At 47.1% G+C, this 142,020-nt stretch overlaps 5 protein-coding genes and 2 long non-coding RNA genes across 14 annotated transcripts in view; 4 read left to right on the forward strand and 3 right to left on the reverse strand.

Annotated features, from left to right (window-relative positions):
- The window catches only part of LOC127542480 (zinc finger protein 7-like), an 18,397-nt gene extending 13,043 nt beyond the window's left edge, over positions 1–5,354 (reverse strand). For 3 of the 7 annotated variants that reach the window (XM_051968127.1, XM_051968125.1, XM_051968121.1), the window contains exon 1: positions 4,442–5,354. The gene's annotated coding sequence lies outside the window, so the exon portion shown is untranslated. Of the gene's footprint in view, positions 409–430; positions 2,632–4,441 lie in introns of those variants that run through there. The other 4 variants (XM_051968126.1, XM_051968123.1, XM_051968122.1 and 1 more) reach the window with 3 other exon arrangements.
- A 16,552-nt stretch (positions 5,355–21,906) lies between these two features.
- On the forward strand, positions 21,907–38,953 carry ALAS2 (5'-aminolevulinate synthase 2). Its single transcript, XM_051968111.1, has 11 exons — positions 21,907–22,076; positions 25,905–26,080; positions 26,392–26,514; positions 28,416–28,538; positions 29,155–29,380; positions 31,037–31,221; positions 31,967–32,146; positions 33,488–33,652; positions 35,022–35,290; positions 36,201–36,363; positions 38,548–38,953. The coding sequence occupies exons 1-11, from the start codon at positions 21,922–21,924 to the stop codon at positions 38,709–38,711; spliced, it is 1,929 nt and encodes a 642-aa protein (XP_051824071.1). The 5' UTR covers positions 21,907–21,921; the 3' UTR covers positions 38,712–38,953.
- Positions 38,954–41,218: 2,265 nt separating this feature from the next.
- Positions 41,219–67,362, reverse strand: APEX2 (apurinic/apyrimidinic endodeoxyribonuclease 2). Its single transcript, XM_051968118.1, has 6 exons — positions 67,020–67,362; positions 66,317–66,400; positions 63,253–63,433; positions 44,973–45,119; positions 43,991–44,060; positions 41,219–42,292 (listed from the first exon to the last, which is right to left on the reverse strand). Exons 1-6 carry the CDS (start codon positions 67,360–67,362, stop codon positions 41,441–41,443), a joined length of 1,677 nt encoding a protein of 558 aa, XP_051824078.1. The 3' UTR covers positions 41,219–41,440.
- Positions 50,435–59,655, forward strand: LOC127542482 (uncharacterized). The gene is made up of 3 exons (XR_007948682.1): positions 50,435–50,854; positions 54,585–55,976; positions 58,764–59,655. It is a non-coding gene; the product is annotated as an uncharacterized LOC127542482 (long non-coding RNA).
- Positions 51,339–53,199, reverse strand: LOC127542483 (uncharacterized). The gene is made up of 2 exons (XR_007948683.1): positions 52,854–53,199; positions 51,339–52,611 (listed from the first exon to the last, which is right to left on the reverse strand). It is a non-coding gene; the product is annotated as an uncharacterized LOC127542483 (long non-coding RNA).
- Positions 67,340–104,513, forward strand: LOC127542481 (speedy protein E4A-like). Of its 2 annotated transcripts, none has more exons than XM_051968129.1 (6): positions 67,340–67,437; positions 99,444–99,523; positions 101,888–102,073; positions 102,558–102,616; positions 103,153–103,238; positions 104,159–104,513. In XM_051968129.1, the coding sequence occupies exons 2-6, from the start codon at positions 99,493–99,495 to the stop codon at positions 104,367–104,369; spliced, it is 573 nt and encodes a 190-aa protein (XP_051824089.1). In that variant the 5' UTR covers positions 67,340–67,437; positions 99,444–99,492; the 3' UTR covers positions 104,370–104,513. The 2 variants fall into 2 exon arrangements, with proteins under 2 accessions (XP_051824089.1, XP_051824088.1); XM_051968128.1 differs by lacking the exon at positions 67,340–67,437 and adding an exon at positions 67,762–68,089.
- Positions 104,514–126,011: 21,498 nt separating this feature from the next.
- On the forward strand, positions 126,012–127,828 carry LOC127542764 (V-type proton ATPase subunit C 2-like). The gene has a single exon (XM_051968553.1). The coding sequence runs from the start codon at positions 126,497–126,499 to the stop codon at positions 127,787–127,789; it is 1,293 nt and encodes a 430-aa protein (XP_051824513.1). The 5' UTR covers positions 126,012–126,496; the 3' UTR covers positions 127,790–127,828.
- Positions 127,829–142,020: the final 14,192 nt, after the last annotated feature.

Below are 142,020 nucleotides of genomic sequence, written 5' to 3' on the forward strand. Positions count from 1 at the left end.
TAGGAGAGAGGGGTGATTAGGCTGGAAGACCTCATGGCCCTTTTGTTTTGAGATCTACGAGCTTATACTTTGAGCGGAGGTTCAAGAAATCAGGGAAGGCTTCCTGGAGGAAGTGGCAGCTGAGCTGGGGCCTTTAAGGGTAGGAAGACGTCTACGACCAATGATTTACACAGTGAAAAAGCTATGGGTGGGCCTTAGGGCTATGGCGCTGACCCAGGTGCTGAGCCGACCCGAGGGAAGAGTTCGCGCAGGCGTAATAACAATAGTGATTGGGGCAAAGGAGCGCCGCAGCTGGCGCAGGCGCAGGCCAGTGGTCCCCGGAGGGGGCGCTATGGAGGCGAGCGGGCCCTTATCCGCAGCCTTCACCTGAGTCCAAGCTCGGGGATTCCACCCCACCGTCCCGAGCCCCTCCAAGCCCACCCTCACTCACTCACTCTCGCCTGCGCTAGAAGGCGACTGCGTGTGCGGGAAGGCGTGTGGCCAGGCCCCGGGCTGGGCCCTCGCAGCCTCCGCCTCGCATCCGGCCGCGGCTCAAGGCAGCCGGGAGGTCCGCGGGCCGCCGGCCACCGGGGTTGGCTGCACGCCTCACGTTGCATAGCAACGGGGGCGGGCCGGAAGCGGCATGGGGGGTGGAGTGTGAACGGATGGAGAAGGAAGGGGGCAGGGAACCGAGGAGGAGGGAAAAGGGGAGAAGCAAGAAGGGATCCGCGAGAAAGGAGAGCTCGTTTGGGAAGGAGGGGCAGGGGGGAGAGGAGGCCAGACCGGCTTGAAATGCCAGCTCGCCAAAAAATGGCCGCTCCGGGCACCACCCTCAGCCCTTAGTTCATGCCCATCCACCTGGGCCTTCTTTGCCGCCGGCCCCACCCCCACCCCCAGCGCTTGACCTTTCCTTGGGAATCTCTTGCTTCAAGCTCCCCCTCTCTAGTCCCTGATACTAGCCAAGGCCCCTCCAGGGGGAAGGTGGTACAAGAGACTGAGGATTTGGAGCTGACAAAGGCTTGTCTGGTCCAGCTTATACTGGAACCATTTACCCAGCTCTCTGGGCATCCCCAATGGGGGTGTGCCATCTGCTCTTCACTTGAAGCCTTTAAGGCCCCGGGAGCCTGATGCCTCTCAAGGAAGCCCATTTCCGTGGGGATGATGCTCATTGGTGGGAAGTTCTTCCCAACTCCAAGTTCAAATCTCCCCCTCTTTGTGTTCCCCTCAATGATGCTGGTTCAGCCCTTTGGGATCAATCAGAAAAAGCTGAATCCCTCTTTTAACAGCTGTCTTCTGTTGTTTAAAGGGTACTCACATTCCCCTTTGAGTCTTCTCCAGACTAAAACATCTCCACTCGCTTCACTACATCCTCACCTGACCTTAGATGGAGGCCCTTCACCCTCCTCTGGACCCTCTCCAACTTCTCAGTGTCTTTTCCCTGAACTGAGCACAATACTCTACGTTATGACAAAGGGCAGAGTGTGGTGGGACCAGACCTCTCAATGCACCCTGCATCAGATAGCCACATCACACAGGCCCTCGTGTTGGGTTTGCAGCTCGCTGACGTGCCCTGAACGGTTGTCAGACAAATGATCAGGAAAATACAGAAACGGCGTTAACTGGCCAGCCAGAGATACAGGGTTAACTCTGACTTCTTACATTTATCTGTGAAAAGTTGATCAATTCACAGCCTCCCTGGACCCCCGTTTCCTCATCTGAGAAACGACAAGGTTGGATGTGGTGACCTTTGAGGTCAGCTATGACTATTTTTCACTTATGAACCCAAATATGACCTAGAAGGACGATAGAGGCCATGTAATCCAAGTCCTTCATTTTACAAATAAGGGAATGCTGTTTCCAGAATGGTAGAGATGTGACTAATAAGAGTTCAACTGAAAAGGTCTGCAAGGCTTTCACAGCCCAGAATCCCAAGGAAAGTCAACAGCAGGCTCTGGCAGAGGCTGCTCTGGCATTGACACTCAGGACTCTCCTGAATCTAAAATTCAGCACTCTGTGTGTTCCATAGTCACTGCATCTCAGCCTGGTTTGTCCCCAGATTAGTCTTCCCGAAGCCTAGTTCCAATCTCATCCTTCCTGATTCAAACCCAAACTTCAGGGCTCCTGACTCCTAACACAGTCCAAACCCCTTCAGACTTTCACATGATGGCGTTAACGTAAGTGTCCAAGCCCAGCTCTGAATCTCAGGGCTAAAGAGCACCTCACCCTTGGATCCAAACTGCACGATTTGGGCACTCGTTCTTCCATGAAATGGGGTCTGTAAGCTCCTTGAGAGCAGAGTTTGCGTCATAACTATCAGTATCTTTGGCAGCGTTCACCGGCCAGAAAGCAGTGAATACGTGTTTGCCGAATGAGTGAACGGACAAGCCAACTGATGGATGCCGGCCAGCGGCTGAGCAGATCAGGCTGGAGAGGGAGAAGGGCCCGTTGGGTGGAAAACAGCGGAATTTTTAGAACTGCGAGATGACCCTTAGAGATTAGCTAGGTCAGGTCCACCTCATTTTTCAGAGAAGAAAGCCGAGGCCCAAACAAGGGAAAGAACTTAGGACCAAAGAGTACCAGAGCCAAAACGGCCCTCAGAGGTGATTAATTTCATCTCTTCTCAGAGAGGGAAACTGAGGCCCAGAAAAGAGAAAATACTTGGCTGATGTTTTTTTATAGACGTTGGTTTCCCCCCCCCCTCAATTGCTGTTATTGAGTATTTGTGACCCCATTTGGGGTTTTCTTGGGAAAGATACTGGCGTGCTTGGTCATTTCCTTGTCCAGTTCATTTTACAGCTGAGAAAACTGAGGCAGAGAGGGTTAAGTGATGTGCCCAGGGTCACACAGCTGGAAGTGTCTGAGGCCAGATTGGAACTCAGGAAGAGGAAGCGTCCCGACTCCAGGCCCGGCACCATATCCACTGTGCCACCTAGTTTCTCAAAATACAAATGACATTGTTGTTCAGCCACGGTCAAGTCTTGGTGACCCCGTGGACCTCAGCACGCCCATACTGTCCATGGGGTTTTCTTGGCAAGGACACTGCCATTTGCTCCCGCTGCAGCAAACAGAGATTAAGTGACTTGCCAAGGATCACACAGCTAATGTGTCTGAGTCTGGATTTGAATTTGGGTCTTCCTGACTCCAGGCCCAGGACTCTATCCACTGAGCCATCTAGCTGCCTGAAATGTAATTTATCCATTACATGAGAACAAAACATTTTTAACATTTGTTTTTTTTTTTAATTTGAGTTCCAAACTTCCTCCTCACCTCCTCTTCCTCCTCCTCGAGCAGGCAAGCGATTTGATATAGATTATGGAAGTGCAGTCACGCAAAACATTTCCACATTCGCCCAAAGAAAAACCAAAACCAAACAAAACAGCCGATCTGTTAAAAAGTCTAGCAGTGGTAGAGTTGAAGGAGTGGATGTGAGCATTTTTTGCCTAACTCTTCCAACATGCCCCTCCAAACAACTTTTAAAAGCCTATCAAATCAAATTCTGAGCGGCAAAGCCAACAAAAAGTCACACTGCGTCATTTTTCCAGCCTAAGGAAGCTTAGGAGGATGGAAGGAAAGCTCTACCGACACATCTGTGGGCCTTAAAGGTGGCACCAGGAGTGCCCAGCAATCAGGGATGATAAGGGCTTCAAACACCCGGTCAGAAATGGATTCCAGGAGCACCTTGTGCTAGTACCGGGTGTAGGATCGGGTGCCATTTGTCGGCTCCCTAGCCTATTACCTAGCCTGGGAACCTAGTCCCGGTTCCAGGGCATTCAGCTGAGAGGGAGTAGGAGCTCTACCGGGTCCTTAGAACAGAGGAGCTAGGATATGGAATGTGCTTTACAAGCCTCGAAGCACTGCTGAATGCTAGCAGTTATTTTTAGTGCTATATTAATTGTGGAGAGAAGGTAAAATGATTTGGGGTCTGTGGGCCTTGCAAACACTGACCAGTGACCCGAATCACCAGGATGCTCAGATCATAACTTTCCCTAGAGAAGAAAGGGGTAGAAGAAAGGGCTGGGAATTTGGAGTGAAGAGATCTGGATTCAATCCAACCATAGACATTACTAGGTGTCCTTGGGCAAGTACTTTTCCTTTGTCAGGCAGCAGTTACCCCCTTGAGAATGATGGGCTTTGACTCTCCTGGGTGGCCATACACAAATCACTCAGTCTCTCTGACCTCGATTTTCTCCTCTGTAAAATGAGGTTATAGGTGCTCTGTGAGGTCCCTTACATATGGGCAATTCTCTGTGACTCAGTGGTTTCTAAGGTGAGTCCCTGCTTTGAAAATCTCTGACTATAAAAATTAAAAAAAAAAAGAATATCTGCGATTCTTTAAGGAGTCAGTTTGATGTTTTCAAAATCTATAACCCTGGGCTGAATGGACAGTTATTCTCATCCCCCTCTTCTTACATTCTCAATGGTTACCAAGAGACCAAAAGGACTGAGGAATATGAGGACTTACCTGATCACTACCCAGAATTCTGGGACAACCTATCCCCACAGAGGGCCCCCCGCTGGGCTCCAGCTGCTCCCAGTCCTCCCCTGTGAGATACAAGGCCACATCCTTGAGCTATCGATCCATATGTAGAGGGAGGAGCTGAGGGAGCACCAACCAAGGGTGGAGAGCCAGTGGGGAATCTCCCGGGGCTTCAGCTTCTGTGCCTACACCAGCTGAAAGGGAAACAGAAGATGGGAATCTCCCCCAGTAGATGTTAACTGCGAACCGATCAACCGATCCAAGTTCTAGAGTGCTGCTCAGCTTCTACTGGAATTGGAATGGGCACAGGTGAGTCACGAGCTCACTCCAGCAGCAAGTTCCAGCTCTTCCAGTTCTTTCTGGACCAACAATTCACTTGTTCCTAGGCACAGGTACTAGTACTTGCTTCTAACGGCCTTCCCTACTTGCACTGAATGATCTCACCAAACTAGGTACCATCAACACCCTGAAGCATCTTCCTTACGTGGAGACTTGCCCCTGCCAGCCAGGCTCTTCAAAAGTCTGCTGGCTCCCTATTGTCTGGGTCAAGTTCCTGTTTCTTCCCCAGGTATTCAAAGTTCTTCACAAACTGGGGGCTCTCTACCTTCATGCTTGTTTCATATGCTCCCCCTCCTCCTCCACACGTCATGCATTGGTTACTTCAGTTAAACTGAACTTCCCCCTGGCCCCTAAACACCCTCTGAACTCTCTCGCAGTGGACCTTTTCTATGTGTTTACCAGCCACTCCTTGGATATATTCTAAATTTCTTACAGGAATCAAAGTCTGGCCTCTTATCTAAGGACTCCATTTTTCTAAAATGGGACTCCCCCACAGCATCTTTGAAAGATTTCTCGATGATCATTCGGCAATCACAGCCACTGATATTTTCAGTGACCACACCGACGGGGGGGGGGGGGGGGGGGGCTGACGTTTTTAGATCCCGCTCTCTTATCAGCACAGAATGCTGGGACAGACTCCCAACACGGGTACCAAGTGATTTAGAAATTCTATAATGTACTGCTGGCCTGATATCCTCTATGTCACAAAATACAAAAACCAGATTTTTAAAGGAGCTGAAGTAAATAGGCTTTTAAAAGTATGTATTTTATTTAATGTACAAGACACTTTTTCTGGCATCGCAAATGATATTTTTGTTATTTCATAAAAGTTCTCGTGTACGTCCTAGGGAATAGGGCGAGTGTTACAATTTAATTATCGTTAATTTGATCACTCTGGGGTTAGCCCAGCAAGTGCATTTCTATACTTGTCCCAACGGGCCCACCACCTCCCGAGGTCCACTAGGCCCACTTTGGAATGGCTCCCCTTGGGAGGACTCTGAGCACTGCTCAGGGTGACTGCCACCCGGCACAAAAGGGAGCAGAATGTGGGCAGGTGACTCCCGGGGGCCCGCTGCTCTCTCATCACTTCTGAGTCGCAGCCATTTCAATCCTGTTTTTTTTTTCCTAGTCTAGATATCATTTTCCTTAGCAGAGGAAGTAGAAGAGAAAGAAGGGTCTGGCTGACCTCCGACCTTCCTGTCACCCTTTACCTTAGGCCTGGCCTCCCCAAGCAATGGACCTCATCCTCAACTCTCCCTTCTTCTTATTGGAATAGTGCTAAAAATAAAGACGTGAATGACCCAGCACAGAATGACACAACAAAGCACGACCCAGAACAGCTACAGGACAATCCAGCACGACGAAGCACGACAAAACATGACACGACAAAGCGTGACACAGCACGGCACAAAACAACCCAGCTAAACACAGCAGAGTATAAAATAACACAACACAACCTAGAACACTACAACAATACGACATGACACAGCACGACACAACACGGCTAACGCCACCCGGTTAAACGCGACAAAGCACAACGCGGCACGGCACAGAACAAAACAACCCAGCTATATACAGCAAAGCACAAAATAACAACACACTAAGCACGTCACAATATAACACAACATAGCACAAAACACAACTCAGAACACAACATAGCACAGTATAGCACAGAACACAACCTAGTACAACAAAGCACAAAGCAACACAATGCAGCACAGCCACTGCACAACAGTTAAACACAACAAAGCATGACTCAACTCAAAACAATACAACCTAGCACATCACAACTCAGCACAACTCAACCCGGCACGATCCAACAAAACACAGTCCAAGATAAAACAATGCAACACAGCACAACACAGCACAGTATAACCCAACCCGACCCAATACCACCCAGAACAATGCGACGCAGCACAACCCAACCCAACCCAATCCAGCACAACAATCACATTATAACCCAACCCAGAACGATACTACCCAGGACAATACAACCCAGCACAACAATTAAATCATAATACGATAATCACAACACAACACAGCACAACCCAATTCAGCACAACAATCACACCACGGTCCAACGCAGAATAATACAACCCAGCACAACAATCATCTTATAATCCAACAAACACAACACAACACAATCTAACACAACAATCTCACCACAGTCCAGCCCAGAATAATACAACCCAGCACAGTAATCATTTTATAACCCAACAAACACAACAACACAAACCAATCCAACACAACAATCACGTTATAACCCATACCAGCACAATACTACCCAGAACAATAGGACCCAGCACAATAATCACTTTATAACCCAACAAGCCCAATCCAACACAATCCATCACAACCCAGAACAACCCAATTCAGCACAACAAAACACAATCCAAGACAAAACAATGCAGCACAACCCAACCCAACCCAATCTAGCACAACAATCACATCATAACCCAACACGGCACAGTATAACACAACCCAGCACAATATCACCCAGAACATTACAACCCAGCACAACAATTATATCATAATACAACAATCACCATGCAACACAACACTTCACAACTCAGCACAACAATCACACCACAGTCCAACCCAGAATAATATAACCCAGCACAACAATCATCTTATAACCCAACAAACGCAACCCAACCCAGCACAACATAATTCAGCACAACAATCACATCATAACCCACCACAGCACAGTGTAACACAATCCAGCACAACAAACACATTATAATCCAACACAACACAATACCACCCAGAACAATACAACCCAGCACAACAATTATATCATAATACAACAATCACAATACGACACAGCACTTCACAATTCAGCACAACAATCACACCACAGTCCAACCCAGAATAATACAACCCAGCACAACAATCATCTTATAACCCAACAAACGCAACCCAACCCAGCACAACATAATTCAGCACAACAATCACATCATAACCCACCACAGCACAGTGTAACACAATCCAGCACAACAAACACATTATAATCCAACACAACACAATACCACCCAGAACAATACAACCCAGCACAACAATTATATCATAATACAACAATCACAATACGACACAGCACTTCACAATTCAGCACAACAATCACACCACAGTCCAACCCAGAATAATACAACCCAGCACAACAATCATCTTATAACCCAACAAACCCAACCCAACCCAGCACAACACAATTCAGCACAACAATCACATCATAACCCAACCCAGCACGACTTAACCTGTGATAATACAACCTAGCACAACAATCACTTCATAACTCAACAAGGACAACTCAACATAGTACAGCACAACAAAACATAGCACTTCACAACCCAACCCATCACAATCCATCACAATCACAACACAATCCAGCACAATACCACTCGGAACGATGCAACACAGCATACTACAGCCCAGCACAACACAACCCAGCACAATAATCCCATTATAACCCAACCCGGCACAACTCAACCTAGAACAGTATAACCCAGGACAACAATCACACCACAATACAGCACTTCACAGCACAACCCAGCACAACACAATTCAGCACAACAATCACATCACAATCTAACCCAGAATAATACAACCCAGCACAACAATCATATTATAACCCAACAAACACAACACAACCCAGCACAATGATCCCATTATAACCCAACCCAGCACAACTTAATCTAGAACAATATAACCCAGCACAACAATCACACCACGACACAGCACTTCACAGCACAACACAATTCAGCACAACAATCACATCACAATCTAATCCAGAATAATACAACCCAGCACAACAATCATATTATAACCCAACAAACACAACACGACCCAGCACAACACAACCCAGCACAATAATCCCATTATAACCCAACCCAGCACAACTTAACCTAGAACAATATAACCCAGCACAATAATCACACCACGACACAGCACTTCACAGCACTTCACAGCACAACACAATTCAGCACAACAATCACATCACAATCGAATCCAGAATAATACAACCCAGCACAACAATCATATTATAACACAACACAACCCAGCACAACACAACCCAGCACAATAATCCCATGATAACCCAACCCAGCACAACTTAACCTAGAACAATATAACCCCGCACAATAATCACACCACGACACAGCACTTCACAGCACAACCCAGCACAACACAATTCAGCACAACAATCACATCACAATCTAATCCAGAATAATACAACCCAGCACAACAATCATCTTATAACCCAACAAACGCAACCCAACCCAGCATAACACAGCTCAGCACAACAATTACATCATAACCCAACCCAGCACAATTTAATCCATAATAACCCAACCCAGCACAATTTAATCCATAATAACCCAACCCAGCACAATTTAATCCATAATAACCCAACCCAGCACAATTTAACCCACAATAATACAATCTAGCATAACAATCACTTCATAACCCAATAAGCACAACCCAAACCAGAATAGTAAAACACAATTCAGTACAACAATCACATCATAACTTACAAGCACAGCACAACACAGCACAATTCCGCACAACAATCACATTATAACCCAACCAGCACAATATAACACAATCCACCATAATTACAACACAAACCCAGCACAATACCACCCAGAATGATGCAACCCAACACACTATAGCCCAGAACAACACAACCCAGCACAATAATTACATTACAACCCAACCCAGCACAACTGAACCCAGAACAATATAACCCAGCACAATAATCACACCACAACATAGCACTTCACAGCACTTCACAGCACAACACAATTCAGCACAACAATCACATCACAGTCCATCCCAGAATAATACAACCCAGCACAACAATCATATTATAACTCAACAAACACAACCCAACCCAGCACAACACGATTCGGTACAATAATCACATCATAACCCAACCCAGCACAACTTAAACCACAATAATACAACCCAGTACAACTTAATTCACAATAACACAACCCAGCACAACAATCACTTCATAACCCAACCCAGCACAACTCAACCCAGAACAATATAACCCAGCATAACAATCACAACACAACACAGCACTTCACAGCACAACACAATTCAGCATAACAATCACATCACAGTCTAACACAGAATAATACAACCCAGCACAAGAATCGTATTATATAACCCAACAAACCCAACCCAACCCAGCACAATAATCACATCATAACCCAACCCAGCACAACTTAACCCACAATAATACAACCCAATACAACAATCACTTCATAACCCAACGCAGCACAGCACAACAAAATATAGCACTTCACAACCCAACACAGCACACAAAAATCACATCACGATCCAACCCAGCACAACAATCATATTATAACCCAACCAGCACAATTTAACCCAGAACAATACAACCCAGTAAAATAATTACTTTATAACCCAACAAGCACAACCCTACAAAACATAGCACTTCACAATACAACCCAGCACAAAACAATCACACCACAACCTAACACACCACAGTACAACAACTACATCCAGAACAATAAAACCTAGCACAACAATCAATCATAATCCAAAAAGCACAACACGACACAGCATAGAACAACAAAACACTTCACAGCACAACCCAGCACAAAACAACAATCACACCACATCTAACACAGCACAGCACAACCCAACCCAGCAGAAGTACAACACAATCCAGCACAACACAATTCAACACAATAATCATATCATAACCTAATAAACACAACACAACCCAGTACGATCCGCCACTTCACAACACAACACAGCACAGCACGATAATCACATCATAATCCAACCCAGCACAACTTAACCCAGAACAATGCAACCAGCACAATGATCACATCATAACCCAACCCAGTACAACTCAAGCCAGAACAATACAACCCAGTACAACAATCACATCACAACACAAGCACAATACAACACAGCCCAGCACAATAATCACATCATACCCCAACCCAACCCAGTACAACTCAAGCCAGAACAATACAACCCAGTACAACAATCACATCATAACACAAGCACAATACAACACAGCCCAGCACAATAATCACATCATACCCCAACTCAACCCAGCACAACTCAACTCAGAATAATACAACCCAGTACAACAATCACATCAAAACACAACAAGCACAACACAATACAGCACAGCAGAACAATCACATCATGACTCAACCCAGCACAACTCAACCCAGAACAATGCAACCCAGTACAACAATCACATCATAACACAGCACAGCACTTCACAACACAACACAGCACAGCACAATGATCACATCATAACCCAACCCAATACAACTTAACCTAGAACAATGCAACCCAGCACAATAATCACATCATAACCCAACTCAACCCAGCACAACTCAACTCAGCATAATACAACCTAGTACAACGATCACATCAAAACACAACAAGCACAACACAACACAGCACAGCACAGCACAACAAATACATCACGACTCAACCCAGGACAATGCAACCCCAGTATAACAATCACATCATAACACGTCACAGCACTTCACAACACAACACAACACAGCACAGCACAATAATCACATCACAACCCAACCCAACCCAACCCAACTTAACCCAGAACAATGCAACCCAGCATAATAATTACATCATAACCCAACCTAGAACAATACAACGCAGTACAACAATCACATCCTAACACAAGCACAACACAACAAAGCACAGCACAATAATCACATCATAACCCAACCCAACACAACTTAACCTAGAACAATGCAATCCAGCACAATAATCACAACCCAGCACAACCCAACCCAGCACAACACAACCCAGTACAACAATCACATCATAACACAAGTATAACATAAAACAGCACAGCACAATAATCACATTGTAACCAACAAACACAACTCAACCCAGAACAATACAACCCAGTACAGTGATCACATCATAACATAACATGCACAACACAGCACAGCACTTCACAACACAACACAGCACAGCACAGCACAATAATCACATCATAACCCAACACATACAATTTAACCCAGAACAATGCAACCCAACACAAAAATCACATCATAACCCAACCCAGCACAAGAAAACACAGTACTTCACAACACAAACCAGCACAAAAAACTATCACACTCCAACCCAACAGAGCACAGTACAATCTAACCCAGAACAATGTAACCCAGAGTAACCCAAGCTAGCACAATAATCACATCATAACACAACCTAACCCAGCACAACAAAACACCAAAGCATAGCACAATGTAACAGAGTACAACAATCACATCACAACCCAACCCAGCACAACACAACGGGAAAAAACCAAAACAACCCAGAACAATAAACCTAGGACTTCACAACACAGCACAACACAACAATAACATCATAACTCAACACCACCACATGGTACAACGTAACACAGAACAAGTAACATAGCACAAAACAACCCAGCTTAAACACAGCCCAACACAACCTGACCCAGCACAACATAACTCACCAAAACAATCACATCATAACCCAATCCAGCACAACAAAACAGTACAAAACAATACAGCTTAGCACAATGCAACAGAGCACAAAAATCATATCACAGTGTATCACAGCATAATACAACAGATCTTTCTTTTCACCCTCTCTTGCCTGCCTTTTCCTCCTCACCGGTATTATCCTTTTGGTATCATCATCATTTCCTTCCAGAAATTCCCTTTCCCCTGAGCTGACTTTCCCTTGAAACTTTTAGGGAATGGGATTCTATATGTCTTTGCTTTGATCCCCTTGAATTCTGGCCTAGCCAAATTTAAGGGATATGTCAGCCTATGCTTTCCTCTCACCTATTCCAAATTCTCTATGGACCAGTCCCTTCCCTGTCTGAGTTCCTCTTCTTTGTTGGGGTGCATCAGAATAGCTGCCTTTCCTGGCTTGTTCCTTCCACCTTTTGAAGAATGAATTATAATTAGGTTTGATGAAAGGAAAAACTACCCGATACTTAAACTTGTTCAAAAGCAAATTGGGGTGCTTTAGGAGGTAGGGAGTTCTACTATCTGCATATCTTAAATCTTGTTACTCCCCTTGTCAAGGATCTTCTGTAGCTCTCTATTGACTTTAGTAAAAAAAAAAAATTGGCTCTTCCAAATGTGACTAGCCAGTCTGACCCAATTGATTCTGTTTTTCTCTATCCTGAATAATATGTTCTATGGAGGCTGATGGGTGAACCAGAGACACAATTGAAAGGGCTTTAAATATTGCCTCTGACACTAGCTGTGTGAACTTGGGCAAGTCACTTCACCGCTGTCTACCTCAGTTTCCTCATCTGTCAAATGGGACAATAGTAGCATCTCCCTCCTGTAGCTTGTCACAGGGCCTAAATGAGATAATATTTGTAAATCACTTTGCAAACCTTAAAGCATTATAGAGATAAGAGTTATTTTTATTCCAGCCATATGATCTTATTGCTATTTCCCACATGTGCCATTCTGGGCTGCTAGGTGGCATCATAGTATACAGAATGCTGGGCCTGGAGTCAGGAAGATGCATCTTGAGTTCATATGTGGCCTCGGGGACACTTCCTAGCTGTGTGATCCCAGGCAAATCACTTCACCCTCAGTTTCCTCATCCGTAAAATGAGCTGGAGAAGGAAATGACAAACTATTCCAGTGTCTGCCAAGAAAAACTTAAAGGGGATCACAGAGAGTCAGACATGACTGAAATGACCGAACGGTAATATTACGACATTCTGTTTCTTGATGCTCTGTGTTTGCTTGGGCTACACCTGCTTCCCGGAATGTTCTCCCCTCCTTACCTCTTCCCATTGAGATTTTGAACTCCCTTCAGGATCAGCTCTAGTATAATAGGAGAAGAAGCCTTTCCTGATTCCCACCCATAGGTGTCAGTGATGTGGTACAGTCAGTAGGAATGAAAGAGTTAAAATCCCAAGGCTATCTTGGAAAGGAGGGAGTGGAGACCCCAGTAGTAGTAGAGACCCCCTAGACCTTTCAAGAAACCCCAGGCCATTCGGCCTTGGGAAATGATGAAATCACCCTGGGAACGTAGCTAATTGGGAGTGATGTAGCACAACCTTGGAGAATGTGTGTGAAAGAAAGGGAGTTGGGCCTAATATCTTTATTCCACCGAGTTATCCTTCAAGGATGTCTGGTTTGTCGTCCAAGAGTCTGGGAAGCTATCTCCCACCTGGACCCGAACAATGAGCGCTTCTCAGTTTCCTGAGAGAAGGGAGTCGTCAGCCTTCGGGACCAAACATCCCACTGATCATGTGAACCCCGGTCCCGTGATGTCATTCACCCTGGCTCTGTTCTTTGTTCTGTACTCCCCAACTGCACCTCCAACGGTTTTCCCTAGAAATTTGCCAGCTTGCTCCTTGCTCTTTGCTATCTCCCTCCCTTGGAACTCAGCCCGCTTTAATTAGCATGACAACCATCATCAAAATCTGCCTCTACTAGGAGCTAAACTAAGCCTCCAAATTCTTTTGGGATATCAATGTCAGTGGGCCAGGATACCAATATTCTGGGGTCCCCCTGGACCCCGACATCAGCACTGGGGACCCAAGTGACTTTGTATTTACTTTGTACCTACTGCGAATCTCCTTGTATCTACTTATCTGTGTATTCTCCTGGTAGAATGGAAACTGGAGAAGCCAGGGATTCTCTGGTTTGTATCTTCAGGATCTGGCACATAGTAGGCACTTGAATCGAAATTCTTAGGAGGGGAATCTCCTCAGGATCACAGTCTTCTGACTTCTTTTGTAGTTCTTAGGCTTCTCTGTGACATGAAGGTCAAAAAGAAAGAATTCTAATTTTGGAAGGGGAGGCCCCAGATCCCATCTCAAGCACTGACTACCTGTGTGATCAGGTCATCTGACTCCTACCTTGATTTTCTCACCTGTAAAAATGACATGATTGGAGTCATGGGGAAAGCACAAGGAAATGAGCATTTATGGCTTATTTGGGCACGAGCTGTGGTAGAATATTCCGAGCTCATCCAGGACCGATCAGGCGTAGGTGGACAGACATACTCTACCTTCACCCAAACGTAGTGATGTCATTTTCCTTCTTTTCAAGCACCAAGGACAACAATCAACCATCAAAGAGTTACTTTGATGGACAGAAGCAGCTACACCCAAAGAAAGAACACTGGGAAATGACTAGAAACTGCTTGCATTTTGTTTTTCTTCACGGGTTATTTCTACCTTCTGAATCCAATTCTCCCTGTGCGATGAGAGAACTGTTCGGTTCTGCACACATAGATTGTATCTAGGATATACTGTGACCTATTTAACTTGTATAGGACTGCTTGCCAACTGGGGAAGGGGATGGAGGGAGGGAGGGGAAAAGTCGGAACAGAAATGAGTGCAAGGGATAATGCTGGAAAAAATTACCCTGGCATGAGTTCTATCAATAAAAAGTTATTTAAAAAAATAAAAAATAAAAAAAAAGAATTACTTTGTACAACTAAAATCATAAAATTCATATGGAGGAAAAAAAGTCAAGACTGAAGAGAAACAGCGAAAAGAAATGGAACTGAAGGGATCTATCAGTGCCAGATCTCAAACTGTATAACAAAGCAGTGATTATTAAAAACAATTTGGTCCTGGTTAAAAGAGAGAGAGAGGGATCAGTCAGTGGAACACCATACAGAAGTAAATCTAGATACCTAATATTTAAAATCTAGTCATCGATAAGCACAAAAATCCCCAAGAGCAGGCTGTGTAGACTTTTTGACAAAACCTTCTGGGAAAATTGAACACAGTATGGAGAAATTCAATTTTTTTCAACACATCAGGCAATGTACTAAGTACTTTACAAGTGGCATCATCTTTGATCTTTGTAACAACCCTGAGAGGGGTGGATTACTATGATTTCTTTTTTATAGATGAGGAAACTGAGGCAGACCAAGGCGATGCGACTTGCCTAGTGTCACACAGCCGGTGCCTGAGGACAAATTTGAACCCAGGTTTTCCCGTTTCCAGGCCCAGTGTGCTCTCCACTGCTTTATTGGGCTCTAAAGTCCTTTCCAACTCCAAAGTTGACCTTCAGATGGTGGAAGTGATGCTTCTAAGCATCCTTCCTGCCCTGCTTTTGGTTTAACAGACCCGCGATTTCACCGGTCAAGGAAACTCCCTTGGAGGAAGCTTCCCTCCACGAGGGCTCTGCAAGGTTTAATCCCAGAGGATTGCCTGCTAAGTGACACCATCAGGATCATAAGGCTAATATGGGTCAGAGGAGGAACCTGAAGCAGGGCTATTTTTATAGACTTTGTTTCTCTGCTCTGCTGCTTTCCTGGACAAGTGATCTTGGACAAGTCATTCTTCTTAAACCTGTTTTCTCATCTGTAAAACGAGAGGATTGGAAAACGACTGAAACAGAATATGGCCAACTTATGACCGGCCCTGGCCCCCAAGAAGCCGCCTCCGGCTCCCCAGATCCTTGGGAGAGGGAACGATCTACTGGTGTGGAACACTGCATCTCAAATCAGACTCTGCAGAGCGTTTTCATTCCTCTCCCCCCTCGCCTCCCGCCCCGAGAGGAACGCGGAGGAAATGGAGGCAACAGAAAAACAAAATGCAGCAAGGATTAGATACATCATTTTAATGATCTCTGAACATCCTTCCCTCCAGGCAAAAGCTGCCCCTTTCTGGTCAGGAGGCTCGCGGTGGGCCCAGCAGGAGGCGCTAGGTCACCACAGAGCAATGAAATCGAGGCCGGAAGTTGAAGGAAAGAGCCGCAGAGCTCCCAGCTTGTACTTCTCTCGCCGCTCTAGGCGGCTTGGAGGACTTTTCGCCTCAGTGGTGTGATGGCTAGTCCTCTCATTGTCCTTGTTGGAGAAAAAGTAGGAGGGGATTGAGGGAGGAGAATGCGCCAGATCCTAGCCCTTGGGAACACCTGCCAATGGCTTTCTAGGAGTTGAAAGGTTCTCCTTGCCGCTTTGCACTCTCCATTGCTCACTAGTCTTTTCTGAGAGCAGGGAGGAGAGTGTCCCTAGATGGAGTCAGAAGTATTGGATTCAAATTCTACTCTTCATTGCTGCATTCACCTTTTGGGGGACTCAGTTTTTGCCAATATACAATATGGCGCGGGGGGGGGGGGACTAGATGACTTCCAAATTCCATTGAAACTCCCAAGTCCAATTATCCTTCCAGATCACCGCCTCAGAAGTTGAGTTTCTCTGACAAACTCCCTCAATTTGGGGAATTTGGGGTGACTTAGAATGAATGAGACCCTAGAGCTTGACTAGCCCTAGAATCAAAGGACCAGAAGGGAGCTCCAAGATGATTCTGTTTATCTGTGGCTTTGGGAAGAGAGTCCCCAATAAGCAACTAGCCATCGTCATCTTGAAGACCTGGGGGTGGGGTGGGGTTGGTAATGGGACACATACTCATTTCCTTCGGAGGCAGCCCACGTCCGCCACGCAGGGACCATTCTAGTTGTGAGGCACTTTCTCCTCATTGAGCCTAAGTTGCCTCTTGGGAAATTCTGCTCTCTGGGGTTAAGCTGAACAAGTCTAAACTCTTCCCGGTGTAGACCCTTCAGATACTGAAGCATCTGCCGTGTCATTCGAATGCTTTGCTATCCCCTTTTTCTAAATGACCTTTTTCTAGGAATTCTCAAGGATTTGATTCCCACATCAGTCAGATGCTAAAAGAAAAGCTGGAGGAAAGAAAGAAGGAAATGAGAAGCGGGAGATGACAGAGTGGAATTCGGAAGGAAGGGAACCAAAGAGGAAAGAGCAGGAGAAGAGACGGGCAAAAGTGAGAGACAAAGACGGAGATATAATGAAAAGGGAGATTTGGCAGGAATAAAGGGAGAAGCAAAGAGAAAAAGAAATAGAGGTATTAAGAAAAGGGGAAACAACGGAAGGACTTAGTGAGGAAAGAAAGAGACACAGGAAGATGGAGAAAAGGAGGGGAAAATTGAGTGAGAATGTGAAGAGAAAGAGGGGTGAAGACACCTAATGATCACTCTCTAGGTCTTTCCTGGTTTTTTCCTACCTGTCTGGTCCTTCTCAGTCTCCTTCACTGGATTGTCTTCTAGTCCTGCCACCAACTATAGCTCCACTAACCATAGCCACTAACCGTAACTCCACCAACCACAGCCCACTAACCATAGCTCTGCTAATCACAGCCCACTAACTATAACCCACTACCCACAGCTGTCCATCGAGGCTGTTTTGGGTTTTTTTCTCTCCTTGGTGATGACATCAATTTTCAGGGATTCAATGATCCTCTCTTTCCAGATGATTCTCAGACCTGTTTAATCCAGCCCCAGCTTCTCTCCCGACTTTTCCAGCGTCACATGTCCGAGTGCTCTGGAGACATCTCAAACTGGACATCCCGTAGATGTCTTTAAACACAACGTGGGTAAAACAGAACTCGTCAGCCCTGCTAGGTGTCAGCTCCTCACTTTCTGTCAGCCCACCTCCTTCAGATCCAATCCATTGCCACCTCCCGCTGGTGCTACCCCCCAGCACCTCTCAGACGTGCCCCCTTCGTTCCTCTGACACTTCCATCCCTCTAGTAAAAGCTGTCGTCCCCTCCCGAGTGGACTACTGCGAGAGCCTTCTGCTCGTTCTTCCTCCCTCAAGTCTCTCGTCACTCCGGAGTATTCTCTATTCAGCTACCAAAGTGACCTTTCTACAGTGCAGGTCTGACCATGTCACCAGCACCCAGTAAGTTACAGTGGCTCCCTATTACCTCCAAATTCAAATATCAAATCCTTTCTTCTCTAGCTTTTAAAACATCGTATAACCGAATACCTTTCTAACTTGCTAGTCTTTTAAAACTTGATTTCCCTCTATATATTCAATAATCGAATGGAACTGGCTCTGCTTTTCCTCACCCAAGGAACTCCATCTTCTGACTCTCTGCTTCCTGCGGGCAGTCCCTCCCGCTCCGGACACTCTCCTGCCTCAGTTCTGGCTTCTTTCAAGTCTTGGCTAGAAAATGCCACTTTCTGCAAGAAACATTTCTCTCCCCTGAGATTATTTTCCATTTGCCACATACACATATATGACCGAAAGAACTTAACGACATAATTATTCATGTGGAGTTTCCTCCGGTACACTGTGATCTCCTTGAAGCCAAGAGCTGGATCTGCCTTTCTTTCTGTTCCCAGAACTTAGCTCAGAGTCAAAAGCAAAGGAAAGGCCTAATATAGGCTTGTTGACATGTTGAGCAGAAAAGAGAGGAGACAAAATGAGGGGGAGACAGGGAGAACTAAAAAAAGGGAGAAAAAGCCCGGGGAAGGCAAAAAGAAACAGAGGGGTATATCCCTTGCTCTCTAAGGGAGTACCGTGAGAGGAAGGGAGGGAGAAAGATCTGGAACACAAGGTTTTGCACGGGTGCATGAAAACTGTTTTTGCATGGGTTTTGGAAACGGTTATTATTTTAAAAAAGAAAGAGAGGTGGAGAGGGGACAGTGGAATATGGAGGAAGGAGGCCAAAGAGCATCATCGAGGGTTTGGAGCTGGAAGGGAGCTCAGAGGCCATTTAGTCCATTCCTCTCGTTTGACAGTTGAGGAAGCTGAGGTCCTGGAGGTCGGGTGCCTTTTACAGGGTCCCACAGTGTCAGAGGCAGGATGTGAAGCCAAGTGCTCGGACTTCAGACACAGGGGGTCTGCCATTGCACAATGGGGTGAGAGAGATGCAGAGACAGGACATGAAGAGGCAGGTAGATGGAAAAACAAAGACACGGAGAGTGAGCTGGAGAGAGACAGAGATAGAAACGCAAAGAGAATCAAAGAGACAGACATGGAGAGGGAGAGAACAAGAGATAGAGAAAGAGACAGAAACAGACAGAGAGTAGAGACAGGAGAGAGACAAAGCGAGGGAGGGAGGGAAAGAGAGAGAGGAGAGAGAGGAGAGAGAGAGAGGGAGATGGGGAAGGGAGGAAGGGAAGGAAGAGAGAGAGAGGGAGAATAAAAGGGAGAGGGAAAGAGAAAAGGAGAGATGGAGAGGGAGAGACAACAAGAGAGTGGGAGAAACAAAGATACACAGAGAGACACACAGAGACAGAGAGAAAGAGAGAGACAGACACACAGAGAGAGACAGAGAGAGAGAGAAAAGGAGACAGAGGGAGACAGAGAGACAAAGACACACAGAGAGAGAGAGAGAGAAGAGAGAGAGAGAGAGAGAGGGAGACAGGGAGGCAGAGAAAGAGAGAGACAGAGACAGAGAGAGACAGAGACAGACACACACACACAGAGACACAGAGAGAGACAGAGAGAGAGAGAGAGGGAGACAGGGAGACAGAGACAGAGACAGAGAGAAAGAGAGAGCCAAAGAGACAGAGAGAGACAGAGAGAGAGAGAGAGAGAGAGAGAGAGGAGAGAGAGAGAGAGAGAGAGGAGACAGAGAGAGGGAGACAGAGAAAGACAAAGAGAGAGAGAGAGAGAGAGAGAGGGAGGGAGAGGAGAGAGAGAGAGACAGGGAGACAGAGAGACAAAGAGAGAGAGAGAGAGAGAGAGAGAGAGGAGAGAGAGAGAGAGAGAGAGAGAGAGAGAGGATGGGAGAGAAAGAGGGAGGGAGGGGAGAAGCAGAGACACAGACAGATACACACGTACACACACGCACACGCGCACACACGACTGATATGGAAAAAGGGAGCCGGAGAGAGGCCGACCTTGGGGGCGGGTATTGATCACAGCAGGATGCAGAGTAGCATGACTGGTAGAATCAAAAGCCTGGAAGGCAGGAGATTGGAGACTCAGTTGCACCCGGTGGGGGGAAGCTGGGACCAGAAGTGGGGGTTGAGCACAGTTTCTCCAAATCTGAAGAGCCCCGGCCAGGAAGAGCAGAATCCGTTCTGCTTGAGCTCAGAGGCCCGGATCAGGAGCTAGCAGTGAAAGTCATAAAGAGACAAATCTCCCCCAGGGAAAAGGGAAAACATGGGGAGAGGAGAAAGCGCCAGCGTCTGGAAAGCAGGGAGGGCTGCCGAGGTCTGCGGAGCGGGGGGGGGGGGGGGGGGCTCCCAGGTGCCCCCCCCCCAGCAGAGGGCACAGCACCGCTCAGTGCCCCTTGGGCCCCTGCAGAGGGACTGGGGAATTTCTGCGGCAGAACGAGATGAGACAAGGCCGCTTTTGTCCCCTGGGTGGGATTCTCCCAATCTGGAGGTGTTTTCCCGGCCCCCATGGCTCATGGAAGGGCTCGAGGAAAGAGAAGGTCACCCGGACTATTGAGATCATTTCAGTTACTTAAGTCGCATACTCTTGTCCTACTGAGAAAACATTGAAAAACATCCATAATCCAGTTCTCCCAGAATTCATTCGGGAGCTCCTGAAAGCCGGGACAGCCAGGAGGGGGTGGGGGAGTGGGGGATGCAGAGAGAAGCCCCGGGCCCTCGAGCCCTCGAGCCCTCGGTCAGGGGGATCCGAAGACATAATGACAGACATGGAAACTGAAGGAGCAGTTGTAAGGCCAGGGGTCAGGAAGGGCTCCCCGGGAGCTGAGCCTCGGAGGAAGCTGGGAATCTTCGAGGAGAAAGGGCACTGCAGACAGGGGGGACCCCCGGTTTAGGCAAAGATGGAGGCAGGAGATCTGGGCCGAGGTAAGGGAAAGGAGAGTGCCCGAAAAGCTGGAAACGGGCAGCGGACCCGGCCGGGGCTTTGGCGGGTGCCCTCGTTACCAGGGAGGGCTTCTGGTGTGCTGTAGTGACAGAGATCACAAAGCGCATAAAGGAAAGGAAAGCTCGGCAAGACGTTACAATAGCCAAGGCAAAAATTCGGAGTACGGGAAGTGGCCTTGGAGGGGAGCCAAGGAAAGATGTAGAAGAAGGAGTGAGAGTTGCGAAGTTGGAGTGCTGAAGATGCTGGCGGGGGGAGGGGGGGCAGAGGGAGTGAACGGGGTGGGTGAGATGAAGGAAAAGAGGCAATCGAAGAAAGGGAGACGGGGAACAGCGGGAGGGCAACGGAGAGAGCGCTACAAAGCGAGGCTGAGGGAGAGAGAAAAGGAGCCGGGGGTCAGAGAAGCGGCTGGCCACAGTCGACGTCTGGGAAATGGGATAGAGGAGGAGGAGGAGGAGGAGGAGGAGGAGGAGGAGGAGGAGGAGGAACTGAGAGAGTCTGCGAGAAAAAGGCAGCCATGGGAATAGAGCCCTTCTCCCAGGGACACCCAGATGCAGAGGCACGAGGGAGGAGGGGCCAGGGAAGTCCACACAGCCCCAGCCCAAGATTTCAGCCTTATCTGTCCACGGGCCGATGGGCGGGGCCAGGGACAGAAATACAGGCTCCGGTGTCGGACCTCGCGTTCGTCCTCAGTGCAGGGCAACAGGTAGGAGCGGCCGCCCCTCCCTCCCTCCCTCCCTCGCTGCGCCCCGACCACCGCGCTCCCTGCCCCCTTTCCGCCCGTGCCTCTGCCGTCGGTCTCGGGGGCCACACGCTCTGATCCTTGCTGCTAGTCCCTAGTGAGTGTGTGTGTGTAGTGTTTGTGTGGGGTGTGGCGAGTCTGTGTATGTAAGGTGTGTGTCTGAGTAGTGAGTCCGTGTGAAGAATATATCTGTGTGTCCCGTGTTTGTGTGTAGTGTCTGTGTGCGTGTAGGGTGTGTGTGTCTCGAGTTTCTGTGGCTAGGGTATGTGTGGGTAGTATCTCAGTGGGTAGGGTGTGTGTGTGTGTGTGTGTGTGTGTGTATAGTGTGTTTGTTAGGATATGTGGATAGCGTCTCCATATGTAGTGTGTCTATGTCCGTGTGTACGTGAGTGTGTAGTTTGTGTCTCTGCGCAGGGTACATCTGAGTATGAAGTGTCTGTGTGTGTGTGTGTGTCTCCGTGTGTTCAGCCCCTTGCACCCCCTGCCTTTTTCTCCCCGTTAAGTGCTTCTCCATCCCCGGCTCCGAGTCCCCGCTAACTAGTTTTTCTTTTCCCGTCCTTCACTCCCTCTCTCCCGCCCGACTCTCCCGCTCATCTCTCCAAGCTCGTCTCCGGCCTCACTCCCTGTCCCAGGCTCACCTGTCTCTCCCTCTTCTTCCTCCCTTGTGTCTCCCCTGCCTTCTCTCTCAGTCCTTCCTCCTCCCATCTTTTCTCTCGTCTCTCGTCCCTTCCTCCCTCCCACTCTTTCTCTTCTCTCATTGCCCAGATAACCTTGGGAAAGCTCCTGGCTATCTAGGGGAGGTTTTCTTTAGGGGGGCTGCAGGCAGAGGAAGGGATGAAGGATACCGAGTCGAGGGGAGATGGAGGGCCTCAAGAATAGTCAGGGGCCTGGTTTGTGATTAGGGAGGTCAAAGGGCCCCGGATGAGTCCGGGATGGGACGCCCCAGTCGTGTGGTTGGGACCTTGCCTGATTCCTTCCTTATTTCTGAGCCTCAGTTTCTTCCTCCATCATATACGGGGATTGAATTCAATGGCCACTCAACGGCCACTTTGAATCTGATGTTCTGTGAATTGGAGTCCCTTGCGTCTCTGGGCCTCCATTTCCTTCGATCGTACTTCATACGGTCACAGCTTTAGAGCTAGAAGAGAGCGGCCCTTCGGACTCATCAAGTCCGACCCCCTTCTGTACAGAAGGGGCCTCTTGGAGCTAGGCTGGTTTTCTGAGGTCTCTTCCAGCTCTGATGTTCTCTGAAAGGTGGAATGCTCAGGAGCCTCGAAGGCCAACCTGAATCTAAAGGGATCCCTTCTATAACCCACGAGACTTTGTTTTAAGAGCTCCATGAGGGGGAGGTCACAGCCTCACTTTGGGGGAGCCAACCAGTGAGCAGCTTTTCCTGACCTCCTGTCTAACCCAGTATCTCTGGACCTTCTCCTCCTGAGTCCCGGAGCTGCCCTCAAAGGGCAAGCAGAACCGAGCCAGCACCTCTTCCCCATGCTAGGCCTCCAGAGATCCGGAGACTCCAAGATCCCAGAATTAAAGGGTCGGATGAATCCAGGAATCTAGGACAGAATGCTAATATCGGACAAGGGCCCAAGATCCCAGCATGCGGGGTGCAAGAGGCGGGCAGCCCGAGCTTCCCGATGCTGGCACGCATTGACCACTTCCCCTCCAGGGCCTAACTGATTCTTGCAAAAAGGGAGCCTGGTGGTTTCTTGGGGGCCTAGGGACGGCCGGGGAGGAGGGGCCAGAAGCCACCCACTCCGACCTCCCAGGGGCCCAAAACCATGCCATGGAGAAATTCATTCCCTAAGCTTAAGGCCTTGCAGAGCAGCAAAGCAGTCTGGGAGGGGGGGTTGGGGAACCAGAGACCTTGTTCTGCTCACTGACTCAGTGTGACCCTGGAGAAATCAATTCTTCTCTCTGGGTCTGTTTCTCCTTCTGTAAGTTACAGACTTGAATGAGAATATGACCTCCAAGTCCTCTTCCAAAGCCAGTACCTATTCTGGATGGTAGATGGTAGAGACCCAGAGTATCTACTCTAGAAGCCGTCTCCTCTTCAGGGGCAACATTCTGGGGCCCACCTGATTGGTCGTCCCAGAAGCCCGAAGGGTCCGGACCTCCCCTTTTGCCTAGGCCTGGGATGGGTGGGGGCCGCACAGCTGGACCAGCCTGGGCCCGAAGATAAGCCCCAGGGACAGAGTTATCTGCCCCTGCAGCTTGGGCCTCAGATACCGAGGGGTCTGTGGGTCCCACCCCCTCACACCTTGGGGGGCTTGGGGACCAGGAGATTAGGGGAGAGGTGAAATCTCACCAGAATTGCAGACTCTACCCCTCTTTTTTGCTTCCCTTGGGTTTTTCTGTCCCCTCCAGCTTGCTCTTTCTTTCTCCCCCACTCTCTACTTGTCATGCTTTTCTTGCTCTCTTGCATATATTTACCTTCCTCTCTCTCTCTCTCTCCTTCCACCTCTTTTCTCTCCTTTCCATCCTTCTGTCTATCCATCTGTCTGTCTCTCCTTTCACCTTTCTCCCTCCTTCTCCATCTGTCTGTCCGTCTCCCTCTCTCCTTTCCTCCATCCATTTGTCTCTCTCTCACCTCCTCTCTTTCTTTCCTTCCACCTCTCTTCTCTCCTCTCCCTCCCTTTCCATCCCTCCATCTGTTGTCTGTCTCTCTCCCTCCTTCCTCCATCTGCCTCTCCCTCTCCTTTCTCCCTCTATCCATCTCTCTTCCCTCTTCTGTGTTGCTCTATCTCTCCTTCCACTGCTCTCTCCCTCCCCATCCTTCCATCTGTTCGTTTCTCTCTCCCTCTGTCCATCCGTCTGTCTGTTGTCTGTCTCTCCTCTTTTCCCTGTTTCTCCTTCCACATCTCTCCCTCCCTCTCTTTTTCTCTCCCTCCTTCCCTTCTGATTCTGAAGGGGGAAAGACTGTCTCCTAAACCTCCCACTCCCTGCTGGGGAGAACAGGGATGAAGGGCAGTCTTGGTGAACCACAATACCCTCATTTTGTAGGGGGGCCAGAGAGGGCGGGAAGGGAAGAAGACTTTCCACAGCGCCTACTACGTGCCAGGAGCTATGCCAAGTGCTTTTTAAAAATATCTCATTTGTTCCCCACAACAGCCCTACAAGGGAGGCAGTGTTATTATTTCCAGGTCACAGCAGGGGAAGCTGGGACAGAAGTGAGATGACTCGCTCAGAGTCCCCCAGCTAGTTAGTGCCTAAGGGGGATTTGAATTCAGGCCTTCCCAACTCCAGGCCCGGCTCTCTCTCTCCATTCCCCCCACAGTTGCAGGTGGAAGGGGTTTGCCTAAAGCTGCACAACTTTTTTTTTTTTTAGCTTCTTGACTAACATTTTATTTTTTTTTCCAATTTCATGTAAAAACAATTAAGTTTTTTTTTTTAACTAATTTTGAATTTGAAATCCTCTCCCTCCCTCCCCAACATTTGATGCAGGTCATACATGTGCAAACGTGCAAAACCTATGTCCCCACTGTCACGTTCACAAAGTCCCATAGCCAGCATGGACCCAAAGGGTCCCCAGCTCCCAAAGCTCCCTCGTTCGGAAAGAACAACTCTAGGCTCTCGAGGGTTGCCAATCTTGGCAAGAGTGTGGGCCGGGACCAGGACGAGCATGCGGGCCCCCACCTGCCCTCCCTTGGAGATCACAGCCTGTTCTTTTCATCTGGGGCAGTGTATGGGAGGGAGTTGGTTCTCCATGACTGGAGGTACGCAGACAGAAGTGGGAAGATTCCTTGTCAAGAGAGGTTTTAGCTCTACCCTGCATTTTTTCTCCTGCAGGCCCAATATGGCTTCCTTCCTACAGCGTTGCCCAGCCCTGGCCTGGGACAGAGTCACGTTCCTGAAGAAAATAAGGCCCCAGCTGTTGCTCAATGCTCATCGCTGCCCTGTCATGGTGGCCCGAGGCCTGGTCACATCTAGCCCAGAGGGCAAGGAGGCAAAGGCCCAAGCTTGTGGTAAGAAGCGGAGAGGCCCTGTCACCAAGCCCTACTCCCGAATACCTGAGAGCTTAGAGGACTTGGCTGAAAGGGGAAGGAAGAGGGGCACACAAGTATGGGAGGGAAGAGTGAGGCTAGGGGAGAGAAGGCTGGGCCGCCGCCTAGACTCTGGCTCTCTGGGTGTGTGAGGAAGGCTCCTGAGGTGGTCCTGAGCCCGGCAGACACAGCCTCCCTCCTTCCCTGTCCTCATTTTCCAAAGCAATGTTCATCTCCTCAGAGTTCCTTTCTCTGCGGCCCGGGCAGGACTCATTGCTCTTGTTTTGGAATAGGGTCTCTTTCCCTGGCCAAGGGCCAGTGCCCCTTCATGGAGTCTGAGCTCCAGACTGGGAAGAGCAACATTGTGCTGAAGGCTGTGCCTGAGATACTGGAGGATGTCAAGCCATTCAAACCAGGTAAGAATCCTGACCCCCGTGAATCCTAGAACCTCAGAAGTATCTGACTGGACACGAGACTCTCGGAACCCCAGCTACCCCCATAAGAGCCACAGAATATCCAGATCACAAAAATCCGAATCCGAATTAGAGAAACCCAGAACCACCTAAGAGGTAGGAGGTCCCGGCCTCAGACCCGCCTCAGAGACTCACGCGCTGCACGTGAGCCTCGAAGTTTCAGATGCCCAGAAGGAATGCTGAGAGTTACTGAGCATCCGTGGGAACTTGAACTAAGGCTCACGTAGCAATGCTATGCATAATGTTCCCATGAAGAGCAGTCAGGGCTGTTACCATCATAATGCTGGAAAACTTCAAGCCCAGAGAATCCTAGGATGTCAGAGCTGACCTCCGAGTTGAGCCCTGTCAGAGTACAGGGAGCCGGGGGGCATCATGCAACCTCTAGCTGAAAAAGCGCCAGCATCAAAGGAGTCCCTCCTTCCCAGAACGGTCCATCCCAATCACCCAAGACCTAGTTCTGCTACTGACTTCCTGTGGGACTTTGGGCCAATTCCTTCCTCTCCCTAGGCCTCAGTTTCCTTATCTGTAAAAAGAAATGAGTGGGCTGAACTAGTGGCTGTCCAGTTTTCGATCTGATCTCTTCCTCCCTTCCCGGGAGGCCCATCTTGTTATGGGGTGGTGATGATTTGTTCCAACGTCCCCTCTGTGAAGACTGAAAGTAAATCAACGTGTGCTATGTTCACTTTTTTTCTTTTTCTTCTGGTTTTTTTCCTCTCGTGGTTTTTCGCTTTTGTTCTGATTTTTCTCTCCCAAGATGATTCATAAAGAAATGTGTATTTTAAAAAATTAAGGAGAGATAGAGCAAGACAGAAGAGGGAAGAGAGATGGATAGAGGGAGAAAGGAGAGGGAGAGGCAGATGGAGGAAGGAGGGAGAGAGACAGACAACAGATGGAAGGATGGAAAGGGAAGAAGAGGAGAGAAGAGAGGTGGAAGGAGAGAGAAAGAGAGGTGAGAGAGAGACAAAAATTAGTGTACAATCAGAAAAAAAGAGAAAACGATTTTAAAAAGGAGAAAAAAAAAGTCCCCTCTAACAAGAACTTGGCTGGAGCAGAATTGGAAAGGACTTAATTCAGTTCCTTTATTGAATAAGAGGAAAGTGAGGCTCGCAGAGGGAGAATGGAACTGCTGAGGATCCCTCTGACAGTGAGAGGAAGATCTGCAGTTGGAGGGCCATCTAGCCCAATGCCCTTCCGTTATGGGGAGAGGGCGGTGAGAAAAGATGGAGTAAGTGTTCTGCCTCAGGCTTGGCAAGGCTGTGCCGCTCAGTCAGGCAAGGAGCCAGTGGCTGAGAGGGCAAAGGGGAATGGTACTGAGTAGGAACAGAGGCCATTCTAAGGCTGTCACTGCCAACTGCCCAAATGGGCAGCGTGCCATATTGGATAGAACACTGGACCCAGAACAATGAGCTGGGTCTAAGTGTGCTTCAGATACTCACCCACTGTGGGATTCTGAGCAAGTAACCGAGCCAACCTGAGACTGTTTTCTCTGTCTGAAAAAGTGGGAAGGGACCACGGTGATCATGGACTCCAACCTGCCTACTCTTCAGAGGAGGAAAGAGGCTCAGAGAGGTTGTTCAGATCGCCTCAAGTCATACAGCAATGGATGGTGGGGACAACACTCAAATCCTGATGACTCCTGACTGTTCACCTAGAGCTTGCCCCCATCCAATTCTTACTGGGTTTTGTTTGTTCGTTTAAACTGTATTTTAAAAAATACATATGTATTTATATAAATTTATATTATATATATATATATATATATATCATGTCATTTATATATAATTTTGGTATATCAGCTTTGGCTTAGAGCAGAGTCCACTTTTTAAATCATTCTTCCTCTCTAGTTCCGATTACTTGTCTGGTCCAAGAGATGCAGTCGAGCCTTAAGAAGCAACTCTGGGGCTCCGGAGACCAGAAATTGACCACTGAGAATAAGATCACCCACCTCATCAAGGACAATATGTCCGGTAGGTGACTCCCGAGCCAAGAGAGGGCACCTAGAGGAGCTTCGGAGGGGAGCGGCGGCATCTCAGGCACACGCACAGACCCCCGGTCTTCCCCTGCACCAGGGGAAGCAGGGTCACTGGTGGCTGAGACCTCAGGGGCCGCTCCCTGTCCGGGACTAGGGAGAGACATGCAGGAGAGAGACAGAGAAAGAGACCTGCTGGGAGGCAGAAGGAAGGAGAGGGAAAAAAGAAGAAAGTGAGAGAAGGGAGGGCTAGAAAGGAAGGTGACAGAGAATTTGGGGGGAATAGAGAGGGAGAGAAAGGAAGGGAAACTGAGTTAGAGCAGGGAGCTCTGGGGGAAGAGAGAGAGCAGTAGACTAAGAGAGACAGAAAGAGGGGGAAGAAGGGAGAGAATTTAAGATGGAGACAGACAGGGGAAGGGGAAGGGGAGAGACACCCAGGGAGTAGAGCGTGAGCGAGAGAAAACAAAACGATGAGAAGGTGAGAAGAGAAAAGAGATTGTGGGAAGAGAAGCCGGGAGGGAAGGAGGCTGTATGCCGAGAAGCAGGCCAGGAGGAGCCAGGATGGGAGAGCGGCCTCCCGAATCCTGGGTCTGAGGGACGAGGTCTCTCCACAGGAAGCCACACCTTTGGCTACGACGCCTTCTTTAGCCACAAGATCGAAGAGAAGAAGAGAGACCACACTTACCGTGTGTTCAAGACCGTCAACCGCAGGGCCGACGCCTACCCCTTCGCCCGGGACTTTTCCGAAGGGGAGAGCTCGGGCACCAAGGAGGTGTCTATCTGGTGCAGCAACGACTACCTGGGCATGAGCCGGCATCCCAGCGTGCTGCAGGCCACACAGTGAGTGTCGGGGCGCCCCTTTCACCAGAATGAGTTAGGATCGCTAAGCCAGAAGAAGTATCTCTAAACAGGAAGTCAGTCAACATTGATTCAGCGCCTACCGTATGCCAGGCCCTACGTTAAGCATTGGGGACAAAAGATAGGCAAAAGACAGGGAGTGACGGCATACAAATAAGTGGGTTCCAATGAGCCGTATCCAAGATGGAAATAAACAGAAGAAAGGGACTCGAATGAAGAGAAGCCGGGCAAGATTTCCCGTTCTAAGTGGGATTGTAGCTAGGACTTGAAAGAAGCCAGGGAAGCCAGGAGGCAGAGAGAGGAAGGAGAGAACTGAGCACAGGAGGGATGTAGATCTCCAGAGAGGAGATGGAGGATCTTGGAGGAACGGCCAGGGGGCCAGTGGCACTGTATCAAAGACTGTGTGTAGGGGACAGAGGTGTAAGAAGCCTGGATTGAAGGAGGGGGGGCAGGTCAGGCCCAACAGAGGACTCTGTAGGTGATCCTGCAGGCAATAGGGAGCCACTGGGGTTTATTGAGGAGGGGAGTGAATGCTGTGGTCAGACCTTTGACGAATGAAGGATGCATTAGAGTAGGGAGAGACTGGAGGCAAGCGGCCCCTCCGGCAGCTGTTGCACTAGTCCAGACGTCAGAGGATGAGGGCCTATAGGAGGGTGAGCAGCGAGATTAGAGAGAAAGGGGTGGATTCGAAAGACAGTACAAAGATGAAATCACGGGCCTTGGCAACAGCTTGGATGAGGCAGGGGGTGAGAGTGAGGAGTCCAGGATGACTCCTGGGGTGTCAGATGGTGTCGCCCCCCTCCCCCCCAGAGTCACAGGGAGGGGACGATGGGGAGGGTTCGGGGAAAGATGAGACTCTGGTCTCGGGACCCAGGATCTTGGGCATTTGAGAAGTCTGGGGCAGCAGGCAGGCCTGGATTCAAATCCCAGCCTGGCTGTTTTCTACTGGGGACCTCATTCTCCTGCTCTGTAAAGTAAGTTGGCAGAAAGAGCTCTCCGCGAGCCCCTTGGCAGGGATGGCGGACCCTCGGGACGGGCTTGAGGCCGGAGCCCAAGGACGTGCACCTCTCCCAGCTGCAGAATCTTAGTCTCTGAGCCAGAGAACATCAGAATGAGAGAGCCAGAGGCCCCCATGTGAACATGTTACAGAGCAGCTCAGCAAGGCTCCAACTCGGGCCTGACAAAAGCGCAAGGCTGCCATGTTGAAAGGAATGGATTTGGTGTTAAGGAAAGGGTTCAAGCACTAAGCTCTGTGTGACCTTGGAGAGTCCTTTCCAGACTTGGCTTGTTTTCTGACCTGTAAATGAGGAGGGTTGAACTACATAAGCTCTACGTTCCCCTCCAGTTCTAAATCTATAATCCTTAGAACATTTGATTGCCAGAACCAGAAAACAGACTCAGAATTGGAGCCGAGCCCCGGCCTTCTTAACTTTGAGCCCAGGGCCTTTAGTACTGTGTCATGCTACCTGGCACATGAGGGAAGACTTTCTAGAGGAGAACTTCCTGGAGGACATTCAAGCCATAAATGAAAAGGCCCACCTCCTGTGCAGAGAACTCCTAGGGCCTGCTTGGCTTGGCCGTGCCCCCCAGCCTAGGCTCCTCCCCGCAAGGCTCTGCACTTCTCCGTTTCTTTGCTAGGGACACCATGAAGCAGCTCGGAGTCGGAGCTGGTGGGACACGTAACATCTCCGGCACGAGCCAGTTCCACGTGGATCTGGAGCGCGAGCTGGCCGACCTTCACCACAAGGATGCTGCCCTTCTCTTCTCCTCCTGCTTTGTGGCCAACGACTCGACCCTGTTCACCCTCGCGAAGACCCTGCCCGGTGAGCTCCTGGGAAAGTGGCCGTTCGGCCCCATGGTTAACTTGTATGGGTGAATGAACGTCCGTACTGTACTCTCCCCAGGAGAATGTAAGCTTTCTGAGGGTGGGGATTTGTTTTTGTCTTGGAACGGTACCGGGCACACAGTGGGTGCGTGGTTAGGTGAACCGGCGAATAAAAGAACGGGTGGAAACGGGACAAGTCTGGCCATATGTTTAAAAGGATCGCACGGATTTCACCTGGATTGGAACAAGGGGGAGGGGGTGAGGAGGGGGAGGGAAATAGCGTGGAGCACACAGCCTTATAAAAATGGACACCGGCAACTAGCGTTATGTGTGTTTGAAAAAATAGAACGCTACTGAGGAAAAAAAAGAAAAGCCAGTGGGTGAATCCAGACTTACTAAACCTGTCCCCAAGGAGGAGCGCCACCGGGAAGCGGGGGGCCGGCGGGCTGCGGGCAGGAGAATGACTTTCCTCCGGACTTTGCCATTTCCTCCTGTCCGGAACTTTGGGCAAGGGCCGGCCTGCTCCCGGGCCACTTCTTTGGTAGGATGAAAGGCTCGGCCCGATTGATCTCCAAGCACCTTCTTGGTTTTACTAGCTTAGGGTTCCCTAAGTGGAAGGAGCGGGCCCCCAAAGCTGGCTCAGCTCCGCCTAACTCTGCCTGGCCTCCCCCAGGGCTTGCCAGGGGCCGGGGAGAGATAAGGCATGGGTCAGGGACTGATGGGCTCTTCTCACCCTGCCGCAGGATGTGAGATCTATTCAGATGCAGGCAATCACGCCTCCATGATCCAGGGCATCCGCAACAGTGGGGTTCCCAAGTTTGTTTTCCGGCACAATGACCCCGCACATCTGGAGGAGCTCCTGAGCAAAGCTGAGCCCCTGACACCCAAGATCGTGGCCTTTGAGACGGTGCACTCCATGGACGGTAAGACGGGGGCTGGCGCCCAGGGCCAGAGGTGGACGGTCACGCTGCCTTATTTCTCCATTAGGGACACAGCCTACCCTCTCCCTACCTCATTTCACCAATGATGACAACACGCCGTGTCCCGCCGGCTTATTTTTCCAACAGTGTCTTAACCATCCCACTTATCACTCCAAGGGAAAAAGATACCCAACCATCCCACTGCCATATTTCTGCAACAGACACTTTTCTTACCCATCCCACTCATTTTTCCAATCCGGCAAGCACAGAAGTCCAACCGTGTCACTCCCCTGCTCAGGAAGCTTCAGTGACTCCCCATTGCCTCTAGGACAAAAGACAGATTCCTCAGCCTAGAATTAAGGCCATTTGCGGCTGGAACCCCCTTTTCCAGGCTTCCTGCGCGTCCCTCCCCCTCACGTACTCTCCATTCCAGCCAGGGTGGGTCTCTTTGCTGCTCTGCAAACTTGGCATCCCATCACTTGCCACCTCGTAGGGTGAGCGCGCTCACCCCTAACCTCCGCCTCTTGGTGTTCTTAGCTGTGGGCGGCTCCTACGCCACCTCCTATAGGAAGCCTTTCCCGATGCCTCCTGTCCACATTCTGAGGATTTCCTTCTCCGTTCTGTTCCTGTGCTTGATCCACTCGGTAGAACGGAGAAGGCGGGGGCTGTTTGGAGAGCCCGTGGGGAGCACGTTCATCAGGGTTTGTTAGACTGGACCAGAAAGCGGCCCACATCATCCCACTGCCTGGGAAACACACAATATCCTAACTCTCCTATCGCCTTTCCTCAAAGCGAAACTGTCCCATACTGTAGGCGTCCCACTGCCTCACGGGCCGGATTTCAGTTAGCTCCTTTACCCCGATTACGTGCCAGACGCCGTGCGAAGGGCCGGGGACACGGGGATGACCAAACAAAACAACCATTCTATGCTTTCTCTCTTCCAAAGAATTGGTCAACTGGGTGTGGAAACCAATAGCCGAGGCCGGGGTCCGCCTGGGTGACAGAAGGAAGGGCGCCGGGGGAGGAACCTTATCTGGGAGTGGGGAGGGACAGGCCGATGCGCTGCGCAGCCGACAGCCTTTGGTCCTGTGCTGCCCTCTCTCTCCCTCCCTTCCCTTCTCTTTCCTGTCTTCCTCTCTCTCTCTCTCTCTCTCTTTCCCCCTCCTTCTGTTCTCTCCCTCTTCATCCCAATGTATTTCTGTTTCTCTTTTGCTCTCTCCTTCCCCCTGCCCCCTGTCTCTCTCTCTCTGGGTCTGTCTCTCCACCTGTTTCTCTTTCTGGAACCTGAGCTGTTTGCCAGTCTGAGTGCATCATCCCGCTCCTTTGCTCTCCCCCCCGCCATAGGTGCCATCTGCCCCCTGGAGGAGATGTGCGATATAGCCCACAAATACGGGGCCTTGACTTTTGTGGATGAGGTCCACGCCGTTGGCCTGTATGGTTCGCGGGGTGCCGGGATCGGCGAGCGTGATGGCGTCATGCACAAGATCGACATTGTCTCCGGGACCCTGGGTGAGCTTCCTCGGAGGGAGAAGGGTAGATCCCGGGACAGACTGAGGGCCTCTATGGTCCTTCCTGCCTCCTGCCTGAGGCTTCCACAGCTACCAAGTTGTGGGGGGGGGGGAGAGGGCGGGCAGAGGCGGGGGCTTTTACATCTCTCCACCTCTCCTTCCAACTCCCATCTCTGGCTGCCCAACAGACGCCGCCGTGCACATGGACGGCCCAGCTGGGAAGTACATTTTTGCTAGAAACCGGAGGGCTTAGAAGCTGGCAGAAACTTTGGGGGGTATCTAGACCAACTGCCTCATTTTTGAGATGAGGGCATCAAGGAGGGAACAAAGGAAATCGGTAGCAGAGGCAGGATTTGAACCCAGGGCCTCTGACTGTTTTGGCTTCAGCTGAAGATCCAGAAAACACAGCTAGTGATCCCCATGGAATCACTCTTTCCCTGGAAATTCAGTGGGCTTTATCGTGGATTCAGGGGACTGAGCTGGGCATCTGGGGGGCATGCACAGGACATCAAAGGGGACCCGTCAATTTAAAAGATCTTGCTGGAAACTTAGGAGATTTATGGGTGAAAGCAGAATTTAGGTGGGGATGCAGAGCCCGAGGTTAAAGGGCCCCAGGGCACAGTGGTGCCCTGGGAGGCTCCTATTCTCCCGGGAGGATGAGAGCCTTAAGGGTAGGCGATTCTCCAAGGGAGGGAGGGAGTCCTGAGCCAAGCTTTAAAGGTCTGGCCCAGGAAAGAGTGGTGACAGGATTCTGCCAGCTTCAGCTGTCCTCACCACATGGGGCCCCAGGGCTGTGGGGAAGGCACTGGGCCCATCGAACAGCTGGCTGGGCCACACCCTGGTCCCCGGGGCTCCAATCGGCCCCGGCAGACATGGCAGATGAGCTCCCTGGGCCCCGGGGCACCTAATCATCCCCAGACAGGCCCTTATCACAGCTCCTGGGCCCCTGCTGGGGCCTCGAGGAGACGCTACGTATCCCACAGAAGGAGCTTCTAAAGATGGGCCGATTCCTTCCTCCCCCACACCCTCTGACCTTTCTGCAGACCACTGAACCCCCTGCTTTCCCTCCTCCTCCTCGTTTCTTGCTCCTCCAAATTCTGTCCCTCTCATGTTCCTTCTTCTCTTCTGTTTTTCTTGCCTCTCGCTTCCTGCCTCTGTCAACTCTCCTTCATTCAAGAGACACTGACTTTTGCTACTTCTCCTTGCTCCTTGTACGTACAGAGGTAGTAAATCCCAAGGGGGGGACGGGGGAGAGAATTCAGAGCTGGGGGGAGCCTTGAGGGACGGTGGAAACAGGAAGCGCGGCCTCCCTCCTCTCTCACCCTTCTGGGCAGACGACAGACTTCTCCCTCTCTCCCTCTCTCTCACAGGAAAGGCCTTTGGCTGCATTGGGGGTTACATCGCCAGTACCCATGACTTGGTGGACACCGTGCGCTCCTATGCCGCCGGCTTCATTTTTACCACCTCCCTGCCCCCCATGGTGCTGGCCGGGGCTCTGGCCTCTGTGCGCATCCTCAAGGGCAAGGAGGGCCAAGCCCTGCGACGCGCTCACCAGCGCAACGTCCGCCACATGCGCCAACTGCTCATGGACAAGGGGCTTCCTGTCATCGCCTGCCCCAGTCACATCATCCCTATCCGGGTGAGGGAAGCCCCAGGTGACCCCTTCCCTGCCTCCCCAAACCCCTTCTCCTCCTTCGAGGCCCAGGGCGGGTGCCGGCCTCATCCGTCTATTTTGGAGAAGCCCACCCTGGCCTCTACCTCCAAGATCCTTCTCTCTTCTGAGCTGCTCAGAAAGGGGCTAGGGACACCAGGAATAGACACTGCCCCCCCGCACCCCCCCCCTGAGTCATGCCTAAGCCCACTGCTCTTCCGGAGCCAAGGTGAGGGCAGGAAGGGCTCGAGGAGGCGTGATGGCTGAATGATGTATCATGGAGTGAGTGAATGAGTAGAACAGATGGCCGAGTAAATTAAGGCGCGAAGGAGTGAATGAGTAAAAGGCATGTGAATAGTGACGGAAGAAAGGGCAAGAGGAGTTAGTGACTAAGAGAGGACAGGAGAGAAAAACACACCCCCTCAGTCAGGACTGCCAGAGAACCAGCTGGAGTGGGGGCTTGGTGCGAGCGTGGAGGCTGGGGACCCTCGGCCTCTCACCATTTAAGTTTGGACAAATCACTTCCTGCCTTCGAAAGCCAGTTTCTTCCTGTGTAAAGAGTGAGCAATTCTAAGGAGGCAGACCTCACTGACAGTGACACACTCACCACACCACTGTCTCCATGGGGCTGTCCCCCGGACGAAGGCTTAGCCCTGCTCTGATTGGCCCAATGAGGCCGTCCGAGAAGCACATTTCAGCTCAATGTAGGGAAAAGCTTTCTGAATGTGGAATGGACTCCCTTGGCAGGTAATGAGTTCCCCATCCCTGAAGGTCTCTAAGAAAAGCTGGATGACCATCTATTGGGCTGTCAGAGAGGGGGCACCTCCTCCAGGAGGCTGAGATCTGATGACAGAAGGGACTAGGGTGGCTGAGCCTATGTCCTCTCCCATGGCCTCAGGTTGGGGATGCTGCCCTCAACAGCCAAATCTGTGACCTGCTGATCTCCAAGCACAACATCTATGTGCAGGCCATCAACTATCCCACAGTGCCCCGGGGTGAGGAGCTACTGAGGCTGGCACCTTCTCCTCACCACACCCCTCAGATGATGGACTACTTCGTGGGTAAGTTTTCACTCCCCACCTACTATCCTGGCCTGCCACGGCCCTCCTGGGCCCAAGGGTGCCTCTCTTTAACCGAGCCCCGGAAAGAAGAGACTTGATTGAGCCCAGACTCAGACAGACTGTGTGTGTAGATACTGAGGAGGGGCTGGGGGCGGGGCTCACAGTGGGAGGGGATGACCCACTGTCCATATTTCCAAAGCTGAGAGAGGGAGAGGGACAGAGGGGGGAGGAAAAAAGACAGAGACGGGGAGATGGGGGGGAGACAGAGACAGACAGGGGAGGAAAAGAAAGGGAAGAGGGAGAGATGGGGAAGAGGGAGACAGAGACAGGGAAGGGAGAGAAAGAAAAAGGGAAGAGGGAGAGAGATAGAAAGAAGAGGGAAAGAGAAAGAGGGGGGAAGAGAAAGGGGGGAGGGAAGGAAAGACAAAGAATAAAGGAGCTGAGAGGCCGCTCGGAGGTCTGGCTGGAGTCCAATCCCCTCATTTCCCAGATGAAGACCTGGGGTCCATGAGTTCAAATCCCGCCCCATCCCTCTGTGCACAGCTGGGCCTTTCTATGGTTTTCTCTCCAACATGATCCATCACAGCTCACATACACTGTGCTTCAGGATTGGTTGAGCGCTGCCCTCCCATCAACCCTTTGAGCTCCCTATTTTGCAGATGAGAAAACTGAGAATGAGAGGTTAAATGGCCGCCCAGGGTCACACAGTTAGTATTGCAAGAGCTGAAATTCAAATCTGGGGCCTTGGACAAGAAAGCCGGACAAAGCAGCAAGGGGGCCAGGAGGCAGACGTGGCGGGGAGCTACAGGGAGGGGGGACCTCAGGGAGGAAGGAAAAGAGCAAGATGGGAAGAGGACCAGACACTGAGCCACCAGACTTGGGTCCAAATCCTCCTTGAGACCCTATCTCTGTGGTCACAGCCTCAGTTTCTTTCTCTGTCAAACAAGGCTGAGGACCTGCTGCTGGGAGGAATATGTCTGGCTAAAGAACGGCCCTGGGTGTCCTAGAAGTTTTAGTGCAGTCGCAAGCTTTCAGAGCTTGGAGACGCCCTGATTCTGTGACGTGACATAGGAAAGAGATGGAGAGACAAAGCTGCAGATGGGGGGGAGGGGAAGGAGCAGGGGGAGAGGCCAGATAGAGGCCAGGCACGGGAGGCAGGGCACATTTCAGATCTTGGGAGCGATGGACTCCATGAGAACCCCAATGGGCTAATGGGGACTCAGAGTTTGGGATCGCGTCTGGGTGGGTGGGACTCTAGCCAAGCAACTCCTGGGGGTCGTGGCCCTCTGGGCTCCGAGGGGCTCCTCTGTTCCACAGACATGGAGGTCTCAGCACAGAAGAGACCAGGGGTTGACATTGCCACAGAGCAACGTTGTCAGTGTCGGGCTGTTGGAGTAGAAGGGAGTTTAGAAGAGATCTGCTCTAACCCCTTCATTTTGCAGAGGGGGAGACTGAGGCCCAGAGACAAGAGGGGCCCACTAGACACCAAGGGCAGAACCAGGCCGGGGCCTGGCTCTCTGAGCCCGCTGCGCTTGCCGGGCACACCGCCGACATCGGCGGGACGGCTGCCCTGCCCGGTGGAGGAGTCCACTCCGTGTGACCGTGCCCCTTTGGCCCCCTTCTTAGTGATGAGACAAAGGAGGTGGGAGGGAGAAAGACCAGATGCTTGAAAACTGAAAAAGATCACCCTGAATTAGTATTTTTTTTTAAAAAGAGCGCTGGGCCTGGGCCACAGCCCAGCGCTGTCATGTGTGCAGTCTGGCCTTCTCTCTGAACCTCAGTTTGGTTCTTGGTAAAATCGAAAATGGGAAATGGTTTCTAAGGGTCTTTCTGGTACCGACATCATGACCTAATGTCATTTCCCTGCACTAGACTTGTGTCCTCCTCTGTAGGAAAAAAAAGGGAGCACACACTTACAATCCCTGCTTCTGGGAGAAACTGAGGGTAGTGGCTTATTCAGGTTTGAGAGCAGAGCCAGGTAAGAGAGCAGCACCCAATGGGTAAGGCTCGGGGATGGTGGGCGAAGGGGCCACCAGATGACCTAAGGAGAAGCAAACCAGCTACACTGGAAGGGGAGCGAGCCAGCTTTCAGGCCCATTGGTGGCAGGATGGCTCTGATGATAAAGAGTGGACTCTGAGTCTACAGATGTCTAACGGAGGGTCTCCCTGCTATCATTCCCACAGACAAACTGCTTGAGGCCTGGATTGAAGTGGGCTTGCCCCTCCAGGATGTCCCTTCTGCCGCCTGCAACTTCTGCCATCGCCCTGTGCACTTTGACCTCATGAGCGAGTGGGAACGCTCCTATTTCGGAAACATGGGCCCTCAATATGTCACCGTGTTTGCCTGATGGCCTGGGAGGGGGAGGGAAAGCTCCAGGCCCCTCCGGCCCCTCAGTCCCTTCCAGGGAGTGCGCTGGATCTCTGCAAGGGCGGGACCCTCGTGGTCCCGCCTCTCTGTCATCAGCATAATTTTCATTTCATTAATGCTTTGAGATTTGCATTGAGCTTTCCTACCAGCCACTCCCACTCAGCAATCATCAGAGTTCATGTATTCCTTTGCTAATCCATAGATAATAAACTGCATCCTATAGCCAGATGTCTATTTATTCGGGGGGAGGGGAGACACCGAGACACCCATGTAAGATCTGGGGAGTTTTGGGGGGGGCCAAGGGGGACACTAAAACACAGAGGGTTTTCTAAGCCTGCTCTGGGCCTTCTGTCAAAGAGACAGAAGGTCAGAGCGGCAAGGAGGATTAGAGAGCACTCCGAGGAAAAACTCATTTTATACAGGAGTAAACTGAGGCCCAGCCAGGGGTATTCTAGAATTAGGCTTGCTGGAAATCAGATTTTGTCACTGAGTCATTTCAGTCGGATCCAAAACTTTGGGACCCTGTATGGGGCTTTCTGGGCAAAGATGTTGAAGCGGCTTGGGTTTTGCCATTCCCTTCTCCAGCTCGTTTGACAGATGAGGAAACTGAGGCAAACGCACTTAAGTGACCAGCTTCAGTTAGCACAGCTAATAAGTGTCTGAAGCCGACTTTAACTGAGAAACATGAGCCTTTCTGCCTCCAGGCCCAGCATTCTCTGTGCTGTAGCGCCACCTAGCTGCCCAACTCCGCCTCTAAGTGAGAGGGACCCAAGAAGGATTAAGTAGGCCGCAGCCTGTCACCAGTGTCCAGCCATATTGGGAATGGGGTCAGAGCGCCCAGAGAACGTCCGATTGGCAAGCGAGACGGGCCGATCTCATGGCCGGGCGGGAGACCACAGCCAAACGGTGAGCAGAGACGCAGAGAAGGGCCCTCCAGTGCTCCGGAACGAGACAAGAATCGAGCAAGAACTGGAGAGGCAAACGGCCACGTAAAGAGGAGCCGCTGACACATATGGCTGAGCGGGAATCCCCGTGAGTGGGAGGACGGAGCAGGGCCATTCTAAGTGACCCTTCTAAGGCCGGCGACCGCCCTCGGCTGCAGTTCTCCCCCCTCTCTGGCAACCTGGACCTTTCACCTCTTCTGCTACCTCAGTACCCACCAAGTGTAGACAGCCCCCACAGCTCCAACTAGGCCCTCTTGTCTTTCCACATGCTCTTGGCCAGCTCACCAGATCCCTAGGGTTCAATTTTCACTCCCAAATCCCTCGCTCTAGTCCATCCTGAGGCCCAGGCCCGGGCCGCGCCCACCCCACCACCACTCCCCCGGCCCTTATCACAACCTTCCCATTCCTGTTGAGGCCCTTGCCATTTGCCACTCCCCCCTCCAGGTCTCTGCACAGGCCCCACTTCCACGCGGCACCGGCCACCTGACTCCTCTCAGAATCTTTCACTTGCCTCAGTTCCACCGCTGCTTCCCGAAGCCTTTCTGGAACCTCCAGTTAGTTTTGTTGCTCACGTTCCTTCCTCCTTACTCTTTATACACACCATGCCCTCCAAAAGCCTGCAGGCTCTCTGAGGGGTCCCCCAGCACCCACCCCAGGCCCTCAACAGAGCACCCACAGGCTGAGAGAGAGGCCTTCAAAGCCCATCCAGTCTGACAGCCTCCCCGCACAGAGATGCAAGGCTGGGCACTCGCCCTCTGACGGCCCGATGGGCTTCTCAGACATCGAGAACCACCATTGTGACGATGACTCTGGATGCTTCTGGGCTCGGCAGACACGGAGGCGGAAGCCCTGGCCACCGGCTCGAGAAAGTGAGGGTACAGCGCCAGACTGCGGGCAAGGGCCAGCCGTGCTCAGTCCTGTCTCCCTTTACTGGGCCCTCTTTCAGGATCAAAGATGGTGGAAAGCCCCCTCTGTGTGCCTGACCTACACACTCAGCCAATCACCAGTTGGCATCCTGGTCTGGGGCAATCCCCGAGGTGGACTTCCGGTCTCAGGCAGGGACTCTGACCACAAATTACAGCCACTTCCCCCACAGCTGCCCCCCTCAGGGCTCCTCGCTGCTAGTGCCGGCCAACCAGAATGCCTCTAGGAGTACTAAAGATGGGAGAGACAGCCAAGTGAGGTGGGCCTCCATTCTGTCTAAACCTTGGCTCTGTCACCAGTATCCATCACGCAACCCGTGTCCGAGCCATCAGAGGTGGCCCTGGGGCTACTGAAGGCTCCTTCCGGCTTCAGACCTGAAGGCAACTCTACGAGGGAAGCCCCGAATGGCAAAGGGCTGAGAAAAAGACCCACATGAGAGACCTCCCTTCCTCTCCAACAGCACTATGGGATTGGGTCGTTTTCATGACACACACCATGTACCCGAGAGCCATGAGTCCGGCGGGGCTTTAGTCGGCCGTGAAGCAGCTGCCAACCTCCTCTCCAAAGGAAACCCAACTCGGGGGGTCTTGGGAAACCCCATAAAAGGTGCTTTCACAGCTCAAAGATCCAAACTTTATTAATATGAAATTAGGTGTGTTTTTTTTTTTTTTTTAAGTAAAACAAACTCAAGGTTAGCAGCAGTTCCCTTCCTTCCCCCAACTCCCTTTAGTCCCATTAACACCTGCTCTGGGGTCCCTCGGAGAGCCTTGGCAACTGGCCGCTAAAACACGGTGATCTCTGTAACCTGAGAGTGCTCCGCCAAGGGAGCGAGAAGGAGCCCTCAGTGAGGGGCTGGGGTCTTGCCAGAGACCCACAGAAAGAAGTCACAACGGGCAACGGGATTGCCACTGTGGCCTACGGGCCGAGAACAGACGTAGAACTGCCGGCCAAAGTTGGGCCCGGCTTTCCTCACCGTGCGCAGCACGCAGGGCTCCCCGTGGCCCTTGCACAGAGGAGGACGAGGGGGGCCTTTCAGAACCGCCTTCCAAAACGCTGCCTGGCCCTCGCCTGGCTCGGGGGCTAGGGGCGCCGCTCCCCCGGGATCCTGGCCGGCCGGCTCGGTCTCCGGCTCCTGGGCTCCGGCGACGAGGGCTTTTTCTGGGGGACGACCTGCCTGGAAGAACCTCAGGAGGCTCAGCTGGCCCTGGCCCGGGTCCCCGCAGGTTCTCTTGGCCTTTTTAGACACCCCGACACCATTCTTTTCCTCTCGGGGTTGGGCTGAAGTGGGCCCCGGAAGGTTGGGGTCCACTTTGACCAGGAACCGGGAGAGTTTCTGCTGTCGCCCAGCAAACTCTGGCAGGTACCGGGTACAAAGTGGGGGACATCGGGGTGCCGGGATGAGCTCGGCCCTCAGGGTGGCCCCCACGGGGCAGTGGTCTGAGCCCTCCACCTCGGGCATGAGGAAGGAGTCCTCAAACTCCCCCAGCACCAGGGCTCTGTCGCCGAGGATATAGTCGAGTCGGGTACCATAGTTAGTGAGGCGTGCCCCCGTAGCGGTTGACCAGCAGGTGAAGGCACCGACTTTGGTCGGGTGGAAGTGACGGAAACTGTCAACGAACAGCCCACTCTCCCCGTCAGGCCGCCACAGGAACTGGGTGAGCCACTGGCGCCCGGGGTTCTCTTCAAAGCACGCCTGGGGTAGGCAATCGAGAGCCAGAGAACGTCAGAGGCAGCGAGACCCTGAGCAAGTACCAAGAACAATCCCTCTGTGTGGCCTCGGGACTCGGGGTCCTTGAATGGCAGAGTCGGATGGGACTCAAGAGGCCGGCGAGTCCGGGTCGCTTTTTACAAAGGAGGAAAATGAGGCACACAGAGGGGAGACTCCCCCGAAGTCCCAGCAGGCCCCAATCAAGGTGGGCCTTCAACCTCTCGGGCTCGAGTTGCGATGCCCCCCACTACCTGCGACTTCCGGCAAAGTCCTTCCTCCTTTTGGGCCCCGGTTTCCTCCTTTGTAAACGACCCGACTCACACTCCATTTCCCAGAGGCACCGGACATACAGCATGGCCATTGCTAGCAACTCCACCTGGGAGGCGATCCCTCGGCCTTCTTTTCAGTTTCTCGGGGAAGCCTCCCAAAGCCCCACTGTGGCCTGGGCCACGACCCCGAGGACACGTTCACTAGTTGTCAGCTTTGAATCCCTGCCCCCTCAGCGCCAACAATAGAGTACTGCACACAGCAGGCTCCTTGAACACACGAATGTGTGAGTGAAATTCCAGGCCCAGAGCAATGGGTAGAGACTGTGGAGAGCCAATCGGAAGGGCCCACAGCAGAGTGGTCCACCTCAGGAGGTAGTGACTCCCTGTTCCCAGCATTCTCCCCCACAAGGACATTGTGGAGAAGATGCTCATTCAAGTATGGGTTAGCCTCAATGGCCTCTGGGAGGCCTTTCTGTCTCTGGAACTCAAAGAACACAAGGCCTTCCTCAATCTGGTCCCTGCTCACATCTCTAGTTTCCTCTCCCATGATTCCTATCCATAAAAAGCCTCCGTCTCAGCCCAACTTCCCTGGCTGCTGAAAGATACCCTTGCTCAGGCCATCATGCAAGCCAAGAATGCCCGGCTCTCTACCCTTTGGAGTACCGACCTCCGGCCCCCACAACCAGATACTGATTCCTGAGCTGGGTGCCTCACAACACAGAGGGCCTCCGAGGTCTGGGAGGGAAAAACATCACGAACAACAGATTTTTTCTCTGAAATCCTACATCAAAAACTACTGAGCTGGGCCAGCTAGGTGGTGCAGTGGATGGTGCACCAGCCCTGAAGTCAGGAGGACCTGAGTTCAAATCTGGTCTCAGATACTTTGTGTGATGCTGGGCAAGTCACTTAACCCTAATTGCCTTGGAAGAAAAAAAAAAAACTACTGAGCCTACATTTTTTTAAACATGAAATTAGACCGAATTTCATAAGAACACTGCGTGTCAGAAGGTGTCTTACAAATTTACAATCCCTCATTTTACAGAAAGGGAAACTGAGCCTCAGAAAGGTGACGCTACCCACAATCAAAGAACATTAGAGCTTGAAGGAGCCTTCAAGCCCACAGAAATCAACTGATAGCTCCCAGTATCAGTAGGGCTCGCTAAAGGCCTGATGGCTCAGGGGTCAGAGGAACGGGCTTCGGATCCTGGCTACGCCTCTTCCCAGCATGAATTGACTTGCACTCTGGTCACATCCTGACCTCTGAGTCTAGATGGACCGACCTCTTAAGGTCCGCCCCCTCCCCCAGCTCAAATTCTATGATCAACACAGTAGAGTAAGAAGAAGACACTGAGAGTGTGTCTCCAGGCATGGATTAAGACAGAGACAGCAAGGTTAGCAGAGAGGCAATCCTCACCAGATCTGTAGGGTCACAGTGGTCCAGAGGCCGATGAGAGGTATTCACATCGCCCAGGATGATCACGTGGCTGGGAAAGAAGAGGCCCGTGGCCCATGAGTCGGAGGCTGACATTGGGGGGCAGGGGAAAGAGGCCTGGCCTGGGAACTGGGAGGCGCAGGACACAGGCTTGGCTCTGCCCATTATGAGTTGTGTGGCTGTGGGTAAACTCCTCCGCCCCCTCCTCCTCCTTCTGGGATACAAAGACAAAGGCTCTTCCCTCCACTTACCCCCCCCCCCGGCCCCAAATGAGTCTAAGTCTCCAAGGAGCATTTGGTGATCCCAAGGCCTTTCCCTTCTCCAGCCCTTCTTCCTCCCCTTGCCCTCCCCCCTGACAGTCCCCAGTGGGAAGAAAGGGCTACAGCTCTAGTCAAAGTAGGTGGCTCGGCCTTCTTGGGCCTTCTTTGGGCTCTCCTCGTGCTCACACGGGCTACTTCCTGGACCTCCTATGCCTTCCCTCCTGTAAAGCCCAACTTCAGTGCCCTCCCCACTTGGGAACCATCGTCTCCCTCAGCTCTTGCCTCTCTGATGCATTCAGTGTCTAAGGCCGTATGTTACAGCTGCCTGTCGGAGGCTCACTCCCCTATCTGACTCAGAAATCCATGAGAGCCTACTTATCTCTAGGGACTCTCTTTGGTGGGGAGCACAGTAGAAATGAATGGGGGGGACAAACTCGGGCCATGTCCCTTTTCTTGCTCAGGGAGGGGGTAATTCAACAGAGGTGGGGGGCAGCTTGGCCAAGATTCCTCAGAGAATCAGCATTTCACTTTGGAAGGAACCTCAGAGACCCATCTTTTATAAACAAGGAAATGAGATCCAGAACAAAAAACTTTGTCCCAGGTTACCAGGGAACTAAGGAAAAGCCAGTCTAGAGCCTTGTGCCTTCTAGAACTCCCTGCACCATCTCCCACCCCCCACTTCTGGCTGCTGGGTCGCTTCTTACCTGCCCGTCCGCAGGAGGGCTTCAGCTCGGAGCTGCAGGAGTCGGTAGAAACGCAGCTTGTAGGTCAATCGTTCTGGCTTGTCGGGGTCCGCGTGGGGGCAGTAGACGTTGATTATCGTCAAGGTCTTCTCGTGGCCATCTGAAGTGCTGCCGAGGGATAACAAGGGTATTATCAATTATCAAAGACAACTTGTACTATCAACTACACTAAGAAGGTCAGCACTGGAAACTGATAAAGTACTTTGCACACACCACCCTAGTGAAGGGTTCTTCCCCCACAGTTAGTGAAGACGGGCTCCCTGACCGCCTCAGATCCGTCCTGGCCCTCCCTTTTAAGCTTTCAAAGGAGATTCCAAGACTGGGGAAGGTCCATTTTCTCTGCCAGTGCTCAATCCATTTCCTAACCCTCTCATATGAGCTACCATTCAAAGTCTGGCTCCTTAAGAAGGACAGCCAGACCACCATCTATTAGTAATTGGATAGTTCAAAAGAAAGATTGGGGTACAGCTGAGTATGGAGTGATTCTAAAAAGCAAAAGCATATAGGAAAAGGGAAAAAGAGTCACTTTGTTCTATGAATGAGGTGTGAGAGCAAGAACTGATACAGAGGAATTAGATGGGGGACAAGGGCTCATGGTTCTGAAATCCTACTCTCCCTAGGAACGTGTTACAGGGATATCTTTCTCTCCTTCTCTCGCTCTCTCTCTCATCTATTTCTCTGTCCATCTTTCTTTTTATCTTCTCTCTCTCTCTCTCTCTCTCTCTCTCCACACACACACACATACACAAACACACATATATGTATATAAAAATAAGATATCTAGATACAGATAGATACCTAGAAGGGTATAAAAGTCCTCAAAATTTATAAAGAAATAAGAAGGGGAAATAATAAGATAAGAGGGAGATATATAAAGTGTGTAGATTAAGAGGAATCAGATAAAGAGGAAAGGAAAAAGTAGGGGAAGAGGAGAAGGGCGGGATCATCGGTAGGGGATAGGTTAAATAATAAGGCAAGGTAGCAAGGGTAGAAGTAAAACAGAAAAGTCAGCAGGGACAGGAAATAAGAGATACACATAAACATAATCATAATGATCAAGAGTAGACTTTATTAGAAAAAAATGCAGGGGTGGGAATCATTGATTTCAGGCAAAGTTAAAGCTAAAATAGATTTAATCAAGAGAAAAACAGGGAAACTCTACTACATGGCAGTCGTATTAATCAATATTGTTTTAGATTGTTTAAAATAACTATACGGGACAAGGTCAGACTATTGTTGGGGTGTAGGAAATGATGAGTTGGGGGAGTTGGAAAAATATAAGACTACTACAGCCTTACAAAGATGTATGTGAATGTATATGTATATACGTATGCATGATTATAGATATCTGTCTGTGTGTGTGTATGGATACAAATGTATGTATGTATAACTACATCCATGCTTAATTGTAGCCTTCTTGGGAAGGAAAAGGGAAAAAATAATAAAGTAAAAAATGTACAGCAGAGAACAAAAACAACCTATAAGAAAGCCAAGAAAAGATGGATAGTTCTGAATACAATGTGCAATATTTACTCTATAGGTTTTCTTGAAATGGAAATTTATTGTTTCATATTTTGAATCCTCTATTCTGTTCTGCTGTGCACATAGCAATGTTTTTTTTTTCCTTCTTTGTATTTAAGTTTTAAATAAATAAATAAAATAAAACAAAATGTGGTACAGCTAAAAAAAAAAAAATTAAGAAAGAAAATAATACCTGAAAAACAGAATAGGTCAAATGGTGAAAAAGACAAAAATCCAGTGAAGAGAAAACCTCCTTAAAAAGTAGAATCGGACAAGTGGAACCTAATGATTCCATGAGACATCAAAAAACAATAAAAACAAAATCAAGAGAATGAAAAAAAAGGGAAATCTGTCATTGGAAAAACAACTGACCTGGGGAATAGATCAAGGAGAGAGAATTTAAGAATGATCAGATTACCTGGGAGAGATAAGAGACAGCTAGAGAGAGAGAGACAGAGAGAACACTTAAACATCATATTTAAAGAAATTCTCAAGGTGAACGGACCTGAAATCCTAGAACCAGAGGGCAAAATAGAAATACAAAGAGTCTACCAATCACCTCCTGAACAATTACCCCAAATGAAAACTCCTAGAAATATTCCAGAGCTCCCAAGGAGAAAAGATCGCAAGTGGTCAAAAAGAAACAATCCCCAAATCATGGAACCACAGTTAGGCTAACAGAAGATTTAGTATCTTCTACATTAAAGGATCGGGATAATAGGACTATGATACTCCGGAGGACAAAGGAGCCAGGCTTACAACTACGAATCACCTACCCTTCCTTCTGGGGAAACAGAAATATTTAATGAAACAGAGGATTTTGGAGCATTCCTGATGAAAATATCAGAGCTGAACAGAAAATCAGACTTTCAAATACAGAGAGAAGCATAAAAAGGTAATCAGAAAACAGAAATCACGAGGGGTTCAATAAAATGAAACTGTTTATATTCCGACAGGGAAAGATGATACTTGTAACTTTTAAGAACTTTTTCATTTTTAGGACAGTTAGGAAGAGTATATATGGAGGGCATGAGTGGGAGTCGACCATAACGGAACAAAAGCTAAAAAAATCAAGTTAAATGATGAGAAAAAGGATACACTGAGAGAAAAGGAAAGGGAGAGGAAGAATAGGTTACATTATCTCACATAATAGAGGTACAAAAAAGCTCAGACAGTGGAGGGAAAGATAGGAGAGTACTAACTCGCACTGTAATTGGTTCAAGGAGGGAATAGCGTACATGTTCGGTTGCATTTATCCTACAGGGAAAGAGGAGAAAGGAATAAGAGAAGGGGAAGAGGAGAGCTGACAAAATGGAGGGCAGATCGAAGGAGGCAATGGTCAGAAGCTTTTGAGGAGGGACGGAATGAAAGGAGAGAGTAAGATAAATGCAGAGGGGAGGAACAGGATGGACAGAAACACAGTAATCGTAACAGTGACAAAATGTTTACAGGAAGTTTCTCTGATAAAGCTCTCGTTTCTCAAATATATGGAGAACTCTGTCAAGTTTATAAAAAATACAAGTCGGCCCCCAGTTGATAAATGGGTAAGAAACATAAACAGGCAGTCTTCAGAAGAAATCAAGGCTACATAAAGCCATATGGAAAAATGCCCTAAGTTACTAGTGATTAGGGAACGGCAACTTAAAAGAACTCTGAGCTACCACCTCACACGCTTAAGATTGGCTAATAGGGCAGAAAGAGAAAATGAGAAATGTTGGAGGAGACTGGGAAAATTGGAACAGAGAGGTACTGTTAGTGGAGTTGTGAACCGATCGAACCATTTCGAACTTTGCCCAAAGGGCTATCAAACTGTGTATTTTCTCTGACCCAATCAAGGTCTGTGTTCCAATGAAATCAATAAAAAGAAAAAGGACCTCTTTGGACAAAAATAATTATAGCATCTCTTTTAGTAGCGGCAACCAAATGGAAATTGGGGGGATGCTCCCTTTGGTTAACGGAGGACTTCCAAGCATTTCTTATGAGAAGATCAGAGCACCACAGAAACTTTGAAGTAAAAATAAAGGCGCCAAATTGAACAAAAAGGTAATTATGAGCAATAAATATAAGGGACTAAACAGAGATAACATGTATTTTATTTTTCTTTTTGTTTTTCCTGAGGCAGTTGAGGTTAGGTGACTTGCCCAGGGTTACACAGCCAGGAAGGGTTAAGTGTCTGAGACTAGATTTGAACTCAGGTCCTCCTGACTTCAGGGCTAGTGCTCTAACCACTGTGCCACTTAGCATTTTAATATGGGGAGTTGATACATGTATCTTCTGAGGTGAGGAAGGCACCAGGCAGCTGGATAATGTAGTGTACAGAGCGCTAGGTCTGGAGTCAGGAAGATCTGACTTCAAATGCTTCCTGGCTATGTGATCCTGGGCAAGTCTTCTCACTTCTGCTTGCCTCCATTTCCTCACCTGTAAAATGCTGGGCAAGTCTCTTTACTTCTGCCTGCCTCGGTTTCCTCATCTGTAAAATGCTGGGCAAATCTTTTCACTTCTGCCTGCCTTTGTTTCCTTACCTGTAAAATGCTGGGCAAGTCTCTTCACTTCTGCCTGCCTCGGTTTCCTCACCTGTAAAATGCTGGTCATAAGAACATCCACCTTCCCAAGGTTATTGTAAGGATAAAATAAGAACACGTTTGTGAACTCAAACATCAAAGTGCTATTCTTAATGAGAATTCTTAATAAAAATAACTGTCTTATTGTTGACGATGATCTTAAAAGTGGAAAGGAAAGGGAGGCGAAAAGGAATATACGGGGGAGCTGGAGAAAATTTGTTCTGAGAGCTAATAGGAAACCTTGGGAGTTTAGTGAGGTCGGGAAACTCACGTTAGCGGCTGAGAGCAGAGAAAGATCTGAGGCAGGGAGACCAAAGCTATTTGGTACTGTCCAGTGAGACCTTCCAAAAGCCTGAAGGAGCACGTGAGTGGGAAGGAGGGGACTGATGGGATTTCGTAAATGATCAGATAGGACAGTGCTTGAAGTCATCAAGTCCAGTCTCTCATTCTACAGAAAAGAACCCCCAATTCAGAGGGCTCATTTGACCTGCCCACCAGCACGAAGGGCAGCAGTGGCAGAGATGAGATTTGTACCCGTAGCTCCCGCCTCTCCATGGTACCACGCTGCCTTTCCTAATCTACTCCTCTAGAAAGTCTGCATCCCACTCACGAGAAGCGGATTTAGGGCTTCTCAGAAGCAGGTAGTACTCAGGACAGTGAGGGGCAAAGAGGACCAGAAAAACTACAAGGTGTCGCCAAAGTGCTGCACTAAGATCTTTGGGACACCCTATATAAGCTGGCCTTAGAGGAAGTGAAGGACACAATAAACTCCGAAAGGATGTGACCTGAATGCTAAAGGATCAAACCACAAAAAAATTAGAAGAGAAAGAGATCAGGGAGCATTTCCACAGTACAATGTCTAGGGACTGAATTCTTAACTGAACGAGGAAGGGACAGAAGTGATTATGAAAGCCAAACAAAGAATTTCAACTGAATGAAACTGCAAGGTGGTCGTCCGAACCAAATCAACACCAGTGGAATAAGAAGAGAAGTGCTCGGGTGGGGACAATCTTTGTATCAAATATCTCTGAGGGGGTCCCGATACTCAGGAACTCGAGACAAGGGGTAACTGTGTCTGTGTGAGCCGTCCCTCCAGAGACACGTGGACGAAGCAGGTGGAGTTCTCGAAACAACTGCCAACTACTAACGGCTATAAGGAAGAATGCTCCGAATCATTAATAAGAAAACTGTGAATCACAACAACTCGGAGCTTTCTCCTCACTCCCTGCGAGCTGGCCAAAAAGCCCCAGAAGTATAATGAGTGCCAGAGGGCTTGCACCAATGCAGGCAGCTTAATAAAGACAGTGTTTCCTGGAGCTTCTTTCCCTCTTCTGTCTCTCATCTCTCTCCCTCTGTCCCTTTTCTTCATCTCTCTGCTCTTCCCTCTCCCCATCTCTCTCCCTCCCTCTCTTCTCTCTCTGTCTCTCTGACTCAACACTCAGAGCAAGTGTTTGCAAAAACAAAATAATGGCATGGTTTCACATGTGTGACTGATAGCATATTTCCTGCCTTCTCCATAGGTGGGGGAGAGGCGGGAGGGAATTAAGAACTCAATTATTTTTTAAACGAAAGCCAAAAATCTCTTCCTCTCCCTCTGTCCCTTTTCTTCGTCTCTTTGCTCTTCCCTCTCCCCCTCTCTCCCCCTCTCTCTCTGACTCAATACTCGGAACAAGTGTTTGCAAAAACAAAATAATGGCATGGTTTCCTATGGATGGCTGATATCATATTTCCTGCCTTTCCATAGGTGGGGGAGAGGCGGGAGTAATTAAGAACTCAATTTTTTTAAAACTAAAGTTAAAAGTCCCTTCCTCTCCTTCTGTCCTCTTTCTTCATCTCTTTCCTCTTCCCTCTCCCCATCTCTCTCTCTCTCCCTCTCTTTCTGTCTGTCTCTCTCATTGAACATCAGAGCAAGTGTTTGCAAAAACAAAATAATGGTTTCCTATGTACGGCTGACATCATATTTTCTGCCTTTCCATAGGTGGGGGAGAGGCAGGAGAGAATTAAGAGCTCAATTTTTTTTTAAACTAAAGCTAAAAATCCCTTCCTCTCCCTCTGTCCTTTTTCTTCATCTCTTTGCTCTTCCCTCTCTCCATCTCTCTCTCCATCTCTCATTGAACATCAGAGCAAGTGTTTGCAAAAACAAAATAACGGTATGATTTTACATGTATGGCCGATAGCATATTTCCTGTCTTTCCATAGGTGGGGGAGAGGCGGGAATAATTAAGAACTCAATTTTTTTTAAAACTAAAACTAAAAGTCCCTTCCTCTCCCTCTGTCCCTTTTCTTCATCTCTTTGCTCTTCCTTCTCCCCATCTCTCTCTCTCTCCCTCTCTTTCTGCCTGTCTCTCTCATTGAACATCAGAGCAAGTGTTTGCAAAAACAAAATAATGATATGATTTTACATGTATGGCCGATAGCATATTTCCTGCCTTTCCATAGGTGGGGGAGAGGCGGGAGGGAATTAAGAACTCATTTTTTAAAAAAACTAAAGCTAAAAATCTCTTCCTCTCCCTATGTCCCTTTTCTTCATCTCTTTGCTCTTCCCTCTCTCCATCTCTCTCTCCTTCTCTTTCTGTCTGTCTCTCTGACTCAACACTCAGAGCAAGTGTTTGCAAAAACAAAATAATGGCATGGTTTCGTATGGATGGCTGATATCATATTTTCTGCCTTATCCACAGGTGGGGGAGAGGCGGGAAGGAATTAAGAGCTCAATTTTTTTTTAAACGAAAGTTTAAAGTCCCTTCCTCTCCCTCTGTCCCTTTTCTTCATCTCCTTGCTCTTCCCTCTCTCCATCTCCCTCTCTCCCTCTCTTTCTGTCTGTCTCTCTCATTGAACACTCAGAGCAAATGTTTGCAAAAACAAAATAATGGCATGGTTTCCTTTGTATGGCTGACATATTTTCTGCCTTTCCATAGGTGGAGGAGAAGCGGGAGAGAATTAAGAGCTCAAATTTTTTTTAAACTAAAGCTAAAAATCTCTTCCTCTCTCTCTGTCCTTTTTCTTCATCTCTTTGCTCTTCCCTCTCTCTCTGTCTCTCATTGAACATCAGAGCAAGTGTTTGCAAAAACAAAATAATGATATGATTTTACATGTATGGCTGATAGCATATTTCCTGCCTTTCCATAGGTGGGGGAGAGGCGGGAGGGAATTAAGAACTCATTTTTTTAAAAAACTAAAGCTAAAAATCTCTTCCTCTCCCTATGTCCCTTTTCTTCATCTCTTTGCTCTTCCCTCTCTCCATCTCTCTCTCCCTCTCTTTCTGCCTGTCTCTCTCATTGAACACTCAGAGCAAGTGTTTGCAAAAACAAAATAATGGTTTTCTATGTATGGCTGATATCATATTTTCTGCCTTTCCATAGGTGGGGGAGAGGCGGGAGGGAATTAAGAACTCAATTTTTTTTAAACTAAAGTTAAAAGTCCCTTCCTCTCCTTCTGTCTTCTTTCTTCATCTCTTTCCTCTTCCCTCTCCCCAGCTCTCTCTCTCTCCCTCTCTTTCTGTCTGTCTCTCTCATTGAACACTCAGAGCAAGTGTTTGCAAAAACAAAATAATGGCATGGTTTCGTATGGATGGCTGATATCATATTTTCTGCCTTATCCACAGGTGGGGGAGAGGCGGGAAGGAATTAAGAGCTCAATTTTTTTTTAAACGAAAGTTTAAAGTCCCTTCCTCTCCCTCTGTCCCTTTTCTTCATCTCCTTGCTCTTCCCTCTCCCCATCTCTCTCTCTCTCCCTCTCTTTCTGCCTGTCTCTCTCATTGAACATCAGACCAAGTATTTGCAAAAACAAAATAATGGTTTTCTATGTATGGCTGATATCATATTTTCTGCCTTTCCATAGGTGGGGGAGAGGCGGGAGGGAATTAAGAACTCAATTTTTTTAAAACTAAAGTTAAAAGTCCCTTCCTCTCCCTCTGTCTTCTTTCTTTATCTCTTTCCTCTTCCCTCTCCCCAGCTCGCTCTCTCTCCCTCTCTTTCTGTCTGTCACTCTCATTGAACATCAGAGCAAGTGTTTGCAAAAACAAAACAATGGTTTCCTATGTATGGCTGACATCATATTTTCTGCCTTTCCATAGGTGGGGGAGAGGCAGGAGAGAATTAAGAGCTCAATTTTTTTAAACTAAAGTTAAAAGTCCCTTCCTCTCCCTCTGTCTTCTTTCTTTATCTCTTTCCTCTTCCCTCTCCCCAGCTCGCTCTCTCTCCCTCTCTTTCTGTCTGTCACTCTCATTGAACATCAGAGCAAGTGTTTGCAAAAACAAAACAATGGTTTCCTATGTATGGCTGACATCATATTTTCTGCCTTTCCATAGGTGGGGGAGAGGCAGGAGAGAATTAAGAGCTCAATTTTTTTTTAAACTAAAGCTAAAAATCCCTTCCTCTCCCTCTGTCCTTTTTCTTCATCTCTTTGCTCTTCCCTCTCTCCATCTCTCTCTCCCTCTTTCTCTGTCTCTCACTGAACATCAGAGCAAGTATTTGCAAAAACAAAATAACGTTATGATTTTACATGTATGGCCGATAGCATATTTCCTGCCTTTCCATAGGTGGGGGAGAGGCGGGAGGGAATTAAGAACTCAATTTTTTTTTAAAACTAAAACTAAAAGTCCCTTCCTCTCCCTCTGTCCCTTTTCTTCATCTCTTTGCTCTTCCTTCTCCCCATCTCTCTCTCTCTCCCTCTCTTTCTGCCTGTCTCTCTCATTGAACACTCAGAGCAAGTGTTTGCAAAAACAAAATAATGGTTTTCTATGTATGGCTGATATCATATTTTCTGCCTTTCCATAGGTGGGGGAGAGGCGGGAGGGAATTAAGAACTCAATTTTTTTAAACTAAAGTTAAAAGTCCCTTCCTTTCCTTCTGTCCTCTTTCTTCATTTCTTTCCTCTTCCCTCTCCCCAGCTCTCTCTCTCTCCCTCTCTTTGTCTGTCTGTCTCTCTCATTGAACACTCAGAGCAAGTGTTTGCAAAAACAACATAATGGCATGGTTTCCTATGTATGGCTGATATCATATTTTCTGCCTTATCCACAGGTGGGGGAGAGGCAGGAGGGAATTAAGAACTCATTTTTTTAAAAAACTAAAGCTAAAAATCTCTTCCTCTCTCTCTGTCTTTTTTCTTCATCTCTTTGCTCTTCCCTCTCTCCCTCTCTCTGTCTCTCATTGAACATCAGAGCAAGTGTTTGCAAAAACAAAATAATGATATGATTTTACATGTATGGCCGATAGCATATTTCCTGCCTTTCCATAGGTGGGGGAGAGGCGGGAGGGAATTAAGAACTCATTTTTTAAAAAAACTAAAGCTAAAAATCTCTTCCTCTCCCTCTGTCCCTTTTCTTCATCTCTTTGCTCTTCCCTCTCTCCATCTCTTTCTTCCTCTCTTTCTGTCTGTCTCTCTGACTCAACACTCAGAGCAAGTGTTTGTAAAAACAAAATAATGGCATGGTTTCGTATGGATGGCTGATATCATATTTTCTGCCTTTCCATACGTGGGGGAGAGGCGGGAGGGAATTAAGAACTCAATTTTTTTTTAAAACTAAAACTAAAAGTCCCTTCCTCTCCCTCTGTCCCTTTTCTTCATCTCTTTGCTCTTCCTTCTCCCCATCTCTCTCTCTCTCCCTCTCTTTCTGCCTGTCTCTCTCATTGAACACTCAGAGCAAGTGTTTGCAAAAACAAAATAATGGTTTTCTATGTATGGCTGATATCATATTTTCTGCCTTTCCATAGGTGGGGGAGAGGCGGGAGGGAATTAAGAACTCAATTTTTTTAAACTAAAGTTAAAAGTCCCTTCCTTTCCTTCTGTCCTCTTTCTTCATTTCTTTCCTCTTCCCTCTCCCCAGCTCTCTCTCTCTCCCTCTCTTTGTCTGTCTGTCTCTCTCATTGAACACTCAGAGCAAGTGTTTGCAAAAACAACATAATGGCATGGTTTCCTATGTATGGCTGATATCATATTTTCTGCCTTATCCACAGGTGGGGGAGAGGCAGGAGGGAATTAAGAACTCATTTTTTTAAAAAACTAAAGCTAAAAATCTCTTCCTCTCCCTATGTCCCTTTTCTTCATCTCTTTGCTCTTCCCTCTCTCCATCTCTCTCTCCCTCTCTTTCTGTCTCTCTCATTGAACACTCAGAGCAAGTGTTTGCAAAAACAAAATAATGGCATGGTTTCCTATGTATGGCTGATATCATATTTTCTGCCTTATCCACAGGTGGGGGAGAGGCGGGAAGGAATTAAGAGCTCAATTTTTTTTTAAACGAAAGTTTAAAGTCCCTTCCTCTCCCTCTGTCCCTTTTCTTCATCTCCTTGCTCTTCCCTCTCTCCATCTCTCTCTCTCCCTCTCTTTCTGTCTGTCTCTCTCATTGAACACTCAGAGCAAATGTTTGCAAAAACAAAATAATGGCATGGTTTCCTATGTATGGCTGACATATTTTCTGCCTTTCCATAGGTGGGGGAGAAGCAGGAGAGAATTAAGAGCTCAAATTTTTTTTAAACTAAAGCTAAAAAATCTCTTCCTCTCTCTCTGTCCTTTTTCTTCATCTCTTTGCTCTTCCCTCTCTCCCTCTCTCTGTCTCTCATTGAACATCAGAGCAAGTGTTTGCAAAAACAAAATAATGATATGATTTTACATGTATGGCCGATAGCATATTTCCTGCCTTTCCATAGGTGGGGGAGAGGAGGGAGGGAATTAAGAACTCATTTTTTAAAAAAACTAAAGCTAAAAATCTCTTCCTCTCCCTCTGTCCCTTTTCTTCATCTCTTTGCTCTTCCCTCTCTCCATCTCTTTCTCCCTCTCTTTCTGTCTGTCTCTCTGACTCAACACTCAGAGCAAGTGTTTGTAAAAACAAAATAATGGCATGGTTTCGTATGGATGGCTGATATCATATTTTCTGCCTTATCCACAGGTGGGGGAGAGGCGGGAAGGAATTAAGAGCTCAATTTTTTTTTAAACGAAAGTTTAAAGTACCTTCCTCTCCCTCTGTCCCTTTTCTTCATCTCTTTCCTCTTCCCTCTCCCCATCTCTCTCTCTCTCCCTCTCTTTCTGTCTGTCTCTCTCATTGAACATCAGACCAAGTATTTGCAAAAACAAAATAATGGTTTTCTATGTATGGCTGATATCATATTTTCTGCCTTTCCATAGGTGGGGGAGAGGCGGGAGGGAATTAAGAACTCAATTTTTTTAAAACTAAAGTTAAAAGTCCCTTCCTCTCCTTCTGTCTTCTTTCTTTATCTCTTTCCTCTTCCCTCTCCCCAGCTCGCCCTCTCTCCCTCTCTTTCTGTCTGTCTCTCTCATTGAACATCAGAGCAAGTGTTTGCAAAAACAAAATAATGGTTTCCTATGTACGGCTGACATCATATTTTCTGCCTTTCCATAGGTGGGGGAGAGGCAGAAGAGAATTAAGAGCTCAATTTTTTTTTAAACTAAAGCTAAAAATCCCTTCCTCTCCCTCTGTCCTTTTTCTTCATCTCTTTGCTCTTCCCTCTCTCCCTCTCTCTCTGTCTCTCACTGAATATCAGAGCAAGTGTTTGCAAAAACAAAATAATGGTATGATTTTACATGTATGGCCGATAGCATATTTCCTGCCTTTCCATAGGTGGGGGAGAGGCGGGAGGGAATTAAGAACTCATTTTTTTAAAAAAACTAAAGCTAAAAATCTCTTCCTCTCCCTGTGTCCCTTTTCTTCATCTCTTTGCTCTTCCCTCTCTCCATCTCTCTCTCCTTGTCTTTCTGTCTGTCTCTCTGACTCAACACTCAGAGCAAGTGTTTGCAAAAACAAAATAATGGCATGGTTTCTTATGGATGGCTGATATCATATTTTCTGCCTTTACATAGGTGGGGGAGAAGCGGGAGAGAATTAAGAGCTCAATTTTTTTTAAACGAAAGTTAAAAATCCCTTCCTCTCCCTCTGTCCCTTTTTCTTCATCTCTTTGCTCTTCCCTCTCTCCATCTCTCTCTCTTCCTCTCTTTCATTGAACACTCAGAGCAAGTGTTTGCAAAAACAAAATAATGGCATGGTTTCCTATGTATGGCTGATATCGTATTTTCTGCCTTTCCATAGGTGGGGGAGAAGCAGGAGAGAATTAAGAGCTCAAATTTTTTTTTAAAAACTAAAGCTAAAAATCTCTTCCTCTCCCTCTGTCCTTTTTCTTCATCTCTTTGCTCTTCCCTCTCTCCCTCTCTCTGTCTCTCATTGAACATCAGAGCAAGTGTTTGCAAAAACAAAATAATGATATGATTTTACATGTATGGCCGATAGCATATTTCCTGCCTTTCCATAGGTGGGGGAGAGGCGGGAGGGAATTAAGAACTCATTTTTTTAAAAAAACTAAAGCTAAAAATCTCTTCCTCTCCCTCTGTCCCTTTTCTTCATCTCTTTGCTCTTCCCTCTCTCCATCTCTTTCTCCCTCTCTTTCTGTCTGTCTCTCTGACTCAACACTCAGAGCAAGTGTTTGTAAAAACAAAATAATGGCATGGTTTCCTTTGTATGGCTGACATCATATTTTCTGCCTTTCCATAGGTGGGGGAGAAGTGGGAGAGAATTAAGAGCTCAAAATGTTTTTAAACTAAAGCTAAAAATCGCTTCCTCTCCCTCTGTCCTTTTTCTTCATCTCTTTGCTCTTCCCTCTCTCCCTCTCTCTCTGTCTCTCATTGAACATCTGAGCAAGTGTTTGCAAAAACAAAATAATGGTATGATTTTACATGTATGGCCAATAGAATATTTCCTGCCTTTCCATAGGTGGGGGAGAGGCGGGAGGGAATTAAGAACTCATTTTTTTAAAAAAACTAAAGGTAAAAATCTGTTCCTCTCCCTGTGTCCCTTTTCTTCATCTCTTTGCTCTTCCCTCTCTCCATCTCTCTCTCCTTCTCTTTCTTTCTGTCTCTCTGACTCAACACTCAGAGCAAGTGTTTGCAAAAACAAAATAATGGCATGGTTTCGTATGGATGGCTGATATCATATTTTCTGCCTTTCCATAGGTGGGGGAGAGGCGGGAGGGAATTAAGAACTCAATTTTTTTTTAAACTAAAGCTAAAAGTCCCTTCCTCTCCCTCTGTCCCTTTTCTTCATCTCTTTGCTCTTCCTTCTCCCCAGCTCTCTCTCTCTCCCTCTCTTTCTGTCTGTCTCTCTCATTGAACACTCAGAGCAAGTGTTTGCAAAAACAAAATAATGGTATGATTTTACATGTATGGCCGATAGCATATTTCCTGCCTTTCCATAGGTGGGGGAGAGGCGGGAGGGAATTAAGAACTCAATTTTTTTTAAACTAAAGCTAAAAGTCCCTTCCTCTCCCTCTGTCCTTTTTCTTCATCTCTTTGCTCTTCCTCTCCCCATCTCTCTCTCTCTCCCTCTCTTTCTGTCTGTCTCTCTCATTGAACACTCAGAGCAAGTGTTTGCAAAAACAAAATAATGGCATGGTTTCCTATGTATGGCTGATATCATATTTTCTGCCTTTCCATAGGTGGGGGAGAGGCAGGAGGGAATTAAGAACTCATTTTTTAAAAAACTAAAGCTAAAAATCTCTTCCTCTCCCTCTGTCCCTTTTCTTCATCTCTTTGCTCTTCCCTCTCTCCATCTCTCTCTCCCTCTCTTTCTGTCTCTCTCATTGAACACTCAGAGCAAGTGTTTGCAAAAACAAAATAATGGCATGGTTTCCTATGTATGGCTGATATCATATTTTCTGCCTTTCCATAGGTGGGGGAGAGGCGGGAAGGAATTAAGAGCTCAATTTTTTTTTAAACGAAAGTTTAAAGTCCCTTCCTCTCCCTCTGTCCCTTTTCTTCATCTCCTTGCTCTTCCCTCTCTCCATCTCTCTCTCTCCCTCTCTTTCTGTCTGTCTCTCTCATTGAACACTCAGAGCAAATGTTTGCAAAAACAAAATAATGGCATGGTTTCCTATGTATGGCTGACATATTTTCTGCCTTTCCATAGGTGGGGGAGAAGCAGGAGAGAATTAAGAGCTCAAATTTTTTTTAAACTAAAGCTAAAAAATCTCTTCCTCTCTCTCTGTCCTTTTTCTTCATCTCTTTGCTCTTCCCTCTCTCCCTCTCTCTGTCTCTCATTGAACATCAGAGCAAGTGTTTGCAAAAACAAAATAATGATATGATTTTACATGTATGGCCGATAGCATATTTCCTGCCTTTCCATAGGTGGGGGAGAGGAGGGAGGGAATTAAGAACTCATTTTTTAAAAAAAACTAAAGCTAAAAATCTCTTCCTCTCCCTCTGTCCCTTTTCTTCATCTCTTTGCTCTTCCCTCTCTCCATCTCTTTCTCCCTCTCTTTCTGTCTGTCTCTCTGACTCAACACTCAGAGCAAGTGTTTGTAAAAACAAAATAATGGCATGGTTTCCTTTGTATGGCTGACATCATATTTTCTGCCTTTCCATAGGTGGGGGAGAAGTGGGAGAGAATTAAGAGCTCAAAATGTTTTTAAACTAAAGCTAAAAATCGCTTCCTCTCCCTCTGTCCTTTTTCTTCATCTCTTTGCTCTTCCCTCTCTCCCTCTCTCTCTGTCTCTCATTGAACATCTGAGCAAGTGTTTGCAAAAACAAAATAATGGTATGATTTTACATGTATGGCCAATAGAATATTTCCTGCCTTTCCATAGGTGGGGGAGAGGCGGGAGGGAATTAAGAACTCATTTTTTAAAAAAAACTAAAGGTAAAAATCTGTTCCTCTCCCTGTGTCCCTTTTCTTCATCTCTTTGCTCTTCCCTCTCTCCATCTCTCTCTCCTTCTCTTTCTTTCTGTCTCTCTGACTCAACACTCAGAGCAAGTGTTTGCAAAAACAAAATAATGGCATGGTTTCGTATGGATGGCTGATATCATATTTTCTGCCTTTCCATAGGTGGGGGAGAAGCGGGAGAGAATTAAGAGCTCAATTTTTTTTTAAACGAAAGTTAAAAATCCCTTCCTCTCCCTCTGTCCCTTTTTCTTCATCTCTTTGCTCTTCCCTCTCTCCATCTCTCTCTCTTCCTCTCTTTCATTGAACACTCAGAGCAAGTGTTTGCAAAAACAAAATAATGGCATGGTTTCCTATGTATGGCTGATATCGTATTTTCTGCCTTTCCATAGGTGGGGGAGAAGCAGGAGAGAATTAAGAGCTCAAATTTTTTTTAAACTAAAGCTAAAAATCTCTTCCTCTCCCTCTGTCCTTTTTCTTCATCTCTTTGTTCTTCCCTCTCTCCCTCTCTCTCTGTCTCTCATTGAACATCAGAGCAAGTGTTTGCAAAAACAAAATAACGGTATGATTTTACATGTATGGCCGATAGAATATTTCCTGCCTTTCCATAGGTGGGGGAGAGGCGGGAGGGAATTAAGAACTCATTTTTTAAAAAAAACTAAAGGTAAAAATCTGTTCCTCTCCCTGTGTCCCTTTTCTTCATCTCTTTGCTCTTCCCTCTCTCCATCTCTCTCTCCTTGTCTTTCTGTCTGTCTCTCTGACTCAACACTCAGAGCAAGTGTTTGCAAAAACAAAATAATGGCATGGTTTCTTATGGATGGCTGATATCATATTTTCTGCCTTTACATAGGTGGGGGAGAAGCGGGAGAGAATTAAGAGCTCAATTTTTTTTAAACGAAAGTTAAAAATCCCTTCCTCTCCCTCTGTCCCTTTTTCTTCATCTCTTTGCTCTTCCCTCTCTCCATCTCTCTCTCTTCCTCTCTTTCATTGAACACTCAGAGCAAGTGTTTGCAAAAACAAAATAATGGCATGGTTTCCTATGTATGGCTGATATCGTATTTTCTGCCTTTCCATAGGTGGGGGAGAAGCAGGAGAGAATTAAGAGCTCAAATTTTTTTTAAACTAAAGCTAAAAATCTCTTCCTCTCCCTCTGTCCTTTTTCTTCATCTCTTTGCTCTTCCCTCTCTCCCTCTCTCTGTCTCTCATTGAACATCAGAGCAAGTGTTTGCAAAAACAAAATAATGGTATGATTTTACATGTATGGCCGATAGCATATTTCCTGCCTTTCCATAGGTGGGGGTGAGGCGGGAGTAATTAAGAACTCAATTTTTAAAAAAACTAAACCTAAAAATCTCTTCCTCTCCCTGTGTCCCTTTTCTTCATCTCTTTGCTCTTCCCTCTCCCCATCTCTCTCTCCCTCTCTTTCTGTCTGTCTCTCTGACTCAACACTCAGAGCAAATGTTTGCAAAAACAAAATAATGGCATGGTTTCTTATGGATGGCTGATATCATATTTCCTGCCTTATCTATAGGTGGGGGAGAGGCGGGAGGGAATTAAGAACTCAATCTTTTTTAAACTAAAGCTAAAAGTCCCTTCCTCTCCCTCTGTCCTTTTTCTTCATCTCTTTGCTCTTCCTTCTCCCCAGCTCTCTCTCCCTCTCTTTCTATCTCTCATTGAACACTCAGAGCAAGTGTTTGCAAAAACAAAATAATGATATGATTTTACATGTATGGTTGATAGCATATTTTGTGCCTTATGCACAGGTCGGGGAGAGGTGGGAGGGAATTAAGAGCTCAATTTTTTAAAAAAACGAAAGCTAAAAATCTCTTCCTCTCCCTCTGTCCCTTTTCTTCATCTCTTTGCTCTTCTTTTTCCCCATCTCTCTCTCTCTCCCTTTCTTTCTGTCTCTCTATCTCTGTCTCTCTGACTGAACACTCAGAGCAAGTGTTTACAAAAACAAAATAATGGCATGATTTCATATGTATCACTTATCACTCATATTTCCTGCCTTCTCAATAGGTGGGGGAGAGGCAGGAGGGAGAGAAATAAAAATTCAATTTTTTTAAACTAAAGCTAAAAATCTTTTCGTCTCCTTCCATCCCTTTTCTTCATCTCTCTGCTCTTCCCTCCCCCCATCTCTCTGTCAACACTCAGAGCAACTGTTTGCAAAAACAAAAAACTGGCATGATTTCACATTTATGATTGATATATTTCTTGCCTTCTCAATGGGTGGGGGAGAGGTGGGAGAGAAATAAGAACTCATTTTTTTAAAACTAAAGCTAAAATTCTCTTCCTTTCCCTCCATTCCTTTTTTTCATCTCTGTGCTCTTTGCTCTCCCCATCTCTCTCTCCTCTCTCTCTCTGAACACTCAGAGAGATTATTTGCAAAAACAAAAAACTGGCATGATTTCACATGTATGATTGATATATTTCTTGCCTTCTCAATGGGTGGGGGAGAGGTGGGAGAGAATTAAGAACTCAATTTTTTTTAAAAACTAAAGCTAAAATTCTCTTCCTTTCCCTCCATTCCTTTTTTTCATTTCTGTGCTCTTTGTTCTCCCCATCTCTGTCTCCTCTCTCTCTGTCTCTTCTCTCTCTCTCTTAACACTCAAGAGATTATTTGCAAAAACAAAAAACTGGCATGATTTCACATTTATGATTGATATATTTCTTGCCTTCTCAATGGGTGGGGGAGAGGTGGGAGAGAATTAAGAACTCAATTTTTTTTTTAAACTAAAGCTAAAATTCTCTTCCTTTCCCTCCATTCCTCTTCTTCATGTCTGTGCTCTTTGCTCTCCCCATCTCTCTCTCTGAACACTCAGAGCAATTTTTGCAAAAACAAAAAACTGGCATGATTTCACATTTATGATGGATATATTTCTTGCCTTCTCAATGGGTAGGGGAGAGGTGAGAGGGAGAGAGGAACTCAAATTTTTTAAAACTAAAACTAAAAATAAATACATAACAAATTTGGAGGGAAATTCCCGTGATGAAGGAACAAAAGACATCAATAATTTTTTTTTTAAGTTCATTTGATTCACCATGATTCCTAAAGAAATGTGTATTTAAAAAGTTAATGTGCATGGATAACCAGAAAAATAAAACCATTAAAAATTTCTCATTTGAATAAAAAGAAAATATTTTAAAAATCCTAGTCCATGAGTGCACAGACGTGGAGGACAGGATGTGATCAGAGAGATGTATGCCAGGGAAAGAACAGGCTCCCCTAGTGGGCCAAAATGCTCCCCCAGCTTCTCCACCGGGAAGCTCTCCTGTGCAGAAACAAGAGATCATGGACAAAAATAACAAAATTGAGGATATAGTTTGAGAATGTAGCTTTTTATGCACCGGGGCCAGTTATCAAATGTTGCAACTCCCTTTCTGCCCTGTCCATAACCCACTGAATCCGGATGAGAGGAGTTATCTAATAGTGATCCCAACGCCAGCAAGGGAGGTCTGAAAAGTGGCTTTGGCTGCAGGTCAGGCAAGTGCCAACATTTACCGTATCCGGTGCTGAGTGAGAACTGCCCGACCTTCGCTGTCCAGAGCCCGCAGCTCATCTTCAGTGAACTCTTCTGTGTTCCCATAGGCACCCACGGCACCCTCGTGATTGGTTAGGAGGTTGGTCAGGCCTTCCTCGGCTGCCCCTGGAGTGGCGTTATTTTTACAGAAGGTGGCCACACCTGGCGGAATGGGGGACACAAAGAGAGGATGAACCATAGAATGAACGCTAAAAGGAAAATGGACCCCAAACTCTCCGAGCTTGGAAAGTCAACAGCTCCAGGCTCATTAATTTGTTTTTTTTGGAGGGGGGAGGAGGACCGACTTACAGAAAAGGGACCCATCCACGAGCAGGAGAGTTCATGAAGAGAGGCAGGCAAATGATAGATCAGCATTCAGTACCGTGCTAAAGTGGGGGAGAAAGGCCAAAATACTCCCTGCCCTGTGTGTGGAGTGATCAGCTATGAATGACTTGGCCATTGTCAGCAATACAATCATCCAAGACTATTCTGAAGAACTTAGGTTGAAAAATGCTGTCCAGACCCAGAGAAAGGACTGATTGCATCTGGATACAAACAGAAGCATTCTTTTTTGAAAACTATTTTTTGAGGGTTTTTTTTTTTGGGGGGGGGGAGATCTATGTTTTCTTGCGCAACATGAGTTTTATAGAAATGTTTTGCACACCGTCACATGTGCCTTCTCAGTGAGCGGGTGGTGTGGGGAGGAAGGGAAGAATCTGGAACTCAAAGTTTTTTAAAAAATGTAAAAAATTGTTTGCCATGGAAATGGGGAAAAATGAAATATTCAAAAGATAGTCCCTGCCCTCAAGAAGCTTATATTTCAGTGAGGGAGACGGGGATGTAAATAATTAATAACATACAAGATACATAGAGTGGAGACAGAAGATATTTTTGGAGAGGAAAATTAGAGAGGCAGCTAGATGTAGCAGTGGATAGAGTGTTAGGATTGGAGTCAGGAAGATGTGAGTTCAAATAATGCCCCTAGCTATTTACTAGCTGTGTGAACTTGGGTGGGTCACTTTACCTGTTTGCCTCTCATCCCTCAAAAGGGGAAAATAAAAGCATATTCCTCCCAGAGTATTTGTGAGAACCAAAGTAGATAATATATGTGTAAAGCCCTTAGTACAGTGTGTGGCATACACTGGGTGCTTACTAAAGGCGTGGCCCTTTCCCTAGCACCCAGGGACATCAGGAATGGCTTCCCGGACAAAGCAGCAGTCTCAAGGGATGTGAGTCGAAGAGGCAAAATTAGATAGCACCTTCCACACCCACAATGCCTCACCTGTGGGAGGAAGGGAGGAGATAGTTTTTTCTCAGGGCCAAGTTCAGTCATTATAATTTCTCAGATGTCATTGTTTTGTTATTCCTTCCATTTACACTGCCGTGGAGTCCACCTCCTTTATTTTACAGAATGGGAAGTTCTGGACTAGAGGAAGGGAAAAGGGCTTGCCCAATGTCTCGCAAGAGTAAATTCGGGTATAGAACCAGGGTTCAAATCCCCATCCTCTGCCTTCAAATCAATCCTTTCTTTCCACTGCCCTCAGCCTGCCCTTCCTAGCATTACAGATCCCTCCATTCTAGGTATCTTGTAGTGATTTTTGGTTATAATCCTTGGCCTCCCATCCCCGGCATTACTGACACTGCCATTCTAGGCCTAGGCCAAAGAAAGTCCTTTCTAGGAAGTGTTTTAGTATAGAAAGAACCACCAGCTGTTGTCCTCCAGGACAAACGGGGTGCCACTCCTGGATTCCACCTCACCCTATGGTGCTTTGGGGCACACTGAGCTCTTTCCTCACCACACCTGTGGGGCAGATAGGAGTCATTATTCCCATTTTACAGAGGCTAAAGGGAAGCTCAGATAACCAGGATCACAGCTTATATCAGAGCTTCTCCAAGGGTGACATGGAGACCCAAGGAGTCCCTGAGATCAAAGCCATTTTCATAATAATATGGAAATGTTTTCGTTTCTAATATAGCAATTCTTCATAGATCCAATACCTGTGAAGAGAAGCTCTTTAGGGGGTCCAGAAAGTTCGAGAACCCTAATTCTGTTAACAGGATTATAGCTTGAAGAAATGAAAAGGCCTCTAGCAACCATCTAATCCAACTCCTTCATGTTATAACAGGGGAAAGTGAGGTTCAGAGAAGGGAAGAAACTTTCCTAAAATGGCAAAGTCAGTAGGTGGTAGCAGGGCTGGGAGACAAACCCAGATCAGCTAGGTGGTGAAGTCGACAGAGGGATGGATTTCAGCTAAGAAGATCCGAGTTCAAACCCAGCCTTAGCTGGGTGACCCCAAACAGGTCAATGAACGGCTCCGTGCCTCAGTTTCCCTTTCTGTGAAGTGGGGATACTAATTTCCCAGGGTTGTTGGGAGGCTCAAATGAGATTATATTTCTAAAGAGCTAGCTAGCTATTATTCTCTAAGCATACCAACTGACATGTTTCAAGGAGGAAGCTGGATTCTATGCAGTTCACTGTCCTACTGCTAATCTAACCAGAGATTCAAAGGAGCTGAAAGGCTTGGAGATGAGCTAATCCTACCCTTTTCATTTCAGAAAAGGAAACTGAGGCCCTTCGTGTCATAAACTCTAAGGAGCTTAAAAGGTATTCTCATTCAAGCTTCTAAGGCTACAGACAGGGCAAGGACCCCAGAAAGGGGAAGGGATTTGGGACACAAAATAGCAAGAGTGGAAAGGGACCTTAAAAAATTTCAGTCCCAAGTTTTTCATTTTTCAGAGGGAAAAGATCGGCCTAAAAAGAAGTGACTGACTTACTCAGAGTCGAGTATCCTTTGGATCCGAAAAAAAATTCAACCCAGATTCTGGGGTATTCCCCCAACTGATATTTTCTTTTTCCCCAATGTTTAAACTCTTCTAAAAAAAAAATCACACTATGAGTGCTCTAATAATAGTAGCGGTAATTATGAACACAGCACCTGTTTCTGGTACCTAGTGCGAGTCTTGTAAACCCATGGGAAAGCACGGCTCCACTAAGTTCAGTGTAGATGTCCAGACCTTCCCAGCCTCCCAGATCCCCCCACACACCTGAGTAGCCACTGCGACCTCGACTGAAGCTAAAGTAGGAGCTGTATCCCTCCACGATGGCCAGGGGCTCTTCCAGCAGGTCCCCTGGGGGACAGAGAAGGAATAGCCACTGTGGGCAGGCTCTGGAGCCACAACCCTGCCCCCTGCAGGCTGGCCAGAGGAAGTGCCTGGCTCCCTGACCAAACCCAGACAGCCCTGAGTTGGGGGCATCCTATGGAAGAGGGTCAGCTCTGGGGCAGTTGGGGGAGAGAGGGCAGGAGTTCAGTGGAGGGGGGAGATAACGCTAGGGAGCTTCTTGGCTCAGCGGAGTCTGGTGGGGCTAACTTGGCGGGGGGACGGGGGTCAGTGTGGTGCTTTGGGAAGTGACCTTTAGGGTCAGAGGAAGGGTCAGAGGGTGTCTCTTGGAAGTGGCTCAGAGAAGAGGAGGAGGATCCTCTATGGGGCAGGGCAGATCTGGGAGAAGGGGAGTGTCTCTAGGTAGGGGAGCACGCCTCCTAGCGGGCAGGTAGCGCTGGCGGGGTGAGGTGGAAGGGAGGAATGACCTTTGGGGGCAGAGGGAGGCTTAGAAGGGGGATCCAGTCCTGGGAGGGCGTAGAGAGCACATGAGATCTCCTGGGAGGGTCTCCTGGGGAAAGGCCAGGGCTTGTTGGGGACTCAGGGTGGGAGGGGCGGGGTGTGGGGTGGGGCACGCCTCAGTTCTCACGAGTGACTCGGGTCTCCTGTAGGCAGGTCACATCGGCCCCCAGGGAATCGAGCAGGCGTCTCAGGGCCTCGGGCGATCGCCGGATCCCATTTATGTTCCAGCTCACCAGCCGCATGTCGCCCCGCGCTTTCTCCGTCAGCGAAGCGCGGGTGCAGGATGGGGCGGGGCGCGGCGGGGTCCAGCGTTTGGACAAGAGAGGCCGGCCGCTTGCCAGGCGCAGGCGTAAGCGCAGGCGCACTCGGGAGGGCCCGTTGACGCCAGGGAGGGGCGTGGCGAAGGCGTGGCGAGGGAGGGACGGCGGCAGTCTTGGTTTACCTTTTCTCCCGGACCTCCGAGCTGGCATCTGGAACCTCGGAGCCCATTGAGTCGAACGTCTTCCTTCTGTAGAAAGGAAAACTGGGACGTCAGAACGCAGCAGGTATTTACCGCTAGTATTAGTTGCCAATATGATGGCTCCTCCGAGTTTGCAAAGTACTTAATATGCATGTTCTCATTTGAGCCTCACAGCAACCCTGTGTGATTCGGGGCCAATCCGTTCCCTAGCATCTGCTCTCACCCCCTCTGCCCCCACAATGTGGGCATCTCCTGGCTCTCTATGTCAGAATTTACCCAGCATCCTACTTGATGCCGTGATGTCCAATGAATGAAGCCTGGATTTCAAAGGTTTGTGGGATGTTGCCCCTGGAAGGTATCCCGGGCATGTAATCCGGCCCCGGATTCTACAGGTGGGGAAAGTGAGACCCGGTGAGAGGCAGGGACGTGCCCGAGGAGCATCCCCGTGCCCCTAGGCCGTCTCCTCCTCGGCTGTCTCATTGAATCCCATCTGGCCAGATTCAGCTTCTCATCTAAACTACGCGAAGCCTTTTCTAAATACGGGGGGCCCAGCTCCTAGGTGGCACCGTGCGGGGGGACTGGCGTCGGGAGTCTCAAAGACCCGAGTTGAAATCCAACCTTCGACCGCTAAAACTGGGCCAATCCGGGGGGTCGTTCTCTGCCTCGGTTTCCTCAGCTGTAAAATGGAATAATCCGAAGCATCCACCTCCCAGGGTTGCTGTAAGGATGGAATATGCGTAAGAGCACTTTGCAAACCTCGAAAGTTAGCTGTTTTGATGATGATGATGATGATTAGTTCCTTCCTTTATCAGAGTATCTGGTGTTTACTGTGTATATAGTCTTATGTGTTGTCTCCCTTCTTAAGTAGGGCTGTGACATTTTTATCAGTATCCCAAGGATGTAGCAAAGTGCCTGGCACATAATAGAAACATTTTGCTGATTATCTGCAAATAAGTTTAGCTCGTGGTTTAAAAAATTCTTTTTCAAGAATGTATTGTTTATCCAATTACACGTACAGAGTTTTCAGCATTCATTCTCATAATATTTGGAGTTTCAAGTTTTTTTTCTCCCTCCTTTTTTCTCCCCCTTTATTTCCTCCTCCCCAAGACAGTAAGCAGTCTCATCTAGGTTCTACATGTATGATATAGATGGTATATCATATGGATAGGTGATCCATGTATGATGTATATGATAGGATGTGTTGTGAGGGAAGAATCAGGCCAAAAGGGGGAAAAAAAACCAAAAAAGAAAAAGCAAACAAACAGAAAATGTGAAAATAGTCTGCTTTGATCCATACTCTCGCTTGGGGATGGCATTTTCCATGCCAGGTCTATTGGAATTGGCTCGGTATCGCCGAGAAGAGCTAAGTCTATGGTAGTCCATCATCATCCAATTTTGCTGTTAACTGTGTACCATGTTCTCCTGTTTCTGGTCCCCGCTCAGCACCAGTTCTTGTCTTTCCAGGCCTTTCTAAAATCAGCTTGTTCATCATTTTGTTTAGAACAATAATATTCCGTTACATTCATATGCCGTAGCTTATTTAGCCATCCCCCGACTGAGGGGCATCCACTCACTTTCCAATTCCTTAGCACTGCACAAAAGGCTGCTGCAAACATTTTTGCACCTGTGGCTGCTTTCCCCTCTTTTCTGATCTACAGATCCAGTAGTGAGACTGCTGGATCAAAGGGTATGTACAGTTTGCTAGCTAGCTCTTTGGGCCTAGTTCCCAATTGCTCTCCAGGATGCCTGGATCGGTTCACAAGTAGCCCTTGATCTGATTTGTATTTTTGATATGAAAGGCTAAACCATTCCCAAGCTCTATCATTTACAAACTAATGAGCAGCATCAATGGCTTTTTCTGCATTGTTTAAATATTTTTTGTGTTCTTTTTGATTCCTCGTGATTAGGGGTGGCTGGGCAGCACTGCAGGGGACCAAGCCCTGGGTTGGGAGTCAAGATTCATCTTCCTATTTAGGTCCAGCTTTGACTAGCTGTGTGACCCTGGGCAAGTCACTGAGTTTACCTCAGTTTTCTCATCTGTAAAATCATCTGAAGAAGGGAATGGCAAACCATTCCAGGATCTCTGCCCATGATTTTATTTTATGCAAAATTTTAATGATAATATAACGAGAGGATATTCAATAACTTGGAAAGACAAAACAAAGTCAATGGCCACAGTTATTTGCTGCGTTGACTTTGTGGGGAAATTTCAGAATCTTCATCTATAGCCCTACTGAGAAAAGCATAATGATGCAGTTTTTTAGTACTTGATGGGAGAGGAATTATAATAAAAATGGTCAGTAGGAAATCATTTAATCATGAATAACAAAATCCAACCTAGAAAATACATCCATGGTTTGTTTGTTTTTTTTGGTATAATCATATTAGGATCGGCTGCATTTATTTTCAAGTTGCAACCACTATCATAAAAGGAGAAATCCCATTGTCTTATTTTCTGAGATCCAGATAAGAGAGAGAGCAATTTTTTCTCCAGCAAATTTATGTCAACCATTATAAGGGAAATCTCTTCCGACATGTTAATTTTTCAAAGTCTGAAGTGCACATACTTTCCAAATAAACGATAGTTTCTTCATTTCTATCATCTGGCTATTTCCTCAAGTCCCAGAAGTCATTAAATATCAACTGAGCTATAATAGAATATTTGATATTTTACTCCTGTCCAACTCATGCCTTCCTGATGTCAGGCTCAGGGCTCTATGCACTAGTGCGCCACCTGGCTGACTTGCAATAGAATATATAAATGCAAACTTCCCATATAGCAAAGAAAAAGGAGGTGTGATTAGGCCAGTGGGAGAACATCCAAGATGTTCCCAATCCCATAATTCATAATAACCCTCTCAATACGATGGGAGTTAGACACCGACACTCAGGGTTGCATGTAGTGCACTAGCCTATCCTAAGTAAGGCCTGCCAACTCCTGGATACAGAAGCCTCCAGACTGATACCAAGGCAAATCCAATAGACTGGTGATGGAAAATGCCATTCATATCCAGAGCGAGACCTATGGAGACTGCGAATCAAAGTATAATATTTTGACCTTTTGTTGTTGTTGTTCATGCTTGTTCCCCTCCCCCCCTTTTTTTCCTTTTTCTTTTTCTTCTTCTTCTTCTTTTTTTTTTTTTTTTTTTTTTTTTTTTTTTTTTTTTTTTTTTTTGCTGAGGCAATTGGGGTTAAGTGACCAGGGTTAAGTGTTTGAGACTGGATTTGAACTCAGGTCCTCCTGAGTTCAGGGCACCACCTGGCTGCCTTTTTTACCCTTTTGAACTGATCTTACTTGCAGTGCATGCCAAATATGGAAATGTGTTTAGAAAAATTGCACATGTTGAACCCGTATCAGACCATTTGCTGTCTCGGGGAGGGGGATGAGCGAGGAGAAGGAGAAAACTTTGTAGCAAGGTTTTGCAAAGGTGAATGTTGAAAACTATCTTTGCATGTATTTGGAAAAAAAAATACTGTTAAAATTTCAGAAATTCAAAAGGAGCACCCAGAGGCTCTTTCATTTTGTCACATTCTACAAATGATTCACACCATTTCCTTGGACAGAAAATTGTTGATATAAGGACAGAAATTGGTAATACCAAATGTAACGTTACCTGCCGTTCCTTGAATGATCCTAGCAATGTCAGAACATCAGTAGGATTCTCAGCAAGACGGTGTTGTTGAGGTTGAGCTAAATCTGGCCTTAAGTCCCATTCTGAGATCTTGCCTTACGGGGGAAGCCGGCTCAAGCTGGATCTAGGCCTCTGATGTCCTTGCCCCCCTTCACCGGGATTCATGTGATGAAGGGCAAAACAGCCGGAATGAAGTGGTTGTCCTTGCTCGGACTACTGAGGGGGGCTGGGATCTCATGACCAGGCCTTCCTGCCTCATGTTATCCCCCCTCCCACCTCCTCCTAAAACTAGAAAAACTTTTTCATGGGTTTTCTTTGGTTGGAAAATCCACTGGACATCCCCAAGGGTGTTATCTGAATTCAAGACACTTTATTCCTCACCTCAGGGCTTTGATTTATTTCAGGACTTTTCAACTTAGATATCAAGAATATTCTCATTCTCTCTGTTCACAAGATCTTAGAGTTCACTTCTATTCACTGGTTCTTGTTTTCATAGTCATCCCGAGTCCATAATTAATCAGGTGATAAACAGTTGCCAGCTCTTTATAAGTTATCAGTAACGAACAAAGAACTAGTGTCTTCCCAGAGTTCTTTTAACAATTTCTTAATGTGCAACAATACTTGTTCTATTGTCTTCCATCCCCGGGCTTCTTCTGGGAAATTAATGAAACCTTGGGAATGATTATATTGTAATCTCTTTCCCCCCTCCTTTTCTCCTTATGATTTGTGTGTAAAATCTCTATCTTTCCTCAACAGGAAGAGGTCTCCTGCCCAGGAGAACTTACACTTTGCAAACTATTCCTCACTCTGAAAGTGATTAATTAAACCGCTACTTGATCTCTAAAACCTGTCTGTAGGCCTGCTTTGTGCAGCTCCAGCTGGTCCCAGTTTAGAGACCAAGTAAATACGGTATGTATGGGTGGCAGCAGTTTTAAGGGGTGGACATAGAAGTGAAGCCTTGAACTCTAGTAGGTGAGGGAAGGGACGAGGTGCCGCTGGACCTTTTCCCCCGAGTTCCAACACTTCGCATCTGGCAAGTTCAGCGTTCCAATTCTCTGCTCTACCTGCCGTCAGGCTCGGCCTTTGATCCGGCCCACCTTTCCCTGTGAGGAACATCCCAGGTACCCTTTTATCATCCAGATTGCTTGGGTAAGGCCTGTTTTGTTTTGGCACGTGGATAGGCTATTGCATGTGTCTTTTCTCTTTGATAAATGCATGTCCTGCTATGGACAGTGAGTTCTCCTTTTTTGAATAAACGCGAGTCCAACTAGCTAAGAAGGAGAGTGATGGATGGGTCAGTGGAATAGGTTAGGTTCACAAGACACAGTAGTTAATGACTCTGGTAATCTAGTGTTTGACAAACCCGAAGGCTCTAGCTTCTGAAATTAGAATTTGACAGAATTTGCTGGGAAAATTGGAAAATAGCATGGCAAAAACTAGGCCTTGATCAACATTTCACAGACTATACTGAGATAAGGTTCACATGGGTTCATGATTTAGGCCTAAAGGGTGATACTCTAAGCAGATTAGTAGAGCAGATCTGTGGAGAAGGCAGAAATCGATGGCTAAAGAAGAACTAGAGAACATGATGAAATGTAAAATGGTTCCTTGATTACAATAAATTTAAAAAAAAGGTTTTGCCCAAATAAAACCAATGCGGCCAAAATTAGAGGAGAAGATAGAAATTGGGCAACAGTTTTTTACAGCCAGTGTTTCTGATAAAGATTTCATTTCGAAAATATAGAGAGAACTGAGTCAAATGTAATAACCAGTTGATAGATGATCAAAGGATAGGAATAATTTTCAGATGAAGACATTCAAGCCATTTCTAGTCATATAAAAAAATGCTCTGATTCATTATTGAGTTGAGAAATGCAAATTAAAACAACTCTGAGGTAACTGCTTTACCCTTCTCAGATTGGCTAAGGTAGCAGGAAAAAATACTGATAAATGTTGGAGAGAATGTGGGAAAGCCGGGACACGAATGCGTCGTCGGTGGAAACTATCTTTATGTGTACTTGGAAAAATAAAATACTGTTGGGAGAAAAAATAAATGCATGTGGAGCTGAGGACTTTGGGTTTTATTTTCTGCAGGAGGTAAATTTTGTTTGTGTAAGAATTACTCACGTGGTTTGTAACAGTTTAATTGTGCCCTTGGTTAGAGTTTTGAAATATTTACTCTTGTAATTTAAGTGGATCGCGAGCACGGTAGGGAGGATTATTTGTATCTATGTATTTGTATTGTCCTATCCCTTTCCAGGGCACTTGTGTTGGTGTCTTATGCGATCTTGTTAGTTAGATGGTGTGATTATCTTTGAATCTGAATTACCTCCGAGAGGTGACAGAGATGGGGTAGAGGCAAAAGGAAGGTCGAGGCGGTTCCCATTGACTCTCCCCCAGAACATGTGCCTTTCAAACGCATGAGACAGAGCTCTGACTGTCCCCCATATCTCCAGGATTGGGTAGATTTGACTAATGATGATCTCAAAGTCTGCTGGCTCATTGGGGGCAGCTTTGAGAGGATTAAATTAGAGCATCTGAGACAAAAACTGATGAATAAGGAACCTCGGCCTCTTGAATGGGACAGCTATAATAAATTATATTCAGAGGCAAAGGAAAGAGAATATAGGTCTAAATTAGAATCAATGAAAGGAAAGATTAAATCATTTTCAAATCTCCTTAACCTCCCCAAACTACCTAAACTATACCCATTCACCAGATCCCAAGCTTCTATGTTCCCTTTCAGGCTGTAAGCCCGAATTTGCCCAGAAAGACCTCCATGTCAGGACCTCTGGTCGGAAGGTCTGGTAGTGTGGAGAACTCCAGACTACTGCCAAAGAGTGTCCCCGGCCCCACTGAGGATCCCCTGCCTTCACACAGACTTAGGGATCTGGATCTGAATCAACTCACGGTTGCCTTGGACAGGAAAGGGGAGATGACAAATTGGTGTCAAAAAGCTGGTTTAGAAGATCTAGAGATGGATCTTAAGGTAGATGGGTTCCTTTCCTACTTTGTTCATAATCTTCACCCACCCATACCTAAAACAAATTAAGCTGCTTATGATTGGCAACACTTCTGATACTGGGTTTCTCCTTGAGACCGCAGCATGGATGGCAGTTACCCTGGCAGAGGAGAATGAAAACAAGAAAAAGGAACTTAGGGAAGCCCAAAAGAAATGATTCCTTGCAACTCCTTGGTAGCTGCGGCAGCCCATCTCTTATAGCCCCACCCCTGTACCATCCAAATCAATCAGGCCAGGAGTTTGATTTACTTGGGGAGAACCCAGCCACTGAGGAAAGGATACAGAAGGGGAGCTGGAGGAGATGCTGAAGAGAAACAAGAGAAAGTACTCCAGAAAACATTGAGGGCCCCTCCCTATAATTCCAATCCCTCAGCATGGCTTGGCTCCAAGGAAGCTGGCAGGAGGGCTGGCACAGGGAGGGGGATATTCAGGCCATGCCCATTTTCCCCATGACTCCTCCTGGGGATGGTTTCTTGCTCATCCAGGGGCAAGAGGCCTTTGCTCTACTGGACACCTGTGACACACTCTCAGTTTTAAACCCCTCCCTGGAGTCAAAGATATATCTCAGTTGAGGGGATTGTTAATAAGACCATTGTGGCCCATATCTCTCCTTTTTTATCAGAGGGATCGGTGCCTTTCACCCCTTTGCCCTGGTTCCTGACGCTTCTAGACACTCACTAGGATGTGATGCTCCATAAATTACAGGCCACTGTTTCATTTGACCCAGGAGGGACCATTTCCTTGTGTCATTAATCCCCAACACCCTCTCCACTTCTTTTTTTTTAAATCTCTTTATTTGATAATAGCTTTTTATTTTCAAAATACATGCAAAGATAGTTTCCAGCATCCACCCTTGCAAAACTTTGTTCCACTTTTTTCTTTCTCCCTTCCTTCCCCCACTCCTCCCCTAGACAGCAAGTAATCTAATATAGGTTAAATGTGCAATTCTTCTATTTGCATTTCCACAATTATCACGCTGCCCAAGAAAAATCAGATCAAAAAGGGAAAAAACGAGAAGGGAAAAAAGCAAGCAAACAACAACAAAGGTGAAAATACTCTGTTGGGATCCATACCCAGTTCCCACAATCCTCCCTCTGGATACAGATGGCTCTCTCCATCGCAAGTCTATCAACTGGTCTGAATCACCTTGCTGGTGAAAAGAGCCACTTGCATCAGAGTTAATGATCACACCCTTTTCTTGGTTCTGTGTACAAGGTTCTCTTGTTCTACTCCATTTCTCATCAATTCATGGAAGTCTCTCCAGGAGGGCCACAGAGTCCCTGACACAAATGTCTTGGGAGGGGGGAACGAAGGAGATCCTCACCACACCGGAGGAGGACAGAGTCCTCAAAATCTAAGGAGGACGAGTCATATTTTAATATCTGTGAAAAATAGGATGGTGACTCAGTCACTTCCTGAGGTGGGGCCGTCGGGGGACTGTCATTCCTCTCAGATAAAAGCAAATAAGAATTGGCTTTCAGGAGCAACTGGGATTGAAAAGAAGGCACTATAGAGGTCATTCTGGTGATCATTTCTTTTTTTTAATTATATATTTTATTTTATTTTATAATAACTTTATATTGACAGAACCCATGCCAGGGTAATTTTTTTATAACATTATCCCTTGCACTTGCTTCTGTTCCGATTTTTCCCCTCCCTCCCTTCACCCCTTCCCCTAGATGGCAAGCAGTCCTTTATATGTTAGATATGTTGCAGTATATCCTAGATTGGTGATCATTTCTTATAGCGCAATAATATTCTATAAGACTCATACACCATAACTTATTCAGCCATTCCCCAACTGAGGGGCATCCATTCAGTTTCCAGTTTCTCGCCATTACAAAAACACCCTCCACTTCTGAAAGCGCCCCCCTTTCCCTTAAACCCCTCTGACCGTGGGACTCTTAAGCAAGTTCCCTCCAGCTTGTGGGCTTCAGAGGGTACTGACCAGGGTCAGTTATCAGTGCCCACCTATGGTTGTGCAGCTGGACTCATCTTAACCCCTGCCTTGCATATGCAGTACCCACTCAGCACTGAGGTCATGGAGGGAGTTCGGCTCCTTCTCAGTGCTTACCTTTCTAAGGGTTCCATTATTCTCTGTACTTCCCACATGAACACAGCCATTTTCCCATCTGTAAGTCTAGTGGTCAGGGTTGGCAACTCATGCATGATCCCCAAGCAGCTAATGCCCTTGTAATACCCAGAACACCTGTCCTCCCGGATCCCCACACTGCTTCACCTTGCACCACTGGGGCCATTCTGGCTAGTGCCTTCTTTTCAATCCCAGTTGCCCCTGAAAGCCAATTTACTTGTATCTGAAAGGGATGACAGTCCCCCGACAGTCCCGCCTCAGGAAGTCACTGAGTCACCATCCTAGTTTTCACAGATATTAAAATATGATTTGTCCTCCTTAGGTTTTGAGGACTCTGCCCTCCTCCTGTATGGTGAGGATCTCCTTTGCTCCCCCACCCCTCCCCCGCCCAGTGACATTTCTGTCAGGGACTCTATGAACCTCCTTAATGGTTTAGCACCAAGAGGCCAGTTGCAGCTAGGGACAAACCCCTGTTTGCCTTCCTCTCTGTGAGGTTCCCTGGACATTACCTCTGTGCCTCCAGCCTTTGCCTAGATTGGAATCGTCCTAGAGTCATCACTCTCCTGTATCTGTCACCGAATGTCAGCTCCGCGCCTTCCTGCGTCTGGCAGGTTATTGACTTCTCCGGATCCCTGACTTCTCAGATCTTGCCCTCCCCCTTTATGGACTCCTAAAGGATCCGGAACCTGAGTTCTTAGCTTTTTTCCTGGAGCTCAGAAGTCCGATGCTTTGAAGTCTGCTCTCCAACATCCCCCAGCTTGAGACCTCCTCAGCTATTCTCTCCCATTGAATTGATTCCTTTCTGAAGGAGAGCTGTTGGTGCACTACCATAGAAATGTGGTGAAAATTTTCGCCTCATGGGATAATTATACTTAAAACTTTGGGCAACAGGGATGTCTTGCTTCCTCCCTGGGAGGACCTGAAGGAAACCCTCTTGGGGAGAGCAGACTTGGACTGGGATGCCTCAGAAAGGAGGAAGGAGATTTGGTTGCTAAATAGGGCGACCCCATTACCACGGAAGTGGCTGAAGCTTCATCACCTGGTACCCATGGGGCAACAAGTGGAACTGGAGGCAGTAGCCAGGGCTTGGGAATTAGGAAAAGGAAAAAAGCATTAATGTCTGCGATGACAGCAGCTGTGCTTTTGGGATTTGGGATACTGGGGAAACTTTGGAGTTTCCTCACCTCCTTAGGGCAGATTAGACTGTTTGCTATTTCCCCAGGCCTTAGCAGTAATTAAAACTCCAGGGCACAGCCCAGAAAAGGACTTTCGTTCACTTGGAAAAGACTGGCTGACCAAGCAGTTAAAATCACAGCTTTAACTTTTCCAATTACCCAGGGCACAGGTCCCCTGCCAGGAGTCCCTCTGAACTTTCACTTTGCCCCCTGGGTACAGCCTTAGCTTATCTCTCTGACCCCAAAGGCCTGCCCAAGCCTCTTAGCCTAATGAAAGAATAGCCACAGCCCAGAAAAGAAAGCTGATCCCAAAGCAAGCAAAGCTTGGGTTAGTTCAAAGGGATCTGTACTACCCCTAAGAAATCATCCCTTGGCATGATGGGATGTCTTCATTCATTCAGCCACTGGTGACCTGGAAAGTTGGTGGAAGTAGCCCAAAAAGTACTGGGGGGGGTAGTTTTCATAAGGCTGCTGTCACAGCCTCTAGAAGTGTCCTTCTTGCCTCAAGCAAAATGTATCCAAGCCTCTGCAGCCAGCTCGTGGGCAGTTTCCTTTCCCAGATGTAGCCTTTGAAGCCTGGCAGATTGACTTTATTCCATTTCCACCCACCCGTGGTTACAAATATGTTTTGGTTGTGGTCTGTATGTTTTCCCAGTGGGTGGAAGTGTTCCCCTGTCGTACAGCCACAGCTTTTGGGGTGGCAAAAATCCTCCTAGAAAAAAGCATTCCTTCAAGAGGGGTTCCTAAAGAAATACACAGTAGCAGAGGTACCCATTTCACAGGAGCTTAATTAGCTAGGCTGCTTACAGTGTCCTGGCCAGTCCCTCAGCAGTTACCCCTGGCATCAGGAATGGTTGAGAGAGTTTGGATAATCACTTTGTTATTATTTTAATTTTAATTTGATATTAATTTTAATATCAGAACCTTCCTTGCAAAATTCTCCCGGCCCGAAGGCCTTCTTCCTTTAGCCCTCCTAAGCCTTAGAGCGAAAGCATTTGGTTCTCACAAGCTCAGTCCCTATGAGATGGTAACAGTACCCATGGCTGGGAAGCATAGCAGTTACTGGCTGCCTCCGACAATTGTGTATTGGGTTAACTCCGAGCCTTACCAACTTGTCTCCCAATCCCATTCTTTAGGAATCCCACCTGAGGTTTAGCTCCTAATCCAACCGGGTGACTCGGTGTACCGGAGATGCTCTCTCCGGAATATCTTGATGTGTTTTCAGCTTCTTTGAAACTACTATCTGACCCAGAAAGCTGTTCCTCCCCAAACTGAAAGTGGGCTACAAGTTGCAGTTACTCTCTTGAAACTAAACCTTTTCTCTCCTTGTCACTGGCCTCTCAGCACCAATCTCAGGGTTCATCAAAGTGGCAGTTTTCTTCTTTCCACTTTTACATTCTATTTATCTCAAACTTGTATGGTTTAGGATGTTTATTCTAGGCTTAATCCCCTCCCTTTGGTCAACAGGTGTGGCTGCCCTGCTCCCACTGAACCATCCCCTCAGGAGCCCCAGAGAACACTTCTCTGAGATGCTCAGATTAAGTAATTGGGTGTGGTGTTCATTGGAGGTCCCAACGCCTTGAAGCTCTAACCATTGTCACCCCCGTTAGAAACCTGGATCGTGACCCCCGTGGGAGGGTTCTGTTTTACTGACCTCCAAAACCTCCCGATCCTCTCTGGCCTGAGAAGTCACCCAGTCCCAGTCTGCTTCACAGAGCAGCACCTGATGTGAAGGGAGCAGCCAATGTCCCTTACCATTATGTCTCTCCTCATTCGCAGAACATTACCATAGGAGGCCCTTGAGGTAAATCTACTGGGGTGGCTAAGTGGTACGGTGGATAGAGCACTGACCCTAGAATCAGGAGAACCCAAATTCGAATTCGGCTCAGACACTTCCCACAACACCTCCTAACTGTGACCCTGCAAGTTATTTAATCCCATTTGCCTTGCCAACAACAACAACAACAACCAAGTAAATTTACCAAGAAGCAATAACAGGTTTTAATACCAGGTTTTAGGGTCCCTAGCATATCAGACCCTTATCCACAGGTTCCATTTCACTTAGGAGTGAGTCTCTAAAAATTCAGGGTCCACTCTGCATCTAGAGCCTAAGTGGCAACATGGGCCCTCCCCTTGGATCATTAATTCCCATGCAATGTAATTCCACGTTTATTCTGAATTCTAGATGGGTTGCTTTCCTAAATGCCTCATTTGAGTCCTCTGGCCAGCTCCCACAGCCACGGGACCAGCTCCCACAGCCACGGGGCCATCTTACAACAGTGTAGAAGCCCCCCCGTAGCCCGTGGAGTGTGGCAACCTGTCCTAACAAATCAGACATCAGACCTCTGCCTTTTTTGTTCAATAAATGCAACTCTAAAGGCATCTTTTCAATTTCTGGGTTAGGGTGGGAGTCCCGGGAAGGCTTCTTGCTCCATGACATTGCCAGAGCTAAACAGCCCTGCCTGGAAGCTGGAATATACCCTTTAGTACCCTTACCTTTGCTGTCGAACTGCCTCCTCTCACAGTTTTCTTCTTAGGGAGCTCTCCACATCCCTTTCTGGGAAAGTCTCTGTGCTTTTGTCTACACTATGGCCAAATTGTCCCTATTTCCAGGGAACCACTCCGCTGAAGCTCCTTTCTAGTTAAAGTTGTCCCTCCATCAGCAACAGAGGCTGGCTTTCTTGCCCGTTGCAGCCCTGTTGCCCTCTGTTGGATTCCTGACCGGTATCACTGCCACTTTGGGCATGCCGTACCCCATCTGCCAGGGGCCAGGATTGTACAGGGAAGCTTGTCACCAGCCTCCAAATGCAGGTTGATTCACTTGCCCTCATCGTATTGCAAAACCGTAGGGTGCTGGCTGCCCTAACAGTGGGGGGGGGAGGTAGGGGAGAAATAGCGAGGGCACTGTCATTGAGGGGGAATGTTGTTTCTATGTCAACCAGTCCTCTCAAATACAAGAAGACCTCAGTGCTCTAAACAAGAAAGCTGAAGATTTATGGAACAGGGATCAGAACATCTCTGAAGCATGTCTTCCCCTCACGTTTCTTTAATCTACTCTCCTGGTTGCCTGGAAACTTTGGCAGCATAGTCCCTTCTGTCCTTCCTGGTCTGTTGTTTGTCTTCTTTATTTGCCTTGCCATCTGCCTTACCATTCACTTTGTAACTCACTTATTTGTACGTAACATCCAAATCGTGTCTCAAATGAACGTCCCTCATCGATCTTCGGGGTCGTCTCGACCTTTGGTCAGAAGGAAGGAACGTGAAAATTATTTTGATTTTTGTAATTATTGATATGGTATATATAATGAAAAGATTAGTAATCTAGATTTTTCAGAGCCACTATTTCCCCAGCAGACTCTGACTTAAATGATCAACCAATTCTTCACGATACTCCCCTGTGTATATCAAGTGAAGTGAAATCAAAGATTACAGAATCTATTCCTGAGGCCGAATTTTGGGCCTGTCCCCCACCAAGTAAAGAACTCCAGAATTTGAAACAATCTCTTAAGAACTGTTCCCATAGGCCTGGAGAACATCCATCTTGGCCTGCACTCATGGGCTTGTCATGGGAAACCAATCAAACCCTGGGAATGATTGTATTATAATCCACCTTTCCACTTAGGTTTTGTGTATAAAATCTCTACCTTTCCTGCTACAGGAAGAGGTCCCCCGCTCGGGACAACTTCCAGTTTGCAAACTGTATTCCTCGCTCTGAAAGCAATGAGTTAAATTGCTACTTGAGCTCTAAAACCTGTCTCCAGGCCTGCTTTGTGCAGTTTTTAGCTCTTCACCGTTTAGAGACCAATACAGTATAATTCTGTTAATGGTGCTTACTATATGATTGTTGCCTGACTGCTAGAAAATTTGTCAAGTACTCATGGCAAAGATCTCATTTATTTATCCTGGGTCTGATCCGAACGTGTTTAGAGGGGATGAGGTAACATTTACCCTTGGAGATATCTATCTAGTTCTCAGTTTCAGATATCTGAACTTGTCTTGATGTGGTTCTTTCTGGTTTGAACACTTTGTCTGTGGTCCTGGTGTTTAAACAAATGATTGGCACTTTGGTTTTTGTTTTGACCACTGAGAAGTGGTTCTGGCTCTGGTTTGCTATCAGTGCTGCAGTGGTTTAATCAGGGATCCTGTCTTAGGTATGATTTTGCTTCTGATACTGGGATTTAAGAATACACATCTGGCATAGACCTCAATGTCAGAGAGAATGTTCAGTCCAAAATCACCTGGAGAGCTCATTCTTTCTGATTACTGTCTCAGTGATCTGTTTTGCAGTGTTATTGCAGCTGCCAGCAACAAAGCTTTTCTTTGGACTGATATAAAAATTTTATTTTGATGTATTCAGGGAACTGACTTCTTTCTTTCTCTCCTTTCTTTCTTTCTTTCTTTCTTTCTTTCTTTCTTTCTTTCTGTCTGTCTGTCTGTCTGTCTGTCTGTCTTTCTGTCTGTCTGTCTTTCTTTCTTTCTTTCTTTCTTTCTTAAAATAATAGCTTTCTATTTTCAAAATATATGCAAAGATAGTTTTCAACATTCACATTTGCAAAACTTTGTGTTCCAAAATTTTTTTTCCCTCTCTTCCCCCATCCCTCTCCTAGACAGCAAATAATTTATGTTAAATGTGTAATTCTTCTATACATTTTCCCATATTTATCATGCTACCTAAGAAAAATCAGATCAAAAAAGAAAAAAAAATTGAGAAAGCATTTTCACCTTTTTTTTGCTTGCTTTTTTCTATGTGATCCACACTCAGTCCCCACAATTCTCTCTCTGGATGCAGATGGCTCTCTTCTTCACAAGTCTGTTGGAATTGTCCTGAACCATCTCATTGTTGAAAAGATCCACTTCCGTCAGAGTTGATCATCAAATAATCTCATCATTGCTGTGTACAATGTTCTCTTGACTGTACTCATTTCACTTGACATCAGTTCATGTAAGTCTTTCCAGGTCATCCTGTTAGTCATTTCTTACAGAACAATAATATTCCATAACATTCACATATCATAACTTATTCAGCCATTCCCCAACTGATGGGCATCCATTCAGTTTCCAGTTTCTTGCCCCTACAAAAAGGGCTGCTATAAACATTTTTGCACATGGAGGTCCTTTTCCCTTTTTTTATGATCTCTTCTCCAACATTCATCATTATCTTTTCCTGTCATCTTAGCCAATTTGAGAGATGTGTGGTGGTACTTCAGGGTCATCTTAATTTGCATTTCTCTGATCAATAGTAATTTAGGACATTTTTTTTTCAAATGAATAGAAATGGTTTTAAATTCTTCATCTGAAAATTGTCAATTCATATCCTTTGACCATTTATCAGTTGGAGAATGACTTACATTCTTATAAATTTGAGTCAATTCTCTATTTGTTTCCAAAATGAGACCTTTATCTTGGATATACAAATTTCCTCTCAGTTTTCTGCTTCCCTTCTAATCTTGTCTGCATTGGATTTGTTGGTACAAAACCTTTTTAATTTAATATAATCAAAATTATCCATTTTGCATGTCATAATGTTCTCTAGTTCTTTTTTGGCCATAAATTTCTTTCTTCTCTACAGATCTGAGAGGTAAACTATCCCTTGTTTTCCTAATTTGTTTATAGTATTATTCCATATGTGTAAATCATGAACCCATTTCAACCTTATCTTGGGTATTTGGGTATTAGTCAGTGCCTAGTTTCTACCATACTGTTTTCCAATTTTCCCAGAAATTTTTGTCAAAGAGTGAGTTCTTATCCCAGAATCTGGGTTCTTTGGGTTTATCAAACACTAGATTTCTATAGTCATTGACTGTTTTGTCCTGTGAACCTAACCTATTCCATCGGACAACTACTCTATTTCTTAGCCAGTACCAAATGGTTTTGATGACCTCTGCTTTATAATATAGTTTTAGGTCTGATACAGCCAGGCCATCTTCATTTGCATTTTTTTCTTGAAACTCTTGGCCCTCTGTTCTTCCAGATGAACTTTATTGTTATTTTTTCTAGGTCTGTAAAGTAGTTTCTTGGAAGTTTGATTGGTATGGCATTGAATAAGTAGATTACTTTAGGTAGAATTGTTATTTTTTTATTATATTAGATCCGTCTACCCATGGGCACTTGATATTCTTCCAGTTGTTTAGCTCTAACTTTGTGTGGAAAATGTTTTATAATTGTGTTCATATAATTCCTGACTTTGTCTTGGCAGACAGACTCCCAAATATTTTTCTTAATTATCTATAGATATTTTAAATGAAATTTCTCTTTGTATCTCTTGCTGCTGGACTTTGTTGGTAACTTATAGAAATGCTGATGATTGATATGGATTTATTTTGTATCCTGCAGCTTTGCTAAAGTTGTGAATTGTTTTTTAGTTGGTTCTCTAGGATTCTCTAAGTATACTATTATATCATCTGCAAAGAGCGATAATTTGCTTTCCTCATTACCTACTCTAAGTCCTTTAATTTCTTTTTCTTCTCTTATCATCAAAGCTACCATGTCTAATACAGTCTTGAATAGTAATGGTGGTGGTGGGCAACCTTGTTTCACCCCTGATCTTATTTGGAGTGCTTCTAATTTATCCCCATTTACATATGGTGCTTGCTAATGGTTTCAGGTATTTATTATTGCTTTAATTTCCTTTTCTGACATTGTATTTATCTCTTTGACTTCTTTCTTGTTTATTTTGTGGTTTGATTCATCTAATCCTGATACACCAAGGTTGAGACCCCCCACTAGTATAGTTTTGCTGTCTATTTCTTCTTGCAGCTCTCTTAACTACTCCTCTGGGGGTTTGGATGCTTATACCAATATATATACATATACATATACATATACATACATACATACATACATACATACATATATATATACATATATATATAATTGATATTGCCTCATTATCTATTGATATTGCCTCATTATCTATGGTCTCCTTTAGCAAGATAGTTTCCTTCCTTAACTCTGTTAATTAGATCAGTTTTTGCTTTAGCAAGATACACTTTCCTTCCTTATCTCTTTTAATTAGATGAATTTTTACTTTTGCTTGATCTGAGATTAGGATGGCTACCCCTGCTTTTTATTTATTTTAATTTTTACTTCACCTGAAGAATAATAGATTCTGCTCTAGCCTTTTAATTTTACTTTGTATGTATCACTGCTTTAAATGTGTTTCTTGTAAACAACATATTATGGGATTCTGGCTTTTAATCCACTCTGCTATCCATTTCTATTTTATGGGACAGTTCATCTCATTCACATTCCCTGTTAAAATGACTAACTCTGTATCCTGCCATCTTATTTTCCCAAGTTATAGTTTATAGAACTGGTTTCAATGATTCTGACCTGATAAAATTTGCTTCCAAAATAATTTCACTTTTGGATCCTCCAGATTTTTGGTCCAATTATTCCTGTTTTTTTTTTTTAATTAAAAGGTATTTATTGTAAACTTAAATACAAAATGGAAAAATAAAAAAAATTGCATGTGCATAGCAGACCAAAAGAGAGAATTCGAAATATAAAGCAATACATTTCCATTTCAAGAAAGTCTCTAAGTATATATAAACTTATAAAATAAGTTCAGAGCTGTCCTTCTTGTCTTTGCTTCCTTGTAGATTTTCTTTTGTTCCCTGCTGTGCACTTTTGAGTTTATTCTTTTTCTTTTTTCTTTCCTCCCCTCCCCAGCATGCTACAATTATGGTAGGATATATATACACACATACATATACATACACATACACACAAACACAATCGCAGATAGCTATAATCATACATACTTATGCATCTGTGTAATACCCATATTATGTTTGTTTGTCCTCTGTTTCTCTGAAGGTGGATAACATCATTCTTCTTAAGTCTTTTCATATTTTTTTGAATCCACCAACTCATCATTTCCTACACCACAGCAATATTACAACTTCCTACTGTCTAGTTATTTTAAATGGTATAAAATAATATTGATTGATATGGTTGACTAGTGTAGTTTCCTTACTTTTCTCTTTTGAGTGAATCTACTTTAGCTTTGACTTTGCATATATTTTGAAAATATATATAAGCAAAACAAAATTTTTTTTTAAATTTCCTTTCCAAGGGAAGAAAAGAATCTGTGTAATAACTAAGTTACATACAAAAAATATTTGGACTTTTTTTTTTTTTTAACAGTGTTCTGTCCTTGAAGAGGGATAGATTCATTGTTTTAGTGTAGGGAAAGAAGATGACTTCACTGTGTGAAAATGCTAAGAAAGCTTTAAAGTAGGAAAAATTGAAAGGGTGGGATTTATCATCGACAGTTTATAAACTTAGTCTTGTTTCAATCAGGAAGTAATCTTAATATGGCAAAATTTAATTTTAGGAAAATGTTTTACTTTACCACAATATTTTTGTCTGTGAATGATTTAACAGAAGTTAATCATTTAGGTAAATTAGAAGCAGTATGCACGGTATAAATGTGAGGCAAAATGAGAGAGCAGTGAGAAGTATAGTTTGGATTTATGGAAAGAGAGGTTTGAAGAGGTTTGTTTGTTTTTTTAAAAATCTCATTGTGAGAGGAGGACAAGGAATTTTAAATATTTGGCAGAATTTACTTGTAAATCCATGTGGTCCTGATTTTTTTTCCTTAGGAGGCTCATTTATAGCTTGTTGAATTTCTTTTTTCTAAAATAGGTTTATTTAGATATTCGATTTGTTTTTCTATTAATCTAGGCAGTTTATATTTTTGTAAGTATGTTTATTTCACTTAAGTTTGTAAATTAATTGGCATGTAATTGGGCAAAATAACTTAATAATTTCTTTAGTTTCTTCTTCATTAGTGGCATATTTACCCTTTTCATTTTTGATACTAGTGATTTGTTTTTCTCCTCTCTTTTAAAATCATATTAACCAATAGCTTATCTCTTTATTTCATTTTATTATTGTTATATACAAAACCAGCTCTTATCATTTATTTATTTAATGAATTATCTATTATTTATATTTATTATATAAGTTAATTGATTTCATTAATTAGTAGATCAATCATTCATTAATTAATGATCAATGTCTCACAATATAAATCAATTTTTAAATTTAAATGAATTAACAATTAAGTATTGGTTTAGCTAATTGCTAATTAATTAATAATTGATATTTTATTATATAAAATTATTTATTATTTAATAACAAAATTATTTTTTAATTCAGTGGTTTTTGTTTTTATTTTTACTGTTCTGAATTTGTGGTCCCTTTTTGTTTCAAATTCTTAATTTAAACAGCTAGGAAAATAAGTCCTCAGGCTTCCCATCCATTCCTTTTTAAATGAGTGTTTATTCATGTGTAGCTTCAGGTCTGCACAGTGCTACAATCTTTTTTAGGTGATATGGTGATATTTATATATCTGTATTTCTCTCTCTATCCCCTTAAAGGAGGGAGAGAACAAAGATGGAGTGTCATAAAATATGTAAAAGTTTTAAGTTTCATTTAAATTTTTATGGACTTAACTTTGAGAAATATAACAAGAGAAAACCTTTTCACTGACAACTAAAATGGATGATTGACTTTTAAATATTTCTTTTTGGTTTTATTGTTTAATATTTAATATTTCATTTTCTCCAGTTACATGTAAATTTTTTTTTCATTTGTTTTTGAAACTTTGATTTCCAGATTCTCTCCCTTCCTCCCTAATCCACCCCCCATTAAGAAGGCACATGTAAAGTTATGTAAAACATTTCCATAAAAGTCACCTTGTGAAAGAAAACATAGATTCCCCTCCCCCTCCTCCAAATAACCTTCAATAAAAATAAAGTAAGGGAAATAAAAGAGGATGCTTTAATCTGTATCCGGACACAATCAGTTCTTTCTCTGGATATGGATAGCATTTTTTCATCTAGTCTTTCAGAGCAGTCCTGGATCATTTTATTACTGAGAATAGCAGTCATTCATAGCTGCTGGTCAGACAACATTGTTACCACTTTGTCCTGCAGAACATTTCACTTTTCTTGAGTTCGTGGAAGATTTTGCAAGTTTTTTTTTTTTTCTGAGAGCATTCTGCTCATCATTTCACAGAAAACAATAATATTGCATCATAATCACACACCACAGTTTATTCAGCCATTACCCTAATGATGAGCATCCCCTCAATTTCCAAATCTTTGCCCTGAGAAGAGAGCTACTAGAAATATTTTTGTAGATATAGGCCCTTGTTCTTTAAACAAAACAAAACAAAACAAAAAACCAACCTCTTTTGGGAGGATAATGCATGATTTTATAGCCCTGTGTCATAGTTGTTATCTTTTGTTCATTTATCAGTTGGGGAATGGTTCTTTCTTTCTTTTTTTATAAATTTGACTCAGTTCCTTATACATTTGAGAACTGAAGGTTTCATCAGAGAAACTTGCTTCAAAATTATTTTCCCAATGACTATTACTTTTATTTCCCCCGTGGATTCTCTCCCCTCTCCTTTGACCCTGACCCACCTCAAAAGTATTTTGCTACTGACTACCTCTTGCCCCAACTTTCAGATATTTTCATTAAAAACAAGTGATAAAAGAACAAATAAAAGTGGCATCCTCGGCCATATATTTTTAATATTTCTTTTGATCTGGAAGGTGATTAAGAACGAGATTGGAAAAGTAGAGCAAAGTATTTAGCTTCTGTTGGGTCTAATTAAATAAACACACTAAAATTATTATTATCATATTAATAAATTAATATTGGAAGGGAAGGTCAATTTCAAGAGGTACTTTAGGTTTCGTTAATTTGTATCGTCTTAGCACTAGCAGGTTTTAGTAGCATTGCTAAGGTCATCTCATCAAGTGATTGATTGTTATGAGGGATGTGGACCTGCTCTTCAGAATCTACAGGGGAGCATGTTCCCCTACCATTATTTCTCCTTTCCTTGTTCATTGTGTGAGAGATTCTGGCTCCGTTGTAAAGGTCATAAAACAGAAATGATTTCTTTGCCTTTTGGACGTAATTGGCAACTCCATAAGCTTGGGTAGAGTTCTGATCAGTATTCTTTTTTTTTTTTTTTTTTTGAGTTCCGAACTTGTATGTTTGCAGAAAAAACAAACAAACAAACAACAAATTTGAATTTTTAGCGTCCTGGCGCCTTTGCATAGTTTGGCAGTGACTCCCGATCACCACGAAGTCAGGGCAACATTTTTTCCCAAATCACTGCACTCCTTCCCCTTACTGCCCTTTCTTCCCCCTCCCCCCTCTCCTGCCCCTTCCTCACCACAGCCCCTGTCGGGGTTTTTTTCCCCCCGGGGGGGTGGGGGTGGGAAAGAGATCTTTTTCCAGCCCAAGATGGAGACAAGCCAGGGGAGAGCCCCTTGCTTGCGAGCCTCACTTTGGCCAGGATGATTCTGAGGTCCTCCCCTTGCCATGCTTAAACTCGAAGTCAGAGGCAGAAAAGGGGCCAGAAACTTGAACTTTGCTGCTCCTTCACCTTGATCTTAACTTTATTTGCGGCAAGCTTGTGAGTGCTACCGCGCAGGCCCGCCCTACATTGATTGACTGGGAAGGTGGGCCCAGGACTGGGGAGCCCTAAGTTTTTCCATTACAGACTAATAAACTGGCCTATTGGGGATCGGAGCACAACAGTCGCGTCCCCTGCCCCCTCCCTCACTTCTTTCCCCAAGTGACGTTTGTTGGCCTATGTCAGCCCTGGCCCTGGCCCCGGCCCATCCCCCACCCTAGAACTTCGGGCTACGCAAGCAGTCCTCTATGAGCGGGAACTTAAGGCTCCGCCCTGGCTCTCAGTGCGCAGTCGTGAGCTGGCAGTGCTAGGGAACGGAGACCCCGCCTCGTGCTCCTGAAGCTCGGTGGTTCTCCGCAGCCCTTGCCCGGTCGGGTCCGCGGACCTTAGTTTTTCGGTCACCGTCTTTTCCGAAGGTCCTTTGGGGGCCTTCACTTCGCACAACTATGGAAGAAAACGAACCGCAACCCGGGCCGTCAAGACCCAGGTAAATCGATGGGGAGGGAGGCAGGTCAAGGGACCCCGAGAGCGACGGTCTTGTAACCACAGCTCCTGGGTGCCAGGGTGCCCAGCGGGCATTGGGGCCGAGCAGAGACAGAACGCCCCTAATTCTGTATTAATTAGTCCGGCCCTCCAAAATTTGTGAAGTTTTTCTGCCCCCCGTTCTACCCTCAACCCCCCCCCCCCCCCCCCCCCCCGCTGCATGGGAGGCGATCCGAAGAGCTAGAATTGATGAATCACCTTACGGGATATAGATATTAGTTCATTTTAATTTTTGCCACCATCCCGGGAGGTTGGGTCTAAGTATGTCTCCCGCGTTAAGGGTGCCCTAAATCGTCATAATAAGGGGATGACGTCAGATAAGAAGTTGTTTTTGTTGACTTCAAGTTCGTGCCCTACCCACTGCGTCGCCTAGCAACTCCTAAGCTACTAATCCAAAATGCCCATTTTGCAGAAGAGAGTGAGGGGAGGTTGCTAGAGGGTGGTCTGGAAACCCCAAACTCGAATCCAGCCTCAAACGCTTCTTGGGGAGGGGGGGCAGGGATAATGGTCAGCAAGTTACTTAAAAAATCTTTATTTGGCTCAGTTTCCCCTATTGTAAAATGAGAATAAATAATATATGTAAAAATAAATATGCATTTATATATAAATAAAATAAATATATATTTATGTATAAATAAAAATATAAAATAAATATATATTTATATATAAATATACAAAATAAATATATATTTATATATAAATAAAAAATATAAAATAAGTATATATTTATAAACATATAAGATACATATATATTTGTATATAAAATAAGTATATATTTATAAACATAAGATAAATATATATTTGTATATAAAAATATAAAATAAGTATATATTTACATATAAATATATAACAATAAAATTTATATCAATAAAAATAAATATACAGAATATATAAATAAAATATAATATATAAATAAAGAATAATAATAGCATCATCATCATAATCAGGACAATTAAGGATAATGGGGATAATATTTGGAAACAATGCTTAGCATAGTGTGATGTATAAATGGCTATTGCTTTCCCTTTGAATGGTTTTCTAGTACATGAGCTGGAATTTGAGGTCAATTTAGGTAGCCTTGGACCTGGAGCCCATGCTCCTGGATGAGTACTTTTTTACCTTTAGTCCTCTCTCCATTAGTTTCCCCCCCAACTCCCTCCCCCTGTTCCACTCTTTCCTCCCCGCTCCCCGCCATGTGCTCTTCCCCGCTCCCCTCTTCCCAGCTCCCCGCCATGTGCTCTTCCCAGCTCCCCACCATGTGCTCTTCCCCAGCTCCCCACCATGTGCTCTTCCCAGCTCCCCTCTTCCCCGCTTCCCGCCATGTGCTCTTCCCCGCTCCCCGCCATGTGCTCTTCCCCCTCCCCGCCATGTGCTCTTCCCCGCTCCCCGCCATGTGCTCTTCCCCGCTCCCCTCTTCCCAGCTCCCCGCCATGTGCTCTTCCCAGCTCCCCACCATGTGCTCTTCCCCAGCTCCCTACCATGTGCTCTTCCCCGCTCCCCTCTTCCCAGCTCCCCGCCACGTGCTCTTTCCCGCTTCCCGCCATGTGCTCTTCCCCGCTCCCCGCCATGTGCTTTTCCCCAGCTCCCCGCCATGTGCTCTTCCCCGCTTCCTGCCATGTGCTCTTCCCCAACTCCCAGCCATGTGCTCTTCCCAGCTCCCCGCCATGTGCTCTTCCCAGCTCCCCACCATGTGCTCTTCCCCAGCTCCCCACCATGTGCTCTTCCCCGCTCCCCTCTTCCCAGCTCTCCGCCATGTGCTCTTCCCCGCTCCCAGCCATGTGCTCTTCCCCGCTCCCCACCATGTGCTCTTCCCCGCTCCCCACCATGTGCTCTTCCCCGCTCCCCACCATGTGCTCTTCCCCGCTCCCCCGCCATGTGCTCTTCCCAGCTCCCCGCCATGTGCTCTTCCCCGTTCCCCGCCATGTGCTCTTCCCCGCTTCCTGCCATGTGCTCTTCCCCGCTCCCCTCTTCCCAGCTCCCCACCATGTGCTCTTCCCCGCTTCCCGCTATGTGCTCTTCCCCCTCCCCGCCATGTGCTCTTCCCCGCTCCCCGCCATGTGCTCTTCCCCAGCTCCCCGCCATGTGCTCTTCCCCCTCCCCGCCATGTGCTCTTCCCCGCTCCCCGCCCTGTGCTCTTCCCCAGCTCCCCGCCATGTGCTCTTCCCCGCTCCCAGCCATGTGCTCTTCCCCAGCTCCCCACCATGTGCTCTTCCCCGCTCCCCTCTTCCCCGCTCCCAGCCATGTGCTCTTCCCCAGCTCCACCATGTGCTCTTCCCCGCTCCCCGCCATGTGCTCTTCCCCAGCTCCCCGCCATGTGCTCTTCCCCGCTCCCCGCCATGTGCTCTTTCCCTCTCCCAGCCATATGTTTTTTCCCATTTCCTGCCATGTGCTCTTTCCTGCTCCCTGCCATGTGCTATTCCCCAGCTCCCTGTCCAGTGTTCTGCCCCTTTCCCATATTCTTCCCCCCCTCCCTTCCCCAGGTTCTTCCCCCATTCCCCTTCCCAGGATTCTACCCCCGCTCCCCTTCCCGGTATTCTATCCCCTCTCCCCTTCCCCGTGTTCTACCCCCGCTCCCCTTCCCCGTGTTCTACCCCCGCTCCCCTTCCCCGTGTTCTACCCCCGCTCCCCTTCCCCGTGTTCTACCCCCGCTCCCCTTCCCCGTGTTCTACCCCCGCTCCCCTTCCCCGTGTTCTACCCCCGCTCCCCTTCCCCGTGTTCTACCTCCGCTCCCCTTCCCCGTGTTCTACCTCCGCTCCCCTTCCCCGTGTTCTACCCCGGCTCCCCTTCCCCGTGTTCTACTCTCGCTCCCTTGCCCGTATTCTACCCCTGCTCCCCTTCCCGTATTCTTACCCCGCTCCCCTTTCCGTGTTCTTCTCCCGCTCCCCTTCCCGTATTCTATCCTCCGTTCCCCTTCCCGTGTTCTACCCTCGCTCCCCTGCCCCGAGTTCTACCCCTGCTCCCCTTCCCGTGTTCTACCCCCACTCCCCTTCCCGTATTCTATCCTCCGTTCCCCTTCCCGTGTTCTACCCTCGCTCCCCTGCCCCGAGTTCTACCCCCACTCCCCTTCCCCGTGTTCTACCCTCACTCCCCTTCTCCGTGTTCTACCCTCACTCCCCTGCTCCGTGTTCTACCCCCGCTCCCTTTTTCCATAGTCTACTCTCCGCTCCCCTTCCCGTATTCTACCCCGCTCCCTTTTTCCATGTTCTACCCCGCTCCCTTTTTTCATATTCTATCCCCGTTCCCTCTCCTGTATTCTTTCCCCACTCCCCTTCCCGTATCCTTCCCCGCTCCCCTTCCCTATTCTATCCCCCCTCCCCTGCCCCATGTTCTACCCCTGCTCCCTTTTTCCGTATTCTTCGCTGCTCCCCTTCCCGTGTTCTATCCCGCGCCCGTGTTCTCCTCCCGCTCCCCTTCCCGTATTCTATCCCCCGCTCCCCTTCCCATCTTCTACCTCCGCTCCCCTTCTCCGTGTTCTACCCCGACTCCCCTGCTCCGTGTTCTACCCCGCTCCCTTTTTCCATAGTCTACTCCCGCTCCCCTTCCGGTATTCTACCCCGCTCCCTTTTTCCATATTCTACCCCTGTTCCCTTTCCTGTATTCTATCCCTCCTCCCTGCCCCGTGTTCTACCCCGCTCCCTTTTTCCGTATTCTTCGCTGCTCCCCTTCCCCGTGTTCTATCCCGCGCCCGTGTTCTACTCCCGCTCCCCTTCCCGTATTCTATCTCCCGCTCCCCTTCCCCGTGTTCTACCTCCGCTCCCCTTCTCCGTGTTCTACCCCCACTCCCCTGCACCGTGTTCTACCCTATCCCCGCTCCCCTGCCCCGTGTTCTACCCCCCTCCCCTTCCCGAGTTCTACCCCCACTCCCTTTTCTGTATTCTTCCCCTGCTCCCCGTCCCCTTGTTCTACCCCCACTCCCCTTCCCCGTGTTCTACCTCCGTTCCCTTTTTCCTTGTTCTTCCCCCGCTCCCCTTCCCCATGTTCTACCCCGGCTCCCCTTCCCGTATTCTTCTCCCGTTCCCCTTCCCGTATTCTTCTTCCACTCCCCTTCCCGTATTCTTCCCCTGCTCCCCTTTACCGTATTCTTCCCCGCTCCCCTTCCTCGTGTTCCCCCGCTCCCCTTCCTCGTGTTCCCCCTCTCCCTTTCCTTCTGCGATGTGTTTTTCCCCTCTCTCCCTTTCCTGTTACTATTATTCCTCCTTTCCCTGCTCCCTTCCCCATGTTCTTCCCTGCTCTCTTCTCCGTATTCTATCCCCTACTCCCTGCCCACCGGCCACTGTTCTTCCCCACTCCCTTCCATGTGCTCTTCCCCTGCTCCCTTCCCTGTTACTGCGCCTCCCTTCCCCGCTCCCTTTCCCATGTTCTACCCTCTGATCCCTGCCCATCCGCACTGTTCTTCCCCCCCTCCCCTTCCCCATGTTCTTACTTGCTTCCTGCCATGTGTTTTTCCCGTTCCCTGCCATGTGTTGTTCTCCGCTCCCTGCCATGTGTTTTTCTCGTTCCGTACTATGTGTTCTTCCCCCGCTCCCTTTCCCGTATTCTTCCCCCGCTCCCTTTCCCGTGTTCTACCCCTGTTCCCCTGCCCCGTGTTCTACCCCCGCTCCCTTTTTCCGCATTCTACCCCTACTCCCCTTCCATATTCTTCCCCTACTCCCTTCCCCATGTTCTACCCCCGTTCCCCTTCTCGTGTTCTATCCCCGCTCCCCTTCCCATATTCTTCCCCGTTCCCCTTCCCAGTGTTCTCCCTCCTGCTCCCTTTCCCCCCCTCTGCAATGTGTTCTTCCCCCGTCTCCCTTCCCTGCTACTATTCTTCCTCCTTTCCCTACTCCCTTCCCCGTGTTCTACCCTCTGCTCCCTGCCCACCCGCACTGTTCTTCCCCACTCCCTTCCCTGTGTTCTTACTCGCTTCCTGCCATGTGCTCTTCCCCTCTCCCTGCCATGTGTTGTTCTCCGCTCCCTGCCATGTGTTTTTCTCATTCCGTACTATGAGTTCTTCCCCCGCTCCTTGCCATGTGTTCTTCCCGGCTCCCTTCCCCGTGTTCTACCCTCTGCTCCCTGCCCACCCCCACTGTTCTTCCCCCACTCCCTTTCCTGGGTTCTTCCCTGTCCCTTCCCCGTGTTCTTACTCGTTCTTACTCCTCCTTACTGCCATGTGTTCTTCCCCGGTCTCTGCCATGTGTTCCCTGCCATGTGTTCTTCTCCACTCCCTGCCATTTCCCCGTTCCCTACCATGTGTTCTTTCCCAACTCCTGTGCGGGTTCTTCCCCGCTCCCGGCCATGTGTTCTTCTCCCTCCCTACCATGTGTTCTTGCCCCGCTCCCTACCATGTGTTCTTGCCCCGCTCCCTACCATGTGTTCTTACCTCGCTCCCTTCCCTGCTACTACTCCTCTCCTCCCTGCTCCCTCCCCCTCTTCCCCTCCCCTTCCTTGTTGCCCCTCCCCTTCCCCCTTGCCTCTCCCCTTCACCGCTGCCCCTCCCCGCTCCTTTTCCCCTTCTCTGCTCCTCCTCTCCCTCCCTGCTCCCTTCCCCGTATTCTTACCCCTCTCCTTTCCTGTGTTCTTACCTTGCTCTCTTCCCTCGTTCTACCCCGTTCCCCTTCCCGCGTTCTACCCCGTTCCTTTCCCATGTTCTACCCCCTTCCCTGACTCTTCCCCTCCCTGTTCCCTTCTCCATGTTCTTCTCCCGCTCCCTTCCATGTGTTCTTCTCCCGTTCCCGGACCTAGGTTTTTCTCCCGTTCCCGTCCCCAGGTTCTTCCCCCTCCCCTTCCCTGCTCTTCTGCCTCCTCCCTTCCCCATGCTTCCCCCCTTCCCGGTCCTCCTTCCCTCAAACTTCCCGGTTCCTGCTTTCTTCACACTTCCCCCCCTCTTGTCTCCTCCCCTTCCCCTCTGCCCTTTCTCTCTCTCCCTTCCCCTCTGCCCTTCCTCTCTCCCTTCCCCCTTGCCCCTCTACCACTTAAGTTTGCTCTTCTTCCTTCCTCTTTCTTTGCCTTCCTCATCCCTCTTCTTCCTTCCTCCCCTTTCCTTCCCCTTCTCCCCTTATGTGCCTCTCCCTCCCTTCTTCTTGCCCTTCTTTTCTCACTCCTCTTCCTCCCTCTCCCTGCCCTTCTCTCCCCCATAGGTCAACCCCTCCTCTCCCCTTCCACTTCTCCCCCTTTCCTTGATCCTCCCTGTCTTCTCCCTCTTTGCCCTCTTTCATCTCCCCCTCCCAACTCCTTGCCCCTCCCTCTCTTTTCTTTACCCAGCTCCTCCTTCCCCTCCTCTCTTGCTCTTCCCCCCCCCCCCCCCGCCTTGTTTCTCCCCCTCCTCTTCCACTTCTTACCCCTCTCCTCCCCTTCCCCCTTTCCTTCCCCTTCTACCCTTCCCCTTTCTGATCCTCCCTCTCCCCTATCTTTCCTCCCCTTCTCTTTTCCCCTGGCCTCTGCCCTTTTCTCCTTCTTCCTGCTTTCTCCCTTTACCCTGTGCTTCTGTGCTTCCTCCCCACCCCCCATTTCCTGGGCTCTTCCATTTACTGTGGGCCAGTACCAGGATGTGTACTTCGGGGATTTTCAGTGGTGTTTGGCCAGTGCTGCTCTTTCTCCTACCTCTGAACACCCCTTCCTCTCTTCCCCTTCCTAGGATAGCGTTTCTCCTGCTTGCTTTTCTAAACTTGGCTTAGAAATGGCGTTAAGAGCACCATTGTTGCTTTAGTCCCAGGGAATACTATTGGACCACAGATGTTAAGGATGAACTTTCTTTCAGGTGGAGTTTCTAGTATGGTGTAGACTATGAGAAGTCACGGTTTTCAGGAAATACTGGACAACCAAGGGAACGTAGGGAGCTGAGCATGGCCTTGATTCCGCTTCCTTACCTGACTGAGCCTAATGGGACTTATATCTACACATCTGTGTAGACACACGTACACATGTACACGCACACATACATATAGGCCAAAGATCCATTTAACAGACTAGTCTCTAAATAGCTTAGCTCTTTCTGTGGCAAGGCCAGATCCAGAAGAATGGCTGCCTGTGGGATTCAACAAGGATTATGGTAGAGCCAAGGATGGACTTGGGCATCTAGTTCATCTCTGAACTGTTGGTCGTCTGCAGGCAGACAACATTTTTATCCTAAAGTATCTTTGAGACAGCTCCAGAAGCACCTTGGGGTTTTTTGGCTGTCCCAGTGACCAGGAACCAGCCAGGATATCTGAGGACCCCTTTGGCTGTGGTAATTCACTTGAACCCACCTCCTCTTGGCCAAAGACAGTTTATATTTCTTATCTTTTCTTAAATACTGTCTAGAATTCTCTTCCTCCTGGACATCTTTTCTCACAGATTATAAAGATCACAGGCCCTGAACTCTCTGTCCACTTTTAAGAACCCCTGTTCTGATCCAGAGAATGGGAGAGCCTTGAAGGCAGGCACTCTCATTTGCATCTGTATTCCTAGTGCTTACTGAAGAGCTCTGGCCGGTTGGCATCTGGGAAGTACTTGGTGATGTGTGCCACCTCCCAGTGCTTAGCCAGGAGGCCCCATCTCTGGTTCTGGGAAAGTTCTTCACGCAAGGCTTTAAGATGAACATTCAAGTTAGTGCAGAATTCTGATCACATGATGTTGAAAAGCTCTTTACAGAAAAGCAAAACCTCTGCCTGGCCTTTAACAACCAGGTTCCTGTAGCCTCGTTCCCCGACATTTGTCCCAAGACAGGAGAGGAGACCTCCTGTGGAGGGAGCAACAAGTGGGTCAGGCTTGAAGACCCAGTGCACAAAAGCAAACAAGTAGCAGAGCCAGAAAGCCCAGGACTGGAGTTCCACTGCCAGGATTTGAACCCTGAGACAATAACAAACGTCCCTCCCTTTTTAAATAAGGGAGTAATCCAAGCTGCGCTGTGGGTGTTCCATAACCTTTACATAAACAGCCGGGAATCATTTTTAGGCGGCCTTCTTACAGAATGCTGTAATAATAACCGTTATTATCAGTTCTGAATTATCATCAAGCTTCCTTAGGCCAAAGCTGCTCTTCATTGGAAGTGATCAATATGTTTCAGAGACTTTCAGAAAAAGACCAAGCCATCTGTGGCAGTGTCTGGTCTGTAATACACGATTCAAGGCCCCAGGGTGACCGGCCAGGTCCTCTGAAGTTCTTTACTGGCCACAGGGGAGGAAACCTGTCCATTCTAGGTGCTATTCATGTGAATTAGACTTTAAAGCACCTCCAAATCCGATGGAAGGCAAACTGGAACCTGGATTCAGCATATCCGAGTACTTGCTGATTGTTTTACAATAAGCCAGCTGTTCTCCACTTTGATTAGCAGTTACCTAAAGTTTCAGAAGGAAAATCTTCTGTGCCGTCACATCTGGGAGTTCAGATCTTGTTTATTTCGTGGTGACGTGGGGGACCTTGGCTGTACAATGCAGGCCATCGGGTGGTATCTGCTCACCCGTCACTTGTCATTTCCTTGGCCGTCTTGAGGATCTAGAAGTAACTGGCACCTGACACGGTCATCACGCCAGGGCACAAACTAAAGCAGTTCTTTCTGACAGTGAGGAGGGGACAGAGGGAAAAGGCATGACTCTCCCTGGTCTCATTCAAGGAACCCAACATTCTGTACCTGCTTCTGCTGAGGAAATGCTTCATCTCCAAAAGCATGTCAGGCAGTCCCATGGTAACCCACCCCATTCTGGGGGTAGGTGACTTTGGGCCTCAGCCCTGGCACATGAGACCCGCCTTAGCGTCTCTGTCCAAAACCTTGCCAACTGTGGCATGCCAGGTCAGGGAGACTGACTGGCCCTGAGTCTCTGAAGTCAAAGAGCTAAAAACTTTGAGTAGATTGCTCAGCCCGATGGGGCGGCACGAGACAGTTCAGTGGCTCAGGGCGCAGGCAGTGTCCGTAAGCGGCGTCCCACCGTGGCCGATCACCGAACCGGTCTAAGAGAGCCGTTAAAGAATCGCAGATGAGAAAATGTAATTGAAGGCTTAGTTCCTTTCCATCTTCTACAAAATTCTAGAACTTAAGTGTGTGTTCTGAGCGGTTAGAAGTCCCTGTCTCCTTTCTAGGAGCCAACCCATTTGGTTTCCACTAAAAATAAATCAGAAATCCTAGAACCGCGAGTTGCCAGAAGTCCTAGAGGTCAGCTAATTCAACCCCGTTGTTTTCATGCCGTACTAACTTCCTTTCCTTGTTTTTTCCCCCAACAGGGTGATCTAGATTATCTCTCTAGCATTTCTGGATTCCAACAAGACATTCAACAGGGGCTCTTGTGGGGCCCTGTAGAAAAGCTAGAGAGATGTTTGCTAGAGAGTTCAGTTAGCTGGCTCGGTAGCTGCTTGAGTAACTGGTCTTGATCAAGATATTAACTGCTAGCTCTGAGTCTCTGGCTCCAGGGCTCCGTCCTCAGCCCTGCTCTGTTGGACATTTCTGTCAAGGCAGGAAAGCAGGAAAGGAAATTAGATGACCGAATGCGAACACAAAAAAGACCTTGATGGGCCTGGGTGATGACCCAAACCCAACTGGGTGAAAACCAGTGACACTGCAGAGTTACTGCGTGGTGTACTGAGGTTTAAAAAGAGAAATCAACTATTTCAGTTGAGGAGGGAGAGAACCTGTGTTCTTGCAGGTTGTGTCCTAAAGACTTGAGTGTTTTCTTATGACTGTCACAGGCTCAAGATGTATCCACGGTATGACACGGCGGCCCAAACTCTCTGATGTGATCTCAGACCACACTGGTAGAAGTGTGGTGTCTGGAGAGCACATGTGTCTGAATGTTCAGAATGGGAGGCTTCCCGTGTCATGCGTGGGTACCCCAGGACGGGAGGTCCAGGACCTCCCGATTGTCTTCCTTCTCTTTTCCCTTCCTCTTCCTCTTCGTCAGCACGCTCTGCACTTGAATACAAAGGGAGTCTTCCTCTGCCACTCAGGAGAAGGCTGGCCCTTGAAGCCCCGTGGTACAATTTGAACCGGGGCCCTCTTTCCCAGGTAGAGCTCTGATGTCCCCAGAAGCTTCAGGTCTTCTACTCTGGAGCCTTTCGGGTCATCAGAGCACAGTCACTTGGCTGTTCCAGTTGCTTGAGGTGTTGAATAAAGAGAGGGGAATTAGAAGAAGAAAAACAACTAGTCATTTGAGCCCAATGAGCACCTAAATGGTGTGGTCACGGATCTCAGCAGTCTCAGGAAAGTTGATGAGTGACCCTCATTTCATTCCCTCACCCAGGGAAAATCAATCAGCTCTCTCCATCAGACACTTCACCAGGACCAGAGAGATGACTGCTGGTCCAAGGACTTCAGGTGAAGGTAAAGGGGTGAGAGGGCCCCTAACTGGGGAGAGATTTGAGAGTGAAAATAGAGCCCCTGGTGGTGAGTTGTGGGTGGAGGGGGAGAGAGAAAGGAAGGGGAGAGGGAGCTCAAGAGAATAGGAGTATGTAAAGGTGAGAGTTTTGGGAAATGGCCCAGATCCTTTTCCCTAAGAACTTGGGGAGATGATTGTCCCATCCATGACTGGTCCCCACAAGGCTTCCTGTTGGTAAGCACCTGAGAGCACATGGTACCTGCACTACTCTTGTTAAGAATGGTCCGAACCCTTGAGTTGAGGTTAAATGGGGCTGCTTTTGATTGCACACGAGTGTGGTCTTTAGAAGGATGGAACTTTTGTGGATGTCTTGGGGAAATGGGATTGGAAGGGATAGGAAGAGGTCGTTTGGGCCCATGGAGAGGAACTGAAAGACCCTTAAGATCTAGGTGACAGCATAAGAGATGGTGTGAAACCCTGGGGCATTTGGAATTCCTGTTGAGTTCTGGGCAGACCTAGCAGCAATCTGGAGAGAGCTTTGGTTTCCTCTGAACTGCCAGTGATAGGGGCAGATGGAAGGGAAGTGAGGTGAGACTGAGCCTCAGGGAGCTTGATCAAATTAAAACCCCGGGGCCTTTGCTCACAGTGAATTCTGTCCTCCATGTTAAGAATGTTGTCATCGTTTGACAGTTGTCTCCCCCCCCCAACCCCTGCAGTGACTGTCACCTGGTGGTATGCTAGTGGATTCGCTATCGGTTGGTTTTCAAGATCTGCTACCCCGAGTTCCATATTCCTCCCAGACTCCCACACAGCCTCGAGTGCCTCGGTCTCTATTTCCCTCATTGTTCTTGGCACCAGGTCTCCTATACGATAGATTGGAGGATAATCCTTTCTCAGTGGACCTTACGAGTGGGTCTTCCTTACAGTTCTGTGTTAGTTCTTTTGGGTTCCAGTTTTTTGTTTGGTTTTTTTTACGAGGCTTTCTTTCTCTATCTCACCCAGGCTGGAAGCGTTGCAGCTACTTACGGGCCGATGTGAATAGCGATTGGTGTTAACGTGCTCGGTTTTTTCCACCCAGTGCTGGTTCACTCCTGACTTAGCAGCCTGGTGGCCCTCCTGTCCCCGGAATTGCTGAGATTTGTGTCAGACTAGTCTAAACACCTGATCTGCTGTACTCCTCAGATCAAGTGGTCCTCCCTGGCAGCCTCCAGGCTTTGTGCTGCCACAGCCGGCTTTCTGTTTAGATTGTGTCCTCCATCCTCTACCGCTTAGCTAGATTGCCCCAATTCAAGTTATTGTGTCTTAGTGATCTGGAAGCTTCCAGCTCTCTCCATGTGTCAGTGAGTTGGCTTCCATTCCCCTGGATGACTATGGGAAGGAAGGACAGGACGTATCCAGTCTCTTGGTGTTCTATTCAATAAGGGCTCTGCATTTGGAGGACTCAGGTTCAAATCCCGCTTCTGATGAGTACCATCCGTGTGGCCTTCAGACGAGTCGTTGCCCCTGTTTAGGCCTCAGTTTCCTTAGCTGGAACATTATGACTTGGGACTGGGTGACTTTTGTGGGTTCTTCCGGCTTCAGATCTATTTCCCCTCAGGATTCCGAAGACAGTTGTTGGTGATCTTTGTGAAAGTAGCTGTTGGGGATAGAATTAAATGGGCCCAAATCTGTTTGGGAAAGACTGAGGGAGAGGATTGGTCTTGGAGGGAGTTGAGACCCAGTGACCTTAGAGAGCATATTCAAGGAATTTGTAGAGAACATGTATCCTAGATCTAGATCTGGAGGGACCTTGGAAGTCCCAATGACCAGAAGACCCGTTTTTCCAGGAAAAGAGACTAAGGCTGTGGATGCTGACAAACAAATTGTGTTGATGCCTTTTGTTGGTTCTTGTCTCGTACCCGCTTCCAGATATCCGGCCCCCATGTCCATTGGATGCTGTCTCGCAAATAAAACAAAATTAACCCAATCCAAGTGACAGAATGAATGCCAGCTTCAACATATCCCACTGCAGCGCTCCAAGGACATGGGGGAAGGCTGTACTGGAGCCAGCTGTCCCTGGCAGTGACGGGTTAGGTGTCAGCGTGAGCCTTTCCACCACTGAAATCTCACTCCAAATCAAGACTTAGTTTCTTGTTTGGTTAATGAGCATCTTGAGCAGTGGTATCCCTCCAGGCGGCAGAGGAGAAGTCAGGGAGACAGAAGTGTCCTTGATCTGTGACCCTGCTGTTGGGAGGGGGGCAGGCTGGTATCACCTGGAGCTTGGCTTCCATGGCGCTCAGTGTCTGTCTGGTAGAGGAGGCAGAGATTAGGGGAAAGAGTCTGTCTTTGGAGTCTTACCCTGGGCTTTCTGATACCCCTTCTCCCTCCAGACAGCAGAGAGGCTGCTGAAGAGCATCGTCATGGTCATGGGAGCGAAACAACAGGGAAGCGGGAGCGGAAGAGGAGGAGATATGAATGGACAGTCACTGAAGTCAAGGATACTGGAATTAAGATGAAGAGAAGAAGAGTGGCTCCCTTCAACTCCAGGGACCTTGTAGTTCTCTACCAGCTTCTGAGTGAGTAGTTTGGGGAGCAGGAAACTCCAGGGAGGGGGTTTTCCTCCAAGGCTTGTTGAATGGAGTCCCATTGATTGAGGAACTAACCCATAATCCCATGGAAGTGAGGAGGAGTGCCCAGTGATAGAGATGATTGAGTCAGCTGAGGGGGTGAAAGAGATAGTGGTGTGCCTGGGGCTGCCCCCACTTGCTGAGTCTCCTTGATTATTCAGTGGCCCTTCTGGGGGACGGCTCCTTCCTTTCTATTGATGGAATGGCCTTGGAGTACCCACATGACTCTGGGGACCTCACTGGGCTGCTCCTTTTTAAGATTCTTCAAGGAGGATCAAAGGGTGGGACCTCCATGGCCCTTGATTTCCCTGCAAAAGCTGTTTGTCTCCACTCTGAGGTGGGATAGGGTGGAGTTGATAGGAGGCTGCCTAGGGTTCGATCTGCCCAGCTCTCTCAGCACTGGTGACATGAAACGTGTCCTTTTCCTCCCCAGAAAATCCAATCATCAAGAAATTTTTAAAGACCGATGTGAAATACTTGACCAACCCTAAGGTGAGTGCGGTCCCCAGAGTGGAACCAGGGTGAGAAAATGGAAAGCAGGGGAGGGGATCTCCCCTTGCTGGCTCAGAGGCCTCTTTCAGACCTGCCTCTTTCCAGGGAGAGTTAGTGCTAGAGCGTGCAGATTGAGGCAGGGAGGTCTCAAGGCAAGTCGCAGTTCCCCATGTTGCTCAAGCTGGTGCGACCGAGAGAAGGCTGGGCCGCACGAGGCCCCCGAAGGGGCGAGGAGGAATCATCAAGTAGAAATTGGTCCCAGACAGGCAGGAGGGAGGGCTGTGTCTGCAGAGCGGGGAGTGGCCAATTCTACCCTTATCCATTTGTCCCTCACTGTGGTGGCTTGGTCCTTCCTGCATTGCTCCTGGGTTACCCTCCCCTAATCCCCCCGCTGGTGCTCCTGGTTAGACCTCCTTGATCATTCTGGCCCCTGGAATTGTCATTCTGCATGACACTTGTCATTCTGTGTGAACGTCTTTCTCTGGATGAGAACCTGCCTCTGTGCTCCTGACTCTCTTTCCCTCTGCTTTGGTTAGACTCTCTTGTCTCTGGTAGTGGACTATTTTGGCCTTCTGGGGTTTCGTGACCAGCCTTACAGCAGCGTACATTTCTGCATGGCCCTGTGAGTACCTCCGATGGATTTGGTGAGGGGAAGGTTGTTTGGGGTAGGACGGGTGAGGAAGAATCGTGTTTATCCTTCCAAGTCAAAAAGACAGTTTTAAGATTCCAGTAGTCCAAGATGGGTGGGGGTCAAAGCAACTGACTTTCTCTTGGAGACTCCAGCCTGTGGCATCTCTTATCTCCAGTGGCCCCAGAACTTAGTCATCTGTAGAGATGTGGTCCAAGCCGCTGTCTGTGGACCTTACCTCACACAGGCCTTTGGGGCCTACCTTGGTTTGTCCAGACTACATCCTTTTATTTTCAGGATGGTCCGTTGATTTCTTGGGAGTAGAGTACTTCCAGTTTGGGAATTCCCTCCACCCATGCGGATCGGCAACCCACCCCATTCCCCACCCCCAATATTCTGCCCGGCCCCCCTCCAAAGCCCCACATTTCTACATGGCCACAAAGGATTTTCTGTGGTGCTAGGAGGTTCAGTGATTTGATTATGGGCCCTCAGGGTGTTTAGCAAAGGCAAGAATTGACTCCAGACCTTTGATCCCAAGGCCAGCCAGGACTCTTTCCGCTGGGCTACCACCGCCTGGTCCTTCAGAGTTCTCTTTGCAGTCAAGACTAGTAAGGTCTGAGCTTTTCAGAGCCAGCCTTAGTTAGCCTGCACATTGTGGAGGAAGGAGATCCTAGGCTGCCTCCTTCTCTCTGGGCCTGCCACACCCCCTGGGGCCCAGAGTCTGTGCCTCTTCCCTCTTTGGAGTCCTCAGGGCTGACAGGAAGGAGTCCTCTCCTATTATACAGGGCTTCTCAGCTGGGAGCTGGGCCCTGGGTTCCATGATCCAGGCTGAGAGTGGGAAAGGGAGGGCTGGATTTGAGGGTGGGGCCCGGCCTTCGTCCTCTCACTGTGCGTTTCTCCTTTCTCTCGGACAGCTATTCTGCCTGTCAGCTGGACAAGGTCGACCAGTCCTTCAAATGGTACATGCTGTCTGTCATTCTGGGAAGCAACTGGCCCAAAAGATCCTCCAAGAAGAAATGGCCCATGCAGATTGAGATTCTTATGGTCATCGTCTGGAAAGCCTGGGTGAAGCAGGTCGTCTCTAACGAGGTCAACGTTCAGAACAGCGGGGAGGACCTGGGTTAAAGCGCTCCCAACATGCTTCTGTAGTTTGCCCTGCTGGTCAGAAAGTCTATGTTCATATTACATGTATTGCTGTTGTCTGAGGGCTAATACACATTGCCAGCCCGTAAAAAGTGTTTTATCACTTAATAAAAGTTGTTGAACCAATACGGTGTGGCAGCTCATTTCTACCCACACACAGCAGCGGCAAGCAACAGTGATGTCATGTCGGGTTCCCGGGCAGAAAGTTATGTCTCGGGTGCCCGCACCCCTCCTGTTGGTCCATTTCAGGAGGGGGGTGGGCACCGAGGGCACAACTGCCAGAAAACTCCATGTGATATCACTGTTGACATCCACCACTTGAAAAGAATTGCTTTTCTGGGTCTCTTCACATACGTACCGGAGATAAAAGCCTAAGTTTTGTGCATATTTAATGTGCACATTTAATAACTGGGTGGTCTGTAAGGTATGAATGAGCAGGCCTTAGTTGGCCAGAGACTTCTGATCTTGGAAGTCTCATCCCATCATCGCATACCCCCTGACCCTCCTGTCCACAGAGCGTTGACTTCAAATGCTGGTGCTCTAGATTATGATCGTTTTAGGGGTCACCAGTACTGCTGCTCTCCCAAATCACTCAGAAGGGGATGGAATAATTACCATCCTATCACCAAATACTCTGAACAAAACAAACCAGCTTGGATAACAAGCGGCCAGGAGACAAAACACAAAGTTGTGGGATTAGAGGAAAGCCACACGGAAGAAGAACTTTTCAACGGGATGGGAGAGAAAAATCACAGCCTAACAAAGCGGGACAAGTGATCCTACTGGGGAAATGCCTTCTTACCATTCTCTTAGGCTGCTGGTTCTCCATCTGTCTCCATGGCATTGAAAAAGTTTGCCTTGCATCTCTCGCCCTGGGCTTCTCTCTTTGACTCTGACCCAAGGTCCCTTCCAGCAGCCTCTTCTATGTCACATAGCATGTCTGCCCCCCAAAATTTATACACAAATCACATGCCCGGGCTGGAGTGGGCTCACGCAGCACGTCCACCCTCTTGCAAACTGAGTCTGCTCTATTGCACCTTCTGCCTCCAGTCTCCAGCTTCTCCATCTCTTCTTTGTTTCTTCTATCTTTAGCTTTCACCTCCTTTGGTCAGGCTTCCTCTGCCCTCTCTTTTTTCCCACTTATCCTAATGCCTCCCCTACCTTCTTTTCATTGTCCCCCCCCTTGTTTTTTACTCCAGTCTCCGTCACCCATTCTTTTTGCTGTCTATACAAATTTATTATTATTATTATTATTATTTTTTTGCAGAGGCAATTGGGGTTAAGTGACTTGCCTGGAGTCACACAGCTAGAAAGTATTAAATGTCCGGGGTAGGATTTTAACTCAGGTCCTCTTGACTGCAGGGCTGGCACTTTATCCACTGCGCCATTCAGCTGCCCCCAAGTTTATTGATTCTTCAGTCAAATTTCTTTATTTAATATTTTCCCTCAGTTACATTCAAAACAAAAAATGTTTTTTACATTTGTTTTTAAAATTTTGGAATTTTAGATTCCCTTATCCCCACCTACAATTAAGAAACCACGTGTGACATTATGCAGAACATTTCCATGAAAGTCAAGTTGTGATAGAAAACATAGGTCTCCTACCCCAATGAAAAGAAAAACCCTCAAGTCAAATTGAGTTTTGAAAGAGAGAATGCTGCAAGCTGTATTCAGACACAATCAGTTCCTTCTCGGGTATGGCTGAGATTTTTCATCCTAAGTCCTTCAGAGGAGATGTGGATGATTGTGCTCCTGAGAATACCCAAGTCACACAGGGCTGGTCATCCCAGAGCATTGCTATTACAATACTTACACATTATCTGTTCCTCATTAGCTCCCATTGCTATTACTTTGTATACGGTACAATTCACTCTGTTGGGTTCACGGAGGACTTTCCAGGTTATTTTTTCTGAGAGCATCCTGCACATCATTTCCCATAGAACAATAATATCCCATCACAAACACATACCACAATTTATTGAGCCATTCCCCAACTGACGGGCATCCCCTCAGTTTCCAATATTGTTTCCAATTGCCCTCAGAAGAGAGTTGGCTATGAATATATTTTGCTTTTTTTTTAATCTCTTGGTATTCATACCCAGTAGTGGTCAAAGATCAAAGGGTAAAACGTGAATTTATAGGCCTTGTTTTTTATAAATTTGACTCAGTTCCCTCTGTTTGAGAAATGAGGCCTTATCAGAGAAAGGCATTTTGAAATTCTTTTGACAATTATTCTTGCTAACTATCCCCCCCTTTTTTCTCTTTCTCCTTTCACTCCATCCCTCCTCACAAGTGTTTTGGTACTGATTTTTTCCTCTAATAGATCTTTTTTATCCCCTTCCTCCTTCCCACTTCCTATTCTCCTGTTCTCCTGCAGGGTAACAGATTTCTATACCCATATTGAGTATTTATGTGATTTCCTTTTGGACAGGGAAAACTTGGAGTGATAGAATGGATTTGCCCAAGTTCATAGTCTTTCCGATACGCCTGGTCTTCATAAATCTGTTTGAAATCTAGTTCCAGGCTCATGACCCCACCCAGCCAATCAGGATTTGAGTGTGAGCCCTCTTTGCAAGAAATAATCAACAGGATCTTTCAGAAAAGGGGATATGTGTGGTCATCAGCCACATCAACACACACATAATTTGCCAGGGCCCCAAGGGTGAGAAATCTGGGGAGAAAACAGGTCTTGGGATTACCTTCCCAAAAGGGCTGGTTAAGGAAAAACAAACAAGGGGGATGGTGTCAGGAGTGAAAATTCTATCATATTGCTGGCTAAACCTAACAGCCTCTCCTGACCTTACTGCCTCCCCAGATCGGCCGTGCTGAGACATGCTGCCCAGCTGGGCCGGGCACTTGGGAACTTTGCCCTCCTCAGTCCGTGAGCTGCAGCTGATGGCCTCCCTCATCACTCCCACTCCAATGCTCATGGCCAATTGTCTCTTGCTTCTTGTGGCTCCCTCTTATGAGACGTTTGTGTCTTCTGTGTCCTTGTCCTGGGGGCTTTTGTGAGCCCCCAGCAGAGAGGGACCAGGTCTTACCTTGGTTTAATTACCATAAATTTTGTAAAAAAAAAAAAAATTTACCAAAGAGATCTGAATGAAGGCCGGCCCACTGATGTCTCTCCACAGGAGGGATAGCGATTTGAGCCCTCCCTTGCTTGGGGATTCCTCTCACATCATTCCATCCCTCATCATGTATCTGCTCTGAACTCGGCATTGCACTTTGTGCTGCAGATACAAGAAAGAAACTTTAAAAATGGTCCCTACCCAGCAAGGTGAATCATCTAGTTTTGATGAAGTCAGGCACTGCACCAAGTGAAGGGGATACAGAGAAAGGCAAATGTTGTCCCTGCCTTCGTGGAGCTTGCTGTCTAATAGGGGAGAAAACTTAGAAATGATCTTGATCACATAAGATATATACAGGATAGGGGCAGCTAGGTGGTGCAGTGGATAGAGCACTAGTCCTGAAGTCAGGAGAACCTGAGTTCTAATGTGATCTCAGACACTTAACAAGTTACGTGTGACCTAGGCAAGTCACTTAACTCCAATTACCTCAGCAAAAAAAAAAGATATATATATATATATATATATATATATGATAAATTGCAGAGAAAAGAGATATTTAACATCAAGAAGTACCACGAAAGGTTCTTTTAGGAGTTGAGATTTTAACTTAAATGTGAATTTCCCTCCCTCTGTGCATGAATTTTGTCTTCATATTCTTTTGACCCTTACAGGGAAAGGGACCAAGTAGAAATCCTCAGGGAAAGGTTTTTCAGTGGAGAGAAGAGGATGTGGAGGAACTGGACAGATATGCTAAAAGTACAGTGGGAAAGAGAACAATATGAGAGAGACGACTGGGAGGTGTATGACCTTGGGGGGAGGGAGGGAGAGTTCCAAAAAGGAGCAGACAGATGCAGGGGATGAGGAAGGAGTGGGAGAGCTTTTAGTTCTCCAGAAGGAAACATTTTAGCTTTTGTGTGTATGCCTCAAACTTAGGGAGGCACTGGGAAAATAGGAACCTAAGAAGAAGGGAGCCTGAATCTTGTTCTGATTTAGAAAAGGTGATACTTTCCACTCAGCTTTATCTAGACATTGCGTACCTCCATATTGTTTTTAACTCATCCAAATCCACCAGGGAAGAGATTTCCCCTCAGTCCAGGCCCAGGACACAGAAGGAGGTCAGCGGAGGGGGTGGAGGAGGTGACCTATTTGCCAAGAGAGGCATTGTAAAGAAAAAAGAGTCCTCATTCATGCGATTCCCCACCTCAGGTGGTATACTCCTGTGGCACTTGAAGGTGGGGGGCCAGTGGTGGCTAAGGGTAGATGGAGCCCAAAGGGCCCACGGACGGGCTGACTGGCTAGGTGGCCAGTTGGAGAGATGTCAGAAGCCATTGAGTATGTTGGTCCAGACCACCGAGTCCAGCCTGGCCCCCCACAGGTGAATACATGGATGTCTAACTAGTTGTCTCTACGGAGGGCACACGGGCAACTGGGAATTTTTCCCAAGGGGCGGCATAGCTGTTGGGCAAAGGCAGGAGGGACAAGGGGGAGATGACCTGGGACAGTGCTGTGGAAAGGCAGGGCAAAGGAATAGAGAGCCCACCTAGTGGGAGCAGCGGGGAAGATGGAGGCAGGAGGCCAGATGGCTAGGACCCCATGAGAAAACAAGGGACCCACTGAATTCTGGGGAAGAATGAGCCAATGGGCACCAAATCTCTCCTGGCATTAATACTTCATTCTAGCTCTAATCCAGTGTACTTCAAATTGAATAATTATTAGCATTTGCTCTGTTAACAATGGTCGTGATCATGGTGATGGTGATAACAATATCTTACATTCATAGACATACCTATATATGTACCACACATATAAATAGCACTTTTAAAAAAGCGAATTAAAGATTTTTCAGACACAGCATATTTTAAATGAAAGGTAGCTAGGTGGCACAGTGGCTAGAGCACAGGAAGACTACTCTGGGAGTCCAAATCTGACCTCAGACACTTCCTCACTGTGCAACCCTGAACAAGTCCATTTAACCCTGTTTGCCTCAGTTTCCTCCTTCTATAATGATGAGCTGGAGGAAGACATGGCAAGCCACAGGAGTAGCTTTGCCAGGAAAACCCTAAATGGGGCCATGAAAAGTTAGACAAGACTGAAAAAGACCAAAGAACTGCAATATAGTTCGAGTTGGGTCATCTTTACAGACAAAAGGAGCTGTCCTTTTGTCTCTTACTAGCTGTATGATCTTAGGCAAACCACTGAATCCTTCAATGTATCAGGATATCCAAGAATACCCGAACTTACGATAGTTGCCGGTCTGGATTGCCGGAAGGAGTTTACACACCAGGAGTTCCCCACACTGATAAAATCATGGGCTTTGGACAAATTGGGGGGAGGTTTGAAAGGAAATCCCAATATCCCTAAATGAGTCTGAGTTCAGTGGGAGTATCAGTGTGTTAAATCATCGGTGATGTTACTCTATAAAAGTAGAAGAAAGAAAAAAAAGAAGTGTGATAAAGATACTGGAGAAGAAAAGAACAGAGAAGCAGAGAAGCTGGTGTTTTCAGCTGGGAGCTATGGATCCTCCACTTGGGAGAGAGGAAAAGTGACCTCTCCTCAGGATACATTTGGGAGAAGTCAGTCGGTTCTCAAGCATTTATTTTGCAGTTATTATGAGTCAGGCACAGGGCTAAGTGTTGGAATAAAGAGGAAGTTAAAGCTATCATCCCTGTCCTCTAGGAGCTTACTTTCTTTTTTTATTATATATATTTTTATTATAGTCTTTTATTTACAAAGTATACACATGGGTAATTTTCCAACATTGACCCTTGCAAAAACTTCTGTTCCAAATTATCTCCTCCTTCCCCCCAGCCCCTCCCCTAGATGGCAAGTAGTCTAATACATGTTAAATGTGTTAAAATATGTTAAATCTAATACACACACACACACACACACACTTATCTTACTGCACAAGAAAAATCAGATTTAGAAAGAAGGGAAAAATAACCTGAGAAAGAAAACAAAATACAAGCAAACAACAACAAAAAGAGTGAGAATGCTATGTTGTGGTCCACCCTCTGTTCCCACAATTCTCTCTCTGGGTGTAAATGGCTCTCTTCATCACTGAACAGATGAAACTGGTCTGAATCATCTCATTGTTGAAGAGAGCCACGTAGGAGCTTACCTTCTAAAGGGGGAGAGGAGGTGTAAACAACTTTGTATGACTTTGGATGATATATACAGTGTAAATGGAAGGGAATTCACGGAGGAAGGCACCAACAGTTGGGGCAGTGGGGGGAGGGGGAGGGAGACTGGGAAAGCCTCTTACAGGAGGTCAAACTTGTATTGTATTTGGAAGGAAATCAGAGAAATGAATTGGAAGAAGCAAGCAGAGAGAGCTCTCCAGGCCTGGGTGAAAGCTGGGGCAAAGGCATAAAAACAAGGACTATGGTGGAGGCCCAGTGAGGAGGTTGGTGGAGGCCCAGTGAAGAGGCTCATGGAGCTAGAACACTGAGTGCCTTGAGGAGACTAAGGTCTAAGACTGGAAAGGTAAGAAGGGAGCAATTTGTGAAAGACTTTCAATGTCAAACATTTTCTATTTGATCTCCGAGGTGAGAGGGAGGCAGCAGGGAGTCTACCATGTCCTTAGGGAAGATCACTTGGGCAACCAAATGGAGAACAGTTTGGAGTGAGTGAATACAGGAGTGTGTGTGCGCATGTAGATGTGTGTGCAAGTATGTGTGTATGCACATTTGTGTGTGTTATGAGTGCTTGTGTACATGAGTGTGTATGTACATATGCATGGGGGGGGGAACTTGAGGCAGACACCCCCGACCAAAATGTCATCTAGGAGTCATCTAGGAGTGAGGTAAGGTGGGCCTTCAACAAAGCGGCAACAACTGGGTGAGTAGAGAGAAGGGGATGCTTATGGGACTTGTTGGAAAGCTAGAAACAAGGATTGATAACAAAAAAGAGATGTAGAATGATTGCAATAAAGGAGTAAGGGAAGTCACAGAAGCGGGGAACTTAGGTGATTGGGAGGATGCTGCTGCTGCAGACTATAATAGGAAAGTGAGGAAAATAATAAGCTTCGAGAGGAAAGATAGTAAGTTTCATTTTGGACATGAGTTTGAGATACCTATAAGCCATCCATTTTGAAAAGTTCAAAAGATAATTGTGAAGAGAGAATGGAGCTCAAGAGAGATATTAGGGCAGGTTACATAGATTAGAGAATCATCTTCAGGGAGGGAGGAATTGAACCCATGAGAGCTAATGAGATTGCCCAGGGAGAGAAGCAAGCCCAGGAAAGAATGTTGGGGCACACCCAGGGTTAGTGGATGTGACCCACCAAAGGATATTGAGGAGTGGCCAGAAAGGTAGCAAGAGAAACAAGAGGAGGCCTAGATAGGAGAAAGGATCCAGGAAGAGGGTGATCAATGGCTTCCAAGGCCACGAAAATATCAAGTATGACTCTTAAGAAAATGCCGGTAACTGAATTGAATGATGGTGTTGGAAGGTAGCCAGTATGGTGACTTTCACAAGGAATTGAGACATAAAGGGGAAGAAAGATGGATAATCCTTAGTGGTGATGTTGGTGAAAGTAGGGAGCTGGTTTGTTTTTGTTTGAGCTCAGGGAAGCTATGAGCATGTTTATGGACAGCAGGGAAACACATAGCAGATAGGGAGAGACTGAAGACAGAAGAGCATGGATGGACAGAGGGAGCCCTCTTGCTGGGGAAGATGGGATAGGTTGAGCCAAAAGATGCCCATTAGCTGGTTGGCCTTGGCGAGGAGAAGGGTCACTTCTTCATTTTAGGCCTGAGGAAAATGAATGACATGAGACGCGAAAAGGGACCTCATGATTCAAAGTCATTCCAGTAGACTTGTGATGGAGAGAGCGACCCTCATCCAGAGAGAGCCCATGGAGACTTAAAATGGCTCACAAGATAGTATGTTCACCTTTTTGTTGTTGTTGTTGTTTATTTGCTTGTTTTTTTTTTTCCTTTCTCATTTTTCCCCCTTTTGATCTGATTTTTCTTGCACAGCATGGGAAATGTGGAAGTGGGTTTAGAAGAATTGCACATATTTAACATAGATTACTTGCTGTCTGGGTCAGGAAAATGCTGAAAACTATCTTTGCATGTATTTTGAAAATAAAAAGCTATTTGAAAATTAATTTTCACATTTATTTATTTATTTATCCAATCATTAAAATTTTAATTATAGAATTTAATCAATTGATTTATTATTCATTAATAAATATGATTAATTATTATATATTTATATATTTTAAGATTATTATCATAAATAAAAATTAATTAATCGATTAAAATTAAAATTACATTTTTTTTAAAGGGACTTCAGTCACTTGAGAGAATGGGAGAAGGGGAAACAATGGGAACATGAAGAAGGAAGAAAAGATTTGGAAGTAGATGATGGAATTGTAAAAGATACTTTCCAGCATCAGAAAAGGAAGTGGGTTGGTCATGTAGCCTGTGTGGTATAGACTGATCTTTGACTCAGTAGGAGCCTGGATTTATATCCTATCCCTGACACTAGCAAGACATTTAGGTAAGCTGACCTTCTGTTTCTTCCTGTGCAACTTGGGGATAATGATCCATATGGTACTTATCTCTCAAGGCTTCTTAGGAGACTCCAGATAGCTAGGAGCATTTTGCAAAGCTCAAGGCCCTCTGCCAATGTCAGCTGTTAGGCTGATGTGAGAGAGGACGGATAGTAATCTTGGTTAGCCAGCACTTGCAAAGAACCTTGAGGTTTATGAAGTACTTTATTTATGTTTTCTCATCTGATAACCGGTGCTCATTAAGGGTCTATCAAGTAATCCAGACTTTCACTGTGCCCCCCCCCTCAGTTCTTTTAAATGTGAGCCGAGTCCCCCAGGTGCAGGCCACAGTGATGGGAATTTCCCCACTTTAACAATCAGAGCCAACCAAAAGCAGAATGGGCTGGTTGCTGCAAGAGGTGGTGGATCCCATTGGAAAGTCCATAGTGCCCCCTGGACAAGCTTTCTGGAAGTTTCCTGGGAAAACATGGACAAGGATCACATGTGATTTTTTTTATAGCTTTTTATTGACAGAACATATACATGGGTAATTTTTCCACATTGACACTTACAAAAACTTCTGTTCCAACTTTTCCTCTCCTTCCCTCTACCCCCTAGATGGCAGGCAGTCCAATACATCTTAAATCTGTTAAAGTATATGTTAAATCCAATAGATGTATACATATTTATACAATTTATACAATTATCATGCTGCACAAGAAAAAAAAGGATTTAGAAAGGTAAAAATAACCTGGGAAGAAAAACAAAAATGCAAGCAAGCCACACTCATTTCCCAGGGTTCTTTCACTGGGTGTAGCTGGTTCTCTTCATCACTGATCAATTGGATCTGAATTGGATCCTCTCATTGCCGAAGATAGCCACGTCCATCAGAATCGATCCTCATATAGTATTGTTGTTGAAGTATATAAGATCACATATGATTGATTGGATCTTGACAGATGATAGAATTCTCGATTCTGATGAGATTGCATATCCATTGAAATATCCGAATGGGCCAGAGGTCTAGGTGGGTATGATGCTGATCATTAGGGTGAGAGCGTTGGGCCGGGGGAGGTGTCATATGGGCACTGTGATCACTAAGACAAGATGCAATTAAAATCCTTCGAGGGGCCAATTGGGAACTTCCCAACGGATGAGCCACAGGTTCTCTACTTACAGACCTCTGGGATAGCAGAGCTTAGGTCTCTGAGGAGGGCCTTTGGCCTATATTGGAATTACATGGAGGGACTTCCCTGTCATAGAGGATAACACGATGATGCTAGAAACTTTCAAGGGTCTCCTGTGAACCACGCACTGTGGTTTAGACATAGGGAAATGCCAAGCTGGTGTGAGACTTGGCCATTAAGGACCATGCAACCTGGCAGGGGCCTCAGCCACTAACACAGCTAAGTAGTAGTGCTGCACAATCATGATACAGGGAGCCACAAAATGAAATCCACTTGGAATTCGAAGGGGCAGCTATTATTCTTCTCAAAAGTATTTTAGTTTTCCAAATATAAGTAAAGACAGTTTTGGGGGCAGCTGGGGGGCGCAGTGGATAGAGCACCAGACCTGCAGTCAGAAGACCTGAGTTCAAATCTGGCCTCAGACACTTAACCCTTCCTGGCTGTGTGACCCTGGCAAGTCACTTAACCCCAACTGCCTCAGCAAAAAAAGCAAAAAAAAAAAAAAAAAGAATCATTTAAAGACAGTTTTCAACATTCATTTTATTCTCTAAGGAATAAAATAGACATTTATTGAAAGCCTACTATGTACAAGGCAATGTTCTGAACACTGGTGTTACAAAGATAAAACAAAACAGTTCTCCCCCACAAAGAGCTTGTATTCTACTGGGATGATGCAACATATCAAGAGAAACCTATAGATATGTCAACATTCATTCTTGTAAGATTTTGCTTTCCAAATTTTTTCTCCCTCCTTCCTTTACTTCCTCCCTCCCTAAGACACAAGTAACCTGATATAGGCTATACATGTACAGCTCTTTTAAACATATTTCCATATTTGTCATGTTGTGTAAGAAAAATTGGACCAAAAGGAGAAAAATCAGAAAGAAAAAGCAAACAAACAAACAAAAAAGGAGAAAAGACTAAGGTGAAAATACTATGCTTTAATCCACATTTGCTCTTCACGGTTCTCTCTCGGGAGGCAGATGGCATTTTCCATTCCAAGTATATTGGAATTGCCTTGAATCACTGCACTATTGAGAAGAACTAAATCCATCAGAGTTGATCATCACATAATCTTTTTTTTTCCTTGAGGCAATTGGGGTTAAGTGACTTGCCCAGGATCACACAGCCAGGAAGTGTTAAGTGTCTGAATTCAAATTTGAACTCAGGTCCTCCTGACTTCAGGGCTGGTGCTCTGTCCGCTGTGCCGCCTAGCTGCCCTATCACGTAATGTTCTTGCCATGTCTGGTCTCTTGGTTCTACTCATTTCACTCAGCATCAGTTCATGTAAGTCTTTCCAGACTTTTCTAAAATCATTCTGCTCATCATTTCTTTTCTTTCTTACTTTTTTTTATTCTTTAAATAACTTTTTATTGACAGAACCCACGCCAGGGCAATTTTTACAGCATTATCCCTTGCACTCACTTCTGTTCCGATTTTTCCCCTCCCTCCCTCCACCCCCTCTCCCAGATGGCAATCTGCTCATCATTTCTTACAGAACAATAATATTCCATAACATTCATATCCTATAACTTATTCAGCCATTCCCCAATGGATGGGCATCCACTCAGTTTCCAGTTTCTTGAGGAGCAGCCATTTTTACAAGATGGGGAGGTGGGAAGAAGAAGAAGAGGGAAGGTCAGAGAAGCTTTCCTGGAGAAAGTGATCTTTGAATCTTGAAATGCTCTTTAAATGTTAAGTGGGAATTGTAAAGACGAAGCCAGGCATTCCAAATCTAAGGACAAGCATGGGAAAAGGGAAGAAGCAGGAGAGCTCCCAGAATGCTGTGGGGCCAGGAAGTGATTGGTCTGGAGCTCAAAGTGTAGAAGACAAAAATATGAGAGGAAACTGGAAATTGAGGGCGGTGCCATTGGATGGGGGGTCCTGGATGCCACCAAGAAGGATTTAAATTTTCTCAGCGAGGCAATAGGGAGCCTTTGCAGATCACAGAATTAGGGCGAGAAGGGTAGAGTGTGGAAATACAAAGATCTATCAAGAATCTCTTCAATAGGCAGATAGCAGCTTGTACTAGCAAGATAGCAGTGAGACCGCCACCTTGTCCTTGGGGAAGAAGGGGCTCACTGAGCATCTCATCTCTGACCTCAGGAAGGGCAGAGTGGAACCGGGGGCCCTCTTCACATTGAGACCAATGGAAACAAGGACAAGATGCGGAAATATTACAGAGTGAGGATTGCTAAGACCCGAATCGAAGCCGAGCACCTGGGAGAGCTGATGAATGGTAGTGCCGGAGAATGAGAGTGGGAAATCAGGAGTAAGCCAGTTTTGACCTAAAAAACAGAAGCTGGCTTTTGGTGTGCAAAGCTTGAGGTGCAGGTGGGATGTCTGGGTAGGAACTTCCTAAGGGCAGTTGAAGTCAGAAGAGAGTCCGGTATTGGGAACAGGGATTTGGGGATATTCTCCATAGAGAAAGTAGTTGAAGGAATAAAAGCCAGCCAAGTAAGAGAGGAAAAAGAGAACAAGAGACCAAGTCTGACCCCACTGGGACACTGCCTGCCCAAAGGAGGCGTGAAGGATTGAGGAGTCAGTGAAGGCTAGAAAGGAGGGCCTGACAGAGATGGGAGAGGACTCGTGAGTGGATGGTAGCTGTTAGACAGTGTGAGAAGCCACAGGCCCTGGGCCAATGGCTGTAGGACAGTCAAGGGGGTGAGGACTGAGGAAAGGCCGTTGGCTTTGGTGATTAGGACGTTATTATTATTGTTATTATCATCTGGTGATTAGGACCTAGGAGTGGAAGGCCAGTACAGTGAGACCACAGATGGAGCAGGTGTAGATAAAGTTTAGCTGTGAAGGGTTGGGAGATGGAACGTTTCCCTGAGTGGGTTAGAACCCGTTTTGGCTTCTCAGGCTTGAGGAGATCTTGTGCAGGGCAGATGGGGAGGAGCTAGTGGTGAGGGAGAGCTTGAAGATGTCAGAGACAGAGGGAATCAGTCTTGGGGAGGCCCAGGGGAGCAGGACCCAGGACCCAGAGAGAGGAATTTGCCGTAATGAATAGGAGGTGCGTTTGTTCTTCTTGGGCTGAAGGGCAAGAGGAAAGGGAAGGAAATGCTGAAAGCTTTGAACAGGAAGAGTTATTGATGGGTAATCCCAGTCCCCCGGGAGCTGAGGCCATCTGCTGTCAGCATGGCCCGTGCTCCTAGTAGGGTTGGTGACAAAAGGAGAGAAATCAAATCAACAAGATTTAGGAAGTGCCTACTATGTGCCAGACTCCGTGCTAAGTCTAGGGATCCAAAAAAAGGCAAAGACAGTCTCTTCCCTCAAGGAACCCCTAGGATCATGGCGGAGATGACATGTCCGCACTAAATCTATACCAGGAAGATAGGGCGTTGTCCTCAGAGGGAAGGGTCTGGACTTGGGGGACTGGGAAAAGTTTCTTGTAGAAAAAATTTTAAGGCAAGACTTGGACGTGCTTAGGAGGTGGAGGTGAAGAGGAAGCGTTGCTATTCCGGGCACGGGGGACAGCCGGGGAAAATGCAGCCAAGTGATGAATTGTCTTGTGCCAAGAGCAGAATGGGGCCCGGTCTCCCCACGTGGTAGAGTGTGTGGAGGATGGATGTGTGGAAGTGTGAGAACATGGCACAAAGTTGTAAAGGTAGGAAGGGACTAGCTTGGGAAGGGTTTCTCTTTGAGCCTGCTGCTGAGAGGGAGCTCCTGGAGTTTCTTGAATGGGAGCTGTGTTTTAGGAAGATCAGTGTTTGGGAGGCAGCTAGGTGCGCAGTGGATAGAGCACCAGAAGTCAGGAGGACCTGAGTTCCAATCTGACCTCAGACACTTAACACTTCCTGGCTGTGTGACCCTGGGCAAGTCACTTAACCCCAGATACCTCAGCAAAAAAATTAAAAAAAAATAGGAAGATTAGTGATGGCTAAATGGAAGGTGGGCTAGAATGGGGAGAGTTGGTGACAATGTCGGAGGGGACAGAGGGACATATACGAGAGACATCGTGAAAGGGAAATAAGATCTGCCAAGTCGTTGGCACTGGGGGAGGGCGTCAGAGAGGGAGGAAGTGAAGCTGTCACCTGGCTGTGAGCCTGGGTGACTGGGAGAAGGAGGTTTGAAAAGGTCTTCAAGGGGAGATGGGAAAGTGGTAGCAAGGGCTGAGCTAAGGGTAGCCGCCAAAAGCTAAGGGCCCAACGTCATCCCTTGTGAGCTAAGAATGAAATTCGACTTTGAATTGCTCCATTATCACCTCTCTGAGCACCTGGAGAGATTGGAGCAGCACCAAAAAGGCTGACTCAGCCCCCATTCAGGAGTGGGGGGACCGGATGTTGCCGTTTCCCATCTAGGGTGATTTTCCTATTCCAATCTATTTGTTTTGAGCAATCAGAACAGTTCCCACTTCCACAGCTCTTGAAGGCTGATGAAATGCTGCTTTCTCTACAACAACCCAGTGGGGTGGAGACCACCAGGCTTCACTTCTCCACTTCGCAGAGGAGCCTGAAGGTCTCAGGGATGACACGGCTTGTTCCCAGCTGGGGAACGTTGAGCCCAGCGCTGGTTCTCGAGACCAAGTCCAGTGCTTTTTCCTCCCTGAAGGAGGACTCAACAGGGTGCTCATGGCAGACTCCGAGGGCAGAGGTGAATTCTAGGGAGAAGTCTGCTGGAGGTTGTTGGACACCGGCCCAGTGGTAAGTTACTCGCAGTTCTTTACTCAACTGAAGTCACTGATGCTCAGATTGGAACAAGAGGCTCCAGCCTCCCCGCAAAGAAAGGAGAAGGAGCGGCAGAATCAAGGAAGCAGGAGAGGGCTAAGCCCTCCAAGGGAAGAGGAAGATAAAGGAAACTCATGACTTCCTACTTTCTTGGAGCACACCATTGTTGCAAAGCCTTGGCATTTACCCCCATGGGACAGTCCCTCTTGTCCCCAAGGTAGCATGGCTGAGACCTAGCCCACACCTTGGGGGAAGAAGGGGCTTACTGAGCATCTCATCTCTGACCTCAGGAAGGGCAGAGTGGAACTGGGGGCCTGCTCCACATGGGAGGTTCAGTCCAAGTTCTGGAATCTTGTGCCAAGAGAGGAGAAAGGGCACCCGGGATGGAGAAGGCTCATGGGATACACACAATGGCTACCTCCCAGACTGTGAGAAGGGCTATCACGGGCAATTACACTTACCTGGAATTGCCCCAGATAACGAGGGTGGGGGGGGGGAAAGAGGGCAGCTCTCGGGATCTCTTAGTACTCAGAGCTGGCCAACAATGGAACGGGCTGCCCGCCTCCCCATGTCAAAGGGAGGGTTCCAGTGCAAAGAGACTGGAAGAGCATCTTTCCGGGATGTGGTAAAAGGGATTACGGGGTCAGAGAGATTTCCAACTAGAAAGGGCCTTAGGGAGCATTCAGTCCCATCTGCCTCATTTGGCAGAGTGAGGCTGCCCAGAAAGTTGCTGGCGTGCCCAAGACTTTGATTGCAGTTAATCAAGGTGTGAAATTGTAGGACTGAGCAAGTCTCTTGGGGAACAGCTTCTTACTCTAGGGGACAGTACCGTCCTCCCAGCTTTGAGTCATTCTGGAAGCTTCTCACCCCCCCCTTCCTATATCCAAGCTGTTGCCCCAAGTTGTGAATGTTCCTTTCAGAACACCTCTCAAATATGCTCCCTCCTTTCCTCTAACAATACCCCTACTCTAGTGCGGCTCTGTGGACTTGTACTCCTGCAATAGCTGCTGCGGGCGGGGGGGGGGGGGTCTGCCTTCCTCAAGTCTCTCCCCAGATCAATCCATCCTCTATTTAGCCACAAAAGGGACTTTTCCGAAGTGCAGGTCCCACAATGTCACTCACCTACTCAAACTCAAACTTCTATGGCTCCCTATTGCCTCCAGAATCCAATACATAATGGTCTCCATTTGCCATTCAAAGATTCTCATCCCCTGTACCCACATACCACTCCAGTTTTCTCTACTTATTTCCCACTGTGTATGCTTTGATTCAATGACCCCAGCCTCCTGGCTGGGCACCAACAAGCCCCTCCTTTTCTGGGCTCCGTACATTCTGTCTGGCCGTTCCGCCGGGCCTGGAACACTCTCCTTCCTCCACATTAACTACTGAGATCTCCAGTTTGTTTAAGTCCCAACCAAAATCCCATCTCATCTAGGAATTTTCCTCCAACTCCTCTTCATTCCGGCGCCTTCCCTCTAGTCATTATTTCTCATTTATCCCACATATAGCTTGATACATATATACACCCTTATACTTGCTCATATGTATGTATATGCTCATATATATATATATATATATATATATATATATATATATATGCACATAAACCCGTACTCCCATGTTGTCTCCTCCTTAGACTGTAAGCTCCTCGAGGGCAGGGACTTTTGCTGCTTTTTGGATCCCAAGTGCTCAGTGCCCAGCCCGGAATGGGCACCCAATAAATGGCAATTGATTGATTTAATGTGGTGAGACTCAGATAAGGTCATGAGCAGATTTAAGCTCTTTGCACATCTTGGCCACCTTGTGCTGTGAGTTGAAGTGAAAGGAAAAGCAGCTCCAGTTCTCTCTGGAGGGCAGAGAGCAGGGGGAGCCTTCAGAATCATTTTATGAAGAGCCCACCACAATCTGGCCCCAGATTTCGCAGGGAGGGGCAACAGAGAGCTGTCAGGGGAAATACTGAGACTCCTTTCTGGGGCCCCAACCATTCAGGTTACTGAGGAAAGGTGGCCCCCCAGGGGCCCTCCTCCGACACCCCAAAATGGAAAGGTGCCACAAGATGCGGCTCATACTAACAATGAGCCGCTGCTAGAGAAGGAGATTTCCAGTGAGTCTGTCTGCCCCCCCCCCTTGCTCTCCCTTCCTCCCTCTCCCTCTTTCTCATTTGTCTTTCTTAGCTCATTCCTCTCTGGTTGTTTCCCTTCCTCTCTCTACCTCTGGCTCAGGTCCCTCCCAATCTCTCTCACTTCCTCACCAGAACTAACCCCCCCCAACCCGTTCCTTTCTCCCTGTTCCCACATGGCTGCTTCTGCCTCCCTGATGGCCTTTCTCTATGTGCACTTCCGCCCTCCTCTCTCTTTGCCCCCTCCATCTTCCCCTCTCTGGGTCACGGCCCCTCCAGGAGGGAGCTCATTCCTTCCTTCCCCATCTCTGTTCTCTGAATAGCTTTTCTTTTTGTCTCCCTGCTATCTCCTCCTCCCTTTTGTTGCCTTTTCCCCCTTTGCCATTTCTGTTCTTCTGTTACTTACTTTCCTCCCTTCCTCCTGCCCTTTCTCCCCCTCCCATCCAGCTCTTGTGGCTTCCCCTTCTGATCTCTGTGTTCCTGGTACCCTCACCCCCCATCTACCTCCCTCTTGCTCTCCTCCCTCCCATTTTCTTCCTGCTGCCCCACTCCTGCCCTTTCTCCCCCTCCCATCCAGCTCTTGTGGCTTCCCCTTCTGATCTCTGTGTTCCTGGTACCCTCACCCCCCATCTACCTCCCTCTTGCTCTCCTCCCTCCCATTTTCTTCCTGCTGCCCTCCCTTCCTGCCCTCTTTCTCCCCCTCCCATCCAGCTCTTGTGGCTTCTCCTCTCTTGGTACCTAGCCTCTCATCTCTTCTAGCTCCATCCCTCACCCATCTATCTCCCTCTTGCTGCATGCCCCCTCCCATCTCACTCCTGCAGTATCCCCCTCCCTTTTTCCTCCCTGTTGCTATCCCCCTCCCATCTCCTTCCCTCTTGCTATCTCCCCTCCCATCTCACTCCTGCAGTATCCCCCTCCCATTTTCCTCCCTGTTGCTATCCCCCTCCCATTTTCTTCCCTCCTGTTATCCCCCCCTCCCATCTCCTCCTGCTGCATCCCCCCTCCCATCTCCCTCCTGCTGCATCCCCCCTCCCATCTCCCTCCTGCTGCATCCCCCCTCCCATCTCACTCCTGCAGTATCCCCCTCCCATTTTCCTCCCTGTTGCTATCCCCCTCCCCTTTCCTTCCCTCTTGTTATCCCCCTCCCATCTCCCTCCTGCTGCATACCCCCTCCCATCTCCCTCCTGCTGCATACCCCCTCCCATCTCACTCCTGCAGCATCCCCCTCCCATTTTCCACTCTCTTGTTATCCCCCTCCCATTTCCTTCCCTCTTGTTAACCCCCCTTGCCATCTCCCTCCTGCTGCATACCCCCTCCCATCTCCCTCCTGCAGCATCCCCCTCCCATTTTCCTTCCTCTTGCGATCTCCCCTCCCATCTCACTCCTGCAGCATGCCCCCTCCCATTTTCCTCCCTTTTGCTCTCCCCCTCCCGTCTCCCCTCCTGCTGCATTCCCCCTCCCTTCTCTCTTCTTTTTCCCTTGCCATGTCTGCTTTCCCATCCAGCTCTGGCTGCCTCCTCCTCCCACCATTCTTTTGTTTTTTCCTCTCTCAGTTCCTCTCTTTTGGTACCTAGCCTCCCATCTCCTTCTAGCTCCATCTCCCTGCCATCTCCCTCCTGCTGCATCCCCCCTCCCATCTCACTCCTGCTGCATCCCCCCTCCCATCTCACTCCTGCTGTATCCCCCCTCCCATCTCACTCCTGCTGTATCCCCCCTCCCATCTCACTCCTGCTGTATCCCCCCTCCCATCTCACTCCTGCTGTATCCCCCCTCCCATCTCACTCCTGCTGTATCCCCCCTCCCATCTCACTCCTGCTGCATTCCTCCTCCCTTCTGCCTTCTTTTTCCCTTCCCATATTTGCTCTCCCATCCAGCTCCTGCCACGTCTTCCTTCCGCCATTCTCCTATTATTTCTCCCATCTCCCCTCTTTTGGTACTTAGCCTCCCATATCCTTCCAGCTACCTCCCCTTCTGACTCCTTTTCTCCCCTACCACTCAACCTGGGATGGCTGCCATCCCATCCCCCTCTTGCTCTTCTCAGCTCCTGCTTGCTCCCCCTTACGTCTCCATCCTATTGCCCCCTCCCATCTAAGGTCTCTTTATATCTGCCTCCTCTACCTCCCTCTCACTACCCCACCCCATCTCCTTCCAGTTGTGTCTCCCTCGCTTCTCCCTCTTCCCTCCTTTTTGCCCCCTCTAGCTTCTGGTCCCCAGTGAACTCCCCTTCCAGTCTAGTTCCCGCTTCCACCCTGTCCCTTCATTCCTTTGTCTCTTCTCTCTCTCTCTCTTTCCTTCCTGACTCACTGTGCCAGCAGCTCACTGTACTACTCTTCCCTTTCTCTCAGACAGCTCCTCCTCCCAGATCACACCCTCTTGCCACAGGTGTCCCTCGGGGCTCTGTCCTGGGTGCTGTTCCCTTCTCCCTCCGTCCCGCTTTGGTGCTTGCCTCAGTCCCCAAAGATTTCATGCCCGTCTCTATGCTGCGCATTCTCCCATCCTGCCCTAGACCCTCTGCTGATTTCCTGACTCTGACTGCCTCTAAGACATCTTGCACCAGATACCTAGTAGGCGATTCAATATGTCTGGGATGGAGTCCCTGATCTTTCCCCCAAAGCCCTTTCCTTTCAGTGTCACAGACAGCACCATTCTCCCAGGCCCTCAGGCTCACAACCGAGGAGGCTTCTGGGTTCTTCACTATCCCTCAATCCCCAGGACCAATCTGTTGCCAAAGCCTTTTTTGGCTCTCAAATATGCCCCCTGATCTCTAAACCTAACCCCAACTCTACCCTGCCCCCTTACTCCATCGTGGAGCAAGCCCTCATCTCCTCAGGCCTGGACTATTATAATAGTCCATGAATATATTTCATGAAATATATAATAATATTGTTATAATAAAATAGTTAGGGATGGAGGGGGAAAAAAATCTTCCTGCTTACTTCAAGTCCCTCCCCACTCCAGTCCACTCTCCATTCAGCCATTAAACTAATGCTCCTAAAGGGCAGGTCCCATACATGTAAGCACTCCGCTCAGTAATCTCTAGTGGCTCCCTGTTGCCTTCAGGATCAAATACAAAATACTCACTGTTGGGCGTTCCAGGCCTTTCATCAACTGCCCCCCCTCCCCACCCTGTTAACCTTCACTCCCTAAGCCAGATACTCTGAGTCTGTGACTCTAGGTTCGTGACTGGTCCACAAACAAGACCACCCCCCTCTCGTCTTCTGGGTATTTTCTCTGGCTGTCTAGAATGCTCTCCCTCTTCTGCGCTCACTAGTGACCTCCCTGATTTCATTTACTTCCCTATTAAAACCCCACCTTCTCCAGGAAGACTTCCTAGTCCACTTTTGTAAGAGTTCCAAATCCCCCCATCATCTCCCCCTCCCCCAGTTCTAAGACAGCATACAATCTCTTATATTGACTTGACCAAGATCACACAGTCGGTACCAGAGGCTAGATCCAAACTCCTTTTTTCCTGGCTCTAAATCTAGCCACCTTGCTGCCTCAAGACATTTCTGATTAATATTAATTATGTTTTAAAATAAAAATCAGTTCCCAGATTGGATTAAGGATTTTACATATAAAATTATATTGATAATCGTAAAGACAGTGAAATTATATTCCCATTTTTAAAACATGGAAGAGATCATTTTATGATAATCGTAAAGAAAATGAAATTCTATTCCCATTTTAAAACACAGAAAAATTTATTTTACAAGTTAGACTCTTAGGGATCTTTACAAGATTCTTATATTTTCAAAACGATTCTTATATCAGGTACGAGGTTTAGGTAAAGATAGAAATAGGAAAGGTATATCACAAACCAAAATGCTCTGCATTTTCAAGATGGGATCACCAAATTGAAGAGATTTGTCCTAAATTATATTGTCTTGTTCCTTTGCAGATTTGACCAGAATGATCTAGGAACCTCTATGTGTGATCAGGAACCAGAAAAGCAGCGCTCCGTCCAGAGCTGTCCTGAGAAGGAAGCCTTTTCCAGAATGTTCAAGAGCAGATATCCGAGGACCGGAAGATTATGTGAATTATGAAAAAGTGCTGAGGAGACCAGCTCGACTTCTCAACTTCCTTTATTTTTCTCTATGATACCAAGTCCTGGTAAATCTTTCCTAGAGACGTCTTCTCCAATCATCCTTGCTGAATTCTCACTGTTGGCTGCTACTCCAAACCTAGGCGCCCAGAGGCAGCTGGGTATCACAACAGGCGGCGAGCTGGGTCTGGAACCCAAGGAGACCGAAGTTCCATTCCAACCTCAAAAACTTCCTAGCTCTGTGACCCTGGGCAGGGCAGGTCCCTTCTGCCTGCCTCCATTTCCTCTGAAATGTGGACAAAATGTGGACAAAAATAGCTCCAACCTCTCAGGGTGGTCATTAGGATTAAAAGAGCTCTTCTCTCTTTTTTGTTTTGTTGGCTTGGTGAAGTGAGGTTATAATTTTCTTTTTTTATACTAAATTATTTTATTTTATTTTTCTAAAGACAATTTTCAACCTTCACCCCTGCAAAATCTTGTGTTTCTCCCTGTCCTCCGTCATCTGTCCTTCCCAAGACAGCAGACAATACGATATAGTTGAAACATATGAAATTCTTCTAAATGTGTCTCCACACGTAATTTTCTTAAAGACAGCGACAGTAATTCCTGCATCACTCATGATCACACTTGAGTACGCAAAAAAGTAATCAATAAATCTGTATTAATCAATTAACTTAATCAAAAGAATTTATTTTGATGAGTTGAAAGTGTTAAACAGTTCGGATTCCTGCAAAGGGCTTTCTAATATGGACAGAAAAGCAAGACCTAGAGCCAGGAAGATCTAAGTTCAAATCTCACTCCAGATACTTTCTAGCTGTGTGACTGTATAAGTCATTTAACCCCCTTTCCCTCAATTTTCTCATCTGTGAAATGGGGGTAACAATGGCACCCTCCTCACAGGGTTATTGTGAGGATTAGGTGAGATAATAATTGTAAAGTGCTTTACACAGTGCTTGGCACATAGTAAATGCCACATAAATGTTAGCTGTTTTACATTATTAAAAGTCAAGAATCAGTGCAGCAAAATCTGAAGAATTATTTAAATTATTTCTAGCTAGAATTGATTTCATGAAATAGAAAGAGCTTTTATTCGTACAAAGTGCTTAGCGTGGGGAGAGAGGAAGGAAAATGAATCTCCGCGAGCAAGCGGAGGTCAATTCTATGACCTAGAATCACAGGGGCTTTAAAGGATCTTTCAGAGGTCCGACAGGCCCCTTGCGTAGGACTTGGGAAATAAAGGCAGGATGGGGCGTGGCAAGGGCGTCATGGAAGGCTTTAACAGAATGGTCCCGTAGGTTTAGCCACACCCCCAAAGAAGGCCGAGGCTCCTGATTTTGCCACCCCACCCCAGGATCTCCGAGTGGTTCTAAGGGATCAAGGACCGGCAGTCTTTTCCCACACCCCAAACCCGGCATTCTCTTGTTCCGAGTCAGCCTCCGCTTTCCCTAAGCCCTTCCCGAGAGCATCTTGGCACCCGAAGCTCCTTCGCAGAGTTCCAGTCTTCCGGACGAAAGGTTTGAAGCATGTCAGAGTTTTGGTTAGTTTCTATCCCTGGAAACAAGGAAGATTTGGAGATCCTGGAGCAGGTGCTCAATTTCACCTCCAAGTCGAACCTGTCCCTCAATACCAACTTCGAGATTCCCGATTTCAAGGTGGGGACTTTAGATTCTCTTATTAGCCTTTCAGACGAATTGGGGAGACTCGATCCCTTTGCCGAAAGCCTAATGAAGAAAATGACTCAGTGTGTTGTAGAAGTGACGGAAGCCAAGAAAGGTGAAGTACAGGAGTACCTCTTGGCCCATGGAGTCACCTTAGCTTCCTTCGTGACTCACTTTGAATGGGATTTGATCAAATATCCGGCTAAGCAGCCGTTGGGGGAGATAGCGGAAGAGTTAAGGAAGCAGCTGACCCAAGTGGAGACAGATCTGAAAACCAGAATCTCGGCCTACAAGAAACTGAAAAGAAACCTAGAGACTATGGAAAAAAAACTGTTGGGGGGCCTCTTCACTCGGTCACTGTCAGATATCGTGAGCAAAGAGGATTTCGTATTGGATTCTAAATACCTCGTCACCCTTCTGGTCATCGTTCCCAAGATGAGTTATCCTCTGTGGCAGAAAACGTACGAATCCCTCTCAGACATGGTGGTCCCTCGATCGACCAAGCTGATCGCCGAAGACAACGAGAGCGGCCTCTTTACCGTCACCATGTTCCAGAAAGTGATCGAGGATTTCAAAGTCAAGGCCACAGCCAACAAGTTCAAGGTTCGAGACTTTTTTTATGATGAAAAAGAAATCGAAAGCGAAAGGGAAGAAATGACCAAGTTGCTTTCGGCCAAGAAACAACAAGATAGCTCCCGAAGGGTTCAGAAAAAGCAATCCTTTTCCCTCCTAGACCTTTTTGTGAAGGCCGTCACTTTGGTTATTCCCCGGAGGTATCAGAAACAACCGAAAGAAAAAGCTGAAGAGACAGAGAGGGAGGCTGAGGGTGAAGGCTACTGGGAAAATCCATATTTGCAATGGCTCAAGGCGAGCTTTGGTGAAGTATTTATCATCTGGCTTCACATAAAGACCTTAAGAGTGTTTTCTGAATCCGTATTAAGATATGGCCTACCAGTGAATTTTAAGGCAGTACTGCTACAGCCCCAGAAGAAATCTCCCAAACGTCTCCGGGAAACTCTCAACTCGTCTTTCAAGCATCTGGATGAAATGGCAGCCAGTATAATGGATACCTCTCTAGATATCCCTGGGTTACAACTCAGCAACCAGGATTACTTTCCTTATGTCTATTACAACATTGGCCTTAGATTTCTTGACTAACTTTTCCCCATAAATCAGGCAATTCTTAACTCTCTCTGAACCCACCTCATTTTCTGTCTTGGAGAAATCAAATTAAATTGGAAATACAGTCTATCATTAGCCAAAACATTTGCCGCAGGGTGGGAATAAGTCTAAAAGAGGTCTCGGAATTCCTTTTGAAAGAAAACAAATGCAATTGTAGTTGAATCCATTTTTCCCAATCACATTTTTTTTTATTTTGAACAGTAGCTCTTTATTTTCTAAGTATGTGCAAAGGTAGTTTTCCACATTTACCCTTGCAAAATCTTGTTTTCCATATTTTCTCCCTTCCCCCCCTCCCACTTCTCCCCTAGACAGTGATATATATCTGATATATAAATAATTATTTAAGAAGCTCCCATAGTTCTTGGAGGAAAAAAATCATAAGTTGGTAAACTTTTCCCTAAATAGAAACCCATTGTAAAGAACATTCTGCTTCCAGAGGCTTAGGAGTTGGGAACTTGTGCTGGGTTCTTGTGGGAAATAAGGGAAGGAAGTAACTGAGAAGCTGGAAGAGAGGATTAGTTACGGTGGGGCTTGTGGAGGGTGGAGGTACATTGGGGGACCAGCTTTCCTAACATCAGGCGGGAGAAAGAAAGGAGCTCAATGAGACAGAAGAAGAGAGGGCAAGAGGTAACTTGTGGAAAGGAAGCCGGGAGGGGAAGGGGAAAATAGCAAAAGAAAAATTGGAACTTAGCATCTTCCCATAGCACTCTAGCATGAAGGGGAAGCCCCCAAGGTCAGCCAGCAGTCAGAGGTCAGCAGGATCTGAATCCCAGCTCAGGCCCACCGCATTTCAGGTGCATGGTGGATGATTGCCCTTCTTTCAGGCTTTTCCACTTGGGCTGTAGCACAGGCCAAGGCCATGGGAGACAGACCCCTAGTGCACTGTGAGAGGCTTCCCTTCTGGAATCCCAGTGGTGAGGGAGGCTGGTTCTATCTCCTGGGTGTAGGGGTCTGGCAGTGGGGTCCGTGTCTAAATGGATTGGAAAGGTGCTTTGTAACTAAGGAAGGTTCTATAAAGAATTTTTCATTGTGAGTACTTCCGGTTCAAAGCCCACATCTGACATTTAGTAGCCGGGTAACCTTGGGCAAATCCTTTTATCTGAGTGTCAGGCAAAGCATCTCAGGAAATGGCTGCACCTGGTGGGCAGAGTTCCCGCACTGAGGACACCTTCAGGCCTTGATGTTGATGTGACCAACTTGCAAGGCCCAGGCCCAAAGTTCCCCCGCCCCTGTCCAGCGAAGGAAGGGGTCCTTCAGTCCACCAGTGAAGAGAGAGTACACATATGGGGGACGCAGAAAAGAGGAACCTCATTGGGTATTCACGGGCGTGGGAGGAAAGGCCCATTTTGGAAGGGGGGGTCGAGTACTCGCATGGGGGAGGGAAGGAGGAAAGGCTACTCACTCCACCTGTGAAGGGGGGAGCCCTTTCCAGTGTGGAAGAGGGTGGGGAAGGTGGGGGGGTGGGGAACGAAAGAGTAATGGTGGGGGGCTCGAGAAGGGATCCCTGACTTTACAAATGAGAAGGGGGGATAAGAGGCCCCTTATGGGGCATCAGCACAAGGGATAGGGGGTGATGAATGGAAGAGAAGCGATCCCGCTGTGCACATGCGCGGGGAAGGGATTAGGGGAAGAGAAGAGGCCCTTTGGGCTACGAGTGAGGAGGGGGCGGAAAAGAGGCGCCCCCTCCCCCCCAGTGCACATGCGCGGGGCCAAGCTGGAACGGCGCGAGCTGAGCATGAGCAGTTGAGTGGACACTGCGGCAACCCTGGGCGTTCCCTCTGCAGTCTGTAGGTGGCTCGTCTGCAGTCGCAGTCGCAGCTCCAGCTCGAACCTCACGACGGCCGGCCTTCGCGGCGGCCGGCCTTCACGGCGGCCGCGGCCTCGGCCCCGGCCCCGGCCTCAGCCTCCCGGCCCGGCTCGCAGCGGCGGCGACGGCTCCCCGCCCGACGTCCCCGGGCCGCCCCAGCACCCCGGACAGCGGCGCCTCCTGCCGGGACCCGGCTGCCTCTCCCCATCCCCGCTGTGCTCGTGGCCCACTGCCCTGAGGGCCCCAGGTACTGGACAGGCTGGAGGGGGGAAAGGGTGATCCTGGCGAGGTTTCGGCCGGCCTTAAAGAGCCTCGCGGCCCAACTCGTTCGTGCTCTTTCCTCACTCCTCCTATCCAATACAACCCCCTGGGCATTTATTAACCACCTACTATGTGCGAGGGGTTGGGGTGACACCCCTCCCCCTCGAAGGCGGCCATACGGCAGGTACGCAGATAAGTATATCCTTAATGAATATAGTAGATGCTTAATAAATGCTTGTTGAATGAGTGAGTAGACGAATGAATGAATGAATGAATGAATGAACGAACGAACGAACAGGTAGGCTGCAGCTAGATGGCGAACGGCTTGAAATGTAATAGTCCGGGGCGGAGGTAAGGAGGATCTGAGCTTTTGAGGGAGGGGGAGGGGGAGGGAAAGGGGGACCTCTATGTGAAATATTGCGGGAGTAGAATCGATCATATTTGACAATTGATTAGCTATGTGGGGTGAGGGAGGGGAGGGGGCAGAGTCTGGGATGAGCCTGGACGACTGGAAGAATTATGGATGACCTCATATAGGGAAGACTGAAGGCGCCATAGGGTTCCCGGGAAGGGGGTCGGGAGAAGAAATACGTCGAATTTGAGATGCGTAGACGCCATCGAGGTGCCAATGGCCACCGATTTGGTGAAAAAGTCAGTCATCTGGGCTTGGCAGTCAGTATATGGAGTCTTCGCTAGAATGACTGCGTAGAACTCATCTTGTGGGAGGGGCCGAGATCGGGAAGATCGAAGGGGTTCCAGAGCACATTTTGGGGAGATAGCCATGATTAGGGGGGGCATGAAATGGAGGAAACATCAGGTGGTTTTCCTATTTAAGTCCAAATAGATGCTTGGGGCTCATTATTGAGCTGGGGGTGGGTGGGGCAGAATTGGGAGCAGAGGGGATAGCCTTGAAGGGTTGGGGTCTCGGGCTTTTACTAAAATTTGCTAGTCTGGATGTAAATGGATTGGATACCTTTCTCTATAGCAAAATGTGTTTCAAGGAAGTTCTTCCATTGATTAGCATGTTAGATATGCTGTTAAAAATTAACTTGAGGTATTATTTTGGCTTGGGTTTGAAGTATTCAATGGAATGGGGGGAAAACAGCCAATTGAACTTGTTTGGTATCTTCTTTCCTGTACTTTAATCAAGGGATAGCATCTCCTTCACCTGCTATTCTTATTCAGAACAATCAGTCCTAGTCTCAAAAGCTTTCTTATTTATCTCTTTGAGCACTGTGCAATGGAAAGAATGTGGACGGGGCAGTCTCACCTGATCCTCACAACAACCCTGGGAGGTAGGTGCTATTAACATCTCCATTTTACAGATGAGGAAACTGAGGCAAACTGAAGTGGTTTGCCCCAAATCACGTAGCTAATAAGTGTCTGAGGTAAGACTTAAACTCATGTTTTCCTGACTCCAGGACTGATGCTCTATCCACTATGACACCTAATTCCAGTTATTATTAATAATAAAATAATCCTACATTAACTATATTAATTATAACAGATCCACATGTTAAAGAATATATAATAATTATTTTTATGGCAGCTCAGCTTTAATTCTCATTACAAATAAAACAGGTGGATTTTTTTTTTCTTTTTAACCCTTGTGGGGATCAAGAAGAGAGAGCCAATGTTCAGGGTGGAAGGCTCTGATAAACGACAGATGAGGAAATTGAGCCGGTTGGATGGCCAGGCTCCCAGAATAATCATGACTGCTTTTGTATCCACTTGGGAGGAGGTCTCTGGTGGAGGGCCCCAGAGATCTGGGCTGCTAATTAACATTTTTAAAAAAATTTTAATCAGTGACTTGGATAAAGGTATAGATGGGAGAGAGGGCTAACACTCTGGGTGACAAGATCTCCAAAGATCTAGCTAGGCTGGAACACTGGTCTGACTTTAAAAATTATTACACTGGGGCTCTAGACATCACCTTGCCAAGCACAAACCAGTTCAGCAGTTTGTCTGAAAAAGAGCTGCAGACTTGGTATATTGCCAGCTCGCTATGAGTCAGCAGTGGTGGGACCACTTCTGGCACCCTAGGGAGTAGTGGGACATGAATAAAATGGAGGATGTCCAGTGGAGGGCGATCTACAAAGCAAAAGGGTCTTTGCCACGAGAATCCCTTGAAATCGATGGGCACGATCAGGCTAAAGGAGAGAACTTTGAGGGGAGGGGAAGATGATGACGACTGTCTTCAGCTGTTAAAAGGGCTCTTTGGGGGGGGAGGGATTGAATTGGTTTTGATTGATTCCTGTGGGCTGAACCTACAAAATGGGGGAAATGACAAAGAAGCCAATTGAAAGCTGATGATTCCTAACAATTAGAGCTATTGATAAGTAAATGAGAAGTGGCTGCCCTGAAAAGTCTTGTAAGTGAAGCCCATTTTGGCTTTTCTTGGCAGAGATTCCTCAGTGGCTTGCCATCGCCTTCTCATTTTACACATGAGGAAACTGAAGCCCCCCGGTTTAAGGGACTAGAGCAGAATCACACAGACAGTAAGGGGGTGAGACCCGATTTCCAAGTCGTCTCTCTTTTTCTTTCTCTCTTCCCCCATTTGAGGTCTTTAAACAGGTTGGATGACTACATGTGCAGTATGGTATAGTTTTATAGGAGCCATTTCTTTTTGGGGGGTTAAAGGTTAGATTAGGATCAGGATCAAAGGATCATCAATTTAGAGCTAGAAGGGACCTCAGAGGCCAAGAAAGAAGCACTTATTAAGCACCATCTACATGCCAGGCACTGTGTCGAGCACTCTACAAATATATTGTCACTCGATCCTTAAGAGAACCAAGGGAATAAGCTGGTATTTTGATCTAAATTTGACAGTTGAAAAAAATTAAAGCAGACAGAATGAAGTGACTTGTCCAGTCACACAACTATTAAGTGCCTGAGGCTAGATTGGAACTCAGATCTTCCTGACTCCACATCCAGCACTAGACTAGAGGGCTGTTGATATCCCTTCCAGCTCTAAAATTCGGTGATGACCTTGCAGAGGGCCCTCGGACAGAACGGCTAGGGGGCGGCTGGGTGGAGCCAGGAAAGAACAATGTCATGGCACAAAAATGCTGGGAGGAGAAAATAGCCTGGAGGGAGGAGCCGTCACCCGCTGTCCTATAGAGCAGGCTGTGGACCCGGAGCAGGTAAAGGACTGCTGGTAACCATGGAGACAGCTGTTGCCATGGAGCGCCCAGGTCTGAAGGCAGAATACCATGGACTGAGATGTGAGTGATAAATGAGAGAGAAGGACGGGAAAGAAAGAGGAGGAGGTGGGAGGGAAGAAGGGAGGGAGGAAGGGAGGGAGAGACAGACACACGGAGAGAGACAGAGACACACGGATACAGAGAGGAGGAGACAGGGAGGAGAGAAGATGACGACAATGAAAAATGAAGAGAAGGAAAGGAGAGGGGAGAGACAGACAGACAAGCACAGGGACAGACAGAAAGACAAACAAGTACAGAGAGAGACAGACAGACAAGTACAGGGACAGAGACAGAAAGACAAGTACAGAGACAGAGACAGACAAGTACAGAGAGTCAAGCAAACACAGAGACAGAGATAGACAAACACAGACAGATACAGAGACAGTCAAGCACAGGGACACAGAGACAGCCAGCTAAGTACAAAATCAGATGAGCAGAGAGACTGATGAACAGAGAGACAGAGGAGCACAGAGACAGAGAAGCACAGAAAGAGAGAGAGACAAGTACAGACAAAGAGACAGCTAACCAAGCACAGAGACAGATGAGCAGAGATAGAGAGACAAATGAGCACAGAGACACAGAGACAGATGAGCACAGAGATGGAGAGAGACAGATGAGCAGAGAAATAGACAAGCAGAGAGATAGACAAGCAGAGAGACAAAGAGACAGTCAGCCAAGCAGACAGCCAAGCACAGAGAGAGATGAGCAGAGAAAGACAGATGAGCACAGAGACAGAGAGACAGATTAACACAGAGATAGAGACAAATGAGCAGAGAGACAAGCACAGAGAGACAGCCAAGTACAGAGATAGATGAGCATAGACAGATGAGCAGACAAGCAGAGAGACAAGCACAAAAAAACAAGTACACAGAGAGAGACAGACAGATGAGCAGAGAGACAGTCAAGGACAGAGACACAAAGACAGCCAGCCAAGCCCAAAATCAGATAGATAGATGAGCAGAGAGACAGAGACAGACAAGCAGAGAGATAGACAAGCACAGAGACAGATGAGCAGAGATAGATGAGCACAGAGATGGAGAGAGACAGATGAGCAGAGAAACAGACAAGCAGAGACACAGGCATAGAGACAAAGAGACAGTCAGCCAAGCAGAGACACACAAAGGAGCACAGAGACACAGAGACAGATGAACACAGTGACACACATGAGCAGAGAGAGACAGATGAGCACAGAGATGGAGAGAGACAGTTGAGCAGAAAAACAGACAAGCAGAGGGATAGATAAGCATAGAGACAAAGAGACAGCCAAGCACTGAGAGAGACAGATGAGCAGAGAAACACAGAGAAGAGACAGATGAACACAGTGACACAGATGAGCAGAGATAGACAAGCACAGAGACAGCCAAGCACAGAGATAGACAGATGAGCATAGAGGCAGAGACAAATAAGCAGAGAGGCAGATGAGCAGACAGACATGCAGAGAGACAATCACAGAGACAGATGAGCACAGAGAAATAAGCACAGAGACAGAGACAGACAGATGTGCACAGAGACTGATGAGCGCAGAGACAGATGAACAGAAAAACAAGTAGAGAGACAGTCAAGCACAGAGATAGAGAGACAGCCAAGTACAGAGACAGACAGATGAGCAGAGAGATAGAGATAGATGAGCACAGAGACAGATAATGAGCAGAGAGACAAGCAGAGAGAAACAAGTCAAGCATAGAGACAGAGACAGCCAGCCAAGCACAGAGACAGATAGATGAGCAGAGAGACAGAGACAAATAAGCAGAGAGATAGACAAGCACAGAGGCAGAGACAGCCAAACACAGAGACACACAAGTGAGCACAGAGACAGATGAGCAGAGAGAGATAGATGAGCACACAGATGAGCACAGACAGACAAATGAGGAGAGAGAGAGAGACAGATTTGAGCAGAGAGACAAGCAGAGAGACAGTCAAGTACAGAGACAGAGACAGAGCCAAGCAGAGACACAGAGAGACAGCCAAGTACAGAGACAAACAGATGAGCAGAGAGATAGCCAAGCAGAGACACAGAGACAGAGCCAAGTACAGAGACAGATAGATGAGCAGAGAGACAGCCAAGTACAGAGACAGATAGATGAGCAGAGAGACAGCCAAGTACAGAGACAAACAGATTAGCAGAGAGATAGCCAAGCAGAGACACAGAGAGACAGCCAAGCACAGAGACAGATAGATGAGCAGAGAGACAGCCAAGCAGAGACACAGAGAGACAGCCAAGCACAGAGACAGATAGATGAGCAGAGAGACAGCCAAGCAGAGACACAGAGAGACAGCCAAGTACAGAGACAGATAGATGAGCATAGAGACAGCCAAGTACAGAGACAAATAGATGAGCAGAGAGACAGCCAAGTACAGAGACAGATAGATGAGCAAAGAGACAGCCAAGTACAGAGACAAACAGATGAGCAGAGAGACAGCCAAGCAGAGACAGAGAGACAGCCAAGTACAGAGACAGATGAGCAGAGAGACAGCCAAGTACAGAGACACAGAGAGACAGCCAAGTACAGAGACAAACAGATGAGCAGAGAGACAGCCAAGTACAGAGACAGATAGATGAGCAGAGAGACAGCCAAGTACAGAGACACAGAGAGACAGCCAAGTACAGAGACAAAACAGATGAGCAGAGAGACAGCCAAGCAGAGACAGAGACAGTCAAGCAGAGACAGAGAGACAGCCAAGTACAGAGATAGATAGATGAGCAGAGAGACAGCCAAGCAGAGACACAGAAAGACAGCCAAGTACAGAGACAGACAGATGAGCAGAGAGACAGCCAAGCAGAGAAATAGACAAGCACAGACACGAACAGCCAGCCAGCCAAGCAGAGACAGATGAGCAGAGAGATCAGAGAGCACAGAGACAGATGAGGAGAGAGACAGCCAAGCACAGACACAGAGGGAGATAGCCAGCCAAGCACAGAGACAGAGAGACAGACAAGCACAGAGACAGCTGATTAGAGATATAGATGAGCAGAGAGACAGTCGGGGACAGAGACAGACAAGCAGAGAGAAAGTCAAGCACAGAGATGGAGACAGACAGCTGAGCACAGAGACAGAGAGACAGATGAGGACAGAGATGGCCAGCTAAGCACAGAGACAGCCAGTCACAGAGAGAGACAGATGAGCAGACAGACAGCCTAGCGCAGAGACAGACAGACAACTGAGCACAGAGATAGAGTCAGCTAAGCGCAGAGACAGCCAAGCACAGAGATAGAGAAAGACAAACACAGAGATAGCCTACGAGCACAGAGATACCCATAGATGAGCAGAGAAACAGATGAGTAGAGAAGATAGTCAAGCACAGAGACACACAGAGAGAACCAAGCACAGAAACAGAGACAGAAGGAAATGAACAGAGACAAGCACAGAAATGAGACAGCCAATCGAGCACAGAGACACAGACATGAGCAGAGAGACAGACGAGCACAGAGATAGACAGCCAAGCACAGAGACAGAGACACGCACAGAGGGGGGGGAGGAGAAATAAGAACAATGAAAAGTTAAGAGGAGAAAAGAGGGGGGAGAGACAGAGACAAGCAGAGAGAGAGAGAGAGAGAGAGAGAGAGAAAAGAGATGGGAGAAGATGACAATGAAAAGGAGAGAGGAGAGACAGATACACAGAATACAAACAGACAAGAAAGCAGAGAGACAAAGACAGACACACATACAGAAAGGAAAGGGAGAGGGAGGGAGGGAGAGAGAAGATGATAATGAAAAATGGAGGGGAGGAAAAGAGGGGGGAGACAGAGACAGATGAACAGAGGCACACACCACAAGAGAGATAGTGAAACAGAGAGACATACAGAGACACAGACAGAGGCAAGAGAGAGAGAGACAAGACACACACACATACACACAGAGGGACAGTCAGAGAGAGAGATGACAACAATGAAAAATGAAGAGGAAGAATAGGGGAGACAGAGAGAGACAGGGAAAGGGAGAGAGGCACAGGAAGAGAAACACAGAAAGAAACCCATTCAGAGACAGATTTGAGAGAGACAGACAGAAACAGAGAGCTAGAGAGACAGAGATTCAGAGAGACAGAGATAATAGATACACGGACAGACACAAAGAGATTGACAGAGTGAATGGAGGAAATGGAAAGGAAAGATAGAAGGGAGAGAGAGAAGGATACAGAGAAAAAGAAAGACAGTAAGACACAGAGACAGAGATCAGAGAGACAGACATAGAGTAATAGAGTGAGAAGGGGAGAGAAACCCAGAAAGTGAGGCTAATGCATTGTTGGTAGATTTGTGAACTGATTCAGCCATTCTGGAAAGCAATTTGGAACTCTGCCCAAAGGGCTGGCAAACTTTGACTCGGTAGTCTCACTACTGGCTCTGTACCCCAAAGAGATCATAAAAGAGGGGAAAGGACCCCCGCGTGCAAAACTGTAGAAACTCTTTGTGCTGGCAAGGAGTTGGAAATGGTAGGGATGCCCCCTGATTGGGGAATGGCTGAATGAATGATGGAATATCACTGCCCTGTGAGCAGTGAGCAGGCTGATTTCAGAAAAGTGTGGCAGGATTTACATGAACTTATGCTAAGTGAAGCGAGCAGATCCAGGAGATCACTGTACACAGGGACAGCTTCGTTGTTCCGGGATCAACTGGGATGGACTTAGCCCTTCTCAGCAATACAGGGATCCCAGCCAATTCCAATAGATTTGGGAGGGAAAGAGCCATCCGCGTCCAGAGAGAGAACTGTGGAGACTGAATGGGGATCAAAGAGGATTTGATCTTTTTTCTTTGCTTTTAATGTCGTATGATTTTTCCCTTTTCTGTTTTTTTTTTTTTTGCACAACATGACTAATGTGGAAATATGTTTAAAGGGCTTGTACATGTATAACCTGTATCAGATCGCTTGCTGTGTTGGGGAGGGGGGAAATTTAGAATTCCAAATCTTACCAAAATGAATGTTGAAAATAATCTGTATGTGTAACTTTACATGAAAAGTAAAATACTGTTGAAATGTTTAAAAAGAGAGGTCAGAGAGAGACAGATGCAGACAGGAAGGCAAAGAGGGACAAACAAGTAGAGACCAAGACAGAAAGGGACAGGAGGAAGGAGGGAGGTGGAGAGACAGAAAAGAGAAGTGGAGGAAGAGAGAGACACACAGAAGTGGGCTTGAGAGAGATGGGACAGAAGCAGGGAAGAGAAAGATAAGGAGAGATGGAGAGACCCAAAGTGAGACAATAGACACAGGGAGGAGAGACAGAGAAGAGAGGGAAAGAGAGAGAGAGAGAAGGGTGATTATAGAGACAGCAAAGAACGAGTGAGGGGAGGTGAGAGACACAGAGGGAAAAAGAGATGGAGAGAAAAAAGGGAGGAAGGGGATGGAGGTGTGTTGGAGAGATACAGACAGAGGGCCACAGAGACAGTGAAGGAAATGGGGCAGAGAGAGAGAGGAAAAGGCACAAAGAGACAGAGACATAGAGGGAAAGAGAGATTGGAAAAAAGGAAGGGGGAGAAAAATTGTTGGAGAGAGACAGGGAGATAAAAACACAGAAATTGAGAGAGAGAAAGACACACAGAAATAGATAAAGAGAAACAGATACACAGAGAAAGGTAGAGATATAAAGAGGGAAAGAGAGAAAGAAAGAGACATAGAAAGAGACGCAATGAGGTGAAAGGAGGAGGGAGCAAGGGAAAGAGACAGCACTAGAGAGAGAGATAAGGAAAGAGATTGAGAAAGTAGAGGGAGAAACAGACACATATACAAAAAGAGACATGGAGAGATAGAAACAGATAGAAAAAACAGGAGAGAAAGAATCAAAGGGAAAGAGAAGGGGAAAACAGGAAGAGAGACAAGGAATTGGGTAGAGAGAGAAGAAGAGGTAGAGACAGACATAGAGGGAAGGAGATTGTGAGAAAAGGGAATGGGAGGGGAGAAATGTGTTGGAGAGAGGCAGAAAGCAAGAAGGAGAGGGAGAGGCAGTCTGAGAGACAGAGAGATAAAGATATAGAGAGACAAATGCACACACAGGCAGAGACAGAAAGATAGAGACAGAAATAGAGAGATAAGGGGGTAGAGACAGATAAGAGACAGAGAGAGATTGGGAGGGAAGACCGAGAAGGAGCAGAGTAACATGTTGGAGAGAAAGAGACAGATAGAAGATGGAAGGAGAGAGAGACAAAGGGAAAGAAAGAGAGACAGGGATGGAGACACTGAAAGGGAGACATGGAGATGGAGATAGAGAGGGAGACACATGCACAGAGACAGATAAAGTAAAATAGAGACATAGAAGGATAGAGATTGAGAGATAAAAGGAGGAGGGGGAAAGATGCTGGAGAGAGATAGAAATGGAGGCAAACACAGAAAAAGATGGAAATACAGAAATTAAGAGGTGGGGGGAGAGAGAGAAACAATGTATAAGAGAGGTGGAAGGAGAGACTGAGGGAGAGACAGACAGACAGAGGCACAGACTTACAAACAGAAATACACAGACAGACACACAGACAGAAGGTTAAGGGAGGGGAAGAGAAAGAGATAACAGTGAGGGAGAAAAAAGCAAAGGGAGAAACAGAGAGACAAAGAAGGAGACACAAACACACATAACGGAGAGGAGGAGAGACCAAAGGAAAGGGGCTGGGAGAGATGGGGTTGGGCATGGGCGGGGGGGGGGGGAAGAAAGAGACAGACAAGGAAGTGAAGCAGAGGGAAAAGACAGAGACATAACAGAGACTTAGAGGGAAAGAGAGATTGAGAGAGAAAAGGGAGTGTGGGAGAAAGACATGTTGGGGAGAGACAGAAAAGAAGAAGACACATAGGGACAGGAGGAGACAGGAGAGGAGGAGAGAAACAGAAGGTTAAGGGAAGGAAAGAGAAAGAGATAGTGAGGAAGAAGAAAAGGAGAGGAGAGGGAGAAAGACATTTGAGGAGAGGGAGAAACAGACATTTGAGGGGGAGAGAGAGAAATGGAGGCAGAGAAGGAGACACAAATTCACACACAAATAGAGAAAAGAGAGATGTCAGGGGAGAGACAGGGAAAGAAAGGGGAGGGGAGACAGAGGCAGAATAGAGACAGTTAAGTGGAGCAAAGAAGGAGAGACAGATGTAGAGTGATAGAAAAGGGAGGAGGGGGAAAATTGTTCTGGAGAGAGACAGAGAAGTAGAGAGAGACTCATATGCAAGAACACAGAGACAGAAGGAAGTGGGGCAGAGCAAACGAGTCGGAGACAGAGAAGAGGGAGGAAGAGGAAAGAAATGTGCTACAGAGAGAGCGGGAGAGAGACAGAGACAGGGAGACAAACATACACAGATGAGAGACAGAGGGAGAGAGACAGACTTGGACAAAGAGAGAAAAGGGAGGAAAGGGAAAGAAATGTGCTGGAGAGAGAGAGAGCAGGAGAGAGACAGGGAGACACACATTTGAGAGAGAGAGAGAGAAACATAGAAACAGACAGGAAGAGAGACACAGAGGGAGACACACATATACAAACACACAGAGGTGGGGCAGAGAGATAGAAAGAGACATAGAGGGAAAGAGAAATTGAGAGAAGAGGGAGGAGCGGGAGAGAGATGTGTTAGAGAGACAGACAGATATGACACATGGAAGGACAGAAAGACAAGGGAAAAAATGGAGAGAAACTGAGAGACAGCAGTAGATACAAACATGCACAGGGATAAAGAAAGAATGAAATAGAGACAGAAGCAAAGAGAGATTGAGAGAAAAAAGGAGAAAGGGGAAAGATAGGCTGGAGGGGGAGAGACGCATAGATACTGAGATAGAGACAGAGAAATACAGAGATAGAGGTGAGAAACTGAGGGCAAGGGAGAGAGACAAAGAGGGAGAGAGACAGATGGAAATGGAGAGAGAGAAAGAGAGACACCTAAGGAAAGAGAGGGGAAGGGAGAGAGAGACACAGAGATAAGAGACACTGAGAAGAACTAAGGCAGAGAGGGAGAGCTATAGGGAGAAGGAGAGTGAGAAGGAAAAACAGAAAAAGAGAGTGAGGTAGGGGAGTGATAGATGGAGATAGAGCAACACACACAGACTGAGAGATAGACAGGGAGAAAGGAAGAGACAGAGACAGACAAAGATGGAAGGAGAGAGAGAGGCTGAGGGAAAAAGAGAGATATATGGAGAAAGAAATGTTGGCCAGAAGGGGCACTAAGGGAAAGAGATGGGAGTGGAGACAGATACACACAGAGAGACATAGGAAAGAGATAGAGGAGGAGGAGGAGGAGGAGGGAGACATGGAGAGAAACAGATGATAGACAGATACAGAAAGAGAGAGACAGATACTCACAGAGAGAAAGCTGGAAGGCGAGAAAGACAAAGGGAAAGAGAGATGGAGGGACAGAGTAGACAGAGACAGAGAGAGACACACAAATGCAGAGACGAAAAGAGTACTAAAGAGAGAGTGAAACAGAGATATAGACACTTTGAAAGAAAAAAGGGAGGAGAGAGAAAGATGTGCTGGAGAGTAAGAGAGAGACACATGCTGAGGGAGAGACAGATACACAGAGAGGGAAGAAAGGGAGGAAGAGAGAGAGGAAAGGGAGGAGGGGGACAGAGATATGTTGGAGAGGGACAAGAGAGACAGTGAAACAGGGAAGTGGGGCCGAGAGAGGGAGAGGAAGAGACAGAGTCAGAGACATAAAGGGAAAGAGACTGAGAGAGGAGGGAGGGATACACAGGCAGAGACAGAGATAGAAACCAAGAGAGAGAGAGAGATTGAGAGAGAAAAGGGAGGAGGAGGAGAGAATCATGTTGGAAAGGGACAAGGGAGACAGTGAAACGGGGAAGTGGGGCCGAGAGAGGGAGAGGAAGAGACAGTCAGAGACATAGAAGGAGAGACTGAGAGAGAAGAGGGGAAAAGAGAGAGAGAGGGAGGGAGGGACATACAAGCAGAGACAGAGAGAGACCAAGGGAAAGAGATAGTGAGAAAGAAAAGGAAAGAGGAGGAGAGAGATGTGTTGGAGACAGAGGGA

Source organism: Antechinus flavipes, chromosome X (genome assembly GCF_016432865.1).
Source record: "Antechinus flavipes isolate AdamAnt ecotype Samford, QLD, Australia chromosome X, AdamAnt_v2, whole genome shotgun sequence".
NCBI lineage: Eukaryota > Metazoa > Chordata > Mammalia > Dasyuromorphia > Dasyuridae > Antechinus > Antechinus flavipes.

Excerpts from the sequence above, each read along its gene's own strand:
- LOC127542764 (XM_051968553.1), top strand. The coding sequence starts at position 126,497 with ATGTCAGAGTTTTGGTTAGTTTCTATCCCTGGAAACAAGGAAGATTTG.
- LOC127542481 (XM_051968128.1), top strand. Across the intron at positions 102,617-103,152 it reads AATACTTGACCAACCCTAAG|ACTCTCTTGTCTCTGGTAGT; the intron begins GTGAGTGCGGTC and ends TGCTTTGGTTAG. Across the intron at positions 103,239-104,158 it reads GTACATTTCTGCATGGCCCT|CTATTCTGCCTGTCAGCTGG; the intron begins GTGAGTACCTCC and ends TCTCTCGGACAG.
- ALAS2 (XM_051968111.1), top strand. The coding sequence starts at position 21,922 with ATGCAGAGGCACGAGGGAGGAGGGGCCAGGGAAGTCCACACAGCCCCA. Across the intron at positions 28,539-29,154 it reads CATCAAGGACAATATGTCCG|GAAGCCACACCTTTGGCTAC; the intron begins GTAGGTGACTCC and ends GTCTCTCCACAG. Across the intron at positions 35,291-36,200 it reads GTCACATCATCCCTATCCGG|GTTGGGGATGCTGCCCTCAA; the intron begins GTGAGGGAAGCC and ends CCATGGCCTCAG.
- APEX2 (XM_051968118.1), bottom strand. The coding sequence starts at position 67,362 with ATGCCAGCTCGGAGGTCCGGGAGAAAAGGTAAACCAAGACTGCCGCCG. Across the intron at positions 63,434-66,316 it reads AGGTCGCAGTGGCTACTCAG|GTGTGGCCACCTTCTGTAAA; the intron begins GTGTGTGGGGGG and ends CCATTCCGCCAG. Across the intron at positions 44,061-44,972 it reads GCCCTCCTGCGGACGGGCAG|CCACGTGATCATCCTGGGCG; the intron begins GTAAGAAGCGAC and ends CTTCTTTCCCAG.